This window comes from Rhinolophus sinicus, linkage group LG02 (genome assembly GCF_036562045.2).
Source record: "Rhinolophus sinicus isolate RSC01 linkage group LG02, ASM3656204v1, whole genome shotgun sequence".
NCBI lineage: Eukaryota > Metazoa > Chordata > Mammalia > Chiroptera > Rhinolophidae > Rhinolophus > Rhinolophus sinicus.
Genome location: NC_133752.1, coordinates 159,884,930 through 160,006,825, shown reverse-complemented (window position 1 = coordinate 160,006,825; position 121,896 = coordinate 159,884,930). Strand labels below are relative to the sequence as shown.

The 121,896-nt window shown below is 38.6% G+C and overlaps 2 protein-coding genes and 1 long non-coding RNA gene across 6 annotated transcripts; 1 reads left to right on the top strand and 2 right to left on the bottom strand.

The window, feature by feature from the left end:
* Window positions 1-337: 337 nt before the first annotated feature.
* LOC141570122 (uncharacterized) lies at window positions 338-49,383 on the bottom strand. 3 transcript variants are annotated; one of them, XR_012494023.1, is made up of 4 exons: window positions 49,319-49,383; window positions 26,230-26,305; window positions 21,660-21,757; window positions 338-671 (listed from the first exon to the last, which is right to left on the bottom strand). It is a non-coding gene; the product is annotated as an uncharacterized LOC141570122 (long non-coding RNA). The 3 variants fall into 3 exon arrangements; XR_012494022.1 differs by lacking the exon at window positions 338-671 and adding an exon at window positions 12,482-15,756; XR_012494021.1 differs by lacking the exon at window positions 338-671 and adding an exon at window positions 17,877-18,358.
* A 75-nt stretch (window positions 49,384-49,458) lies between these two features.
* On the top strand, window positions 49,459-54,862 carry ETFBKMT (electron transfer flavoprotein subunit beta lysine methyltransferase). The gene is made up of 4 exons (XM_019736858.2): window positions 49,459-49,597; window positions 51,098-51,539; window positions 52,801-52,931; window positions 53,731-54,862. The coding sequence occupies exons 2-4, from the start codon at window positions 51,214-51,216 to the stop codon at window positions 54,072-54,074; spliced, it is 801 nt and encodes a 266-aa protein (XP_019592417.1). The 5' UTR covers window positions 49,459-49,597; window positions 51,098-51,213; the 3' UTR covers window positions 54,075-54,862.
* Window positions 54,863-57,167: 2,305 nt separating this feature from the next.
* On the bottom strand, window positions 57,168-107,116 carry AMN1 (antagonist of mitotic exit network 1 homolog). Of its 2 annotated transcripts, none has more exons than XM_019736829.2 (7): window positions 106,940-107,116; window positions 93,402-93,534; window positions 82,191-82,335; window positions 80,378-80,595; window positions 80,006-80,062; window positions 73,064-73,175; window positions 57,168-58,967 (listed from the first exon to the last, which is right to left on the bottom strand). In XM_019736829.2, the coding sequence occupies exons 1-7, from the start codon at window positions 106,975-106,977 to the stop codon at window positions 58,894-58,896; spliced, it is 777 nt and encodes a 258-aa protein (XP_019592388.1). In that variant the 5' UTR covers window positions 106,978-107,116; the 3' UTR covers window positions 57,168-58,893. The 2 variants fall into 2 exon arrangements, with proteins under 2 accessions (XP_019592388.1, XP_019592406.1); XM_019736847.2 differs by having other exon boundaries at window positions 106,960-107,092.
* Between the last annotated feature and the right edge of the window lie 14,780 nt (window positions 107,117-121,896).

Genomic DNA, 121,896 nt, shown 5'->3' with positions numbered 1-121,896 from the left:
AAACAAAATCTCTAAAATCTTTCCTAAAGCTTTCAAGAGAATAGTCACACATTACAAGAGTATACACTCATTTGAAAATACTTGGGTACCTTCCGAATTATCACTTCAGAATGGCACTGTGTAGGTATATTCCACATTAAGCTGCAGTGAAACAGTTGAAAGGGTAATCAACAATTAACTATATATCATTGCATACATGTTTTCCTCTAAAATAATGGCAGATATAAATTAGCTGAGTGAACACAAATGACTTGAAATAAATCTTCCAAAATATTTAAATTGTGTCGAGGAGGAGAGAGATCATATACCTCTTCCCATGCTAAGACAACCCTTATCAACACCATTTTTCAACTCCACCATGCCATGCAACACATACACACAAGCAAGACGGAAGGGGTTATTAAAGTAACTATTCAGAGCCCCAGACATTCACTGGACCACATTTTACTTGTAGTCAGTATTCAGATGCCACGAGGTTAGCAGTGCTATCGATTCCTCACTCTTCTGTTTCCTGCAGGCAGTAGCCCCTGGCAGGGCTCAGCCACTCCACGCATAAATCATGCCCTCCATTTGAGGTTTTAGCAGAGTTCTTCAGAGGAATCAGATCATTCATTGCTCAGATACTTAGAGCATTGTCTTCCATCCTGCTGTTGTTCTTGTGCATCTGCTGCCTGAATTGAATTGAGAATTTATTGCAGTGGAGGCAATAATCCCAACTTTAACCTCTACATAGCACAAAACATGCCAAGTAAACACAATCCCAACAAAAGGAAATCTTGAGTGACATTTTCTTCTGCCAGAGAAAATGCTTTCTGGGAAAATCTTATCACAACAAAAGGTTATTTGGAAAAATCAATAATCATAGTCCTTTATGATAGTTTCAGAAAAAAAGGTCAGTTTATGCCGATAGTAGTTTGGTACAAAACAGATGACTCACAATTTTGCATAAATCTGTTTCTACCTTATACAATAAGTCCAACATTATAAAAACTCTCCTTTATGTAAGTCATCGTGCTAATGCTTTGCGAATATGCAACTAAGAAGACATGATCCCTCTTCTTCAGGAGTTTATAGTCTAGTAGGAAGGAAAATATTTTCCAAAAATAACTACAATACCAAAAAGAAATCATAAAAATAAAATGTGGTATATTCCACATAACAAGTTCAGAAAGTGATATGGTATTTAATGAGCAGAGAGGTCAAATCTTGTTAAGAAATCTAGTTAGATATTATGAAAGTGCTAATATTTGAGATGGACCTTATAAGAGGAATAGGAGTTCATCAAGTAGAGATGGGAAGGAAGAATTTCCAGGCACAGAAAAGAATGACTGGGGTATAAAAAGTGTGTAGAAGACAGTAGTTCAGTTGCAGCCAGAGCATGAAGAGCCATGAAAACCAAGCAAGTAGGATTGACTCACTTTCTTATACTCTTGTACCTACTTTGCTGATACCTGAAAGCTAGTCTTAACTAGCTTTGAGTGAGTTTAACATAGAATATTTGAGATCAGCTAAACCAGCCCCCTCATTTTACAAATAAAAATATCTAAGTCTCACACAATTTTGGTGGCTTACCCAAACACACATTGTTAGTGGCAGAACCAGGAGCAAAGACTAAAAGACTGGATTGTAGGATATCTTAAAGGCCCTTTCAGTTCTAATGTCTATAAAACCTCTGTACGTGGGTTGACTAATCTTTCCTCTGTATACTGCTTATAACTTCTTTTCAGAGATCCACTTTAAAATTTGATTTTTTCTTTTTATAATGAAAAAAATTAAAATATACAGAAAAACTAGAATAATGAACACTATATATGTATGTACCTATCATCTAGTTTAATATCAACATTTTGCCATTTTGGTTCCTCCTATTTGATTTTTACTAAAGTGTTTGAAAGTAAATAAGGCATAACATTTGTCAACATTTTTATGGTTTCACATGAATGTTTGCTTAGTTTTTCAATGAAATCTCCAGACCTTCTCCTCTTCCTTTACCTCACATGAAATATCCAGCATTAGCTCCTATTCATCATCTAGTCCTATTCTCTCACACTATTTTTTCCAATAACACTATAGTAGTTTCACATGTAATTGTTTTCTCAGGACTGCCTCCTTCTTCTGATAACCTCCTTCCCTTCATTCCACCCAAATTGTTCGCTCAGGAGATACAACGATAAGATAAAACATCGCACACATTCTCTCTCTCTCTCTCTCTCTCTCTCTCTCTCTCTCTCTCTCTCACACACACACACACACACACACACACACACACCACAGTTGATTGGTCTAGAAGAAGGCTAGTGGCCCAAGTGGGGCCAATGAGCAATTTCCCATTGGTCTTGGACTTAGGGCCCAGAGAGTTGACACGGTCTCTCTGCAGGTGGACAACTTTCTAAGTGGAAAGTCTCAGCAGATACCAGTGGTCATATTTTTATTATGTGAGGAAAGATAGTCTGCGTGAGAGAGGAGGATGAGGATGATACTCAGAACAGAGTAGACAAATGGAGCAAGCATCCTCTATTATTATCATGAATTTTACTTTTTTTTGCCTAAGCTAATTTAAATTGGGATTCTGGCACTTGCAGCCAAAAGAGCATATATGTAACTGTTATTAATAGGAAGAATAGGGTAAAACCTTCAGGCTACCCCTGGCTAAAAGGTATAAGGACTACTCTAAACATTTACCCAACCACGAATTCAAACACTTGAAGAGAAGCTGTAATTCTGTGTATGTTTTGAAGGTCTCTATATACATATAAACACATAAATCTATAAAAACTAATTGTGCCTTGTCTTCTTTACTTACTGAAACAATAACAAAGCTAAATCAAAAATATAATAAACTTAATTTTCTCCTGTCAGTAGTTTGTATTTTGTGTTCAAAAATCTTAATGTTACAGTGTTTGCAATACATATATATGACAAAGGACTTTTACCCAGAATATTTAAAGAACTCCTACAACTCAATAAGATAACCCCGTTTTTTCAAATGGGCAAATATTTGAACTAACAGTTCACAAATGAAAATATACGAATGGCCAAGAACCACAGGAGAAGATGCCCAACATCCCTGTTTCACCAGGTAGAGATGGAAAGGATAAGGAGTGACTAAATCACATCAGGGATGACAAAACCATGAAGAAAATACCATGTAATATGCACTAGAATGGCTAAAATTTAAAAGACTGACAATACCAAGTACTGAGGAAGATGTATATATAGCTGGTGGGAATGCAAAATGATACAACTTGGAAAACGGTTTGGTAGTATTTTATCAAGTTAAACATACACTTGCCATATGTCCAGGCATATTCCACTCCTATATATTCCCCAAGAGAAATAGAAACATATGACCACAAAAAGACTTGTTTTACAAATATTCATAGCAGCTTTGTTCATAGTAGACCCAAACTAGAAATAACCTATGCTAGTTATCAATTTATTATCTCTCAGGTTTGAATCCACCCTTCTTTGTCCTGCTTTGTGAAACCAGAGCAGGAACCTGTAAGCATTTCTCCTCTGCCTGATGGCACAATGTCAGCCTTTGTCAAGTTGAAGGCACTAGAGGGACAGTAAAAGATGATATCAGCGGGAAGGCGTTCCCTTCTGAGTTGTGGTCCTTCTCCCATATTTTTATTCAGCGCAGGTACTAACACGTGGTAGCACTCACCTTTACAGCCCTCACTGGCCAGTTCCAGCCAGTCTCAGGCCTTGTTTTTCCCACCCTCAGGCTGCTCCCCCAGACCAGCTCCAAGCCGCCCACATCACGTGGAAGCTGCAGGCCGCCTGCTCTGTGGGCCAGCTCTGGCCTGTGTCCTTCGGCAAGTTTCTTCACCACAGACAAACATGCTTTGCATTCTGGTGGTGCTACACTCTTCTTCAAAGAGGTCTGAAACAAAGCCTGTGAAGAGCAGGGCACCCTCCCCTAAGCCCTTGGTTTCTTCAGAGTCCACTCTCCTGCAGCCTACTTACTACTTCTAGCTCCCTTACAGTTCTCTTTTATCCCTTGAAGTCATTAGCCCCCTTTTACTAGTTACCAATTATGTTAAAATTTCCTGTTCAAATGACTGGGTCTGTCTCCTGACTGATATATAACCTAGATGTCCACCCCTAGGTAAATGGATAAATAAATTGGTGTACTCATGCCTTGGAATACTACTCAGCAATAAAGAGGAATGAACTTCTGATACATGCAACCAGGTGATGACTGTCAAAAATATGCCGAACAAAAGATGCCAGATGCTAAAGAATCTGTACTGTATTATTCCATTTACATGAAGTTCTAGAATTGGCCAAAAGCAGATCAGTGGCAGCTTGGGACCGGGGGTGAGGTGGGGGTTAGGGGCTAGGGAATTGACTACAAAAGTGCACAAGGGAACTTTCTGGTGTCTGAAAAAATTTGATATCTTGATTGTGGTGGTGATTTCACTGGTACATACATTTGTCAAAACCCATTGAATTGTACTTTTATAATGGGTATATTTTAATATTTATAAATTATACCTCTTTTAAAATCTATTTAAAAAGAAAAAAGGCAAATGATTCTCGTCAATTTTTAATTGTATCTTATGTTTCAAAACTTTATAGTTGCTAAAGTTCTACTCATTTTAGTTCATTGACAAGAACTGATTCAAATTCTTACAAAACCCTTGTTCAATAGCCATTCTTTTCAGCTGGCATACTTTGAGGCAGTTTGGTGTGCGTGTGAAGGGGATGCCTCCAGGGTCACACTACCTGTGTTCAAATTTCACTTCCTTCTTCCTTAACTATAAGACAATCTGCTTCATGTTACTAAGCTTTAATTTCCCTACTCATACACTGGGGATTGAAATAGAGTCTTTGTGAAGTTCAAAGGAAATAATACATATAGAGAGCTTAGCATAGTGCCTGGCACACAGAAAGCACGGAATACCTGTAAGGTATTGTTTCTATGTGTCAGCCATTGTGCTAACTATAGTTTAATATACAATATCTCATTGTTTGACTTTGGCAGAAGTCATGGGATGGGTAAACCAATGCTTGGATATTATAATATTATAAGTATTTGAAATTCTTAATGAAAATTCTAAGAGGAATGTCCAGTCTTTCTTGGGTAACACCTCAGAATACAGCGGGACATGACCAGTTATAGTCAGACAGGTCCAGTGGAGATATCACACCCTAGCCTTGGACCTACTCAATAAGGTGGGGGTAACCTAGAATTTGTGCTGGTGCCAACAGCAGAGTTCGAATCTGATAGTCAAACATGGCGTCCAAGGTGGGCCACAATCTCTAGATAGTATCTAGACAGTCAGGAAAAGGGGTCATAAGATTTATTTGTTGTGAAAGGTGGCAGAAGGGAAAATCCAATGCAGGTAGCCTTCAGAAGTCTGGGCAAGTATTCAGACTCAGGAAGTCACAGTAGTCACGGTTTCTCTAGTTGGATTAAGAAGTGAAGTTGGTGGGTTGAATTGTGTCCTCCCAAAAGATATGTCCAAGTCTTAATCCCTGGCACTTGGAAATATAACCTTATTTGGAAATAAGGTCTTTGCTGGTGTAATTAAGTTAAAGATCTTAAGATGAGGTTCTCTGGATTTACGATGAGCCCTAAATCCATCCTTGTGTCTTTATAAGAGAAAGGCAGATTTGAGATACAGAGACATACTGAATAGAAGGCCATGTGAAGACAGAGGCAGAGATTGAAGTGATGTTGTCACAAGCCAATGAATGCCAAGAGTTGCTTTCAGACACCAGAAGTTAGGAGAGAGCCATGGAATGGATTCTCCCTCACAGGCCCCAGAAAGAACCAACCCTGCGGATACCTTAATTTTTACCTTCCGGCCTCTAGTACTGAGAAAACACATTTCTGTTCTTTTAAGCCACCAAGTTTGTGGTGATTTGTTGCAGCAGCCTTAGGAAACTAACATAAAGGGGAATTAGCAAGGGCCCAGTCTGAGAAAGGAACTGGAGAACTAGTTAAGTTACCCAAGTTGGACCCAAGATACGTAAGACTGCAGGGCTCATCGAAGGAGAGTGACATCTGCATATGATAGGACCCAATTCCAATAACCTAGGTACAATGACAAGTTCTAAATAGAAAATACAGGGACTAGATTTGGTAGAAGGTCTAGATTTGAAGCAGAAAATGAGACAAGAGTAGGCCTGGAAAATCACATTCAGATGTTTTCATCTCTAGGAAGGAAAACCCCTAAGGAGGCCGGAATCTGAGACAGTATTGGGTTTTAAAAGGTCAATAAACAATTTCATCTCTCTCTCCTAAGAAGAGAACCAGTTCAGAAGTAAGACACAGGACACCAAGAAATGGGGAACAAAATACAGATTCTATTACCAATAAAATGATTAGAAGAGAGAAATTTAGCTTTGGACAAAACAATTTGCTGTATTCCTCTATGTCCTTCCAACCTCCTCTTCCCTCAGGTCAGAGGCTGGCATAGTACAGGCCAGAAGGGGATATAAGAGGCCGCTGAGCATCTACATTTATCCTAATATTGCCGTTCATATAAGCTCCAGGTGAAAGGAAAACAGCTGCATCTCCAGGGCTTGCAACCTTGAATTAGATTCGCTTCATCCAGTGGAGAAATGAAGACCATGAATATCAGGCTTTGCTATCCACCAGTCAGGGAGAAGTAAGCAAGAGGTGAAGGAGGGGCCCAGGGTGCTATAGTAGTACGAGTCCCTCTGTATGGAAACATGAGGCAAGAAAAATGGAAGTTCCTCCCTAAGAGGTGGTGGTTTAATCTTCCTCCTTCATTGTGAAACATTTACATTGTTTGGGTAGGATTGGCCTTACTCCTAGCTCTATGGGGAGGCTTTGTGAACCTATGTCCCTTATAAGTGTTATTAATTCAGGGACAGACAACTGTCCTAAACTGGTCTAATTAGTGTGAGGTTCAGGCTTTTGTCTGACAGTTGTAGGTTATTGGAGTTGGATCCTATCTTATATGCAAATGCCACTCTCCTTTGATGAGCACACAAGGATGAAGCCAACATACAGAATGGGACAGAGCCAAGAGAAACTCTGAAAAACAGATTATATCATGAACTCTGGATCAAGTCACACAGGAAGCCTGTCTGATATCTAGAATTTGTCAGTAAATGTGAGCCAGTACATTCCATTTATTGTTTCAGCCAGTTTCAGTTATTTTCTTTAATTTGAAACTAAAAGTACACCTCCCAAATCAGAGGGTTGATCTCTAAATTCCCTTCCACTTAAAAAAAATTATATGCTAAATCTAAAAGGAAAGAAATATATAATTCCATATTCTGGGGGAAAAATCCCAGAGCTATCTCTTCTTAAGGAGGTGATAATGGGGTGCCACTAGAGCCTCAGGAAGCTAAGGCAGGCTCCCCTCAAGAATCAGAGCCCATAGGATGAGGAAGAAATCTTCTTAGCAGTCTTCTGTAGAAGGTATTTTCCTTAGTGGGCTGGGTTCCTTCTCACTAAACAAAGTCTGAAAATATAAGAATAGCTATTAAGATGTAGATTTTCCATCAGAATTTAGAATACTCAGACCCTTTGATTCATCAGTTCTGCTTCTCAGAATCTCTCCTACAGAAATATACAAGTGAGGGGCCGGCCCAGTGGCTCAGGCAGTTGGAGCTTCGTGCCCCTAACTCCTAAGGCTGCTGGTTCAATTCCCACATGGGCCAGTGGGCTCTCAACCACAAGGTTGCCAGTTCAATTCCTCAAGTTCCGCAAGGGATGGTGGGCAGCGCCTCCTGCAACTAGCAACGGCAACTGGAGCTGAGCTGCACCCTCCACAACTAAGATTGAAAGGACAACAACTTGACTTGGAAAAGTCCTGGAAGTACAAACTGTTCCCCAATAAAGTCCTGTTCCCCTTCCCCAATAAAATCTTAAAAAATATATATATATATATACAAGTGAGGGACATGTGTACAATGATGTTCCCTGAAACATTGTTCATAGTATTTTAAAAGTGGAGAGAATCTTATTTCTACCAAGAGGAAATAGTTGTATAAATTCTGATATACCTATACAATGCAATGCTAAGAATGAGGCAGAACTGATGGAAAAAAATTTTTCTAATATATGGAAAATATATTGGAAAATCAAGATAGAAAAATATATAGTGTGAATCTACAAAATCTACTGTTTGTATTAAAAATAAATTGTATACATATGTTTGTGCTTAAAAATGAAAGGCTGCCATTTTTTATTTTTCATATTTCTTCATTTAAAAAATTGTTTTACAATAGGCATCTATTGCTTTTTGTAATTCAAAACCCTTCTTTTTAAAGTGTGTGCATATATTTTTTGTGAAAAAAGATTATCAACATTGTGAATCATGGTTATATCAATAAGTCAAACTTATACTTATTTTATTGATTTATTTTTGACACTAATTCAAATGATGATGTATTCATATATGCATATATACACATGCATGTATGATCATTCATTATTCAACAATTCTTATTGTGTGCCTACTATACGCCAGGCAGTGTTCTAGGGATATATCAATGACTAAAAGTCCTATTGATAAATCGTGCTGTGCATCTATAGATAGCCTCAAAAATATAAGTAATTATAAATATTGAAACGAAGCAAAATATATAAGTTTATGTATGTATATTTTTCAATCATCAAAACATTTAATTCAGCCATTCAATGATGAGCTCAATTTCATGTCATAAAATTTGTAATCTTTGTCAATTTCATCTGTAAACCTAATGGTTGAAAGCACTGATTTGGATAGCCAACTAATATAACTACCAATCTTGATTGGGGTATATTTTGGGTACGGCATCTTTAGACTTTTACCACATGGCAGAATTTGAACCTGAGTTCTCAGTTCCAGACTTCACATACAATTTCTAACACCTCCTTTAAATCACAGAAATCTCACTCATCTATTCTCTCCCACTTTGAATTCAGAGGCACTGGTAATTAGTCCTACACAATTTCGTATTGCAATAGTAATTAATTCAGGCATACAAATCTATTCTTTCCAACCTGTGCAGCTAAGAGCTTCTGGAGGTCAGGCACTCTTTTCTCTTTCCTCCCATCCACACATAGCTCAGTTTATTCTTTCAGAAAATCGATTGACTAAAGGCATCCCTGAGCTTTCTCAACAAAGAGCATTCATTTAAACTAAAAATAGAACACAGATCCTCTGTGCTTTTCAGTCATAATCAATATTACTATTCATGAGGCAGTTATTTTAAGTTTAACCATTTAGACATAATCCCATTGTTGCATTAAGCTTGAAATCTTAGACAGAAATTTCAGTATATTTGTTCACCTCAGCTCACTTCTAAGCAATTGTAATCCCCGTGCTTACTTACAGCCCCTTCCACGGCGTCCTTTCTAAGGAGTAACTTTAGTTTACATAATAATTTTTGGAATACACTGTGGAAAGTACCTATTATGTTTTAGGAAAGCTATGGACTTTCTTTTTTTTCCTAAAGAATTCTTCTCCTATGACTATTTCCTTGAACTTCAGCATCCAACAATAATTAAAGGTAGCAAGAAAGATGCCGGGAGAAAAGCCAATTTAATTGTACTATCCTGAATAATTGTTTCTGACTTCCAGCTTGCTCATTGTGATTTTTTTTTTTTTTTTTGGCAGGAAATAAATTAATATCAGACTCCAACAATCTTCAAACAAGTAAAAATTATAATCTGGTGGATACCTATTTAAAGTAACAGAATCCAAGGCAACACAAGAGGCTTAATTTTAGATATGCATGTTATTAACTAAGAGTAGGAAAGAACATTATCTAGTAGTGAAGAGCCAGGAGCATGAAACAACCATTTTAATATACTCCCATTTCTTCAAGTTTTGACATGGATGAAATAACTTCCAACTCTCTGTATGTAGCTGCTCTGTCCTTAAATTTAGTTAAGTTTAACTCTTTATCACTTCACAAAATTGTTGCCTATCTAGGCTTATAAAGCACCAAACTCCTTGCCTTAGTTCAGGCTGCTATAGCAATAGACCACAGACTGGGTTGCTTAAACAATAGAAATGTATTTCTCACAGTTCTGAAAGCTGGGAAGTTCAAGATCAAGGTGCCAGCTGATTAGGTGTCTGGTGAGGGCCCTCTCCCTGGTTTGCAGACAGCCATCTTCTTATTATGTCCTCATATGGGGGGCAGGGGAAGAAGCAATGAAAAGAATACCTTATTTGGGGATATATATATATGCTATATATTTTATAGCTAGAAAAGTCAAAATATTGCGGATCCATCTTTTCAACATTGTTGGGTAAAAAATGAGTTCTAGAGACTCCTCTAAGGCAAAATATGGCCAGATTATAAAGAAGAACTCAGTCAATAATAGAATTAAAAATTTTTAACCTAAAAAATAAATTCTTGAGAAATGGAAAGCTTGCTAAGTTAATGTCTGAATTTAGACACTAAAATGTCTGTTTTATCTAATAATGTGTTTTTCAATGTTATCACTGGCTACAGGCAAGCAGGAGCTACAAAAAGGCAGCAATTAATGTGACAGCAGTTGAGTGTTAAGACCAAATTAGGGGTAATTATTTACTCACATTGCTATAATTGGAAGTGTATGTAAGGCACCCAGAAGCTACTATAAAGGAGGTTATGGATAAATACACACTACTTTTTATATTCGTCTTGCAATGTACGACTTCACAAAATCCTTTCAAAAAAACAAACAAACCCTAAAGTAAGTGAGCTATAGAAAACAATTTATAGTCTTGTATTCTGTGGTTTCCTTTTTTTTTTTTTTTTGAACAGCAGCCAAGCAGCCATAGTCACCAAACATTGGATAAATATTGAACTCTTTTTTAAACCCTTCGTTATGGAAATTTCCAAACATATACAAAGTAAAAATAATAGAATAATGAGTCCCCATGTGTCTATTACCTGGATTCAACATTTATCAACATGTGGCCAATCTGATTTCATTTATAACTCTACTGTCCCCACATCCCCTTCACACTAGATTATTTAAAATCAGCTATAAGGTATCATATCATATCATTTAACCAGAAAATACTGTAGTATGTATGTCTAAGAAATTAAGACTTTTAAAAAGCAAAACGATAATGCCATTTTCAAACTTAAAAAAATCAACACTTTAATATCAAATATCATCAGTAATATCAAAAGTCTTATGTATAGTCACCTAGTTTAGATAATATTTCATAGCAATACAAAATGTTTTCAGATTGAACTTCACAGGAATCTGAATTTTTGAGTTTAAGTATTTCCATGTACTTTTTTGGTGTGTTGAAATTATGTGAAAATGAATATATCTTATACATCATGAACCCATATTTGATAGATTGGTTGGTTGATTTTATCCAAGAACTAGAAATGGAGGCAGTTGGTTGTTTTCAGGACAAGAAACAGAGCAAAACTGAAATCCAACCTCTCCACTTTTGAAAATAATTTCTCTGAGTCCAGGGTGGAATGAGAAATATTTTGACATCCTCTTTCCTAATGCCAGGGCTGACTTTCAGCTGGTTTACACTGCTACTGTCGCATTCAGTGTCAAAATATTAAAATTCTTCTTAGAAGATAGGAACTGCTACTCTAAGACTTCCACTTTCTTTCTCCCTCCACCCAAACTCTGGCCTCCCTGGTCTTGGGCTAGAGGAGGCCTGGGCTCTGGTGGGCAACTCTGCTGGCACCCTAGTGAGTGATGCTTGGTGCCCGTTTGGTCCCCTCATCCTGATTGGCCAGGCTGTGTCCTACAGATAACCTAGTGGCTACTTGGGGAACTGCAGACTCCACAGAGTACCAAACTGGTTGTTACATATTTTAAGTAACCCTTTTACCTAAATCCCTTTATTGTTTTCTCCTGGTTTGGAGATTAGGGCTATGAGATGAGCGTGGACTTCAGAGTCAGATCTGGTTCAGATTGGGATGTGTTCTAGGCAACACATCTCCTGTGTTCTCGGCAAACTCTCAGTCACCGTGTCTTCATCCGTAAGATGGAAATATTAGTAATACTAACTCATCAAATTGGTGGGAAGATTAAATGAGATCATCCTCTAATGTCTAAATGTCTACATTTCTGATACAGAACTTCATATTCTCTACCAATTCCCCTCCTCACACAGTTCTCCCCATTTCCGCTCATGGCACCACCATTCACATTTGCTTAGGCCCCAAACCAGAAATCGTTCTTGATGGTTTTTCTTTTACTTACCATGTTAACGCCCCAGCCATGGGGTCTACCTGCAGATATAGCTTAAATCCAATCACTCTGTACCACCTCCACTGCAGTCATTCTAGTTCAGCTATCCTCTCACTTTTTGGTTTTAGGATCCCTTTACACACTTGGAAACTATTGTGGACTCCAGTGTTTATGTGGGTTATATTGATATTTATTGTTAGCATTAGAAATCATATGTGAAGCAAATTTAAAATATTTATTTATTAATTAAAAAATAAGTCCACAGCACATTAATATAAATAATACATATTTTAAAGCAGCCATATTTTCCCAAAAAATGTAGTAAGAAGAGTGGTATTGCTGTCCACTTGTTTGTTTGATCTCTTTAATGTCTGACTTTTTAAAAAAGCTTGTATTTTCATAACTACTTCTGCATTCAATCTGCTTCAATATCACATGTCATGTAGCCTCCGGAAAACTCTACTGTATACTCATGAAAGAATAAAAAAGGCAAATAATGTCTTACTGTTATGAATATAGTTTTGACCTTACAGATTCCATAATACGTCCCAGACCACAATTTTTAACATTCAAAAAAAATTGAGATGTAATTTTCATACCATCAACTTCATTCTTTTAAGATATACAGTCAATGGTTTTCAATATATTCACAAAGTTGTGCAAAATCACCACTATCTTATTCCAGAATATTTCCATCACTCCATTAGCAGTCATTACCCATTTGCCTCATACCAGTACCTGGTAACCATTAATCTACTTTCTTATTCTACGGATTTGCCAATTCTGGACGCTTCATAAAAATTGAATCTTACCACGTGTAGTTCTTTTCTGTCTGGTTTCTTTTACTTAACATAATGTTTTCAAAGTTCATCCATGTTGTAGCATGTATCAGTACTTCATTTGTTTTATAGCTGAATAATATTTCATTTTATGTATTTATCAGTTGATGGATATTTGGGTAATTTTCACTTTTTGGCTATTCTCAATTATGTTGCTATGAACAAGAGTGTACAAGTTTTTGTGTGGACATCTATTTTCAGTTCTTTTGGGTATGTATATAGCAGTAGAACTTCTAGGCCACATGGCAAGTCTATGTCTAACTTTTTGAGGAACTGCCAAACTGGTAAGACCACACTTGGAGAACCGCTTCCCCAGTCTGAGCCACTCTCACTCAGTGCTTGGGCTATTACTGCCCGAGTTGCCTGACTAATTTCTCTGAAGGGGCAGGGGGGAGTTTCCACCAGGGTGGCTTGTTGCCTCTGCAATTTTTATTCCACAAAGCTGCCAGAACCATCTTTTTAAGAGCTCACATTAGAGCATATCACTCCATGTGTAAAACCCTCCAATGGTTTCCTTTACACATAGAATAAAATCCAAAGTCCACCGTGGTCTAAACATGATCTAGTTCCTACCGACCTCTTTGACTGAATTTCCTCGTCACGCTACCCCTCACTCACTGTGGTCCAGCCCCTGGCCTTCTGCTTTTTAAACATGCCAAGCCCCTCCCACCTTGGAGCCTTTTAACTTATCTGCTGTCTGGAACTTGCTGCCTTCTAATCTTTTGGCAGTTGGCTCCTTCTAGATCATTCAGATCTCAACTTGAAAGGAAGATCCTTAGAAGGGCCTTCCTTGACCTCCTCATCTAAAATAACCACTCTCATCTGTCACTCTTTATCTGGCTACATTTTATTCAGAGTAAACATTGTTTATTTGTTTGTTTAATTGTTCGTTTTCAGCACTGTACGTAGTTCCTGGAGCTGGCACACAGTAGAGAATAAATATTTGGGAATGAGTGCCCTGAAAAATGGCAAAGGCACCTGGTGCTCCAGATAGCTACTGCTGCATGACCGCCCTCAAACTTGGTGATTTAAAACAACAACAGGTTATTTTGGCTGGGGTATGCTGAGTGACTTTTCTATTGGTCTTGCAAGCCGTCACTTGTGTAGCTGAATCAGCGGGCAGATTGACTGGGGGCTGGGCTCAGATGGTCCTCCCTCTCTCTCTCCCCACCTGGCCTCTGCATGGTAGAGATTCCAACCACAAAAAGTAGAAGCTACTATCCTTTTAAGATATAAACCTGGAACTAGTAGCACAGCATCATTTCTGCCATATTCCAAATTCCATTGGTTAATAGAGTCAACAAGGCCAGCCCAGATTCGAGGGACTACGTGGGGGCATGAATACCAATAGGAGTGTTTCGTGGGAGTGGGTCAGGGGGAGGGAACCAATAAAATCGACCAGCACACCATGCAAAGGCTCAGTATATTTTACCTACTCTTATTATGACTATGTGATAGCTGGAGAGGGAGGAAATCCTCTAAAGGTTTTCGCTGTATTGCAAATTGTAGCATCTTTTCTAACCTGGAGTTGTATGATCAAGAAGAGAAAGAGAAACCTTATGAATTATTTTGAGTACAGGACTCTTTGCTACAACTTGACCAAAAAGCATACACCTAGATAGGAAAACATTTTATTACAGATTCTTTGTAGCTGCATTTGTTAAAATGGAATTCTAGTGGAATTCTGACCCAAGGAGTGTAGAATCATAGTTACGTACAGGACTCTGGGGGCCGACTGCTCAGGTTCGAGTGCTGGTTGGGCTGCCCACTAGCTGGTGATCTTGCACAAATTTCTTAACCTCTTTATGCTTCAATCTCCTCATTTGTAAAATGAGAATGGTAATAATAGATGTCTTCCAGGTTTTCTCCAGTCGTTAACTATACAAACATAATTAGTGGTCATGCCAGCTAACTGGATAGTTCTTTTTTAAAATCTGTTTTTGCAATTATTTAATCAGAATTTCTTGAGACTTTGGCCTTTAGTGAACTTTCTTTCATCTTCCTTAATAACTCTTTTTAAAAGCCCTCTAAAAAAGACACACTAATGACTAGCAAGTTAAGGTAATATTGAAAAGCAATCCCTGTTCAAAGGCTGACTATGAAGGGTTGGCGGTCACTCAGCTATCGGTGTCATTGTGATAGGAGGGCTGGTCCTTGGTCTTTGGGACCCAGATTCAATTCAGGGCCACTCCAAAAACTTCACTTGCAGTTTGATTAGCACAGACTATTCCAGACTCGATAGCCTCTTCACTTAGAAAACACAGAGTCCCCAGGAAAAGAGAGGCTGTGAACAGAGGACCTAGAGTTAATGTAGTTCTCACCAGAGCATTCTAGGATAAATTCCCAGGACAAATTGCCAGTGACAATTTTAGAAACCATGGACAAGATGGAATCATGAAGAAAAAAGATTAAAACATCACCTTATGTTTATGTGCCATAGTAGCTTTTTAAAGTGTTTTCAGTGTTACAGCGTGAAAGCCTTAGACACATAGCAAGACTAATACAATAATTATTGCTTCCATGACAATCAGCATTCCAAAGATGAAGGGTCAAATCAGAAGGTTAATTATAAATGAGAATATCTGTGGATAGTCTGATCTGGCAGTCTGTCTGAATCTGAGGGAATTGTAGGGAGAGCCATGGGTTCCCCTTGTCTTCCCTACACTTCTTCAGTACATGTACCTGGGGATGCCTGGTTAGCTCAGTTGGTTAGAGCGCGGTGCTAATAACACCAAGGTTGCTGGTTCAATCCCCACATGGGCCACTGTGAGTTGCGCCCTCCTGAAAAAAAAAAAGTACACGTACCTGCCAAGTACTGAGCACTGACAATTAAAGCTTCAGTTCTCTTCTTTTCTTCTAATTTTCATTGGTGTGTGTGTGTGTGTGTGTGTGTGTGTGTGTGTGTGTGTGTGTGAAGCTATAACAATAAAGAAGAAAATGGAAGGCATACATAATCTTACCACCTCAATGCAATTCTACATATTTCCTCTTAAGAGTTTGTCCAGATACATGCAGGTGTTCATATATAATTATCATCATAGTGCCATGCTTTTTAATTTTACTTTTTCTTCTCTTATAGCAACATTTGTTCATGTTGTTTCATAACCTTCTTAATTATTGTGGCTTCATATTCTTGTTCGTTGGAACATGTATGTCAGTATTTTACTTACTAACTTATCTATTAGTAGATATGTAGGTTGTCTCCACTTTTCGTTGTTGTTGCTACAAAAGTTGTGATGAGTTTCTCTGTTTTTATAACTTCTTTGGCATTATTTCCATGTGATAAATTCCTAAGAAGAAAATTATGGATTGTAGCAGATTGTATGATCTAAAGATGACTACAACATCTCTTCCAATCTCATTGCTCTTCTGTAATATGAACTTGACACTCCCCCTTGAACCTGGATGAGTTCTGTGACCAATGAGTTCTGCTTTGACCAATAGAATATGGCAATAGTCACACTACACCTGTTTCAGTACAACCCTATTTGGCCTGATTACATCTATTTCCTGCTTCTAGGAAATGCAACTATACTGAAACCACCATGCTGTAGGAAGCCCCAGCTACATGAAGGAGCCCTGAGGTCTGAGGTGTTAGGTGGACAGCAAGAAAAGCCCAGGAGCACTGAAATATCAGACACGTGAGCAAAGACGCCACTTGAAAGTGTATCATCTAGACCTCACTGCCACACCTGAAGCCAGGAAGACAAACTGCCCAGTGTAGCCCTTCCCCAATTCCTTACTCACAAAACTACATGTGAAATAAATGGTTGTATAAACCCAAGTTTTGTGATTGTTACCTAGTAATGGTATTTGAAACATGGATCAAAAGATACACCACCACCCCCAATTTCTGGCAAAAGCAATTCTAACAGGATTGAACCAGTTTATACCATACACAGTGTCTTAAAAGTCCAAGTTTTTCAAGGTGCAAGCCTTAGAAAAATTTTAATCACTGTATTGTTTCTAACTTCCTTCATTTAAGGTAGATCAATAGCATCCATTTCTTTGGAGGGATTTTTACTTTTGTCTCTCTTCTGAGAAGGTAACCACTTGCTTTGGAAGTCCACCAATTTTCTTATCTTCATCATCTCTGGTTTGCTTTCTTCTTCCTTCTTGCTCCCCCCACTTGAGGCCCTGCTCATTTTCAAACAAAAATAATACCTATTATTCACTTACTTTGAATTTAAATACACGAAGCTCTGTGAACTCACTTGAAAAGGAACCGAGAAGGACTCAAGTGTGTGTGGATACCTGCATGATACATTAAAGATAAACATGTGCCGGGGAGGTGGGGGAAGAAATTTTACCCTACCCTTCTAGGTTCTTTCAGCTGGTTTAATAATTAAATCTACATGAGACAGACTAACAAGAGAAAATAACCAAACTTAATTACATGTGGACTTACTGGAAATCCATATATGTGAGAGTATCGGAGACCCCACATTTATGAGATGCTCAGAGACAGAAAGGTGAAATTAAGTATATATTACATTCTGAGCTAAGGATGAAGTAAGGCACATCGGGGCTTCAGAGGGAGAAGGGTCATTCTCAGGATGATAAGAAGAGCACATGTTCAGTAATTACAAGTTTGCACTAGCCTATAGATAGGTCATTAAAGTTATTTCTGGTGATAACTCTCATTATGGGCAACAGTCCAAATTTAAATTCTTTAAGGGAGAGGTAAAACTTTCTCTTGAACCCTCAGGGTCTCCATTGCCCTCAGCTCAAAATAATCCACATGCCAAGGTGGCACATCTTGGGGAGGCCTGTTCTGAATTCCTTCAATTGATTCATAAATTCATTCCGGAACCTTTTTGAGCACCTATTATGTGTTAAGCATATTGATTCTCTCAGATAGGACGGGGAGTGTCCAGTGATAGAAACTAACTCAAATTGGATTGAGGTTAATGGGACTTTATTGGCACATGAAACTGAGGACTGGTTTCAGGAGAGAGCTGCCACAGAAATCAAACAATGTGATTTCTCTCTTTCTTGGCTGACTCTGCTCTCCTCTGTATGCTGGTTCTGTTCTTGGCTCTGAGTAGTTGGTTGAAGAAGCAGCTCCAGCCTCACTGTTTCTTAGGTTCAAGTTCAATGAGAAGAGAGACATTCTTCCAGAGAGCTGCCACACAAGTCCTGGGATCCAATGATTGGACCATCTTGGATCTTGCTCCCATTTCTAAACCAGTTACAGTGCCTGATGCATGAGGATGGGCTGATTGGCCTAGGCTGGGCCACCTGTTCCATTCCTGGTGCTGAGTCAGCATCATCAGGAGCACAGGAACCGAGAGTGAGCAAGGGCAAGGAGGAGGGCTCTGTTCCCGATGTGGCTGCAGACGACACATTCGCCTGTCTTCTCCTGCTTCTGTGCAGGAATTCCCTGCAGACATTACGCTGTCACTGAGAGTGGTAGTGCACAGCCTGTGTGACCAAATACTCTGCCCAACCCCACCCCTTATGGAATCAGTGCCTCCCTCTAAGAGTGTTATCTCTATACCTGTGGTTCACACTGCCTCAGCTTTCTTTTTGTGCCCTCGATGCAAGGGTATTCCTAAATGTTTTGTTGTTTCTTCTTTGAGGTGCCACGAAATACCTTTTCTACTAAAAGAAACAGCCTCCAGGGGAAGGAAGCAGGCCAACAGCTGAAAAGCTACCTCTCTCACTCCTGGGAAAACACATAATTAGAATCTTCCAACATGTCAATAAAAATGGCTAGCATTAGCTTTCCAAATGTGGAGTGTCGAGTTCCTTCTAAGTTATAGAGGCCCCTATGATTCACATCCTTTGTTTCAGAATAGGCAGTTTGGGGGGTTTTGTATTGAAGAAGGGGAGAAGGCATTGGACTGGGGAGAGAAGAGTCTCTTCAGGAAAGAGGATGGGTCAGAAGGGGAGGAGGGAGTATGGAAAGAAAGACACACTGTACCCACTTCCCAGCTGCAGCTGTCAGACAGCTTCCTTGGTCCCCACTTGGATTTTGAGCATTTCCACAAATTCCTCAGAATTAGTTCAAATCATCAGCTTGTACTTGACAGCATTGGTCTCTTGGCTCATGAAAGGAAAAGCAAATCAGAGCTTAACTGCTCAGAACCTAGCAGGAACATTTTATAAAGATGTCCCTCAAGGGATGGGGACAGGCTTAAGTACCCCTGGTCATCTCTTAGGGTCTACTCCAGATGCAGGCTGGCTTCCAGGACACAAAGCAAGTTGTAGGAATTACAAGTCTGCCCAGCTCTGTTGCGAAATGAATTCGCAGCCCTGTAAAGTCATGTCACAGCAGGACAAAATGCTATGAGAGAGAAAGGAAGAAAGGGGAGGTGTTATGGATGCAAACTGGTTTAGAAAACCCTGACATGTAAGCAAAACGTTTGAATTCTTACAAGAGAAGTGAAGTAAGCAACACAGGAAACCATTCAGGGGAGGCAGAAGCACTCTGCCGGGGAAGCATTTCAGTGCTGAGCTAAAGGCAAACACTTGCACCGAGAAAGAGAGAGCTGTCAATATGGGTTAAACTAAAGTGCAGTCTCAGCACTTATGCTGATGCTGCCTCATTTTAAGTTTTACTTCTCCTGGATCCACTAGGAGGTCAGAAGAAATGCAGGAGCTACACAACAAGCGAGTACGTTTGCCAAGGGTGGTACAAATAAACATGCCCTCTCCCCAGACTCTCTCCCTTCCGGATCTGCACCTCTGTATAAAGATCCAGAATCTCTCAGGTTATATATTAAAGCCCCAATTTCATCCTTTATCTGAAATACAACAATTTGAGAAATAGGAAATATGTACTCTGCAACCTGACAATGTTGATTTTTACCTGAGCCCAGTGATCCTGGAAAACAGTGACTGAGATTAAGAAATCCCACAACCCTTGGTGTTCTCCAAAAGGGTTTTACTGCAAAGACCCACCCTTTCCCGTATGGCTCAGATAAGACTCACCTTGTTTACCTGTGACAGGGCTGGATACAGACCCTCAACATTGCCTTTCTTTGCTTCATAAATGATTAGCGGAACTGCTTGCCCCACTGATCAATTGCAACAAAATGCTGATAACCAAACTTTGGTTAAGTTTCTTTCCTTCCTCTGAAAGTTTCTTTCCTTCCAGGCCCCTGAACTATGACCCACCCTGCCTTTAGCCTGAGCCAGAATACAGCCCTTGCTGAGAATAGCCTGGCCTCAAGCGCTCTGACCCACTATCTGATCATTCCAGTCTTCATCCCGCCTTCCCATACCTGATTCTTAGCCTTGTTTTACTCTTGTCTACAACAGAAAAACTCTTTTTACCTTACTCCTGAGATGCTCGCAGACCTTTAGGTCACAGCACTATACTGTAATACTTCCCTACCCCCTTGCAATAGTCCTTTTAATACAAGTCTCTTCTTACTAAATTTGGGGTGTTTTCAAAAATTTTGACAAACCAGGCATGGAAGACAACTCATCAGCTTCTTTTCTGAACTCTTTCTAGCAATACAAATTTTATAGAAATCAAATATTGTTTGATTCTTCAGCCCTCTGGATGGGTTTCCAGAGTGCGTTGTGATTTGCCAAGAGACGGGGACCTCTGACAAATGATAAACAGGGTAGAGAGTCTAAGTTAAATGCTTATCATGTGTTAGACACTGGTTTAAGGATATATGTTATCTCATTAAAACTTCCTGATTTCCATAAGACATAGGTACTATTTTTCCACTCTGTTTCAGGAATGAGGAAACAAGCACAGAAAAGTTAAATAATTCACTCAAGGTCACACTGCCAGTGACTGACAGATCTGAGATGCAACATCAGGTGGGTCCAAGGCCACCGGCCTGGGCCTTACCCCCCATGCCAGGGCTTTCCTGAGGGATAACTGCCTGGGGGGTCCTTCTGGCAGTTGCTCCTTCTATAGAGAGGAAGCAGGTGAAAAAGAACAAAGCAGTCTGGAAAACTGTCAGCTGGGTACTGGCCTAGTATCCACAGCAGGGAACTGGTTTTAATACCTACCAAACATAAACTATTTCACAAAACGGCAATGTCTAGTGAGGTGACTCTGTGACCGCCATGAAGTGAGACAAAGAAGAGACCACTTGGCAATCATGCCTTTAGCACAGACAAAAACACCGTGTGAAACCCAAAAACAACCCAACAACCCCCTCTCCTGGCTAACATGAGCAACTCCTGCTTCTTTATCAGTGAGCGTGTTAGCAGCATCCCTCCCCTTCCTGCTACCTCCTAGATAAAAATTAAGATACTCAATCTCCAAATTACCCTCCCCTTTCTGACAGCACCCAATTCACAGCAATCCTCACAGCTGAATCCTTCTCAAAATCATCTAACAGAAACCCAAATCCTATTATAAGTCCCTCGTAATTCCCTCTTATCTAGATGCCGCGCACTTCCCAAGGGTGTATTTATAGTCACATCTGCTTTGTTTGACCTGGTGGGCTGGTGAGCTTTAACACAAGCCTGTAGTCCGCTGAGGACTTGAATTTGATGCTTTCTTATGTGCCACCTGGTGGTTATATCTTGTAATAGCAGGAGCTCCTACCTGGGCTGGTTCTGTAAAGACCCCTCCCTGAGGTTGTTAGCCCCTTTCTGCTTAGCCCTCCCTCTTCCCTCTTCTTAAACACTCTCTCCCTCCTCCTTCCCCCCACCTCCCAACTTTCCCTGAAAAAGGTTTAATTTCCTCTGGGATAGTGTAAATGGCTTACCATACTGAAGAGGTATCTGAGTTATTTTCAACTCAATTTCGCCAGCTGGGGAACATGAGGTCTCAGCCTTTACACCTCCCTGTGGCTTCTCGACACACCTGCAAACAGAGGACAGGGGTTACTGTAGACCCCTGTTGGTACACTTAGGTTCTGTCTGTGGGAATAAAAACCCCAGAAGCATCTCTACCCTGGTTCCTCTTTCCACAGTGTATGCCCTGAAGAATAAAACTGTTCAAAGAGTTAAATTGTTGTTCTTACTAATATTCCCAAATACTAATCACAAAAGTCACAACAAAATTCCTTGTTAAGTGGGCCAAACATTGGCTCTAAATTACAAAGTTTATTTCAGTTGTAACTTTCTCTTATTATCTATAGACATGTGTCTTGCAGAACAACCCATGGCTGTTGGGCCCTGATGAAATAACAGCAGCACACATCTGGAACTTTTTTTTGTCACATGAATGGAAGTTTAGGACGTGGAAACTCAATGTCCCGGGTATGACTGCAGCAGACGAAAGACAATGACCACTCTGCCCCGCAATGTGATATTGAAAATGGATGGCACTGTCATGTACTTAACTTCTGTTATAATGACAATACATGAGATTTCTAAGATGATACGACTGGAGCCCAGTAATGCAGGTTTCTGTGACACTGCTTTCATTATTTCCTAGAGCAACAATTTCTTATGGTAAAATCCATGTGATTTTTAAAATCAATCAGGTTTGTATTTTGTCTAGATATTTTTGGGTTATTTTAGAAAATACAAAACCTGTATTAATGAATGAAATGATAGACTTTTTTTAGTATATAATGGGATGCTTTCTAAGAGTGCTACAATGACCGTTCAGATCTATACATCACAGTTAAAGTTCCACAAATCATTCATTGGTAAATAAATTCTCATTGTAAAAATTACAAAATTCAGAAATAAGAGTAAATGGGAAAGTCACCTATCATTCCCAGTCCCTCCCAAAACTCACTTCCCTAGAACTAAACCACTATTACCTGTTTAGTGGGCTACCTTCCAGATCATTTTTTGCATTTACATTCATATATACATATACACGTATTTAGTAGACAATAGTAAATATTTCTTCCATAGTGATGTATTTCAGATAAACTGTTATCTTATTTAATCCTTGTAAGCAAAATTTTACCTCTACCCTCTTAGCATTTTCATCTGAGCCTGAGAATTAAAATGACATAAAACAGACTAACGGGAGAAAAGTATGAAAATTTATTTCATATAAGTTTTAGGTGACAAGGGAGCCCACATAAGGAAATGAAGACCCAAAGAAGAGGCAAAACCTAAATGCATTTATATTAAGTTGAACAAAGAAAGGCCATTGTTGAAAAGTAAAATATATGGGGAGGCTACAGGAAGATAAGAATTATTTTAACAAGGTCTATTTGTACAGAATTCTCTCATCTTCAACTTCCTGTCCTAGATGATAAGAAGGTTGCTTTCGTTTCGGTACAGGGAGGACATCTCCCATATGGGGGTTTTATCTGCTTTTAGGAAGAAAGGGGGGAGAGTCAGAGCACTCTTCTTGCACCTGCTGTTTTCAAAAGTCTTCAGCTCAAAAGAATCCTTATGCCAAAGTGGCCTATTTGGGGTGGCCTATTCTGCCACCCCTCATCTTCACAACTTTGGAGGCTGGTGCCATTATTTATCTATTTACAGATAAGGAGCTGGAATCATAGAGGAGGTAACTAGATTGTTGAACTTGCACTATGGTAAACAATGAAGCCAGACTTTGAACTGCAGCTGTGTTCAGTGTCCCAAACACTCAACCACTATACCGCACTGCCTCCCAATGGCAGATTGAGCTCCATTCCAGCTGCTTTTTGGTTTGCTAACCACAGGACGTGGGTGGACTACATGCACGTCCTATGTGGTTATTCAGTGCAGGCAGATGAGACAGCAACAGTGGTCACTGGGCAGCTTGTGCAGCTGAACCTGGGCTGTCACAAAGCTTCCCTGTGGTACTAAGCACAACAGGAACCCAGGAAGAGGTGTGCTAGCTTGAAGCTGCAAATGCAGCCAGTCTAAGCCTTTATGCATTGTCAGAAACTGGGTGGGATTTTTCAGTGGAACGGCAACATCTATTTACCTGTCTTAGTTTGGCAGGTGGGTAAAATTAAATTTGCGGACTATTTCATCACAATCACTTTCTTGCCACATTCCTGACCCCCAACTGGGTTCTCCAAGTACGAGTCCAATTTATCAAGAATGAAAGAGTAGATTTAATCTTGGATCTCATTTTATGCCCCCGCCTCGGTTTCATCTATGTAATCAGGATAATCCTGACCCTATTCCTTCAGAAAATTGGGAGGATTAGAGGACATGTAAGTGAATGCACTTTATAAACTGGAAAGCACTTCATGTCAGCATCTCTGACTTGTGCCTCATGCATTCCTCTGTGGGCTGTGGAGGTGGATGAACTAGCTCTTAGCATCAACTATTAAGAAACAATTAATGAAAGTGCTCAGACATGATTAATGCTTTGGAAAGAACATTCAACCAACACAGACTCCTCCTCTATACCCTCTTGTTATGAATATCTGTACTCAATATCATACGGGTCAAATGCTATTCTTCTTGCTAATGTAAGTGTGTTCCCTCCTAGGGAATATGGAGCAATGACATAAAAGCTGCATTAGATGCTTGGCCAACGGTAGGCATTCACATATCTATTCAAAGAATAAAAAGGAAACACCGGTCTGAGTTCAGCCCTATTAAATATTGAGATGCATCTGTTTTTCTCATCCTAAGTTGGAGAAAATAATGTCTGCCATCATCTTAGCCTCTCAGAGTTATCATGAGATTAAGATCTTATATGAAGTATTTTATTTCAATATGTCAATTTAAGATTATACATATTTCCCATTAAGGCCCACCTAGGTAAGATGAGGTTATCAACATAGGTGTCACCAGGGCATTGATGGTAATGGGAGCTGGCAGCCCTCAGGTCTGGGTGTTAAGCAGAGGGCAGGCAGTATGTAAGGCAGGAACATGTGTGAGAAAAGAAACAGCTAGAGATCCTGACAGGGAAGCAGCATCCAGAGTTTGGGGGGTCTTGGAAAGTAAATAGAAACTAGTTAATATTGGGAAAAGGATGAAAGGCAAAGGGCTCTTCAAAGGTCCACGCAGCAGGCAGGGACCTGACAATCAATGACAGGGAGCTGGCAAACAAGTGATTGCTGCTGGTCATGGCGCAGGAGTTACTGCATTTGCCCTGACTTACTGTGTCAGTGGCGCCAGAATTCCTTTGCAGGTTTTGCTAACACGTGGAGCTGAAGGTTAACATCAGCACTTAGAGAGAAGTGGTCATTATCTAATTGGTTGGTGTTGCTTGTAGCTGTTCCGTTTTATAGGTGTGTATTCATGGCACCATCTGCTGTTAACATGAGTTATCCTTGCAAATAAAATAAATATCAATATGATTATATGCATGGTATACCTTGTGCAAATCCTGTGAGTGGCATTACAAGAAATAACACATTTGGGAAGCAAAATAAATGATCAAGTTGGCAATTTCCACATGTGATTCTGATGGTGCTATTAAACTTGCTGGTGTATCTGAATGTTAGTTACATCACTCAAACACCACCTATGAATGTTTTCTCGTGGTTCTCTAGTGTTTCAATATTTGCTATAGGCTGTACTTCTTTGTAATACTATACTATACTTTATACTTAATTATTAAACAGATTTGTTTCAGGTGTCCATAACAATGAATAAAGAATAGGAACAATTTTTGCAGTATTTTAAAAAGAACTTATGGTTTCTGGAATTCTTGGGAATTCTGATTTCTCATTTCTTTATCTCAAAGATTAAAATCTGTCAGGAATTTGGGAACATTACTCTAGTTTAATATTCTTTGTTGTGTATGGAAGAGTTAAGGCTTTGCAACTGTGAAGAAGCAAGACCCTTCAAGTGGTTGTAGGTTCTAATTGTAACATAGTCTGAAGTCAAAAGGGGGTAGTGGTGGCGTGAGGGGGAGTAAGGGTGTGTTCTTCCATCTATGGAAAGTGGTTTATAATTACAATATTTTTCCAGGTTAAGTGAAACTTACATAGATTAAAATGCTCATGTAAGTTAAAATATGTTTAATAATGTCACAAGGATGCAAAAGTTTTATTAATTTCTCCCTTTTATTAGAAATTTCATAGACTCCAAGAAGGTGGGATTGAAATGGAAAGATGAAATTGATATTTAGAGAAAGGTTCTTTGTTAGAAATAATAAATGATTGTGGCCAAGCCGATTATGTGTTCAATAAACCATTTAATTTTCCTTTTGAGCTCAGAAGAAGATTACATTTCCCAACACCCATTGCATAAAACACCTCTCATAGTCTTTCAGGCTGGCTCTCTTTCCACCTGCATAGCTGGAAGTGAAGGTTCCAAGATGGTGGGGGTACATGATAGAAGGAGCCCCAATCCCTGAATTTGCTGCTTAGAGAACAGCTGCCCTTGTGAACCGTCTGAACAGGAGCATGGGCATGAATGAAAAACAAACCTTTATAGTGTTAAGGCACTGAGAGTTCAGGGTTTATTTGTTACCTGGCATAGCCTCGCCTATCTTAATAGCATGCTGTGATCTTCCTTCATCTTCGTTGAAGTAGAGGGTCATATCGACCTGTGGAGGTGCACCAGGTGAGATTACACTGTGGTAAGTGACTATAAAATAAGACATATTCATATTGTAGTACATACGGGACATTCTAGGAAACTGTATCCCTCACACTTGGAAATAATGTACCCACTGAGAAACCAAGCAATAAAACCCACATTTAACAAATTAGGCTGCCATCTGTTGACATAACCTCAATAACCCAAGAGCTCTTTCCATTAAAGCACGTGCCTCCATCATTACGCCTACGCCTTATTTGTTCATAATGACTTAATAAATTGCAATTTATTGTTCTTTGTACAACAATCTCTTGGGAATATGGTAATATAAGACTCAATCATCATGCTCTGCCAAAGTTGGTTTTTGGACTGTGATAAAAAAAAAGACCAGACAGTGGAATGTGGGGTCCCCACCAGCTTTCAGCTTCCCAGGAAGACCTTCAGCAGCCAGGCAGGCTTACTAGCCAAAATTTCTCATGCAGCTTGGTTGTCCTTTAAATGGTTTAAAGTAACTTAGACCTTTAAAAAAGCAGATTGTTAGCTAGAGGAAACAGCTGAAAGAGAACAGTGAACTAGTGCACAGCAAGAGAAGGGGGACCTACAGCCATCATGCAGCAGCACTACCGTGTTTCCCAGGAAATAAGGTCTACCTGGACCGTCAGCTCTAATGCGTTTTTTGGAGCAAAAATTAATATAAGACCCGGTCTTACTTTACTATAATATAAGACCGGGTCTTATTTTACTATAAGACCAGGTTTTATATAATATAGTATAATATAAGACTGGATCTTATATTAATTTTTGCTCCAAAAGATGCATTAGAGCTGATTGTTTGGCTAGGCCTTATTTTCGGGGAAACAGGGTACCTGTCTCAATAGGGAGCAGACTCATGGGAACTGAGGGTGCTGGATAGCTGCCATTTTCTTAACTGAGGATTTGGTTTAGTCTGGACTGTAACTCCTGTCTTGACATAAATAGTATTTAAGCAGATAACCATAAGTGGGACAGTTTAATTTAAAGACTTATAAAGATCTAAGGTCAGATTCTTACTTAGGTTTTATGTTTCAGAGTTCAGAGAGATAAGATAATCTACTCCAGCAGATAAAACTACTGGAGCCATGTCAGAACTGGAATAATTCTCTTGAGAGAATGGAGAAGTGAGTCATTACCCTCAAGACTGCATTTAAAAGCATTTATACAAGGTATGTTCGTGACACAGCAAAAACCTAATTACATCCCGCATCTCTGGCAGTCTCTAGGTTACAAATCCTCATTTGTAAATGTTCCAGCTGAATGAATGCATTAAAGAGCAGGTTGATTTTTCCTTCTTAAACGGCATTAAAAACAGTCCTTCCCCACTTAGAGCTCCCATAGCCAGACAGTTAGGAGCTGATGGTGTTCCCTAGTGGCCAAAGAGGGGAACCACCAGGCACAGCGTGCTTCCTGGCTTTGTACTGGCCATCTCTACTCTTGGACCTATGCACGGCATTGCTGAAAATTAAAAGGAAAAACGTTGGATTTATGTATTCTGTATGAATTTACATGTGATGGCAGTTTACCTTTCTAGAAAACCAAAATGGTTAATCAAATTCTTAATTTTATTTCACAACCTTCACAAAATACAAATAGTGTGTATTTCTAATAATTGACACACATTCTTTAATTTTCTTTTCCTTCACAGTTGGATTGTTGAACATTTGACTGAGACTTAGGATGTTTTCCTTGAAATTGGTCTCTTTCTCAATTGTATTCTATCAATGTGGTCTATATATTATCTCTCTTTAAAATTTTTTTGGTCTTTTTAAAATTAAAATAAGGGAAAACAGAATCAGGCATTAAACACATGGGCAAACAGTGCCAAACAAAGATGGCATACTGTACTGTCAGCTGGCAGAAACCTCTGTACAAGGTCCCAGCTGTCCCAAATTGAGCCTCAGTTTCCTCTTCCAATGTTTACATGTAAAAGGTTTGAAAGTGCAGTGGTTGAAAGTATGAAAGTAAAGGACTATTATAAAATATTTTTTTTCTTTTTGGAAACTATCCTGCCCTTATTTCTTAAAGCTGAGTTAATCCTATTCCAGATAGTTTTTTTCTCCCACATGAATACACACCGTTTTAAAGAAAATATACCTTCTTTTTCTCTTCTTCTGTCTGTCTTTTAATTCCCTGTATAAGTGCAAAACCACTTCTAACAGCGGCTGAAAAAAAACCATGTTATGTAAGTTCTGAATGAAATAAAACTTCTAAAAAATTAATGTCAACCTCTAAAACCTTTCAAGTACCCAGATGCTTCCTTTTTTTATCTTATCACAAATTTCCATATTCCTTTTCACTCATTTTAAAATCTACCCTGTTTTTCTTCAAGTGTTAGCTTTCAAGATAAATAAAAAGCTATTGATTATATTTTAAATCATTATTCCATTTATTTTCTGTATTACAATAGAAGTCTTAAATTTGTTTTTAAACCGCAAACATGCAAGTCTTAAGTGATATCACGGCTTAAAGAGCCTTTTGTTTGGGGCCTGGGAACCAAGCATCACCTATTACAAAGTTTCTGTGTAAAGATATACACCATCCTCCAAAAATGGGAGGAAAAACCCAGCCTCAAAAAAAGTATATACTGGGCCGGCCCGGTGGCTCAGACGGTTAGAGCTCCATGCTCCTAACTCCGAAGGCTGCCGGTTCGATTCCCACATGAGCCAGTAGGCTTTCAACCACAAGGTTGCCAGTTCAATTCACCGAGCCCACCATCCAACGATGGTGGGCTCCACCCCCTGCAACTAAGATTGAACCCAGCACCTTGAGCTGAGCTGCCTCCCAGATGGTTCAGTTGGTTGGAGCGTGACCTCTCAACCACAAGGTTGCTGGTTCGACTCCCACAAGGGATGGTGGGCTGTGCCCCCTGCAATTAGCAACAGCAACTGGACCTGGAGTTCAGCTACACCCTCCACAACTAAGACTTGAAAGGACAACAACTTGAAGCTGAACGGCACCCTCCACAACTAAGATAGAAAGGACAACTTAACTTGGAAAAAAAAAGTCCTGGAAGTACACACTGTTCCCCAGTAAAGTCCTGTTCCCCTTCCCCAATTAAAATAAATAAATAAATAAATAAAAAGGATATACTCCCACTCCTGAAATAATGAACAGGTGAGTACTTCCTGTGCTAAATTTATAAAAATTCTAGCTGATTTAATTCATGCAGAGACATAATATTTATTGGTAGTTTAAATAATAATAGTTATCATAAATATTTATTGAATGTTTTCCATGTTCCAGGCCCTACTGTAAGAAGCTTATATACACTGACTGATTTAATCCTCACCACAACCCTAAGGCACAGGCACCTCTCATTATCTCATTTTGCATACCAGGACACTGATGCACAGAGAGATTATGTCACTTAATTAAGCCCATGGAGCTATTAAGTGGTGGAAAAGTTTGGCTTTAGAACCACTGTGCTCTGTTAGTTTACTGAATTTATTTTGTCATATAGGCATATTTTAAAATGTCAGTTAACTACCGAGATTCATATTAAAGCTTCTTGAAGGTAGGCACCAAATCTTACTCATTTTTGGTTCTCCCACAGTGTCTACCCTGAGCAGATACTCAACAGAGTGATTGACACCTGAGCTAGTTGGGAATACTGCTCTCTAATTGTTCTTATTATTTTATCCACCATACACAGGCTTCTGTTCCCAATATGCCCCCAAGGGACATTCCTTAAAAACTGAAAAATGTCAGCGCCATAAACTTTGATTTAATCAAAAGGGCTGAAGACTAGCTTGGAGCACTGGCTTAAGGAGTCCCTCTAGCCTACAGGGCTGGCTGGGAGGGAGACAGTCCATGCAGCCTGTAGCAGAAATTGGCCGGGGTCAAAGGGTACCTTAGACCTGAGGTACCTTCTTTGTTCTGATCCCACTCATTCAACAAACAGCCTCCTTGTCTCTGTTCCAAAGCTTTGGGTTCTGCCTGCTAATCACTGCACAATACTGTGGTGTGTGATGTGCACCCTTGCTGAAGTAGCCTAACCAAAAAGAATGGGGCAAAGTTCTTGGGTTTCCTTTCCTTAGAGTCTTTTGCTACAGGAGAGGATCGGGGAAGGTGTGGAGGGAGACTCCTGCACGTTGTCTCTAATGGGTGTGGGTCAGCTCTTTCCGCCCTGGCACTGCTACGAATGTTCGAGGCATTATTTGCTGAAGCCCACTGCTGTCCAAGCAGGCTGTTGAAGGAGAGTGATTTTGACGTAACTAGAGACTACTACTGGGAAGGAAAATGGAGAGATAAGAAAGTGCAAGGGACATATTATATTATAGATAGAAGTCTTGAGCCAGATGGACCTGTGTCGGAATCCAATTTCTGCCACTGCCAGGCCCTCGTGAATTTAGGCAAGTTCCTTAAGCCGTTTGGCCTGTTTCCATATACGGCATTAAAACTGAGAACAGTACTCTACCTTACAAGGTTGTTATGAGAAGTAAGAGATAATGGGAATGAAGAGCCTGCCACACGATCACACTCAATAAATATCGTTTTATTTTCCCCTGAATTCCCTTGTACATCGGTCATATGAAAAAATAATTAGGTTGAAACAGGCTGAGTACAGGAGGGGGAAAATAAGCTAAGCTTTCCTGGATGACGTTTTTATGTGGATAAAGATCTTTTCCCCTACACATATAAGCAGCACTTAGTACCTTTGAGATATTAGTGATATTTTTCTCTGACATTCTTTTAGCTCCTAAAGGTCACGGGGCTAAGGCTGGGGATAGACTTTGTGAAATGCTGCCTGTCCCCACCTCTCAGAAGCAGATATGACTCACTAGGCAGGACTCTAGTGACTCTGGTGATCTTCAGATGTTGTAGAGCAAACTGAGTGCTACCATGGATGGCATTAGTCTTTCCTTTGAACTCTAGAATTGAGCCTCAGTTTCTTCTTCCAAGCAGGTTGCTGTGCAGGTTAAATGAAATACTTTATATGAAGGATGTGAAATGTAGTGCAGTCATGTGCCGTCACGATGTTTTGGTCAACAATGAACCACACATATACCAGTGGTCCCACAAAGTTATAATGGAGCTGGAAAATGTCTATCACCTAGTGATGTCGTAGCTGTCATGACATCATGGCGCATTACTCACAGCTATTAATATACAATAAGGATATAAAGAAAGAAATATTTTTGCATAGCTGTATAATGTGTTTGTGTTTTAAGCTAAGTGTTATTAAAAAAGAGTTGAAAAGTTTAAAAAATTTAAAAGTTTATAAAGTAAAAATGTTAACATAAGCCAAGGTTAATCTATTATTGAAGAAAGAAAAATATATTTTTATAAATTTAGTGAAGCCTAAGTGTACAGTGTTTATAAAGTCTACAGTCGTGTACAGTCCTGTCCTGGGCCTTCACATTCCCTCACTGCTCACTCACTGACTCACCCAGAGCAGCTCCCAGTCCTGCAGGCTCCATTCATGGCAAGTGCCCTACACAGGTAGATCATTTCTTATCTTTTAAATCATAGCATTTTATTGTACCTTTTCTGTTTAGATACACAAATACCATTGTGTTATAATTACCTACAGTATTCAGTGCAGTAACATGCGGTACAGGCTTGTAGCCCAGGAGCAATAGGCTATATGCATACAGCCTCGGTGTGGTAGGCTCGACCATCTAGGTGTGTGGAAGTTAACTCTATGATGTTCACACGATGATGAAATAGCCTAATGATGCATTTCTCAGAGTGTATCCCTGTCGTTACCCAGGGCATGACCGTACGTACCTGATACCAGGTCATGATGGCATCATCACTATTAGCAATGGCTAATTACGAACTTGGATGTCTAAATCTGTCTGATGGAGACAGGGATAATGATGAGATAACTGGGCTATCTGTCCATCTTTTTATAATGCATAATATAATCCAGAGTAGTTTGAGCTTGGGGATGAAAAAGCTGTTTTCACCTTCCCAATATTCCTTACTTTGTGCACTTTCTTTTCAGAGGCCATTAACATGCTGACAGCCACTGAAGTGCTGTTTTTATTTTGTTCCTCCTCTGATCCACATCTATGATGACTCCCAATTCCTAGAGGAATCCAAGCTTCTAAGCCTGGCAATCGAGACCCTTCCCCAGCTGTCCCACACTATGTTTCTCCCACTCCCTGGCACCTTTGACGGCTCCTCGCTAGCCAGACTGCACTCTTTATTCTCTCCAGAATGAACTTGCAAATTCTTGCCTTTCACTCTGTGCTAGAAATAACTTTCTCCATTCTCGTCACCGAGTCTAAATCTCAAAGGGAAAGGGAATATAGCCTGGTCTTTACACGCACAGCTCTGGAACTGGACTGCCTGGGGTTTGTCACCCCAGACACCCCGAGAATCATTTATGAGACCCTGAGCATGTTACTTAACCTCCCTATGACTCCGTTTCTTTTTTGGCAAAGCAGAAGTCATAAGAAGAGCACCTACATTCTAGACTTATTGTAAAGCTTAAAAGAGACGTACTTAGAGTAATATCTAAGTATGTGATCAATAAATGTTAGCTGTTATTGTGAATGTTGCCTTCTTGGACCTGAGCCTTTCCTGACCATCCAGTTTTACAATAATGACTCCTTTTACTAAATTCATATGTTGTCTCTGCTACTTCTTTGCCACATACTCCTTCATTTCACAAATATTTGCTGAATGCCTGTTATGTGCCACACAATCTTCTCAGTGTTGTTAACAAAGCAAAGTCCCTGTCTTCATGGAGTTTATCTTCTAGTGGGGAGACAATCAGTGGACAATTAAATAAGCGAGACATGTGGTATGTCAGATGGTAATCAATGCAATGGAAAAAAAGGGAGGGATTGGGAATGCTGGGATGGGCATGGCCGTGCTGTGATTTTATATAAAGTGGACAAGCAGACTCCCTGAAAAGGTGACATGTGAACAGAGAAATGAAAGGAAACAAGGGCGAGCCTCAGGTGTCTGGGGAAAGAGTGAAAGAGCAGTGTAAATGCTTGCTTAGTTCATGGGAAAAGCAGCAAAACGGCAGGGGGACTAAATCCTTGAGAGGGCAAGCGGAAGAGCAAGTTGGGGGTGAGATCGAACCTGCAGTGGGGGCCTTCAAGATCAAACCACTTTTTTCTGAAAGTGGTTTGCACATACGTGTCTTTTCTTTTCCTGGGTACTATCTCCATCAATTAACCCCTGTATCTTTAGCTTTTCCCTCTCTGTTGTTTTTTTTCTTTTTTTTTTACCTTTTCTCACTGTAAAACAAATTTAAGTGTCATTAAGAATTTAAGGTGCTTGCTCTCTGGTTTGTATCCCTCATCCAGCGATTGCACGATTTCTCACCATCCATTTCCACAGGAAGCTCCTTGAAGTTGTATGGTGTATGCTTTCTCAGTCTACCTGCAGCAGGATGGCTTTCCCCCACATGGCTCAGCTGCAACTGCCCCGGTCAAGGTTACCATGAGACATGAAAACATTTCTCTTCCTTGGCCTCTGTGTAGCATTTGTAACTATTGACTCTCTTTCCCCTTTGTTTCTGGGACACAACTCTTTCTCATTTTCTTCCCACTTTTCTCTCCCTCCTTTTCCAGCCCTGTACCAGTTAGGATAGGTTGGCTGCTCAGTTGGCTCTTTCAGGCATGGTTCAGTGGTCCCTCCCTCTGTAGTCACCAGGTGATGCTGAAACCCCTGGTAGGTAATACTGGTACCTACGTCAGTGTCCCAGACATTTCCTGCCATTTTACCAGTGAGGTCTTCCCTGACCTCTCTATATAAAATATTATTGTACCTCAATTCATTTTTCTCTGTTCCTCTTTTTCTGCTTAGGAATTATCAATAGCTGACATATGTCTTTAATTCTTTATTATCTGTCTCTTCCTTCTGTAATGTAGAATCTATGAGGGCAAATATTTTGTCTTCAACTGTATCCCCATAGCCTTGGCGCTTGGTAGGCAATCAGTCACTGTTTGCTGAAGGAACGAATGAATCTCATTTTCCAGAGTTGAGTCATATGTCCACCCTCAGAACCATCATTAGTAAAGGGGGAAAGGATTGCAATGACTGGCTTGGACCAGTCATGATTCACCCTCACAGCTGAGTATATTGCTCCCCCAAATTAAAGAAGGGACAGTGGATACTGGGTAAGCAACCAATAGTGCCATACAACTTTGGCCAGTTTTTCATTTCTCTACCTTTTCAAATTCACTGTCAGTATTCCTCAAATTCCTTCTTTGGCAGTATTCTCTTTATACCACATTCTTCTTGGGTGATTCTATCCACTTCCTGGTTATCACTTACAGGTGATAATGCCAAATGTATGTTTCTAACTCAGGTCTCTCTCTTGGACCCAACACCTATATTAGGGTAACCAGTTGTCCTGCTCTGCCTGGGACACTAGAAATGTATTTTTTGTTTGTAACATTTTCTCTTAATCTATTTGATTTAAAAGGCAACTACATAATGCAATAATTATAAATCTGTGTTAACGGGCATACAATGTACAAAGGTGTAATATGTATGACATTAATAGCACAAAGGAGAGGGGAAAGAATGAAGTTATATGGGCACAAAGTTTTAGTATACTACTGAAATTAAGTCGATATGAACCTGAACTAGGTTTTTATAAGTTAACATATTAATTGTAACCCCCAGGGCAGCCACTAAGAAAATAACTCAAAAAATTTATAGTAAAACAAATGACAAGGGAATTAAAATGGTACACCATCAAATAGCTACTTTACACAAAGAAAGGCAATACTGGAAAAATAAGAGAACAAAACAGACATGAGACATATAGGAAACAAGTAGCAAAATGGTAGAAGTCTTTACTCATCAGTATACACTTAATGTAAATGGATTAAAACTTCAATTAAAAGGTAGAGATTAGCAGAATGGATTTAAACATTGATCTAAGTATATACTGTTTACAAGAGAGTCACTTTAGATTCAAAGACACAACAGGTTGAAAGTAAAAGAATGGAAAAATGATATTCCATGAAAAGAGTAAGCAAAGAGAGAGCTGGAGTGGATATAACAGTATTAGGCAAAAGGGACAATTAAGACAAAAATAGTTATGAGAGTCAAAGGACCCTATATGACGACAAAAAGGCCAATCCATCAAGAATATATTACAGGGCCGGCCCGGTGGCTCAGGTGGTTAGAGCTCCATGCTCCTAACTCTGAAGGCTGCCAGTTTGATTCCCACATGGGCCAGTGGGCTCTCAACCACAAGGTTGCCAGTTTGATTCCTCGAGTCCCACAAGGGATGGTGGGCTGCGCCCCCTGCAACTAGCAACGGCGGCTAGACCTGGAGCTGGGCTGCGCCCTCCACGGCTGGGACTGAAGGGACAACAACCTGAAGCTGGGCGGCACCCTCCACAGCTAAGATTGAAAGGACAGCAACTTGACTTGGAGAAGAGTTCTGGAAGTGCACACTGTTCCCCAGTGGAGTCCTGTTCCCCTTCCCCAATAGAATCTTTGGGGGGGGAAAAAAGAATATATTACAATTATAAACATACACACACTTAACAATGAAGCCCCAAAATACATGAAACGAAAACTGACAGAATTGAAAGAAGTAGAAAATTCAATAAGTGGAGATGTCAATATCCCACTTTCAACAATAGAACAACTAGAGAGATCAACAAGGAAACAGAAGACTTACACTACACTACAAAACAACTATACCTAACAGATATCAATAGAACACTACATCCAATGACAGAAGATAACATGTTCTTCTCGAGTGCACATGGAACATTCTCCCGTATATACAATATGCTAGGTGAGAAACAAGTCTCAGTAAGTTCAAAAGTATTGAAATCATACAAAGTATGTTTTCTAATCACAATGGAATGAAATTTAAAAATCAATAATAGGATGGAATTTAGGAAATTTACTAATATGTGGAAATTAACAGAGAGAAAAAAACTTTTAAATTAATCAGTCTCAAATTCTCCCATTCTCTAAACACCATCTAGGTGTTCAACAATTTTCTTCTCTCCTGACACTAACTACCTGTTGTTAGCCTCCAACTCCACAGGCAAGGCCTCAGTCCCACAAGACTACCCTTATTTCAGACATCAGTCAAAAGTACCTGATCCTCAGGCTACCCACACTTCTTTCCAATTTGACTGCAAAATCGGGGGTTCCCATAATCCCCTTCTCAGGTTCAATAACCACTAGAACAACTCATAGAACTCAGGGAATCTCTTTACTTACTGTCCCTGGTTTATTATAAAGAGTACAATTCAGAAATGGTCAAATGGAAGAGATGCATAGGAAAGGTATGTGGCCGGGAGGGAAACACAGAGCTTCCATGTCCCTTCCAGGCATGGCATCCTCCCAGAATCCTGGAAGCAATCTGAACCCCATTGTCTAGGGGTTTTTATGGAGGTTTCATTATGTAGACATGATCAATTCAATAATTAGCCATTGGTGATTGAGCTCAATCTCCAGCCTCTCTCCCTTCCTGAGTTCTGGGGATGGAGCTGAAAGTTCCGGCCTTCAGCTCACATGGTTGGTTCCTCTGGCAACCAGCCCCCACCCTGAAATGATCTAGGGGCCCACCAAAAGTCACCTCATTAACCTAAACCCAGGAATGGTTGAAAAGGACTTGTTAAAAATAACAAAAGATACACTCATCACTTAGGAAATTTCAAAGGTTTTGTAAGTTTTGTTCCAGGAACTAGAAACAAAGATCAAATATATATTTTAAAATATACCATAGGTCTGAGGATCCTAATGGTTAAAATATACTGGCACATTACTAGGATCCCATTTAGTCATTATTAATTCGTCCAGTCTGTCATCCTCATTCTATGAAAATACCTCCCAGAAAGAGGCCACTCAAGTTTGCAGGCTTCCATTCAATCTTGTCAGGTTCCAGAAGCATGGTTGGTCTCCGAAATTTATGGCTGCACCATTTCAGGCGTTTAATAAACTGAGATAAGAGACAATATAATCTCTTGTTCTGAACTTCTTTTGAGGTATCAGTGTAGTATTGGATTTCCCTTAGTTCATAACTTATTTATGCACTCCTTGACCCTCAGCTTCTATTCCTCCTTCTCTCTACTTACACCCAAACGTTTCCACCTTTGGAAGGGACATTAGGTTTGGCTACTGTGCTAGCCTGGATGGCAGGCAGCACCACTAATCTAGCAAGTACCTCCCTTCAGCGCACCCCGATTCACATAGGGTACAGTTACAGAGCTAGTGGGCTGTATCTTCCACTAGGATATACGGCTGCATTCACTGTTTGCCCCAATTTTACCAGATGGGGTGAAGGCACAACCTGAACCAAATAAATATATATATATTTTTATTACATTACAGTCTTTAACAAGTCTTTGAGGAAAATCTGCGTCAGAGTTCAGAGGATATCTCAGGAATACAATCCATCTGTCCGAACCACAGTCCTGGGGAAATTGTAAAGATGGAACATTGATACGAGCCAAAATCTTTATGCCCTTTAAAGCCTCAACAAATGGATTTAATTCAGTTTCTTCCTTGTGGGGCTGTAAATACATTCTTACTACTCTGTCTCTGTTTTCTGGTTGGGTGGAAACCTTCTCTTATAAAAAACTGCTCTGACAGTAGCAAAGAGACTTAGTTTTAATGTTTCCCACTTGGGGAAAACCCACCTAATTTGAGTGGTGACAGAGGAAACCAATTCACTGAAATAGTAATGAAGGAACTCTCTAAGGCTCTGTCACCCATAAGCTTTGCTGTGTTAACTGCCCACAGTCCTCAGAGACAATTGAACAAATAAATGGTAAGTTGCAAAAGGACCAGAGGAGCTTCAGGTACACTTGCCTAGAGTCCAGTCAGAATCACCATCTGAAAGTCTGATTAAGGCGAAGATAAAGAAGCAGTCTATCAAGACCTGGAGGAGATAATTCAAAAAGTTAACACTGATGTCAAATCAAGAAAGAATGAAGAAATCTTAGACCTGGAATGTAGGATAGAATAGTTTTCAAATTGTGTTCAAGGGCCATTCATTGCCTGCCAAACTTTTGGGCTGCTAGTCATTTGTGTTCCTTGTAAAACAGACTCTGGGATTCCGTCCGAAACCTAATAAATCAGCATCTCCCAATGAGGGCCTGGAAATTGGAACTTAGTCAAGCATCTTAGGTAGTAGTTATCAACCGGGGAGTTTGGAATACATTGTTCTAGAACTGTGTTTGTAAACAGAATTGGCACTTGGAGCTTAGAAAATGACAGTTCCTACGTCCTGCTCTGAAGACTCTACACCTAAACATGTAGAGAGGGGTGTGCTTATGTAATTGAAAAAATCCATTTAGGTGATACCCACTTGACAGCACTGCCTTCCCTGGGAGCTTGTTAGAAATGCACTCTGGGGCACCACTGTGACCTGAACCACAATCTGACCTTTATACCAAGATTCCTAGGTGGTTGGTATGCATATGAAAGCTTGAAAAACACTATCCTGGGGTACTGGGAGGTACAAGTATATTGATTCCGGTTCCAGGGGCACCACAAATGTGGGCCTCCCTTCAGAGGGGAGGCACAAGGTATCTGTGAAGAGGAACCCAACAGGTTTTCTTGGGTTCTGGGTAATTTTGCATTTGAAAAACAGATTTTTGCTGATGAGACAATTGGAAATAGGCAAAGGTGAAGTGCTGCTTTGGAAAGAAAACTGAAGTGGGAGTCAACAAGGTTTGGAGTTCAGAGTTTAGGGGCTGCAATACAGCTGGAAGGAACGCTGAGGACATGTGTTGAAACTGTATTTGCACACGGCTTCTCCTTAGGGGATACGCTTATTTAAGGCTGCTAGAAAGAGGTCATGGCGAAGACACTCAGGCTACCCTTGGGGTCCCCGTGGCTTTTAGGCAGACTACCTCATCTCCCCAGATCTTAAACTTGACTTCTGTAAACAATGAGGGCTTTGGCCAGGCTCAAGTCTCTTTCAGCTTTAAGACTAAAAGAGACTGGAAACAAGAGACATTTTTCCTTTACCAAAAATAAAAAACAAATTCACTTTTAATGGTTCATGTGTAATACTACATGTAGTTAAAGCCAAAATGACTGGCCTTAGAATTCAACTCTTGTTTGCTGTCCTAGGATTTTTCTGTATGATTTCGTATCTGTAATCTAGGCAAGGAATTTCTGATCTCCACAAAGAACAAAGGAATCTGTCGTTTTCTGAGTGTTTCCTCTGGGCCAACAATAAAGTCTTCAAATAAGTTTCATAATTCTCTAGTGAAAAATGTACTATATTGTGAAAATAAATGAAGAGCACCAACATAAGGACAAACAGGCTATGTATTGAAAGTTTGCTATACAGCAAGGCAGTCAGCCAGCCTCACTTAACATTTGGCAGAGACTCAAAGGGGAGTTGGAAGTCTCCAGGCGTGCTGTGATTGGAGGCTGCTGGCCTGGGGAAGCAGGAGGTGGACTCACTAGAAGTAGGGCATCTTATGAAGTAGTTTGGGGAGCATATTTGGCTTTCTCTGGTAGGTTCTGAGTTGCAAGTGGGGCAACTATTTGGGAAGCTGGCAGTCATTGACCTAGTCTGAGTGTTTTGGGCTAATGCTGCAGAGGTTTGGGGTTGGCTTCTGGGACTGGTTGCTGCAAATGTTGTCGGCCAGAGTTCTATTGTCACATAGGCTGGCTATTGTCCATTTTTATCTTCAGTTTCTTACTATGAAATTGTTGGAAAAACATAATGATTTTTTTGTCTAAGAATAGCTCCTGTTGGGGCGGCCGGATGGCTCAGTTGGTTGGAGCGCGAACTCTCAACAACAAGGTTGCCGGTTCAATTCCCACATGGGTTGGTGGGCTGCACCCCCTGCAACTAAATATTGAAAACGGCAACTGGACTTGGGGCCAGGCTGCGCCCTCCACAACTAGATTGAAGGACAACCACTTGGAGCTGATGGGCCCTGGAGAAGCATACTGTTCCCCAATATTTCCCAATAAAAAATTTAAAAAAAGAATAGCTTCTGTCACAAGCCACATTTAAAATATATTTTGAAGCACAGAAAATACATTCTAGAGCTAGTCTATCCTGGACAACTTTTTCTTTTAAAAGACACAAGAACCCATGCCTACTGAAGACCAAGTTTCTGATCAAATATCACCTCAATTATCTATTCATAATCTGATCAACTTGATCAATAGATAAGTGTGGAGAGGGGGGAAACCAACAAAATTAATTCTGGCTATATTAAGTCAGACCCCAATTACTAAAGATCCTCTTTCCGTTAATGATGCACCTAGGTGTGCCAGACTCCCAAATTCAGAACTTAATTAATAAGCCTTCTTGTGTGGTTAATTCATTCTTTAATTGATTGACCAATTATTTAATTAAAGGATAATTTTCCTCAAAAGAGTAAAATCATTACTCCCATACAGATATAAAATGAACATGTGTTAAAAATTTTTAAAAACTCATTAATGAGGAAACTGGTGCTAAAGAAAAACCAAAATGGAGGCCACAGTTTGAGTATATCCTTAAGCCAATCATCCACAGCCACATAACCAAAACTTCAACTCTTCTGATTTCCCCAAAATGCTCACTCTGACCTTAAACAAAAAACTTAAGCTTTCTTCAAGCCAGAATGACTGTGCAGCTTCCTAGACAACTAGCCATAAACAAGTAAGCTTATGCAATGCTACTACTCTAAAAGGAATGTAAGTTTCTAGTAACCAATCACAATAGGAAACAATGTACTTCCTCATTCATGCTTTATAAACGAGCTATAACTGCTGAAAGCTGAGCTTTTTACCTTTGGTTTTGAAGTCTTCCAGTTTGTGAACAGTTTGTTTATCACTCAATAAAATATTCATAGCAAGTAACCTCTGAATTTTCTTTTGACACTGGTAAGCTGGCACAACTAGTTCAAATGAGATGCCAACAGATTCATTTACAGATCATTAATATTGAAATGATATGCAAATGGAGACAAAAGTACTTTCATGCAGGGTCTCAGCTCCCGCACCGCACAAGAACGCAGGATGTGGTGAGGCCAAAAAGAAACATCAACGGAGCCATGGATAGGGGGTTCGTACCTCTATATTCTCACTGACGGCTGAGTTGGAGATACAAGAAGCAGGAGCCGCAATCTGCCATCCACTTCTCTGCCAACTAACCAACAAAAACCCCACTTGGCTAACTGCAATCCGTGCTTGCTAGCTTAGCCACGGCAGTTATATTAGTGGCTAATGGCTAACTGGTAACAGCTGATGGCCACCCAGCCACAGCACATGGTGATCTGATTACAGCTGATGGCCATCTAATAATCAAGCCAGCACCTTTCCACATGAGGCTGAGAGCCTGGAAACTGTTCTCCGGAACTCTGTCCCCACAAGTATCTTCTTTTTCTACAGAGCAGGAGAGAAGGCCTTTGAACAAGTCAGAACTTTCATGTTTATAGTCAGGATTTATTTAGGATTACTATTAGCTATCTATACTTTACAAAATTGTGAAATAGTTCTCAGAGAATCAGAATCAGATGACTCAGAGGGTGTATGTTAAACAATACATATTTTTCCACTGAAGCATAAAGTTTTCCCTCCAACCATTACACAGAAATTCTAACCACAGAATCCTTATAGTTAATATCTCTATTCCCAACATAATTTTTCTTTGTTAAGTATCAGTTTATGTGAAAGTTCATGTACATGTCAGTCATTATACTTTAAGAATTCTGAGCATATTAACTAAGTGCTCGTGGAGAAAATAAAAATCCAAGGATAATTTCCAATCAGTTACATACATTTTATTAAAAGTTCTCATGTTTTTTTCTCCCCAAACTATAAAGACTGGTGATATTCAAATGTACCACACAGCCCTATGGGGATAAAAAAAATTTGGAAAAGTATAAATGTATTTTTAGGGAAGTAGAGTATTATGATAAGTTCTAATTATCATGACTATAATGTGATTATCAGTTCAGAATGGGAACATCTGAACTGAGTTTAATATCATTCCTAATCAACTAGGCTAGGGTATCCTTTCTTTCCCACCCAAGAAAGATTTCAAAATTCAAGTCAGAGTGCTCTCTGTGTTATTTTCAAGGGATAATACCTTGAATTCACTCTAATTTGTTTATATCTTAGAGTAAATCATTTATGCATTCCACAAATATTCATTGAGCTCCCAGTATGAACATCACCTTATTCTAATGTACAAGAAATAAAGCAATAAATAAAATGGACAAAACCCCAGCCTTCAATAAGCATGTGAAAATTAGTCATAGGAAAATACAAACTAAAAAGTACAATGAGATGGATTTTCAGTCAAGATGGTGCAATAGCTAAATGCTGTGCTCACCTCCTCTCAGGACCACATCAATTACAACTAAACCACAGAACAACCATTATTAAGAAATCTCCTAAAGTCTAGCTAAGCCTAAAGGCCTACGACTAAGACATATAGAAGAAGCCACCGTGAAACTGGTAGGAAGGACAGAGACTCAGAAGGAACTGGTCCCACACCCATGTGTGACCATTAAAAATTGGGAGGGATATCTCAGCTGTGGAGGTTCCCCCCACCCCACCCCCGGAGGAACAAGGGGTCCCAGCCCCTCCCCATCCCAGGGTTTCAGTGAAGGGTAGAAAAGTCCTCATAAATCTGACGGTGAAAACCAGCAGAAATTGTGGCTGAGAGAGACGGAAGGCAGCTGCACTCCCAGGCGCAACTCTTAAAAGGCCCATGCACAAACTTACTCATTGATGGATTCACTCGCTCTGAGCTCCAGCGCTGGGGCAGCAGCTCAAAAGGTGCCAGGGACATATGGGAAGGAACTGAATTGTCTAGCCTCAGAATGAGGGCTGGAGGGGCAGCTGTCTCCCAAATGGAGGAGCTGGCAGAAGCAATTGTTCTTTGTTGAGCCCTCCCCCTTCCAGCGTGCAGACGCACACAGACGTCATAGCCGAGTCTCCATCAAAATGGCTATCACCTTTCATCTGCCCCACCCTAGTGATTCCCTGAGACTACACCCCACCCAACTTTCAGGCACACCTAAACTGCTTCCAGTGGCTTTTCTGTATAAATCTCCCGCCTTGGCTGAAGCTGCAGAGTTTTCTAAAATCTCTGAAATGTTCACAAAACCCAAACAGGCAGCATCTGGCTTCAGCCTGTTCATTATCTCTGGCTGAGCAGCCCACAGTCTAGCTCTAGCAACAGCTGGCCTTGCTTCACGGCTTGAACTCTCAAGGCATCTCCAAACACAGAGCGGGTGGTGGCCATCTGTGGATTGCTTTGTGGCTCATGCCACGTGTCCTCAGGCAGGGCACAGGCTGCAGCTGAACTTGGCCTGTAGTGGGTCCCCTCTGAGGAGGCCCTAGGGCTGGCAGACCCAGTGGCAGCTTCGGACTTGGCTTGAGCATCACCTGGCCACCTCCAAGGACAACACACCCAAAGGGCAGACTAGGCAGGACCCAGAGTCCCACTAAAGTGAACCCTGCTCTGTAGAGTCAGCCCAAGCACAACAACTCCTCCACTGTAGTCACAGCCAGTCCTCACAACAAATCAGCCTGAGGGTCAATCCCTCCCACTGATGTGCAAATAGCAATCAAGTCTCAACTACAATAGGAGGGCACACACAACCCACACAAAGGACACACACATGGAGCACCTGGTTCTGGGGACTAGGGAGACTGCACCACTGGGTCCAACAGGACACCTGCTACATAAGGTCACTCTACTAAGACCAGGAGGCAAAGCAGCCCTACATAGAAACAAACACAGGGAGACGGCCAAAATGGGGAGACAAAAAAGCATTTCCCAAATAAAAAAAAGAAAACAAAGCTCCAGAAAAAGAACTAAACAAAATGAAGACGAGCAATCTACCAAATGCAGAGTTCCTAACACTGGTTATAAGGATGCTCAAATTCAGGGAGAACTTCAACAAAGATACAGGAAGCATAAAAATGGAGCTAGAAAACAGTGAAAGAACCAGAAGAAAAAAAAACTACAATAACTGAAATGAAGAATACATTAGAGGGAATCGACAGTAGATTAGATGAAGCGGAGGATCGAATCAGCAATTTAAAAGAGAAGGTAGCAGAAAACACCCAATCAGAAGAGCAAATAGAAAAAAGAATTTAAAAAAATGAGGAGAGTTTACAGCACCTCTGGAACAACATCAAGCGTACCAACATTCACATCATAGGGGTACCAGAAGGATAAGAGAGCAAGGGATTGAAAACCTATTTGAAGAAATAATGACTTAAAACTTCCCTAGCCTGGTGAAGGAAATAGACACACAAGCCCAGGAAGCTCAGCGAGTCCCAAACAAGATGAACCCAAATAGGCCCACACCAAGACACATCATAATTAAAATGCCAAAGGTTAAAGACAAAGAGAGAATCTTAAAAGCATCAAGAGAAAAGCTGTTAGTTACCTACAAGGGAGCTCCCATAAAACTATGAGCTGATTTCTCAATAAAAACTTTGCAAGCCAGAAGAGATTGGCAGGAAATGTTCAAAATGATGAAAAGAATGGACCTACAACCAAGATAACTCTACCCAGCAAAACTATCATTTAGAATCTAAGATTGTTTAGAATCTAAGGACAGATATAGAGCTTCCCAGACAAGAAAAAGCTAAAGGACTTCCTTACCACCAAAGCAGTATTACAAGGAATGTTAGAGGGACTTCTTTAGGACAATATATATATATATTATATACTTTATATACTTATATTATATATACTTATATATAATATATATATATATATATTATATACTTATCTATATAATATATATAATATATGAATAATAAAATGGCAATAACTATGTATCTATCAACAATTACTTTAAATTATAAATGGATTAAATGCTCCAATTAAAAGATAAGGTGGCTGAATGGATAAGAAAACAAGACCCTTACACATGCTGCCTACAAGAGACTCACTTCAAATCTAAAGATACACACAGATTAAAAATAAAGGGATAGGAAAAAGTTATTTCATGAAAATGGAAACAAACAAAAAACCTGTGGTAGCAATACTTATAACAGACAAAATAGACTTTAAAACAAAGGCTATAACAAGTGACAAAGAAGGACCCATTAATCCCACTTCTGAGTATTTATCTGAAAAGCTATCTCGAGAGGACATGTGCATCCATATATTCATTGCAGCAGTTTACAATGGCCAAGATGTGGAGGCAGCCTGGGTGTCTATTGATGAATGAATGGATAAAGAGTAGTTGGTACATATATACAATATATGATAAAAGTGAAGGCATGAAGAAGTAGAAATTAGTAGTTACAAAACAGTCACAGGAATTAAAGTAAAGCATAGGGAATATAGTCAATAATACGGTAATAACTATATATAGTGCCAGATGGGTCGTAGACTAGTCAGCAGGATCACTTCTTAAATTATATATATTGCTAACCACTATGCTGTGCAACTGAAATTAATGTAAAATAATATTGAATGTCAACTGTAATTGAAAAATTTTAAAAGAGGGGAAAAGGGTGAAGGGAAATAAAAAGTCCAAATTTCCAGGCATAAAACCAGTAAGTCATGGAGATGTAATGTACAGAAGGGGAATATAGTCAATAGTATTGTGAGAGCATAGTACGGTGTCAGATGGTTGCTGGACTTGTGGTGATCACTTCTTTAGGTATATAAATGTTGAATAACTATTGTGTACACATGAAACTGATACAATATTGTATGTTACCTATATTTTAATAAAAATCTTAAAAGAGAGAAATAAAATAAAAGCCACAATGAGATAACACCCCACATCCACTAGAATGGCTAAAATTGAAATGCCTGACACCAAAGTCCATGATGTAGAACTCTTATAGACAGCTGGTTCAATAAATTTGCGAAGTTTATTGTCTGTCAGTTATACCTCCATAAAGCTGTTACAATTTAAAATGAGGTATCGATATGTGACATTTGTTAATTTACTCATTTGCTTTTTCTTTCTTCAACAGAATTTATTGAATGTCCAACTGTGGCAGCAGATAAAGAGGAATGAGATCGTCTGCCTCTAAGTCCAGTCCAGGAGCCAGGCAATGAGAGTTTTCTGATATTCTTGTTGGATACACCCATAGGAAGCTAACAAAATGTCAAGATCAGTGTGTGTGCTGGGGAAGGCTTTTCAGGGGACCTTAAGCCTGAGCAGAATTCTGAAGGGTAAGGACGTGGTTAGGTAGGGACAGTGAAGAGGGATGTGTATGGATGGTGCTGGTGGCAGCTGTCTGTCTTAAGCAAGGCCTAGGGCGAAAGAAGAGGTCCTGTGCAAGGAAAGCCAATTGCAGGGGAGAGGAGGAGGGTTTTGAAACAAGGCTGGATAGAAAAGTCGGCGCTGATCACTAAGAGCCTGGGAAGCTGTGATCAGGAATTTGGCTCTGGTATTGAAGGCCTGGGGAGACAGAGAGGATTTCAAACTAGGGAGAACATAATCAGATAGCGTGGTGATTAGGAGCACAGGTAGGTCACGTTGAGAAAGAAAAACTGACATTGTGCCCTTAGGTTGTCTACCACTATGGTTAAGCAAGCATATTTAATTAGACTCCAAGTCCTGCTAGGAGCTTTTCCGAAATCATTTTCAGATATGTCCAACTCTTTCCATCCCTGCTGCAATGCTTTAGTTCTGATCCTCATTATTGCTTGCTTGGATTACTACAATATCCTCGAACTGGTAGTCTCCCTGTCTTCAGTCTTGCCTCACTAAATTATGTGCTACCTGCAGCTTAAAACATTTTTCTAAAATTGAAATCTGATCCTCTCACTCTTAGCTGAAAGCTTGATCTTCAGCCTCCAGTCTTGCTCCTTAACCAACACTATGTCTGTATTTCCAATAATGATAAACACAGTAACATGACTTATCAAGCATTTACAATATACCAAGAACTGTGCTAAGCACTTCATTTTTATCTCATTAAATTCTCCCAATACATTATTATTATTATCACCACTGTATTACAGACGAGAAAACTGATTCTTAGTGTAGGGGTGGAGAAAGTTTCCTCTATCTTCTTATTTTCAGGGTCTGCGACATGTGAATTAAGCCAACAAGACAGATTAATGAGGGGACAAAACAAAATTTACACATGCAACACAAACTTGCAGGAGAATTCAGTGAAGAGTAACTAAAAAGGAATGCAGAGTAAGATAAATTCTCCCTTAGGGGAAGAAACAGGAGATATGACAGTCTTGTGAAGATGTCTGTTTGGATATGCTGTCTATTTCTTAAACCAAGAAGAGTTGCTCCTGAAAAGGGGGGTTATGACAATTGAGTTCTTTTGGGATACCTCAATTTAGGCAGATAAAGGATTTCAGGAACTTAAATGCCTTCAGCTCAAAATAATTCTTATGCCAAAGTGGCATATTTTGGGGGAGCATATCCTGATCCTCTTCTTTAGGAAGGTTTAATAATGTACCTGAGGTTATACAGTTAATAAGTATAATTGAATAGCTTGTCTGGAAAAAAAACTTTAAAGATAAATTTGAGAACGGAATTATTTTTGTTTTTACTTGCACTTACAAGAGTGGCCAGTTATTAGAGAATTGGCTCTCTGAACAAAAATGGAAACTGGTTTTTAAAGGCAAAAATCACAGGGTTAGAAAATAGTTCAAATTGTTATCAGTTGATAGGTCTGCTTGGTTGTATTTAGGTCAATTTTGATAAGAGCAATTAAAATTTTCTTTCAATTAAAACAAACAAACAACAACACACCAACACCAAACAACAGAAAAGAAAAATCCAGGTGTTTGTTTTTCATGGTTTATCTGGGACTACAGGAATATAAGGCTTTTTCTGAACTATAAGAATGTAAATTTCGGGGGAAAAAACACATTTAAGCTGCAGTATAAAGAATGGATTAGAGAAAGGCAGGACTGCAGAGAGAGACCAGTTACAGGAATTCAAGTAAGCGATCCTAAGGTTGAACTAAGGCAATCACAGCAGGGATGGAAAGGCGTGGATCAATTTTAAAATTACAAAGGAGGAGAACGGACTTGCAGCAATCTCTTTAGCCTAGTTCCAAGTTTTGGATAAGGTGTCTTGACATTATTATTGATAAATGCATCTTCAATGATGAGCACCAAGACTTTTTTTTTTATTTTTTTTTATTTTTTACCAGAAATCCTCTTTTGTAGAAATATTAGGCCTGCCTCCTCTCTCTGGTTTCTTGGGCCATGATTAGGACGTCCTTGCCATTCACTGGTCTAGAACACAGAAGCTGGTTAAAAACAACAATTGTTAAACAAATTACTCTTGAACATGTATTATGGTTTATTGTTAGCAACAGAATTGGTGAGTGTCTGGAAATGAGGAGTTTATAATTGAGGGAACAAAGGTTTATATCAGCAGCTAATTTTTAAAAAGCATCTAGTAAGTTAGTGAACACAGTTTCATGCAGTCATAAAAACACCATATTGGTTATTATAGAGGAAATCTAGAGCAGAATCCTCGGAAACGCCCGGTGTGTAGCCTATCAGAAATAAATATGCCATTCATCTAAGAAGCATGATAAAGATGCATCTTGGGCTGTTAATTGATATAGCACAGCTTTATTTATAGTAGTTCCTAGAGGTTCCAGTATACAGGGAACGCAGGAACCCCATTTAAAGAAGGCAGAAGCAGAGAACACACGTGACAACTTCTAAATTTTGAGCAGGCGGCTTCCAGTTCACATCTCAAACTACCAACTATGAAGCAGAAGCATTGTTTGCCTAGTTCTCGGTTTGGGACAATTGTCTTCCCCCTTTGGTGTGCCGGAGCAGGTTTTAATTGTTGTAAGGTGAGATGATCAGTTAATTTTGGGATGTGCTGAGGAGCCAGTGGGATAGATGAGTCCAGTTAGAAGATGGACATATGGGTCCAGAACTTGACTGATTCAAGTTGCACGTAAATTTAGACTGTACAGTAATTAAAATTATTATACGAGAGGGCTTACGTTATGATTTAATCGCAGTTCAATGTAAACGCCGTAAAGGGCATATCCACTATTTTGCAAACCACTCCATGCCCACTGCCTAGAAATGTGATTGGTACAAAGTGTCATAAATAGTTTCATAATGAATATTTTAGAAATCAGAACTTGCCGTTTCTTTTATTTCCAAAGCGAGGTCAGGGCGCCCTCTGGTTTCGCACCGCCTGCCCCTTTAAGAGAGCTTGGGAAAGGGAAGAGGAAGCGCTGCCGGGAAGGAGGGCGGAGCCTGCCGCCCCCGGACCCCGCCGTGGTGCTGCGCTGCTCCCCGGAGCCTCGGGCTCAAGAAGCGGACCCGCTCGCGGTAGTAAAGAATGCGTGAAAAAATGCACAAAGGCGAGGGACAGACGTACCCTGTGCTTTAGCTTCTCAGGGCGGGGTTGGCAAAGCCAAGGTAAGGCAAGAAGACTGCCTGTGCCTGTCCCTTTAAGATTGAGCCCTGTCCTCTTTGGAGGGAAATAACACTTTTGTGGTCACAAACACTTTTGTAATTTACCCATGTTAACCCGGGTTCTTTCCTTACCAATTAATACATATACTAAGTGTCCATCACATAAGCACATACTCGTAACCGATTGTTGCTGGGCCAGGCGTCGATGTCCAAAATCATCTGACATGGAGATGACATGGTGTCCCAAATCATCTCATGTTTCCTCTGCTTTATTTATAAATCTTAGGCTGGTGCAATTTCAAAGGCTAACCCAATGCTTCCTAGCAGAATTGGATGTGTCGGGCTGTTAGAGACCCCTGAGATCCCCAGGGCATAAACGCGGGATAACTAACCCTCACTTAAATCTATCCTGAATTCTTAGACTAGTGGTCTGATAGGCATTTTAGCCTGCCCCGTGTTTTGATATTTTAATTGTTAACATTTAAAAATGGGAGTTTATGGGTAAATATCTGGATTGAGAAATTGGAAGGTCTGGCAATGCTGTTGTCCCCTTTGAGCCAGTGTTAAGAAGCAGTCTCCAGTTTCCCACAGCCTCTCTGTTACCCCACAGTCAGCCCGTGTCACTCATTTATCACCAGTCCGGCTCCTGGTAGACATCTGAGTTTTGGGCCCCTACTCTAAATACTTAGGTGGATATAAGACTATTTAAAATATTTATGCAGAAGAGACCAGAGATCCCAAACAACTGGCTGTATAATTTGTGTTTAAATTGCTGTTCCTCCTTCCTACTTTTTCTTTTCAAAGTGTTTTTCTTTTGAAACAGATCTTTTCACCCCAGGCTTGGTAAAGATAAATTATCAGAGATATTTACAGAAAGAGATTTGGGAGTTGATATTCTTTTATTACAATTAAAACCATGAAGTTTTTTAAGGAAACAAAAATCTGAATCTTGTTTACACTGATGTACGCTATGACAATCAATCATTACTGAAATAGAGTGTATTCAGTATAGTTTGTATACCTCTGCCCACAGACAATAGTTTGTTAACCTCCACAACTCTTGGCTAGACTCATAAAGGCAAGAACTATGTTTGCCTGTTAATTGCTCTATCCCACCACTAGAATCTCTAAGCTCCCTGAACACAGGGACTTTTTTGTTCACAGTTGCCAAACATAGTGCCTGCTTAAAGGTAAGTGATTAAATGTATGAAATAACTTTAAAGGTATACCTTATTTTGTGCAATAGGCACTGTTCCTGAAGATTTCTCTTAAAATAAAATGCTTGGATAATTGTTGTTCAAAATTGTTAAAAAGATTCCATTGTGAAAAGGCATCCTTTTAAAAGGTTGGATTTTCCTAAATTGATGCACCAATGTTTTCATCTAAAATGAACTTGTATTTGGCAGTTATGTGCTAGAGCTTTCACTGTAATATTTGCTTTCTATGTAATAGGATTTGGACGTGTGTGAGCCTTGGAATTTTCAGTATTATTTCTGTTTTTAGAGATCTAGAGATTCCAGTTGAGACCAAGTTGGCAGCCAGATCCTTATTCTTTGCCCGTGAGAAGCAGCTCTTATCAACAGCAACACTGACAGAACCTGTGTTTTAGAAAAGGACGGATGGCTTTGAGCCTAGGTTGGAGAGCATTTGCACCGTTTCCCATGAACTGCTGTGGTGTGTTTCTGAAGGCTGTGAGAAGCAGTGGTCTTCCCTTGTTTCCCTGGGGCCACTGCCCTTGGAGAGGAACTGGACGCTTTTTGGACCCTGAGATGAAAGCTTTCCTGGAGGAGAACACTGAAGTTACCAGCAGTGGCAGCCTCACCCCCGAAATCCAGTTGCGGCTTTTGACCCCCAGATGCAAGTTCTGGTGGGAAAGAGCTGACCTGTGGCCCCACAGCGATCCTTACTGGGCAATCTATTGGCCAGGAGGCCAAGCCCTGTCTAGGTATTGCCCTAATTGAAATAGGAACCAGGGGCCAGCCCAGTGGCTCACGCCTCAGTGGGGGTGGGGGTGGGGGACCCCTTCCCTCCCCAAAGCTCATAACAACTACATTGAGAAACAACTGGCTTGAACCAGAGTGCGGGGGTGGGGGGAGCGACGGAAGAAGGGGGGGAAGGGAACCTTTAAGGTTGCTGCAGATCTTTGGCTTTTCAGCCCCTTCCACTCTGAATTCTCCGAGCTCTTTGTGCCCCTTTGCTTCTGGGATCTGGATATAATACATCTTGGGACTGTTTCCTTTGTGGAAATTTAAACTGTGTCTTCAATCAAAATTACCCTGTGGTTTTCACCGCCCCAAAGTGGGAGCTCACATGCAGAGGGAGGTACCCGCTCCCCCTCGTGGATGACTGGGCCTCATGCCTCAGGCTCTACTCTGCATATTCTTAATTCAGCACACCAGCTCCTGCTCCTTACCACACTTGTAAACTTTTAAAATATCAGTTCCTAACATTTAAAACTTGAGAGATTTCATGTAAAAATCTACACTGATTTGAAAAACAGGAATAATCTCTGATAGTACGGGATTTCTGTGAGGCAACAATCAGCTGGAGATGGGTAGCAGCTGTCCCTTTAGACAGGGCCCATACACCCCTACTTTGCCACAGTCCCTGCTATTTATTATCCCAATACTAAGGTCAAGTGTCAGTTGGCTTTCACTATTTCAGTGTTTTCCCACTCATCTTCACTTTTGGTAACTACTTAGCCCTGATCTGATTTTGGTTGTAAGCATATCTTACCAGAGAGGTCATTATAATACAATTCAAACAGTAGTTAAAACTATTCTATGGTGAACAATCAAAAGGAGATGGTGAATTTTTGGATCTAGCGAATTCCATCCTGACTATAGCAGTATTTTGTCAGTCTATATTCTTGGTGCTTGGTAGTTTCTGGATCATAGTAAGTGCTCAGTACTTTTTAAAAGTTGACTTTAAGAGCACGATTCATCACTTGTATGGAACTGCTCTTCACACCTGCTGAAGAGAAAGATCAAATGACTGGGTCCTCTCTCTGCCACCTTTGTCCAGCCTTAACATAAGATCGACATTTTGTCTCACTCTAGTCAGGCTCAATTTGCCAAGGTTAGACCAAGCTCTGCTAAGTTCCACTATTTCTTATCTAGTCAATCCATAGAAATTTTTGGGGGTCACCTCTTAACTGAGTTTCTTCCATCTCTTAGATAATGTTTTTCTCTTTCTTTTGGACTTAGGTATCTTTTGGATAATCCTGACGTTGTCAGAGGCAAATCCGTGTTGGATCTTGGGAGTGGATGTGGAGCCACGGCTATTGCTGCTAAGATGAGTGGGGCATCGAGGATTTTGGCCACCGACATAGACCCTAGTAAGGATTTCATATTTAAAAATATTTAAAGCTCATCTTTTTTTTTTTCTTCCAGGATAAATATCTATAGATGTCTTATCCACCTGATAGCTTATTTCCATGTGTATAATACGATGTTGTGAACTATGTTCTGTGCTACATTATCTGGGAATCGGGAGGCCGGAGTTGATGGTGCATTTTTCCCAAGAGAATTTGTATTTGTGTCCGTCAGCTAGCCCAAAGTGACACTAACCTGAGAATTTACTGTTCATTTCTGGGCTAAAAATGTCCTGAAATATGTAGGTAGTGTTTATTTGACCTAAAACCCAAGTAAGGGTAGGCCTGTGAATTTAATGGATTTTGTTCCATTAGAACACAAGTTGAGAGAGGTAAGTTTTATCTGATTTTCTTCTCATCTTTCCTTTCACTGAGGATCCAACTCTTGAAGGTCCTTATTTTATAACGGGGTTCAGTTCTAACTTGCCACCCTACTCAAGCCCAAGGCATATTTCCCTGTCTCCTGTAACAAACCAAACCTCTTGGTTATTGAGATCAGCAAATGTTCCTTAAAACCCCAACATTTCCAGGTCTTTTGTATCTTTTATTTTGGTTTCAAAATAATTAAAAACAATGATTGGATATCCAATCATATATTTGAAAATTTCAATAAATAGCTTATACTGGCATAAACTTTATGTAAAAATCATCTTTTAACAAAAAGGGAAAAAAACATATTGTTAGATTTTCTAAATTACTTAGTCAATAGGGAATTAGAAGAGCCTAGTATATTATACCAATTCATCATGTGTTTTTTTTAAAGTTGCAGGAATGGCTATTATACTAAATTGTGAATTGAATCAACTGAATCCTTTTCCCATTTTAATCAAAAACATTTTGGATTTGGAACAAGATAAGTGGGACCTTGTAGTGCTTGGAGATATGTTTTATGATGAAGACCTTGCAGATAGTCTTCATCAATGGCTGAAGAATTGCTTTTGGATCCACAGAACTCAAGTGCTGATTGGTGACCCTGGACGACCCCAGTTCAGAGGACATAGCATTCAGCATCAACTGCACAAAGTGGTAGAATATTCACTTCCGGAACCTACTAGGCAAGAAAACAATGGACTGACAACAAGCACAGTGTGGGATTTCCAGCCTTGAGTTGTCAAAGAGCTTCCGAGTATGGATATAGCTATGTGTGGGTTTAACCCTAAAAGACTTTCCAGTTTAAAGAATGCAATTCCTATTAAATAGAAAATCTTGTTTCCAAAATATGAAGGTCTAAAATTTTCTCAGCCTTTGTCATGTAACTAGTTCTGCATTATGCCAAATATACAAAACTCTATCTGCAATCCTTTTTTCGAGTTTCATTGCTATAGGAATATAATTATAGAAGGCAATACCCAGTGGAAGCAATGTGTAATTTAAGAAGTGGAAAGGAATTAGAGATTGTAGCAGAGTCTGTTTGTGTAATTCAGGACAACTATATGATGTATTGTTGAGTTAAACAAACAAAATACAAAGTAGAGAAGAATGTAAGATTTAGTCCACAATAAGGTTTCATTGACAATCATGGATTAAAATAAAGATTTTAGAATTTTCCTACATACTCTGTACTATGACACCTTATGATACCTCCTTCATGACTTACCAAGGTTAGCTAGAAATTGGTTATGCCACCACTACATGCCCCAGATTTTCGGGATCTTCTGTATCAATAAAAACACTATGACATAAGTGAGAAACAATGTGAAGAAGATTGTGTATAGTATACCACTATTTATGTAAAAAACCCAAAAAACTGTATATACATACTGAGGAAAAGAATGAAGACAGGAAAAATACAAAATGGAGTCACTTTAACCAAGCTGTTAAATTATTAACATTATGAAGCTTGAGGCATAAGGAAACGATTCTTTTCCTTGTCTTAACTAGACTTGAAACTTAAACTTTTGAACTTTCCAGTCCTTTGTCAATGCCCGGACATTTATTTACCTATGGCTAACCCTCTGACTACCCCCTAAAGGACTCAGGATGTGGCCCAACCTCCTGTTGCCCTTCCTCCAGACTCCGTCATCCATCATCCAGATCTCTGATACCAGGCTGATGACCGTCCTGGACTAATCCTTGGGCTCAGAACGCAAGACTGACCATTCTCAGGGATATGACTTTTTCTATAAGAACTCTTAACTTTTCTTCTTGGGAACACTTCTGGATTTTTGCCTAGCTGTGTTTCCAGTTTAAAAATTCTAAGATCCTTGAATAAATCTTTGTTACTTTTTTTCTAGCAAAGCTTCCAGACTCTTTCTGAGTTCGTTTGACAATACCTATATATGATGTATATGTATAAAATACAATGTTGCTTGCAGTATACATAGAATATACCTGGAAAGATAAACAAGAAACTGGTAATAATGGTTGACTTCTGAGAGGATACCAGAGAGTTGGTGGACTGGGGTGGCAGGGATACCTAGTTTTCACCTTTGGGTCTTGTAACTTTGTACTAATTATATGTATTGTATTTCCTATTACCTAATTTAAAACTGCTGTAGTCACCATTATATATGTTACAAGTTAAGTATAAAATGTAGCCTGGTAGTAGACGGATGGAGATTATATATGTGTACACACACACACACACATATTTACCATATGTATGGTAAATGTTTAAATAAAAATTTCTTACATTAAAAGACATTGCCATTAATCCCCTTCAAAATACTCCCCCTCGCTTCAAACACACTTATCCCATCGTTCTTGCCACTTTCTGAAGCAGTTCTGGAATTCTGGAAGTCCTCTTTTGTGAGTGTCTAGTTGCGCTGTCATGGCTGCCTCAATGTCCTGAATCCATTCAAAACGTTTTCTTTTCATGGTCATTTTGACTTTGGGGAAGAGCCAGAAGTTACACGGTGCCAGATCCAGTGAACAAGGTGGATGAAGATACACCATAATGTTTTTATTTCACATAAATTGCTGTACCAGAAGTGATGTGTGACACAGAGCCTTTCCGTTGTGATCACAAAAGATGGTGACTGCTGCTGCCAAGTGCCATCCAATTGAAAGGCAGGAATCTTCAACATGGGAAGCATCGCGTCGAACCTTAGTAACAGTGTGTGACAAGTTTCAACTTGTTCAGTACAGTCAGTCGGATGTGAGCTACAGTTGAGAGGAGGTGTGTTTTAAAGTGTGCTGTAAATCATCCTCCATCATGACAACTCCGTGTCACACATCGCTTCTGGCATATGGCAATTTCTGTCAAAAACATTTCGGTGTGTCCTCATCCACCTTATTCACGGATCTGGCACCGTGTGACTTCTGGCTTTTCCCCAAAGTCAAAATGATTCAGGACATTAAGGCAGCCACAGCAGTGCAACTAAAGACACAAAAGAGGGCTTCCAGAACTGCTTCAGAAAGTGGCAAGAATGATGGGATACGTGTGTTTGAAGCAAGGGGGAGTATTTTGAGGGGGATTAATGGCAATGTGTCTTTTACTGTAATACATTTTTTAAATTTAAATATTCACCGTATTGTTTGATCACACCTTGTATTTCGCCACAGTATAAGCATATCACATTTATAAAGTAATAATAATGACAAGAAATAGAATTGAATATGTAAACCCTTCTAAACACATACAAGAAGTTTACCGTATCATACTTTCCTTGTTTTTTATGACATCAGCGTTAAAATAGGAAATCTTTAAGATAGTACCACTGAGACAGGCTCATGGGACAGGTAATATGATGAAATTGGGGTAGTTTTAGCACATTATACGTGAGAGAATTTTGTGATTATACAAGAGTAATATGTTTCATTTGAAAACTGAGACCTGTGTTTATTTCACAATGTGAAGCCAACAGAACTGCAGGATACAAACTCTGAATAATAGTTTGTATTCACTCATTCTTACACATTCCCAAATGCAGTTTTTAAGGAAGAAAGTTCATAAATGGAGAGAACATACTTGGGAAATGTGATATTGTGATTTATAGGATAGATATATATTTGATCATTCAGATGACCAAAATGTATTTCTTAGACGTATTTGGTCTTCATACAAAGTTCCTGGCTTACAGCTCCCAAAACCTTTGGAATTTTCCTAAGCAATAAGAGTAATGGAGCATCATTTATTATACAAGTAACCCCTGTATAACACGGTTGTTAGGTTCCTAAAAAGGCCATGTTATACAAAATAAAGAACTAGTACAAAAAAGGGGGTTAGTTTACAAAAATTAAAAAAAACATACTATTATATTTTTATAATTAAGAGAAATATCTTTATTAATTTTCACCAAAAGTATAACACATTAATATGTATTAAATAATGTTTTCTTCGTCATCACTACTAAAGTCTTATTACATTCCATGTTGTTCAGGGATTTCCCTAATTTCGAATGAGATTTTTTGCTCTTAAAAGCTCTTATTACGCTCCGGGTTATTTGGGGATTTCTCTAATTCTCAAACCGTGTTAGAATGAAACTGTGTTCCAGGACGACGTGTTATACGAAGGTTTTCCCCAATTCTCGGACCGTGTTAGAGTGAAACCATGTTTACAGAAGTGCCGTGTTGTAAGGGGGTTACCTGTATTTGGTCTCTTGTCCTCAGTTCCTGAAAACAGAGCCATAAAGGTGAAAGTGTGTCTTGTTATTCATAATAAGCCCTTTCCACCATAACTGCGTTTATGTTAATGAAGGTGACTTTTGCAAAGCGCCTAAGAATGGAAGCTGGTTGCCATGAACCAACCATGAATAAAGGGTTGGAACTTTCAGTCTCACCCCCTGATTTTCTGGGGAGGAGGGACTAGAGTTTGTATCAATCACCAGTGGCCAATGAATTAATTAATCATGTCTATGTAATGAGGCCTCCATAAAAACCTACAAGGAGGGGGTTTGGAGAGCTTCCGGGCTGAAGAACCAGAAGCCTTCCACCTGCCACCGCTGTGGGCCCCAAGCTCCGTGAGGACAGAAGTTCCTTTGTTCAGAACCTCTCCTTATGTATCTCTTCATCAGGCTGTTGATTGGTATCCTTTAATATTTTTTGTAACAAACTGGTATTCTAGTGAATCGACATGTTTTCCTGAGTTCTGAGTATTCTAGCAAATTAATCGAACCCAAGGAGGGAATCGTTGGACTCTCCAGTTTGTAGCTGATTGGTCTGAAGCACAGGTAGCAACTTGGCCTTGCAACTGGCATCTGAAGTGGGGGGTGGAGGAGGGCAGTCTTTTAGGACTGAACCTTTAACCTATAGAATCTGACGCTATCTCCAAGTAGATAGTGTCAGTATTGAGTTGAATTCTTGGATACCTGGCTGATGTCTGAGAATTGTTTGTTCGTGTGGGGAGACCCCACACAGATACACATGTTGGAATTAGGTCTGGGAACTCTTTTCAGAAAAAGTAGCCATAAAAATCAATGAAGTAAGTGGTTGGACAAGGGTCTCAGTAACATTCATATGGGGAATGGCGAACATGTATGATATCATGGATTAGAACATTGTTATATTTCTTCATTTCACTGAAATATTAAAATTTGTAAAGAATTTATAGGCTGGATGTTCAGCTTTGCTTTTGGCCAATGGGCATTTAAATACTTCAGGAAGGTAGGAGCCAGAAAATAGCTAGAAAGGTAATTAATGTTTTTAGAAATACTTTTACTTAGCATTCTCTTAATGTCTATCCATATTGGTAAGTTTCTCTTATAACAGCTTAAATAGGTAGGAGAAGGAAATCTCCAGGGAAAACAGATAATTTTAAAACTTTGTTGTTTAAGAAACAAACACCCTCCCTACCCCCACCCCAAATCCATCAGTGGGCATGCTAGGATTACCATTTCAAAAACTCATCAAACAAACAGAATAATATTAATAGCACTGTTAAAGTGTTTAAGAGTCTGGTTAAAGCACAAACCACATTATACATTGGAAAGCCAATCTCCAAGACCATCATTTCCTGGTGGTATGAAGATCATAGCTTCGATGAGCATCAGTACACAGTCCAGGTCACTTGCTTTAATTTGTTTGGGCCTACTAATTGCTCCAAGACTTCTCGTGAATGATCTACAAAAGAAAACAATGATAATACATTAATTCACAGTAATCAGAGATATTTCATGTGTCTTCATGCATGAACTGGGGATGATAACTATTATATCTCATGGGGTTATTTAAAGGATTAAATGAAATAATAAATAAAGAATAGTATACAACTAAAAATACATTTAATTAATGGTAACCCTCACTGTTATTAGTTGTAGTGCACACATCATAGTAATACTTTTAAAAAACAGGCATATATTGTTTCTCTGTAATTTCACCAACCAGAGGGTAATGGTGTAATTTCATCATGAACCTGTGTATATTGCCTTTCTCAGGCTCCTGGCAGGAAATGGATGATGCACTAAAGTAAAGTATTTGAACAGGCTTTAATAAAGTGGCTATTTACAAAGGAATGAGCAGGATTAAAGAAAGCCAACAGGTATGGTAAAGCACCTTGGGAAGCTGCAACATGTCCAAAAAGATTAGGGGTGGGAATGGTTACTAGAATAAGACAAACTGACCTGTAATTGAACAGTTTTCCATGTCATACAATACTATTATAAAGGATGGTTTTTAATAGATACTATTCTATAAACTCATTATAATTTAACCAATGTGTATTATTGGACATTTAGATAGTTTTCAATTATTCACAAGGTATAGTAGTGATTTTAATAAGGTTTACATCTCTTTTGCAAAGTCAGTTTTATAATGTCTTAAAAATATAAACCAAAGCAAAAACACTGCTAAAAATTTATTACTTTAAAAATTATTCAGAAGTTTAACAAACTTGTTCCATAGACACAATCTATGTCTTATGTACAACATATCTCTAACCTACTCTTGGAAATATTCTAGTTTAGTGATTCTCAGACTTACAGATTTCACAGACCAATAGGAAAAAAAAGTGGGTCCAACATACGGTTACTAAATTTTATTTTAAGCAAAACAAAAATAAGACCAAATACCAAGGTTCAGTCCAAGGAGAAGAACAAAAGACTGTATGGAATTGAGAAGTTATTATAGTTGGGAAAATAAAGGTTTACAGCAGCAGCTAATTTAAAAGAAACAGCTAGTGAGACAACAAATATAGTTTTATTCATTGTCAGAAAAATATCATTAGTTATTAATCAGTTATTAGAGAGGAAATGTATTATACAAGAAATCTAAATTAAAGACAGGTTTCTAATAGGTTGAAAGTAAAAGGACGGACAAAGACGTATCATGCAAACAGCAACTATAACAAAGCTAGAGTGGCTATACTAATAGACGAAGGGAGAACACTTCACAACTCATTCTGAGGCCAGTATTACTCTGATACCAAAGACATGACACACACACACAGAACTGCAGACCAATCTCTTAAGAATATGATGTGTTGGCTCTGTGCGCGGTCAGAGGGATAGTGGATGGGGGGAGGGGGCTTCACACAGTGTGGGGGATATAAATGATAAATGTCTAAGTTTTGCTTTGTCTTGTGCACCTGAAACTAATAAAAAAATAATTAAAAAAAAGAATATGTACTCAAAAATCCTCAAGAAAACACTAGCAAACCAAATGTAGTAAAAATATAGAAAAGATTATATGCCATGATCAACTGGGACTTATCTCAGGTATGCAAGATTGGTTGAACATCTGGAAATCAATGTAATACATTGTATTAGTTTCCTATTTCTGTTGTAATAAATTACCACGACCTTAATGGCTTAACACAGCACAAATTCATTATCGTACAGTTTTGGAGGTCAGAATCCCAAAATGGGTCTCACTGAGCTAAAATCAGGTTTTAGCAGGTCAGCATTCCTTTTTGAAGACTCGAGGGGAGAATCCATCTCTTTGACTTTTCTAGCTTCTAGAAAGCCACCATATTCTTTGTATTCCTTCATATTCAAAGTGAACAACATTGGATAGAATCCTTCTCACACTGCCATCTCTATGGTTCTTCTGTCTCCCTCTTGCACTTTTAAGGACTCTAATAATTACATTGGGCACACCTGGATAATCTGGGATAATCTCCCTATTTTAAGGTCAACTGACTAGCAACTTTTCAATTCCATTTGCAATCTTATATAACCTAACATACACAAAGGTTCTGGGCATTAGAACATGGATATCTTTGGGTGGGGCATTATTCTGCCTATGACATATAGCATATCAATGGAATAAAGGACAATAACCACATGATCATCTCAATAGACAGAAAAGGCATTTGAAAAAATCCAACACTCATCATAAAAACATTCAACAAACTAGGAATAGAAGGGAACTTGCTCAAAATGATAAAGGGCATCTATGGAAAACCACAGCTAACATCATACTCAATGGTGAAACACTAAATGTTTTCCCCCTAAGATCAGGAACAAGACAAGGATGTCTGCTCTTGCCACTTCTATTCAACATTGCACTGGAGGTTCCAACCAAGGAAATCAGGAAAGAAATAGAAATGAAAGGCATTCATGTTGGAAAGGAAGAAATAAAACTATCTTCATTTGTAGATTATGTAATATTGCATATAGAATGTCCAAAGGAATCCTCTAAAAAATCAGAAGTAGTAAAGTTCAGCAAGGTTGCACGGTATAAGATCAATATACAGACATCAACTGTGTTTCTATACACTCGCAACAAACAATCCAAAAATGAAATTAAGAAACTAATTCCATTTTTATTGCCATTAAAAAGAAAAAAAAACTTAGGACTAAATATAACAAGTGAAAAACACATACTCTGAAAACTAAAACATTGTTGAAAGAAATTAAAGAAGATCTAAATAAATGGAAAGACATCCATGTTCATAGATCAGAAGACTTAATATTAAGATGGTAATACTTGTGCTCGCTTCGGCAGCACATATACTAAAAAAAAAAGATGGTAATACTTCCCAAATCTATAGATTCAATGCAATCCTTACCAAAATACCCCCACTTCGTTTTTTTAAAGAAAATGACAAGATGATCCTAATATTCATATGGGAATTCAAATTACCTAGAATAGCCAATACAATTTTATAAAAGAACAAAAATTGGAAAACACTAATTTCATTTTAGCTGTTGTTTCTAGGATTATTTTGGCATTTTTACTAGTTATGAATGTTATCAAACATATATAAATATTTGTTTTCTGACTATATTTGTGTCACTCTTCTGGAGGAATTTATTGTTGCACATAAATAAGAAGACTCTCCCTCCAATAGTAAGCATGCAATATATTTTTATGTAACTAAAACATTTTTATGCTAGATGGCAGTATTACATTACTCAAGTCGCCTCAGGCAGCTTTTCCTCTGAAACTAAAGAGTATTTGGGACTGTGAGTTTGAACAGTAGAAATATTCAATGCCTGGGAGTTTATGCTACAGGGAGAAACTACGGGCTCAGGAAATTATTCTATTGGGGGAAAGAACTGGAAATTATGGATCAGATGACTTAGGTTTTTAATTCTAGTTCTACCATCAGCTACTTCTAAGATCTGGGGCAAGCCATTTCAACTCATTGTATCGCAGTTCTTTTATCTTTAAAACAAGGGAGTTGTTTACCAGACTTCTGGGGGATGGCCAGTTAGCTCAGCTGGTTAGAGCACCATGCTCATAACACCGGGGTTGCCAGTCCCAACCCCACATGGGCCATTGTGAGCTGCACCCTCCACAGCTAGATTGAGACAACTACTTGACTTGGAGCTGATGGGGGGTCCAGGAAAAACACACTTAAAATAAATTTTAAAAGTTGGGGAAAAAAAAAGACTTCTAAGGAAACATTCACCGTGTCTCTAAAAATCTACGACTAATATAGATGGAGACCACTTTTTGAAAGAGATTCATGATAGGGGCTTTTGGGGCACCAAAAAACAGAAATCATGGGAAATATAAATTAACAAACTAATTTTTTCCAAATGATCAAGGAAAATGTACTTTAGACATTTTTGTACAATACACAGGGAAAAAAGTGAGGCTGGGCACCTTTTTTTATTAACAATGGTCAGAATTCTAATGCTTCGTTCTGTGATACTGGAATAGTAATGAATGAATAAATAAGGATGAGGTAACAGAATAATAAAGGATTGAGAAAATGAAAAAGAAAAAAAAAAGTTGTCCTTTAAGCAAGTAATCAATTTAATTATAGGGAAACTGAAGCAAACCACAAACCACTTGGGTCTTAAATACCTTTGTTTTGGCTCTTTGGGGTAAATCTTGATAATGCCATCATCTAGGAATCTATGTAAAGAACTTACTTGTAAAGAAATCAGGTTGAAACAAATCCTCAGACATCACTAAAATTGAGTCAATTCCAAGCAACAGATTTCTTTTTGGGTTTTCCTGTCTTTTAATGTAAACATAAGGACTCTGCTACTATCCAATTGCTTTATTGCCCTTCTAAAATCTAAACCTCCACGTCTGTGAATACTGTGAAACATGTTTAGATAATTATGAGAAACTAAAATGCATGTTCACCGTAGAAGATTAACAAAAGTGTGTGAGTTGAACTTACTGATCACCATTATAAATATAATTAAATTAAAGCTTAAGTTTAAGAGTTACTTTTCTGCTTCTATAATGTCTATTATTTACAGGATTTTAAAACAGCAGCTTAGTTTTTTTGTTTGTTTCTTCTGCAGAAATAAAATCAGAGTGCTTCTTAACAGTTTCAAGACCTAACTTACAGTGTGGAGTTTTGTTTATAGTCTAACTAGAAGGAAATATTATAAATATCTACAGATATAGTAGAGAACATAAACCTATTAATTCAGGGAATCTGATGGATAACTGCAGTGCGTACTACTGTTAGGCCAAGAGCAGAAACCACCTCAGGCCTGGAGAGAGGCCAGGAATGTATTGAATAGAAACTGTATTGAATAGAAAGCATCTTATCTTAGAAGCCATCTTGTCTTGCTCCCTGCTTGCTTGTACCTGCTGGCTTGTATTTTTCTCACAGGAGCCCATGATCAACGGACCTGAACATTCCTGGACAATGGTATGGAACCAGAATGTACAGTAAGAGGACACGTCATACCCTGAAACCCTTAGTTGCGATGAATGATGCAACAAAAGCCCCTGAAGCATTGAAGAACAGCCTTGTTTACCTCCCCTTAGAAAACTCCATAACCCTCTTGCTTGGGAGGTCATGGTGTTTTTTAACCTGACCTCCCGCTGCTCAAACACGCCAAACAAATTCTCATTTGTTTGGTCTCCCATGACTCATTCCTCCAGCCGCGCCCAATAACTACCAATGTGGGGGTCAGGTTGCTGTGAGGCTAACATAATATTAGAATTGCGCAAACATATGTACATACATATATTCTTTTTATAGACTGTCAATTGTATTGTCTTATATAGTCATACATGAGCAATCACATGAATACATAAGCAAGAGGAAACATGTTGTATAATGTGTCATGAAGGAAGAATTTTCACTTTTCAGTCCAAAAAAAGCAATTGTCTTCTTTGGAGAAAAAAATTAAAGGGGAATATATTAGCCTACTTTATTTTCATTCAGTGGTGGTAGCAAAAACATCTAATGATAGCAGTACTGACAGGAAAGGGGGACGAGGAGGGAAGATCTGGGTAGCAGAAAAACTTCAGCTTTTTCTCTTTAAGAACCTTTATTGATAAAAACCATTGTGTATGAACTTTTATCAGATCTCCTAATTGTATGACTGACAAACATACATAAGGGAAAGCTGAGGTCCATAAAAGATAAGTTATTCGATGTTCTGGAGACATGGCAGGAGATTGGGGATAGGTGCTCATTTCACTGTATCTTGAGATTTCAGTTTTAGTCTTGGCAGTATTATTAAAACCTGTGCAATTTTTTTTTCAGTATCTTTCTTTATCTGAAAAAGGGGGGGGAAAAAAAACATACACATAATTTTTTTTTAAAAAATTTTTGGGGGGCTGCTTGGAGTAAAAGCTTTCTTCTTAGCTATCATTTTTTTTTTCACTTTTAATGATCATCATCAATACGAGAGTTGCATTTCCCAAACTTTTTTTTTTTTTTTTTTTTTTTTTTTTTTTTTTTTATACCTCTGAGGGGGTAGGTATGAAAGGTTATAGTTAACTTAGTTAGGTAGAGACAGGGAGGTCCCTGGTGGAAAAAAAAAACACAGCCAGATCCTAAAACTCCAGGTTTTGAAATCACTCCTTCGCTCCAGGCAAAATCTAACAAAGCCTTGAGGTTAATCATAAAATTCCTTTTGGCCTGACAAATGGAGCAGATCTGATAGATAAGAGTGGGTTATTTTGCTGATTCTTTCAGAATGGGCAAGAAGAAAAAACCTAGTAGACGAATCTCATTAAAGGCGCCAGCTCCCTTCCCCAAACAAGCAAGCAAGGAAGAAAAAAAAGTAAGTTTTGCTCAGTCACCACCCCCCCCCCCCGGGGACCCCTCGTGCTCGGGAGCTCTGACTCTGCTTTCAATAAACTATCCTCTTTTAAAACTCTTTGCCTCTCCTGGGTCCATGTTTAAATTCTCTTCGGTTCATGATGACATGATCCCACACTCAACTCACAAAAAAGTCCACTACACATTTGGGGACTCAGAGACATCACTGAGAGAGGTAGTGAGTATGGATTGTAGGGTAGATAGATAGGTAGAAAAGAAGAAAAAAAAAGACAGCCATATCCTAAAACTTCAGGTTTTGAAATCACTCCTTTGCTCCAGGACATAATGTAACAAGGCCTGAGGTTAATCATAAAATTCATTTTGGCCTGACAAATGGAGCTGATCTGATAGATAAGAGTGGATGCTTTGCTAATTCCTTTAAGATGGGCAAGCAGAACCAACCTGGTAGACAAATTTCATTAGAAGGCGCCAGTTCTTTCTTTCTTTTCTTTCTCCCCTCCCCAAACTTCCTCCCTTCAAAAAGAAAGGGAAGAGGTAAAGGCTCAGGAGCTTGTTTCAGTCATGGGGGACCCCCCCCCGGGACCCCCCCCGAGCTGCAACTGTTGCGAAAAGAAAAAAGGCGCGAACTCAGAAACTCAAGTGGCTCCCAGAGGTCAGGAGAACACAGCTTTATTACACTAGCGGGCCCAGTGGCATTATTCAACTGAACACAACTGGGGGGGGGGCGCTTTTTTTTTTTTTATGTTTAGGCCGGGGGGGGGGGGGAAATCTGGGGGGGGTGACCAGGAGATCCGCCCCTAGCAGCTGTGTTCTCTCAACTTTGTTTTGACAAGGAGGCCTCTAACTATGGTGCCGGAGGGAGGAGGAAGGAGGGGGAGGAGGGGAGGAGGATTGAGCTCTTAGGGGAGCTTGCAGCTCCAATCCAGGGAAGGGAGATTGAGTTGGGGGGGGGTGCCTGCAAAAAAACCGTCCCAACACAACTCCTTCTCCTGCCTCTAATAAACTATTTTTTTTTAAAACTTTCTCCTCTGGTCCGTGTTTCCATTCTTTCTTCACGAGACCACATCCCAGCCCACCACAAGAAACTGCTGGCAGATCCAACATCGCCTACATCAATATTTCTACTTCAGGTAAAATAAAAAAAAAAGAAAGAAAAAAAAAAAAAAGCCAGCCCCGAAAAGAAAGCCTCTGCAGCTCCTACCTGGTCAAGACCCCTGCCTGCCAACCAGACTCAGACTTACACATACCTCTAAATCAGAGATATGTTGTTAGAAGTCAGAGAAGAGGGGACACATCCTGTTTATCAGGATCATCAATACCTTACTAGCCCAACAGGATTCCAGGTTTTCAGATGCCCCAAAGGGATGTGTTTACATATGCCCCCAAACAAAGGGGTGTGTTTACACAACCCCCTACACCAAAACAATGCATGCTAAATGCCAGAGGACCAGACACCTCAGGGGAGAGGAGAGATAAGAGAAAGAGGGGGGAGGATTCACTGTAAGGCAAGGCTGCTTCCCCCTCCGTCAGCTCCTGCTCCATCCTGCTCCACTCCTCATCTCTCTCTTTTTTACTAATTAACTGTTGTTCATGCTGCAATGCTGCTCTCTCTCTTGTCTGATCTTTTTCAAGAACACAAGCAAACAACAATGTAATAACATTTCCCAGTAACACCTCTGGTCTCTTCTAGAATACTATATAATGTAACTATAGTTATTGAATTAAAAGGATTTGGGGACAGATCAGAAGAGATATGAACACAAGGTGACAGTAGGACACAAGTTTTTTTTTTGCTTTTTTTATATTTTTTGCAAAGGAAAAAAAAAACAACACCACACATGACAAAGGCAAGTGGTGTGTGTGTGTGTGTGTGTGTGTGTGTGTGTGTGTGTGTGTGTGTGTGTGGGGACTCCTCAGGGGGTAGATAATAAGAAGCTCCCAGAGAACTGAAGAGGGGTTTATGTGATGTGATGTTACATAAACAGCAAGGTAAGGCATCTCTAGGGCAAAGAGCTCTCAAAGGGCAACAGTGGGGGGGGGGTTTTTTAGCCCTGGGTTTTTTCTCTTCCTTGAGTAGTAAATGTGTTGAGCAGTTTTTTCAGTGTGTGCAAGGCAGGCAGGCTCTGGATGGATAGAAAAATCTTATTTATTTTACATTTACAACAACTGGATAAGTAAAAATTTGAGTTTGGTGTAAGTTGGATTTTAAGGTACTAGTCCCAGTCTGCTGTGAAGAAGTAAAATAGAGGACCAATATATATATAGAGAGATCATCTTTGTCTCATTTATATAACAGTAATACAGGTGGTAAATGCTGGACTAGGTAATCTTCCAGGTAAAAAATAATTATTATATCCCAAATTTTGAACTCCTGCCATTTCAATGTCTGCTTATACCCACTTCGAACAGCCACATGGAAATATAAGAGATTTGAAAGAGAGGTCATGCTCTTGCTTCAAGAACTGAAGTTTACTGATAATTTTTTTTTACAGAAAGCAGTTTTCAAAGTATGATATACAGATCCTACTGCAAGACCCTTCCAGGATTGTGAGCTGAACTAGTCACTTTATTCATGGAACACTTTTTTTTATTTTATTTTATTAGTTTCAGGTGTACAAAGCAACATAATAGACATTTAAACCCCTCATAAAGTGATAACCTACCCCTCTGACATCTTATATAACTGTTACAATACCATCAACTATCTTCCCTATGTTGCACTCCACATCCCGTGACAATATATACCTATATATTTAGTTATAGTTGACATTCAGTATTATTCTACTTCAGCTTCAGGTGTACAGCACAGTAGTCAGGCATCTACACAGTCTATGACGTGATCCCCTGATAAGCCCAGTGCCCATCTGGCACCTTACATGAACTTTACAACATTGTTGATTACATTTCCCCTACTGTATTAATTCTTACTTTGTATTTCTTAATGCCTTCACCTTTTTCACCCTGCCCCCAACCCCATTCCCATCTATCATCCTGATAAATCTAGTACCTACCTGGCACCATACCTAGTTATTACAATGTTATTGACTACATTCCTTATGCTCTATACTCTACCATTTAGAATTGAAGGACAGATAAGGAGCTTTCCAGACAAGAAAAAGCTGAAGGAGTTCATCACCACCAAACCAGTATTACATGGAACACCATTTTTAATTGAAAGAACATCTGACAACCTAAGGTTATTCAGATTTGGATACTAGGCAGACTATTTCTTGAAAAAGAGCTAAATAAGCCTGTCACTTCAAAGAAAACAAATGATAGAGTTGGTAGCCAATGATTACATTTTAGCTTTCAAGTGAATTTTGGAAAATTTGTAGTTGCCACTGTGATCTTGAAAGCTACCCAGTACCTTTCTGATGACATCAGTGGTGATATTAACAAATGTGATTTTTAAAAAAATAATTAACTATGTTGCCATTTGAAAGATCTATATAACTCAGAGAACCAACATTCCAAACTGCCATGGCATGATGTTACAAAATCATATATGGGTAAAAGATCCATTCAAAATGCAAGACAAACCAATGGATTATAATGTAATTGTATGAAAATTTCATTGATGTTTTCAACTTCTACACTACAATTAACCTTTAAGAAATTACCACTTGCTGAGTTTGGGGTAATATCAAAAAAGAGTAGTCACAATGGTCTGAAATGTAATGATCTGAATAAAAATAATTCTCTTTTCCATGTAATAGGTTATTTTTAAAAAATGAATAAATCTATTAAAAATTTCTCAGCTTCAATTTTTAATTTAATAATATAACCCACATAAACAAAAATTCTTTGGAATCCTCAACTTTTAAGAGTGTAAATGGGTCCTGAGATGCATTTGAAAAATGCTACCCTAAAATATTATCTAAATTACTACAAACTGCAAGTGGTTGTTTTATCTCATTACCTATATAAGAATACAAAGAAAAACCAAAAGAATTTGTTCTGAAACACAGAAGAATACAAAATCTAGGAGTCTTCTAGAATTACATTTCTATCATGTATCTTTTAGAGACAGGATAAAACCAAAATACTAGAGGGAAGGAGAAAAACATGCTTTTAACATGCACACATAGGTTAACATCATCAGAACATTATTTTTTACAGAGACTAAAACATGGGACACATTTTGCTTTCAGATGAACACAACTGTTCAACAATGTGTGTGAACCATGTTCTCAGAGGAAGCTGGTTCTGTTTTGGGACTCTATTTTTATATACTCTGTTAGTTATACAGGTAGAAAAGAGTCTGTGAATTCGCCAGCCTGCCATGCGCCACTGTTGCGGAAGAACGGCGGAGACCGAGAGACTCAAGCGGCACGCAGAGATCAGGGAGAACACAGCTTTATTACACCGGCGGGCTCAGCGGGATTATTCCCAAAAGACTGAGCACTTACTGGGGTCGGGCGCTTTGTTTTATAGGGTTAGGTCTCCGGGTTTGGGGGGGATTTGCGCCATTGCTATTGTGGCATAAGGGATTGGTTAAATCTGGCCGGGGTGCCGGGGAGGTCCATCCCTAACAGCTGTGATCGCTTGACACTGTTTTGACGGGAAAGCCTCTAACTGCTGTGCTCGCAGGAAACTGCTCGGATAAGATATCGGAGGAGGGAGAGGGATGGAAAGCTCCCAAGGTTGTGTTCGCAGGAAAAAAACTGTCCCAACACCACGAATTCATAAATTCCAGGTCTATTAAATAAGCAATGTAAACAGACGCTTTCCACTGGCAAATTCTGCTAGCATATTTATAAGGTCTGGCGTAGGCAATCATTCCCTCAGTGATCCTGCGTTGAAGAGGGTGAGACACAGCCTGGATGGTCCCTCTTTTCATTGCAATACCAAAAGGACTGAAATATACAGTCACAAAATTCCCTAAACTTGGGAAGAAATGGTGGGTCTTCACTGCTAAGAGAATAAACAATATGTTCATAATTTCACTGATGTGTATCAAGGGTATTACAGAATATTAAAGATTGAATAATCTAATAATTCCATAGATACTCTAGAGATTACCAGTAAATAGCTTTATTCGATCAAGTTTCTAAATACATTAACTTGGACATCTATTGAATTAGGGAATGGCTTACGTAAATCTCTTAGTATTAGGAATCAGTTTAGGTTTTTGTACTGTATTATGTTTTCAGGTGTTATGACCTCTGAATAAATCAGAATACTTAAAAAGCTTTTTTCTGTAGAAAGGGAAGTAATCTTTAATTGACTACAGGCATGGGAATGGTTTTTCTGATTAACTGAGATATTTTTGTAATTAAAATTATCATTTTATTTGTGATTAAAAATATTTCTAAATATATAACATTTTTTGATAATGGTGTTTTAAATCATATGTTGAAAAAGCATGGCTGTTAAGATACAGTGTTGATATCCCTTTGTCTCTGTTCATTGAGGGATCATTCTTCCCTAGCTTCTGGATGAACATTTAGGTAATAGTATGACTTTCTAATCTTTCCTATTATAAAATGTCCAACCACATTTTAAGTTGCAAAACACCCAATCCCCTCTCTGCCCTCATCTCTCTAGAATGGCTCTCCCTCCCACCATGCCCACAGCTGGTCTATGAGCAATACTTATGCATCCTCAGATTCTGAGAGTTCAGGCTGATTTAATGCACTTTCCTTCACTCCTACTGTCAGCAGCTAGCCTATGCAGAGGGCGCATTATCAGGTTCCAGTAGTTCCACTGAAGCTCCTCTCATTGGGCTCTAGGTAAAAGGTCAAAAACAGCAGCACTAGCCAAAGAAGTCCTCACCAAAATCCTTTCTCAATAATCATTGTCTCAATCCTTTAAAACCTCTTTGTGGATGACTGGTTTCTAGGGCTGTGAAATAGGTTCTCACATATTTCTTTTGAAAATTGTCATCTTTGCCATTTCTCTCACTTTTGAATTTTATACCTGCTGTATCTTGTTGCCTTAGTTGAAATTTCCAATTTGATGTCTCACTGACGTAGCTATATTGTATAGAAAAATATAACTAATTTTACTTTTCTAATCTAGAATTATACATACTTATTGAATATATGTATACAACACTGTATTAGAGATAGAAGACAAAAGAAAAAGAAAAGAATTACATGGCATAACCACTGTCCTTTAGGATCTTAAAGTTGAGTTGGTAAATTCAGCATTTTGAGTCATTATGTGGATGAGGAAAGGTTTAGTGGCATTAAGCTTTCCTGGTATCTGGAATCATACTGGCTAGGCATTTCTCTTGAATTCACCAACTGATAATATCTCTTTAGTTACCAGTGATCTCAATAATTATGTCATTTATCTAAAAAGTCTCCTGGTTTAAATATCAGATTAATCACTGTGACATATATTTCTAGACACATTTGCTGGAATCAAGAGAACTGCAGATAGGAGATACATGCAATAATGAGGGGGGTGGTAGGAAGTGGGCTCTGAAGAACTTCAAAAGTGTCCCACTTTTGGGAAAGCAGGAATCAGCATCAGCTCACCCTCAGAGCACAGAGGGCTAACACTAGATTACAGCAGTAATGGTAACGTAAGACTTTTTCTTTCTCTTATCTCCCCTCCTGCTCACCCCAGTTCGACGATGTACTGACACTGGTGGGGTCAGAAACCATGGTGGGCAAGCTGGGGAAGGAAGCGAGGCATGAGATGATAAAACAGAGAAACTAACAATGTCCCCTTATCCACTGCAGTCTATCCACCTACAGCAAACCTGAGCTGACTGGAGGAGCAAAAAGCTTTAGCTTGTTTTGAGTATTACATAGGCCTAAGACATTTCAATTACTGAAATGAGAAGGTTTCCGTGATATGAAATGATGAGACTTGACTATCTGAGAATGATAAGAAAAGTCAACGGCACATGTCTGATATTTCATCTGGCTTTGGAAAAAATTAGCCCCTTTAGAGCAGATCTGTACTTAAAACAGTATGAAGAAAATAGAGTCACTTTAAGAGTATTATAGCACTTGCTTGTTCAATGTATTGATTAAATGTACACATAGCTCAATGGGTAGATTTATACACTTTTAGTTGGTATTCTGAAAAGATCTATTATCAAAGGTTGCTGTTATTATATTTCACATACTGTGGTCTCCTCCACCTTATAATAGCCTACTATTTAGGATTAGAATACAATTTTCTGCCTTGTTTGATGACGAGAGAGCCTCTGTTTGCCTTCTCACAACCCCCAAAGTAGTATATTCATGTACCAATCCGCTGTATTCAGTCCTTCTGAGTTAAAACTCCTGGTTAAAAATTAGATTAATCACTAAACATATTTTCCAGACACATTTGCTTGAATCGAGAGAACTGCAGATAGGCGATACATGCAATGATGAGGGGGGTGCTATAAAGTGGGCTCTGAAGAATCTCAAGATTGATGAGATTACAGTTAACAGGTCATTTAGCATATTAGATAGATATAATATTATAAAGTTTACTTTTTTTACTATGTATTTAAAGCATCATATTTAGTTAGTATCAGGACCATTATCACTGCCACAGTCATCATCCCCACAATAGTTAACATTTATTGAACACTTCCCATCACGACCACCACCACCACCATCATGACTAACATTTACTGAGCCCTTACTATGTGTTACACACCTTATAAAATGTTGTCAGACAATCATCGTGACCAAGTTTATGAGGTAAATATTGTCAGTATACCCATCTTACAGATAAGGAAACTGAATAATGGAATGAGTTAAGTAATTTACTCAAGAACACACAGTTATTAAAAGATAAAACCAGGATTTGAACCCAAGCAGTCTATCATACTAACCTGTTATCAGGGGGCATCCATGGAATAGTAATATACGTATCTGAGGACAGCAAGTAAGGACGGCTTCTACAGCCTCATCAGTCAGATTTCTACAATGTCCCATATGAATCTCCTATTTAAAAAATAAAAGATAATCAAAAGAAAAAATATGTCTATAATAACAGTATGAAAATGCTTGGGAAATACTCTGATACAAAAAGAACCAAGTATCTACTTGCAAGAAAAACTCTTTAGAAAAGACCAATGTAAGTCTGCAGTAATTTGGAAGTAATAGCAGCTTTATAAGTTAAATGTCCAACCAGTCTATAAAGCACCGCAGATGTGAATTTCACTGTATGTAAATTATACCTCAATAAAGCTTGAAAAATTAAAAAAACTTTGAATAAAAAATTTTTGAAAACAAAATTGAATTAAAAAAGCAAACTGTAAAGAACACATACATTAGAAAACTACTATGTAAAAATTTAAATATTATTATCTTGTGTATATATATATATACACATATATACATATATACAAACAAATAAATAAATATATATATATAGACAGAGAGAGAGAGACACTGATGAAGTACCTAAACATGCAAGGAAAGATACATAGGTATCTTTAGAATAGTGGTTACCTCTGAAGGAAGAAACAGGATAAATGAGGAAGGAGTTTAGATATGCCATATAATTTAAAAAGAACTGAAGTAAATGTGGAAAATGTTAAAATTCAACCGGTTTGTTCACAAGCCTCTGTTACATTACTTTCTATACTTTTCTGTATGTTTGAAATACATATCCCTTGTTTGATGTACTAATTTGGAACCCTTTTACATTGCTGGTGAGAATGTAAAATGGTATAGCTGAGTGGGAACAGTATGGTGGTTCTTAAACAATTAAACATAGAATTACCATATGCTCTAGCTATGTCACTTTTAGGTATATACTCAAAAGAATTGAAAACAGGGACTCAAACAAATATTTGTACACCTATGTTCACAGCAGCAGTATTCATAATAGCCAAAAGATGGAAACAAGTATCAGTGGATAAATGGATAAACAAAATGTGATTAGAATAGGCAAATTCATAGAGACTGAAAGTAGACTACAGGTTGCCAGAGGCTAGGGTCGTGAGGGAGTAATGGGAAGTTATTGTTTAATGAGTAAAAAGTTTCATATGGAAGTTATTGTTTAATGAGTAAAAAGTTTCATATGGAACATGTGACCTTCCTGTAGCCAAATCTATCTGTAAGGTCCCCCAACGCACAAAGGAACACACATAAATATAATCTAGACTTACTTATAACTTATCTATTTTGAAAATATAAATGGTTCAGGTAGGATTTTGGGTTTTATCCCTTTAAAGAGTTTCAATTTGGGATGATGATAGAGTTCTAGAGATGGATAGTGGTGATGGCTGCACAACAATGTAAAATATACTTAATTCCACTGAATTGTATATTTAAAATGGTTAAAATGGTAAATTTAATGAAAGCATTCAAATAAACCAAACTTGCTTTGGTTGGAAAAGAAAAAACATTTTAACAATTCTGGAAGTGACAGTCATCTAATAGTTTATGTATATTTATGGTAGATGTATTTCTTTTCTCTTGAAAGTTGATATTACGTTGGTGCATATATTATAATCAATTATATCTTAGAAATAAAGGAAAACTGAGTTTCCTTCATAAAAACTGAGGCGAAAAGTATCATATGTTATAAAAACACAAAGGCATCCTCTGCTATAAATTGGCAAAGGCTACAGACAAAGAAATACAATTTGAGAACAACAGATGCAAGGAACAGTGTTTGACTCAGGTTCCATTTAAAATATATTAAATTAAGGCATAAAAAAAAAAGAACGAAAATACTCAATTCTAGCAAACTGGGGTCCCGGCAAAAGTTGTGAATTTACAATATAATCTTAATGGGAATAATTTAGCAACATGAATTTAGGACTACTAAAAAAGTATTAGCATCTATGGATCCACTTGTTCCATTTTTAGGAGTTTCTTGCAGCAATAGAAGAAAAAAGTGATATGTGATATGCTCCAACATATGATTATTTCTCAAAGCTACAAATTGTAAATTATCTGAATTACTAACAACAGAAAAATGATTAAAGAATCATATGGACATATTTTGTTCTGATATGCCAGTGCCTACAACATTGCAGGTACTATTAAACTTTTAATCATGAAGATTATAGAAAATTATACAATGACTAATGTAAGAATATGAGAACATTTATTGAGGTACATGTGTCTACAACTGCTGTAAAACCTGGGAGTAAAATGATAAACAAAATGGTCCCTGTTCACTGGAAACTCAGATCAACAGAGACTTCAGAAACAATCATAACAGTCAACAAATGTCATAACATAAATCGGTACTAAGTATTTGTCAATTTTAGAAGATGTGCTTAAACTTTTAATCAAATTTATTTTCAAGTCACAAATAACAGAATAGGAAAAATTAAAAGCAACAGATTAAAACAGAGTATCTGATAAAAGGTAGGCATACATATCACCCACAAGAGAATAATCAGTTAAGAAGATGGAAAATTTTGTATTTCAATTTCAGTTAGAAATTGTCACAAAGATGCTCTGAGCCAGAGGTTAAATACATTCACTATATGTACTTTGTTGAAGGAAAGAATGAAGTTCTAACAAATTTTAGAAAGATTGCCATGAAAACATTTTGATACTTAACAGAAATAAGCTTTGATGAAAAAATGAAAAATTTACACATAGACCAATGGAATAGAATTCAGAACCCAGAAATAAAACCACATAAATATGGACAGATAATTTTTGACAAAGAAGCTAAAAACATACAATGGAGGAAGGACAGCCTCTTCAATAAATGGTGCTGGGAGAATTGGATAGTCACGTGCAAAAGAATGAAACTGGACTGCTATCTGTCACCATGTACCAAAATTAATTCAAAATGGATCAAAGACTTAAGCATAAGACCTGACACAATAAACTGCATAGAAGAAAACATAGGTACTAAACTTATGGACCTTGGGTTCAAAGAGCATTTTATGAATTTGACTCCAAAGGCAATGGAAGTAAAAGCTAACATAAACGAATTGGGACTATATAAAACTTAAAAGCTTCTGCATAGCAAAAGAAACCATCGACAAAATAAAGAGGCAACCAACTGAACGATTTTTGCAAACAGTCCATCCAATAAGGGGCTAATATCCAAAATATACAAGGAACTCATGCAACTCAACAACAAAAAAACAAACAACCCAATTGAAAAATGGGCAGAAGACCTGAAAAGACATTTATCCAAAGAGGACATACAAATGGCAAATAGACATATGAAAAAATGCTCAACATCACTAATTATCAGAGAAATGCAAATAAAAACCACAATGAGATATCACCCCATCTCAGTCAGAATGGCTATCATCAACAAGACAAATAGTAACAAGTGTTGGAGAGGCTGTGGAGAAAAAGGAACCCTCATACACTGTTGCAGACTGGGAATGCAGACTGGTGCAGCCGTTATGGAAGGCAGTGTGGAAGGTCCTCAAAAAATTACGAATAGAATTACTACATGACCCAGCAATCCCTCTCCTGGGTATCTACCCAAAAAATCTGAAAACATTTATCCATAAAGACATGTATGCTCCAATGTTCATTGCAACTTTGTTTACGGTGGCCAAGACATGGAAACGACAAAAATGTCCTTCGATAGATGAATGGATAAAGAAGTTGTGGTATATATACACAATGGAATACTATTCGGCAGTAAGAAAAGATGATATTGGAACATTTGTGACAACATGGATGGAACTTGAGAGTATAATGCTAAGCGAAATAAGTGAGACAGAAAAAGCAGAGAACCATATGATTTCACTGATATGTGGTATATAAACCAAAAACAACAAAAGAACAAGGCAAACAAATGAGAAATAAAACTCATAGATACAGACAATAGTTTAGTGGTTACCAGAGGGTAAGGGGGGTGGGGGGTGGGAGATGAGAGATGAAGGTAAGGGGGATCAAATACATGGTGATGGAAGGAGAACTGACTCTGGGTGATGAACACACAATGGGATTTATAGATGATGTAATACAGAATTGTACACCTGAAATCTATGTAATTTCACTAACAATTGTCACCCAAATAAATTTAAAAAAAAAAAAAAAAGAAAAATTCAATGATAGGACACTACAATCATCAACACTTACTGAAAGGATGGAAAAGGGGCCACAGGTTAAACCTTACAAACTCAGGAGACTGAAAATAACCACATAAGATGGCATGAAGATTTAAAAAAAAAAAATAACTAAGGCGAGCCATGGCCAGAAGTCACATCTTTAGCCTGAAGCTTCCTTCATAAAGTTAGTCTTCACCTTAAGTGAGCCTGTCTATTGTCTTTTTGCACCTAAGATGACATCCTTGGAATGTCAGTAATCCTTTTTTTCAGACTTGAGCAGGTAAGGACAGAATCCCTCATTATTATTCTTGTCCCTTGATTAACATCTCTATATTAACTATCCTGTACCCTCCCATGTGAAAGTACAGTACCTGTCTCTCCAATTTACTTTTATCCAATCCCAGAGATTTCCCCGCTTTGCTTTCTCCCACCCCCTCAATCTACCACCAATGGATTTCCTGTAACCCTCCTCTTTTGATTCTATGTATAAAATAAACTGCAAACTGCCATTGTGAGGAGCATTTTCTCAATTTGTTGAGATTTTGCTTTCCGGCAATTGTCATCTGTTTGGCTCAAATAAACTCTTATAAGTTTTCTCTTAGGCTGTATGTTTTTCGTCGACATTGGCTACTGGATTTTTTCCTAAATCTGCTTAGGTTGGTGCTCCAATTTTATAATGGTAAAGTAAATACGTGAAGTATATTTCCTATCACTGCATGACAACAAATTTCCTGGTGGTTTAATTAGAAAGTGATACACTGGGTTAACAGTTTAAGAACTTTATTAAAATTGATGGTGACTATAGGATAATGTTGTTCTAAGAATTAAATAACCTAGTGAATGTAAGGTAGTAGCGTAGAGGCTAGAATACAGTAAGTGCTCAACAAATGGTAGTATTTAAAATAGTAAAAATAATGGCAGAGTTTATTGCCCTTATATTTGCATGTGATTTGGAATTTGGGACTCGGTATAAGAAAAACAAGGTAATTTCTTCATTAACAGATTTGTAAAAATATATATATGCTATTTGATACACACATACATATAAGTAGGATGCAGATATATATAAATATCACAAAAAAATAATCTCTTTGGGCAATAACTCAAGGAGAAATATTTGGCAAAAACATGGTACTGCCATTCTATTACAATAGTTATGTTGACGAGAAAACATCCAGCCTAAGAGAAAGCTTATAGGGTTTATCTGAGCCAAACTGATGACAATTGTAGGGAAGCAAAATCTCAACAGATTGAGAAAATGCTCCACAAAATGGCGGTTTGCAGCTTTTTTTGTATGTAGAATCAAAGGAGGAGGGTTACAGGAAATCCATTGGTGGTAGATTAAGGGGGTGGGAGAAAGCAAAGCAGGGATATCTCTAGGATTGGATATAAAAGTAAACGGGAGACAGGTATTTCTTTCACATATGTGGGTAAAGGATAGTTAATAGTTTACTTTTTACAGCACAGAGATGGTAATCAGGGGAAGAAGAATAATAATGAGGGATACTGCAGTTCCCTGTTTGGGTCAGGCAGAAGGGATTACTGACATTCCAAGGGCATATTATCCTAGATGCAAAAAGACAATAGACAGGCTCACTTAAAGTAAAGACTGATCTTTGTCAAGGAAGCCAGAGGCTAGATGTGACTTCCTGCCATGGCTCACTTTAGTTAGTTACTGAGTTACTAACTTAGTTACTAACATTTATAATTCATTTATAGTCTGCTTACTTCCAAAAAGGATATGATGTGGCTTATTGTTGACAAGCTCAGCTATATTAAGTAAGAATTAAAAAAAAAACCCACTATAAACTGGGAAAGGAAGAACCCCAAATCCTAGGACAAGAGGCTTCTTAAATATATCTAGAAAAAAGTTATAGGTATCACATCAGTCACTGAATCCAAAAATGTGGGCTATCGGGGAGAAAATAACCTTTTCTCTATCCTCTTACGTTCTATCTTTGGAAGTCTGCAAATTAAACTGGCAAAAACAGATTAGCAAGAAAAAAAAAGTTTACTCACTCTTTCACTCACAGACAAAGTGTCTCCAAAAAAATGGCTAGAATTTAAAGTTTATATCTTATATCTTAATAGAGGAAAGGGAGGCGGAGAGAGGACACTGATAGAAAAACAAATGACATTAGGAAAGTAGATGGGAGGTGTTTGTTTATGCAAGTTCTCATCTGACTCCTCCAGTGATAGGAGTGACCTTCAATGGTTGGAAAATCTTTGAAGGGGGTTTGATGGCTGGTGAACCCTTTTGGAAGGCTTTGCATTTAGGCTGGTGGCTGGGGGGGTTCAGACAAAGTCTCCTTTTGCATGGGTTGATTTTCAAACATCTTCAGCTCAAAATAACTTTTATGTCACAATAGTATCCTTTTCTGGATCACTTCATGGATCCAGAAAAATATAACGGCAAGAGAATAACTAGACCTATCAGTTAGACATGAAAATTCTAAAGAATATTGCTTTACACTGATAACTTTTCACAATCTTCATCCAAAATAAGGTTATCCTTAAATGTGTTATAAGCTAAAACTTTTGGAAAAGAAGAACTTTCATTGGAAGGAAGATGGATTTTTATTTTAAAGCATACATTATTTCCTTCTTTACCAATTTTTCTTTACTCTGGAAATAAAGAGGTAGAGACCAAAATCCAAAAAAAGTCCATGAAAATACCTAATTGATAATAAGGCATTGGTTGTCTGCTAGGTTTAAAAAAAAAATTCTGAGGATAATATAAAAATTCAGTTAACAACATCTTTATAGATATTTTTAAATTACCTCTAATTTCTTGGCACAAGGTCCACTAACAAGTGCAACCACTCCATTGTCAGACACCTAAGCAAAAAGAAAAAGCAACACAGCATGTAAATGGAGACGATGGAAGTAACATTTTCTAAAAATCGTTACTCATTTAGATATAGTTTTATTGCCTCCCATTCAGCAAATATGTGTTTTAGCCACACATACCTTCCACCCTTACATAAAAATAATTGAGCAGAATGTGCCAAATTATATTGCAATTACTAACTACCAAAGCATGAAATGGTCAACAATTTCACAACAACAAAAATAATTATGTTCTTCTAATGAGTCATTGGAAATACATTGGGCAAACACAGTCTCTGTATTTCAAATCTGTATTTCATTTACCTGAGTAGCTGAAAAATCAACAGACTGCAAAAATAAGCAGTTTTCTCCTAATGCGTGTAAGGACACATCAGTAATCCCTAAGCAGCCACCTAAATCAATGATCTTTAGCAGCCTGCAATTGCGTGCGAGAGCAAGGACTCCTTCATCAGTGAGGTTGCAACATCTTTTCAAAGAAGCTTCATGCAGATATGAACAAGATGAAGCCACAGCTTTTATTCCTGGGGAAAACACAATTATGTATCAATGAGCTATATATTTATATATATGAGAAATGTGACTGATTTGCTTTAGCAATGACCAGTACTGATACATTCCCTTCCATGATAGCCTTTTTCAAACTAGTCAATCTGTGAGGATATGCTTATTTTCCAGTGATGCTATCATTATTTACAATCCTTTGGAATGTTTCAGGAATTCTCTACACAGTCTGTAGTATAGTCTCCAGAATATCTGCAATTTAACGGTGAGCCATAATTGTTTGTAGATAGAGAGCAGATTTGCTTTTAGGAAGTAGCCAAATCATTCAGAATCAAATTAGGTAACTCACTAGTAAATGATTCTCCTTTGTCAAAACAAAACGTTTTAAAATAATAAAGTTAATTTTCTTGTGGACTCTGAAGAGAAAGCCAAGTTAAACTACCCAAATGTTTTAAGTAATTGTTTCCATGTTTATCCTTAGGAATCATACCTGTGTCTATACACTGTCTCTTCCCCCTTTGACTCTGCCCTTTTCTACCACCATGGTCCTTCTCTGTTATCCTGGATCAATCTTACTGCAGGTCAAGAAAAGGGAAGTCCTTAAATCCAATTAAACTGAGGCAAATGCACATTGGAGACTGGTACGTGATAATATGCCAATTAAATAAAAGAATGCTTAGGTGATCCAGGGCCCCTCAGTCATGGACAAACGTTATAGCATTGTGAAAAGATAATTTTATGGGCAAAGTACACAAAAGGGAAGATGGTAAATTTATGTGTAGGTCATTTTTCTTGCTTTCCATATCTTAAGAAAGAACTTTTATTTTACTCATTATTGTCCAGCATGAAAGTTCTTTTTAGTGAGTCATTATTTGTGTAAACATTTAAAAACTTAAGCATCTTGGTGTGAGAACAGAGTGGAGTGGAGGCTGGGGGTGGAGGGGAGGGAAGGCAAGGAAGAGAGCCGGGCAGGGGTCAAAAGAAAAAAAAACACAACTTATGCTTCTTTGCAGTATCATAAATATCCTAACTTGCTAAAAAAGATGACTGCAAAATATAGCCAACTACGCCCAAAACTTTCCAGAAACTTAGTTAAGTTCCTCTTTCTTATACTGAAGAAAAAGGTAAACAAAAAATAAAAACCCCTATTTTGAAAAAAAAATGGTGAAAATGCACTAATTCACATAATAGTGACACTGAAGAATGCAATTGTCTGGCTATAAAAACCTATGAATTCTACAGACTGATAGGAAGTTTAATCTGATAATTTAATTTTCTGTTGCAACAGTGCATCAAAAAAGCCTTAACAAAGTATGAACTGGTCATTTCTTGTTCCATTATACCAGGCAAAACATTTAAAATACAGAGGTATCCATCCATGCTTATTTTAAATATGTTTAAAATACAAGGTACTGACTTACCCAGTGTATTTCTTAACTTCCAGCCGTTTATAAGCAAGAATTCTAATTTGGATTCTTTATTTTATTTTTACTGATACAGTTTCTATTTCTTTGACATCTTCATATTCTCTTTTGACATATTTTCCCCTTTTTTGCTCCAAAATTATATCAGATGGTGAATAGTAATGTACCAATTCATTCAGGATTAAACATACCTTTTGTAGTTATGGAAATTCTGTTTTCTTTTGAGGAATTTAAATTTAATTTCTTGAGTTTTCTGCAGTTACACAGGTGCAGGAGAGCGGTATCTGAAATATCACAGCTCCGTAGATCTAGAGTTTGGACTTCAGGATGTAAAATCTGTAATATATACACGATTTTGAAAAATTAATTTTCCCTATAAGCATAAATGTTTTTTCTACATTCAGTGTTTTGGGGGTTACAACAGACAAATGGTAGATGGAAAATGCAGCAAAGAACACAGAAACATGTCTGTGTGGAGAATGATACATAAGGCAGGAAAAAGCCAAGTCTACTTCCACCTGGAGGAGCAGCTTTTACTGCCCCCAAAATCTTTACTGGAACACACAGCACTGTTGAGAACAAATGGCTGGTATAGACTGAGACCTCAGAAGCAGAATCAAGGAGGTGGGGGAGCTTATCCTCTTCCAGTAGTTCTGTTTACTATTAAAGATTCTAGCTACGTGCATCTTTGCTCAGCAGGAATGTCTTTAATCTCGTATACAACAAATGCTTTTAGGATACTAGTATTGCTTATCTAGAGCACTTACCTCCTTTATTCTTATTTTGGGGAGCTGGTACAAACAAACAGTATTACTGAATGTTTACTTGAGGGCAACAAATACCAGATCAATTTCAAAGCCTTCTGAGCTCTCTTTCTGGGGGTATTTTTCTTTACTTTCACTTATTTTTTTCCAAAATAGAAATGGCTTTACTTTTCTAAATATAAAAGTAAAGCACTATTATTATTGCAAAACATTCAAACAGAAAAATGATAAAAATAATGATTTCTATTTATTGGGCACTTAACCATGAAAGGTATTAAGTGTTAATGTACATTATATCATTTAATTTTCTCTCTCTCTCTCTCTCTCCCCCTCCCTCCCTCTCCCTCCTTCTCTCTCCCCCTCCCTCCCTCCCTCTCTCTCTCTCTCTCTCATACACGTACTCCTGAGAGATTGGTCATTGCCATTTTATAAACGAGGGATCGAGGCACCCAGAGCTTAAACAGCAACACAAAGTACACCACCAAAAAAGGAGCAGAGCTAGGATCAGAAACCAGGTCTTTTTAATTCCAAAGGCCATACGCTTTTAACCATTATAACTAAAATTATCCGTAATACCAACACCCAAAGAAAAACATTAGTTTTGATGTTTTTTGAGGTTTAAAAAAAAACCCTTTGAAAAGGGATCAGACCATGTATACTTGTCAGATAAGCACCTTTTACAACAATAATTGTGGTTGCACACTATTGCATTTTATGCGTGCACCATAACTTATTAAATGCAGACTACACTGGCAAACACTGAAGTTGAACATTTAGGCTGATTTAGGAGGCAATATAGTATAGTGATTAAAAACAAGTGTTCTGGAGGCAGAGGCCTGACTTTGAAGCCTGAGTGTCATCAAGATCTTTTTCTTTTTGGTGGCCTCACTATCCTCATTATTAAAATGAGGGTAACATTTTGTGAGAAATAAAGGTGTCTCACTTATTATATGCTGTATATAACTGTCAAGTATTTCTATTATAAATGACATTATGATGAGCATACTCGTACTTCTGTACTTTCCTGAATTATTTTCTTGAGGTTAATACCAGTAGTAAATAGTAATTACATGAAGTGATGGAGATGCTAACTAACCCTATTGTGCTAATCATTTCACTACACATGTATCAAAACATCACGTGTGTCTTACAATTTAAACTTATACAATGTTATATATCAAATATATCTCAATAAAACTGGAAAAAAATACCAGAAGTAAAATTGCTGAATCAATGTTATACAAAATTTTAGGACTTTTGACAGTTAATGCCAAATTGTCCTCCTAAAAGGTTTATCAATTTCCATTCTCATCAGCAGTGAATAAAAGTGACAGCTCCCCACACTACTACAAATACTGATTTTTTTTAAGTCTCTGCCAAACTAAAGGACAAACTGTGACTTTTATTTCTAATGAGGTTAAATGTCCTTTTATACGTTATTGGTGATTTACATTTCTTTCCTTTGAATATTTCCTGATTCATCTATTTTAGCATTTGTTTTGGTTTTTCTTATTGGTTTGTGGAGATTCTTTAAATTGTCAAGATAAAAAAACCTGTAGAATTTCATACGTATTGCAAATATTTTTCCTGGTTTGCTACTTGACTTTGCTTCTTTCTTTTCTTTCTTGCCAAAAAGCAGCTCGTTTTGATGTAATCAAATACATCAATCTTTTTTCTTCTTGGTTTCTAACTTTGGTGTCAATTAATTTTGACCAAGAACTGCTAACAGAAGCTTTATTGGCAGTCCTTAGGAATTATAATTCTGGAGCTACAAACTTGGGTAGAAACCCAAGTGTGTTCCAAGGGGAAAAGAGACAGGAGTTTATAAAGACAGAAAAAAAGGGGCTTCCAAAGGAGTCACACAAGTTGTTTTGAAAGAGCTGTGACTGGTGCTGGCAAGCCGACTTACACTGTGCTATACATGAGTGTTGCTTATGTCTACAGCTAAGTGAAAAATGTATTTCTTAATAGAAAGTTCAGTGATGCTGAGCCAATTCCAGGAATTTTATCAAGATGCTGCCATTGTGGTTTAGTCCAGTTCAAAAGTTCAGTTTCACATGGAGGGTGTGTGTTAGCTCAACTTCCTAGTTGCCTTCTGCCTCTATTTTAGATGGCTCTCTTAACAGTATCAACTCCATTTTGCTGTTTTTCTTTCATAGTTTCCCCTTTTGATCAAGATTATTTCCTTAGAAAGCTTTGATGATCAATCATTAGGAAGCATCCCTGGACCATCAATGAAAAAGCAACCTTGATCCCCATCACCAGGCAGGCTCATTGCTGGTATGCCATGTCCCACACAGGAGGGAAAACAGTTTTCTGAGTGTATAATAGGAGAGTTTATGGCAACACTTGAGCAACAAGGAGGCTGGTCGGAAGCAGAGTTAAGTCACATATTCCTCAGATCAAAAGTGCTTTTGTAGAGGTGGTCTCAGTCACATTTATTCATTGTAACATCTGGGCACTGGGCTACGATTAGTCTGGTAGTGGCTATTAGTTGTTGGTCGAAGTACCTGGCAAGACACCTAATTAAGGTGCCAGACAGTATAATCACAAAAACCAAGATGATCACAGCCTGTAATATACAACAAAGCCAGGTTCCTATTCCTGCAGGCAGTCAGCTAAATAAATAAGTCTTATCTAATCCCAATTTATAGGGTAATGTTCTGCCTATTCAAGGATTTTATATTTTATTTCAGAACTTCAAACCACTGTATCAGTTTACCTGAGATGTTGACATAGAAACAGCATTCCTCTCCCAATAGCACACAAGTACACTTTGTTGGGTGGCTAACACATCTAGAGCTCTGGATTTGTACTACTATCTCAGCCAGACTGTCAGTCATTTCTTTTCTTCAAGGGCAGTTACAGTAGCATTCTATGATTGTGCTACAAGAACAAAAAAGATTTCTGATAGACTTTTCTAGTTCAGCTACTCCAAGCCAAGGAAGGAAAGCTCTAGTGAAGGCATATCCAAAACCTTGCTTATCTATTATGGGGCTTCGGGTGGAAAGCAGACTGGAAAAACCATTACCTGAAATCCCAATTCTGTTTGGTTTGTTTTGAAGCTTATACACAAAAGGGCATGCATTGGGGACAATGACAGAAGATAGGATAGTCTTTCTGGTGACAGCATCTGGTGACATAACAATACCATATCCACTTTACTATTGGGTTGGCAAGGTGACATATATTTGGGTCCCACATAAGAAGAAATACCCAGTGCCCTCAAGTGAAAGCATGTATTAGGCTGTTCAACCCAGACTCTGGGGAAAGTATTAAGTCCTATTTCTGAGGCAGGGATTCATGTCCTCCATAGATTAGATGATCATAATAGTCATCAATGCAGAAGACATTAAAGTCATCATATGAATCAACATGAGAATGATTAAAGGAGGACCTGAGGTTTCTATATATTTGGGTCAGAATTGAAAGATTAGCACGGGTTTGGTTCTTCCAAGTTTGGGGGCTGGTATTCCCTAAGAGATAAATTTAATTTATTTTCCACCAAACACCACATTTTTTAATCTAGCCCCCAAGTAGTATTCAAAAGCAGGAGGACATCTTTTTAGGATTAAATGGTGTTATTTCCCAAATTTCGCCATTCTGGAGAGGCATTATAAGAAGTAACATTGTAGTCACTTAAGGCCCATCGAGGTGTGAACTCATGTTCATCTGAATCATACAAAAGAGTGTAGTTATACATTTCTAAAGGGCCAAAACCCAAGATTCTGCATGAAATTTTGAAAAATTTATATTTTCAAAACAGACAAATCATAAGTAAGTCCAGACTGTATTTATGGGTATTCCCTTGTGGGTTGGGGGGGCCATATAGATAGATTTGGCTACAGAAAGGTTGCATGTTCCATATGTCCATTTAGGTTTTGTAAGCTTTCAAGGCTTAGAGGCCAAGCCACTAATTCTGGTTCATCATGAGAATGGGTGCACATCAAACAGTCAGTTAAGTTGGCACTGTTGGATAATGGTTGGACAGTGGGAGCAAAAGGATGTTGAAAGGCAAATAGGGTAGTCATTGCAGTAAGCAGACATAGGCATCTGAGTATGTTCATCTTGAAATTAGACTAACAAGTGAAGACAAGGAACGTTATTTTCTCAAGAGTTTTGTTCAGGCAAAAATTAAGTAATGATGTCAATATAATCAGTAAATGAAACAAAGGTGTCAAAGGGAAGACCAAATGTAAGGGTTGCTGAGTGGACTCATGTATGATTGGACTGGCCTGGTCCAGGGTCTTGAGACAGCTGTCTACATCTGGTGTCATTTGCTTCAATCCCAGAATGAAAATTCTACTGGTGGTCTTGAGTTGTTTAGATTTTCAGCTTAAGATCTCAATAGGCTGAGATGACCACTCAGGTGTGGGTATCCTTTTTAAATGAGAAACATTAACCCATGAGTCAATACCCTTAAGTTTAGTGGCACAAGGATTAGCTGGTAATATGTGATATGGCCCTTTCCATTATGGATGAAGGGTATCTTTATGGAGATGGCATTTCCAACAGACATAATCTCTGGGTTGGAGATCATGATATTGCCCATCTCCTGGGAGCACGCTATAGAAAGATTGTTCTATGAGCTGTGAGTTAGTATTAAGGGCCTCCGTAAGCTCTTTACAGTAAAGCAGGAGGTCTCCTTTCAGCAATGCAGGTTCATATATTCCTTGATCTAATCTCATGGGTCTTCCGATAATGATTTCAAAAGGAGACAGTCTATGTTTGCCGAAGGGAGTAGGTCTTAGGTTGAGTGATACCAAAGGAAGAGCTTTATTCCAAGGCAGATTAAAAGTCTCTACAAGTTTTGCTATTTTGAGTTTTGATTATCCTATTAGTCCGTTCTACAAGACCAGAAAACTGGAGATGATAAATGTATTGGAAATGTTGCAAAACCGGCCAGATCTTACATACAGATTATATAATTTGTCCTTTGAAAGGAGTTCCTTGGTCACTATGGAGCTCTGCAGGGATTCTCCAAGTAGAGATTTTTCCTAGTAGTTTACATACTGCTAAGACTGTGGCTCTGCGGCATGGGAATGCTTCCACCCAATGAGAAAACATACAAATTTTTACTAACACACATTTGTATCCTTGAGAAGGGGACAACTAAATAAAGTCCATTTGCCACACCTCAAAGGGTCTAAAGGAAAGGAAGTTTCACAGAATTGCAGTTTCTGTTTAGATACCTTATATTCCTTTATTGCTAGTTTTCAAAGGAAGTAGAAATTATATTCAAGGGATGCTTCAGAGGGTGAGCAGAGGAGGAGGTCATCCACATAGAGTAAAAGAGTGGACTGGTAAGAGAACTATATATCTGCCTTTAAAATTTGGGAAAAGTAAATCAGACTTTCAGTGCAGCTCTGAGGATTATTGTCCAAGTATATTGTCCTTCCCATGTGAAAGTACATAAAAATTAGCTTTCAAGATCAACAGGAATGCTAAAAACAAAACAAAACAAAAACACATTACAAAGAACTATAACCGAGAAGAATTTACTATTTGGTGGTATGGCTGAGAATCGGGTGTGAGAGTTAGGCCCAACTGAGTGCTTAGGTATGACTACATTATTTATGGCTCTTAGCTCTTGAACAAATCTCCAGGGTTATTACAAGGGCTCATGCAAGGAAAGATGAGGCCTTGTTTGAGATATTCCTCAATGATTCCTTCAATGGCCTCTGCATTTAGAAGGTATTGATGGATGTTGGGCAGAGGTTTATTTTGTCAATTTGAATTTTCATTGCTGGTGTGGAATGAATGCAACCGATGTTGGTGGCATTTTTAGACCAGTTCATTTGAAATGGAATCAAAAGGAGGGTTTGGGTCAATTAAGGTGACTGAAAAAAATAGTCATGGATGAGTCCATAGACAAGTCTCTCTTGAAAGTCATTAGTTAAAAGCTCAAGATACAAGCATACTTCCCCCTTTTGAGAGAAGAAAATATGGGCTTGTGAGCTTCAAGAAAGTCTCATCCTAGGAGATTAATAGGGGCAGAGAGAACTAAAAGAAATTGATGAGTTCCTTGAAAAGGTCTAAGTTGAAAAGTAATCAGAAGAGATTTGGAGACAGTCGTGTTGATTGGAAACTTCTACCATTTGTATGGTTTCAGTACTCCAAGGAAGAGAGATGGAGGCTGGTGGGACTAACAACTGAGAAGGTGGCTCCAACACTCACCAGGTCTTTAGTTTCCTCATTCCTAATAGATCACTCTTTCCTAAGGAATTAGTAAGGAGCATGGGAAGGCTCCCTTTTTGATCCTTGGAGCAAACTTATTACTGAGAAAACTTTGGTTGAATCCCTGAGGCGAAGTCGCAAGAGGGCTGTTGGCCTTGTAATTGCCTTTTGAGCTCTAAACAATCTTTCTTCCAATACCCAGGCTTTTCTGCAATAATTACAAACCCTTTTAAATGGTGGTTTGCCTTAGGGACCCTGAGAGGGAGATTTAACCATCAATTATTACAGATTGTAGGTTTATTCATTACTTGAGTTGCTTGAATTTGGGCATTTAGGGCTTATGTAGCTTCCATTTTGGTATCTTTTTAGATAGCTCAGGAGAGTTGCTCGGCATAGCTTCCTAAATCATGGGTGTGGCATGGTGGCCCAAGGAAGTTGTCATTTTTTTTAACCTGTTGTTCAAGTTTGTCTTGTAGACCCTCAACAGAAGATGAATTAAAATGTATTGAGGTGTCACCATTGACTTCATCTACACTGGAATACTGTTTAAAAACTTTTCCAAATCTATCATAGTAATCAAAAACAGTTTCATGAGGTTTTTAAATATATTTTAGAATTTTCTGCCAATCAGTAACTCAAGGAAAGCCTCAGGTATCTTTTCATGAAGCAGTTTAGCCAACTTTGAGACCTCGTTCATGGCTTCTTGTCCTCAACAGAAGTTAATAGAGTTTTTCTATCTCACCTTGTCTATCTATTCTCTAGCATGTCTTTCTCCTACTAGCAGGTGGATAAGCTGATAGAGGTCAGAGAACCCTGGTTCATATGTTTGGATAGTGAGCAAAAATTCTCTAGCAAACCCAATGGGGTCCTCTTTGGAATTAGGGAAATATTTAGTAATGGCACCGAGTTCAGCTTGAGTCCATGGCATATAAGAAACAAGGGGCTCTCACCCTGGGCCAGGCCCATTCAGTGGCTTGAATTTAAATGGGGCAGTAAGAGTAGGGGGTGTCTAATGGAGCCTCAAGTTCATCCTTATAAAAAGGGAGCTCAGTGAGTGAAGGATAAAGAGGGAAAGGAAAGACAGGAACCAAAGGAGCAGAAGTTGTAGATAAGGAGACATCAGAAGAACATTTAGAAGTTTTTTCAAATTTAGTAAGCCTCTGAGATAACTCGGAATTTGCTGTGATTAATTTAGAACTTGTGTTTTTGAGTGAAGCAGTTTTTGAATCACTTATAGGTTTGGAGGCCTCAAAATGTCAACTAAAATACGCTTCCTATGAGGTTGCTTAGTTTTGTAGCTTTTTTCCAATTGACTGTGGAGATAGACTAAATTAGGGATTTCAAAAGAGCCCCAAGTTGGCCAGTTGAACTGTAAACTGTCCTGGGTAATTATGGTCCAGCAAGACAGAAATTTGCAAGATGAGGAGGGACTGTAATTTTTGGACATAGATTCAGCACAAGTTCCAGAAGGTGGCTGTTCAGCAGCCATCCCTTTAGAAAGTGAACTTCTCATTTTTCAAAAGAGTAATTACTTGCCACACAGGCGTTTTAAGTTCTGTAGACAAAAATGCTGGCAACAGAAGATGCCCAAATAGAGCCTGAACCTCAACCAAAGTGGGAGATTCAGGTCCAGGAGGACTTACCACAATAATCCGGGACCACTGGGGAGATGACAGAGTGCAATGGACTCCTGTTGGTACCTTACTCAAATCAAGGGAGGTACCGGAAGTGGAGGCAAGTCACTCTGGATCCCACTTCTCTGACACCATGTAATGTCAATCAGTTTTGACAAAGAACTGCAAAGCAAACAGAAGCTTTATTTGGGGTCTTTAGGAATTGTAATTCTGGACACATAGATTTAGGTAGAAACCCAACTGTGTTTGGAGGGGAAAAGAGAGAGTTTATAAAAACTGAAAAAGGAGGGCTTGCAAATGGTTTACACAAGTTGTTTCAAAAGAGCTGTGATTGGTGTTGGCAAGCCGACTTACACTGTGCTATATGTATATGTATATGTATATGTATATGTATATGTATATGTATATGTATGTGCGTGTGTGTGTGTGTGTGTGTGTATATATATGATATATATATGATTGATTGCTTATATATATTGCTAGGCGAAAAATTTATCTCTTAATGGAGTTCAGTGATGCAGAGCCAGTTCCAGGAACTGTATCAGGATGCCGCCATTTGTGGTTTAGTCCACATGAAAAATTCAGTTTCATATGGAGGGCATGTGTTAGCACAGCTTTCTAGAGGCTCCTGGCTCCATTTTAGATTGCTTTCTTGACATTATCAACTCCATTTTGCTGTTTCTCTTTCACAGTGTCATGTCAAAAAAGGCCTTCTCCATTCAGAGACTATAAAAGGATTTAGGAAATATTACAAAATGAGCTTTCCAAAGATATTAATTTTGCACCAGATATTAATCTTTGCACCAGATATTAATCTGGCTTTTTGAATAGTTTTCTAAGCAGCACTGTTGTAAGGATGGGGATTAGAGGGAGAGCACCAAGGAAAATCATACTTTTGTTTTTTTCTATTTCATTCATCTTCTTACCCCATTTCTATTGTGGTAATATTAGGCTTAAATGAATATTAAAGATTGCCATAAGACAAAAATTTAAATCCCTGAAATACAGACTAAAAAGATAGAACAAAATGGAGATAGTTGGAAAGGGAACTCACCAATTTTCTGTCGTGTCATAATGTTTCATCTGTTAGCCACGCATAAATTATATAGACCCACAGAATCATCAACAGTAAGAATCTGGACATAGTATTCTACCTCCACAGAGCCAAGCAGACTACAACACTAAAATGTCTATGTTCAAATGCAAGTTAACATGAAGAAAATAAAGCATTAGGCACATCAGGTTAATGTAGAAGAAACACTAAGACACCCTGAAGCACAATTACAAGGTGAAGTCACAGGGATGGTCACATGCTGGAGTGCTATCATCAGAGTCTGCTTGCTTTTGATCACAGGCTTTGGACAGAATGTGTGTAAAGACAGCAATTATACAATAGCCCCGCCCTTTATCTGTGATTTCAGTTTTCAGTTTCAAGTACCTATGGTCAACCATGATCCCAAAATATTAAATGGAAAATTCCAGAAATAAACAATTCATAAGTTTTAAATTGTGCACCTCTCTGAGTAGTATGAAGTCTTGCACTGTCCTGCTCTGGATATGAATCATACCTTTGTCCAGTGTATGCACACTGTATATGCGACCTGCCCAGTAGTCACTTAGTAGCCATCTAAGTGATCAGATTACTGTAAGGTATTGCAGTGCTTGTGTTCAAGTAACCCTATTTTACTTAATAATGGCCCCAAAGCACAAGAAGAGTGATGCTGATAATTCAGATATGCCAAAGAGAAGCCGCAAAGTGCTTCCTTTAAATGAAAAGGTATGTACGCATAGGAAAAACCATAGTATACATAGGGTTCAGTACTATCCATAGTTTCAGACATCCACTGGAGGTGTTAGAACATATCCCCCACAGATAAGGGGGGAACTACTACTGTAGTTCTAGTCTCGGCTCACAGTGATGATAGCTACAAACCCATTTTACAATTAAGAAAGCTGAGGCTCAATGTCAGAAAGAATGGCAAAACTAGGGTTTTAATTCAGGTTGGGGACCCTTACTATATTTACTGCCTTACAGAATAGCCAATTTTAGCTTGGTTGTAGAGAAGGGAAGTAAGTATAAATTAACAGAAGTGTGAGGAATCCAGAAAAAGAATGAGAAGAGTTTAATGGAGTGATTTTCAACTGCTGATTGTCATCCATGAATGGATAAAATCAATTTATTAGGCTGTGATCAACATTTTTAAAGGAAGTAAGATATAACGGAATAAAATAGAGAATATCAAAGTGTACTGCACACAAAACAGTGAGTCCTCAATGTCATCAATAGGTTCCATGACTTTAAGCCAAACAACATATAACGAAACCAATTTTACCACAGGCTGATTGATATAAACAAGAGTTAGTTCCTATGGCACCTGATCAACATTATAACACAATGATGTCATTCAAGGACCTGCTGTATTGTTACACTTAAGTGTGCTTTGTGTACTAGAGTCATGATGTAATAAATATCTCATTGTGGGTCTTTTTTATTTTTTTGCCATTTGTTTATTCACCCTGCATGTTCATTTTAATTTTTTCCAGTTTTATTGGGGTATAATTGATAAAAAAGTTTAAAACTTTTTGAAAATATGGAGATCAAGGGGACTGGTACTATGAAGACAAGGGAAATAAATGAAAGAATGGTAGGAGAGTTTTTAGGAATTACTACACATGAACATTTTGGTTATCTGGAGAAATAAAAAACTCTGATGTTATATTATATTTTAAAATTATTACTAATCCTACTATATACAATTGCTCCAGAAATCTGAAACCATATCCAAAGAGTAAAATATGCTTGCTTTACATTTGTACATACTCTTACCTCACTTATGTTCGAATCTGTTATCTGCCCCTGCAGGCTCATTATTTTAATCAGTCTATCTTTTATGTTGGGAGGCAAAGGCTTAATGTCTGTGACATATCTGGAAATATTCTTCATGAAGCACCAAAGGCATCTGAAATACAAATACGATATAGTAAATGATACTGTACCAGTACTGATTCTTAATATTTGTTTAATGCTGTTTGTTAGTACTTAGTCCTTTCATAAAGAGGATGTATATTTATATTAATATTTATAACTTAAGCTTTGTAAGATTCAAAAGCTTAGTCTGGACTCAGTTATTTACTCAGCTCTTCCTCTTAGAAGAGTGATTTTTAACTGCTGTGATTTTTAACTTTTTTTCTCAGCATACCTTGTTTACTCAAATGCATTCTAAATGACCAAAAAAAGTGTTTTTTCTAAGTCAGTCTCTATTTCCTAAGACACAAGATTTCAGTCATATATTCCTAAATAAACATTAAACTAGGGACTACTCATTGACAAGTTTTATTTGTTAATCCATCAATTTTGTTTTCACTATTATTCTTAAAAATTATGCACATGAGGAAATCACTACAGAAAGAATTATAACCACAAAGATCCCACAAATAGTACAAATCATAGAAATAACAAACTTAGTACCGGAATTGTACCCAAGACACATATAACCAACATATCTCATGTGGCCTGAAATTCCAACTATCTGAGAAACTCATACTTTAAACAAATAAATATAAATCTTTTTTAATTTCTGCCTACAAATATTCCCAAATATACATAATTTCACAAATATTCCCAAATATACAAATTTTCCCAAATTTACATAATGAATAAATGTGGGCATTCACTTGAATTTTTTTTTTTAGGACTATCTTTATTTTTTCTTTTCCTCTTTTGGTTGCCTCGGCCTTTCCCTCTCTTATCCTTCCCTCCTCCATTATTTTAATTCTTCACACAACTTAGTATATATTCTTTCTTATTTTTCTCTGTGCTTGTACAGACACACACATACTCACACATTTAAAGGGTTTCCTTAAATGATAGCATTCTACACTCTTTCTACACCTTATTCAATATCTTATGGAACTCTTTAAACCGTCAAGTATAGTTTTAATTCTCCTTTAATGGCTATATATGTCACAGTGTGAATGATTTAGTCATTCCCCCATTGATAAGCATTCCACTGTTTCTAGGATATGTTAACATATGAGTATTTCTGTGTACATATCTGTGTATGTACACAAAATTATTATGGGAATATGATTATTTATTAATAGTATTATTTAATTCTTCTATGTTCTTCTATGTTCTACTAAATCTGTAGAATTCTTAGTTTATAATACTTGTATTTTGAACATTTTCTTTTCATCTGTACTAGTTTTTGCTAGTTTATGTGCATTAAAATGTGTTTTAAAATGAAAAATTTCAAAGATACAGAAAAATAAAATAGAATGATATCAATTCATGTACCCAAAACCTAGAATTTTAAAATTTTACTATTTTATCATAACGTATCAGATATCCTCCTTAAAACACAAAGCATTTCAGATAAAATAAAGCCTACTCAGACTCACTATCTTTATCTCCCTTTGCAGAGGCAACTACTACCCTGAAGTTTTTAAAAGTTTCTGTCCATGATTTTATTATATTTTTAATAATAAAGTAAATCCATAAGTAACATAGAATACTGTTTTTTATCTATTTATAAAATGTAGTGTATTATCAAGTTTCTATCATGACTGAATTTGTCAATTGCTCATGTAATTATGATAATTTTTCTTTTTATAAGATTATAGCCTTCGTTGCATATTCATGATCATTATATCTTCTTGTGGAATATTCTTATTATCATTAAGCAGTGTCCCTGTCTAACAATATTAATGTTTGTCACTTCAGATTTTATTCAGTCTGGTTTTAAAATTGCTCCACCATCTTTCTTTAGCTTCTTTTGTTAATATGTTTGCAAGATACATCTGCAGGCACGCAGATAGCAATAGTTTGTTCATTTTTATTTTCAGTTGGTTTATGTCCATTTTCACTACTGCATAATATTCCATTGTTTTAACAATTTATCTATTCTACTGTTGATGTACAGTTGGGCAGTTTATAATTTTTTACTATTCTGAATGTTAATATGAATACTGTTGGACATGTCTTTTTGTTCACATCTTTTTGTGCACATGTACCTGTGTTTCAATTGAGTATATATCTAGGAGTATATATACTGGCTCATAGGGTATGCTAATATAGGGTATAAAAATAGTAGCTTAATGCCAAACAGTTTTCCACAGTGGTTATACTAACTCACAATCTTACCATCAGTCAATTAGAGTTATTGGAATCCACATCCTTTTCAAAACTTGGCATTGTCACTCTTCTTAATTTTAGCCAATTTAGTGAGTGTATAGTAGTAATGCATTGTGACTTTAAATTACAATCCCTAATTATTAATTAATTTGAACACATTTTCATCTTATTTTTCCAAAAAGTACAAAATGCTTCATTTTCATTTGTTAGTTACTTGTGAACCACAGAGCATGGGGCTCCTAAAAGAAACATTGATATTGAGTATGAGGGAAGATAGGGCTGGTTGAAGTGTCCTTAATTTTCCTTTATTTAAAATTTATTTTATTTTTCAATTACAGTTGACATTCAATATTATATTAGTTTCAGGTGTACAGCACTGTGGTTAGACATTATACAATTTACGAAGTGATTCCCCCCAATTAATCTAGTACCCACCTGGCACTATACATAGTTATTAAAATATTGTTGACTGTATTCCCTATGTTCTGCTTTACATTTCCATGACAATTTTCTAACTACCAATTTGTATTTCTTAATCCCTTCACCTTTTTCACCCAACCCTCCAACCCCACTGCCATCAGGAGGCCATCAGTTTGTTCTCTGTTATCTATGAGTCTGTTTCAGTTTTGTTTGTTCATTTTTGTTTTTGGGATTCCACATATGAATGAGATCATATGGTATTTGTCTTTCACTGTGAGTTTTTTCACTTAGCATAATACCCTCTAGGTCTATCCATATTGCAGCAAATGGTAAGATTTCATTCTTTTCTATAGCTAAGTAATATTCCATTATATATATGTACCAAAATTTCTTTATCCAATTGTTTATTGATGGGCACATAGATTGCTTCAATATCTTGGCTATTGTAAATAATGCTGCAATGAACACGAGGGTGCATATATCTTTTTTTTTTCTTTTTTAAAGATTTTATTGGGGAAGGGGAACAGGACTTTATTGGAGGAAGAGTGTGTATTTCCAGGACTTTTTTCCAAGTCAAGTTGTTGCCCTTTCAATCTTAGTTGTGGAGGGTGCCGTTCAGCTTCAAGTTGTTGTCCTTTCAGTCAGTCGTTGAGGGCGCAGCTCAGCTCCAGGTCCAGTTGCCATTGCTAGTTGCAGGGGGCACAGCCCACCATCCTTTGCGGGAGTCGAACCAGCAACCTTGTGGTTGAGAGCCTGTGTTCCAACCAACTGAGCCATCCGGGAGCTCAGCGGCAGCTCAGCTCAAGGTGCAATGTTCAATCTTAGTTGCAGGGGGCGGAGCCCACCATCCCTTGTGGGATTCGAGGAATTGAACTGGCAACCTTGTGGTTGAGAGCCCACTGGCCCATGTGGGAATCGAAAGGGCAGCCTTTGGAATTAGGAGCATGGAGCTCTAACCGCCTGAGCCACCGGGCCGGCCCCTGCATATATCTTCTTGAATTACTGTTTTAGATTTCTTTGGATAAGCACCCAAAAGTGGAACTGCTGGGTCATAGGTATTCTATTTTTATATTTGGATTGTTTCCACTTTGGGGCTGTCATGGATAATACTGCTATAAACATTCATGTACAAGTTTTGGGGTGGACATATGCTTTCATTTCTCTTGGGAACATATCTAGGAGTTCAACTGCTGGGTCACATAAGCTGCTGGGTCATAGGGCATGTATAAACTTTTGAGGAACTGCCAAATCGTTTTCCAAAGTGGCTGTCCCATTTTATATCCTGCAAGCAGGGTATGAGGTTTCCAATTTCTCATTCTTCCAACACTGGATATTATTTGTCTTTTTGATTATAACCATCCTAGTGGCTATGTAGTAGTATCTCATGGTTTTGATTTGCATTTCACTAATGGTTAGTGATATTGAGCATCTTTGCATGTGTTTGTTGGCCATTTGTGTATCTTCTTTACAGAACTGTCTAATCAGATCCTTTTCTCATTTTTAAGTTGCGTTTTGCTAGTTATTGGATTCTCAGTTGACTTTTTTCTTTCAGCACTTTGAATATGTCATCCCACTGCTTTTTGCCTTCATTGTTTCTGGTAAGCAGTCCACTATTAAGCTTATTGGGGTTCCCTTATACATGTGTAGTTTTCCTTTTGCTGCTTTTAGATTTTTTTTGGCCTTTGGCTTCAGCATTTTTACTATATTTCTATGTATGGATCATTTTCTGTTTATCTTACAAATTCATTGAGTTAATTTCATTTCATTGTGTTTCTTGGATGTGTTGATTAATGTTGCTCATTAAATCTGGCTTTTAGCTATTATTTCTTTTAAAAAGTTTTCTCTTCCTTTCTCTCTCCTTTCATTCTGGTACTCCCAACACATGTATGTTGACATATTTAATGGTGTCCCATACTTGTCTGAGGTTCTGTTCCATTTTCTTCATTTCATTTTCTTTCTGTTCCTTAAATGGCATACTCTCTATTTATTTTCAAGTTCATTAATTCTTTCTTCTGCCAGTTCAAATCTACTGTTGAGTCCCTCTAGACAATTTTATTTCAGTTATTGTGCTTTTTCAATTTCTGCTTGGTTCTTTATTTTATTGTTTTAATTAGTTTATTAGGGTGACAATTGTTAGTAAAGTTACATAGATTTCAGGTGTACAATTCTGTAATACATCATCTATATGTCACATTGTATGTTTGGTTCTTTTTTATAGATATAATTTCTATCAATTTCCATTTGGTTCTTCTTTATATATAATTTCTATCTCTATTGTTATTCTCTATTTGATGAGACATTGTCATACCTTCCCTTACTTCTTTCATTTTTCTTTTTAAAAATTAGGTGAGGGGGCTGGCCTGGTGGCTCAGGTGGTTGGAGCGCCATCCTCCAAACACCGAGTTTGCTGGTTTGATTCCCACATGGGCCAGTGTGGGAATAGCTAAGATTGTGAAAAATGGCTCTCCCTGGAGCTGGGCTACTATGAGCAGCCGGAAGTTGGTGTAAACTGTTGTGAGCTGCCACAGGCTGCTATGCTGCCGTGGGCTACTGTGTGCTGCCAGGAGCGGCCAGTGGCCAATGTTAAGTGGTCGGCAGTCTGTGTGAGTGGCCAGCAGCCAGCAAGAGCTGCCATGAGCTGCTGTGAGCAGCCGACTGGCGATTGGCAACCGACTGCCTCAACCGGGGGGAGTGCAAAGCTCACAATACCAGCATGGGCCAGGGAGCTGTGTCCTACACAATTAGACTGAGAAACAACAGCTTGAATCAGAGTGGGGGTGGGAGGAGGTGGAAGAAAGGGGAAAAATTAAGGTGAAATTCAGATAGTATAAAATTAATCATTTAAAGTGTACAATTCAAAGGCATTTTGTGCATTTACAATATTGTACAACCATCACCTGTATGAAGCTTTAAAACATTTTCATTAGCTCAATTAAAAAACTGTACGAATTAAGGTGTCAATCCCCATTCCTCTCTCTCCCTAGTACCTGGCAACTACCAATTTGGTTTCTGTTGCTATGGATTTATCTATTTCAGATATTTCATATAAATAAATTCATATAATATGTGGCCCTTTGTGTCTGGCTTCTTCCACTTAGCATAATGTTTCCAAGGTTCATCCATGTTGTAGCATGTATTGGTACTTCATTCCTTTTTAGGGCTGAATAACATTTCATTGTATGACTATACCACGTCTTGTTTATTGATTCATTGGCGATGAACATTTTGTTTGTTTCCATCTTTTGACTATTGTGAATAGTGTCACTATGAACATTTGTGTACAAATATTTATTTGAGTACCTAGTTTCAATTCTATTAGGTATACACTTAGGAGTGGAACTGCTCAGTAATATGGTAATTCTATGTTTAACTTTTTGAGGAACTGCCAAACTGTTTTCCCCTTTACTTCTTTAAGTGTAGTTTTCTTTAGTTCTCTGAACACCTTCATAATAGTTTGTATGAAGTTCAACATCTGGGTCCTCTCAAAGACAGTTTCTGTGGTCTGTTTGTTTCCCCTTGTGTATGGGTCATACTTTTTGTTTCTTTATCTTGCAAATTTTTAAAAACTGTTTAAATAATATAATGTAGTAACTCTGGATACAGATTCCCCCCAGACTTGTGGTTGTGTACTTGCTTACTTGTTTAGTAACATGGCAGGACTATTTTAGTGAAGTTTATTTCCCTCACTGTATGCAAACACTGATGTTGTTCCTTAGTGGGCACAAGCATTGTCACCCTGCAGTGACAGTGGTTTTAGTAGGGCTCTCTTTGACTATCTCTTTGATTATTCTGTTAAGCCTCTATTGCAGGGGTGCCCAAACTTTTTTCAACGTTTTTTACCAAGGGCCATATGCGGTAAAATACACAAACAGCCAGGCCACTCACTAGAGGTGAAGTAAGTATTGCCTCACCTGCTTTATTTAAGTAAACTAAATATATTTTTGGAGTTTGCTGCGGGCCAATTAACAATGGATTGCGGACTGTGGGCTGTAGTTTTGACACCCCTGCTCTATTGGTATCACACCTCGTTGTTAGCATTCACCCATTGCAGATTGACTGCTCTAATGTTTTCAACAATACCTGGGAGTACATTGCTCCACAATGTCATCCAGTTCACTTTGGACTCCTTTGTGGTATTAGTTTCTAAGGTTTGTTCTGACCTCAAGACTCCTCTTAAGTGTATCTTTCCTGAGTTTTCTCTAGTAAACTTGCTAGCCTATGTTTAGCCTGTGTCTCACAGGAAGCGATAAGCCTTTTTGTAATTAATACCAAAATCTCCATTGATTTTGAGAGTGCCCTTAGGCTTTAACTTTACCAACCCTCTGTTTCAAATAAAGTCAGTTTCTTGAGAGCTGTGGTATTCTTTGTTTTGCAGCTTGCTCCCCCACTGTGGAAAATATCTCCGAGCCACAATTTCAGAGCTGAAAGCAGGAATAATGATATGCTTCTCTCTGAGTGACACTCCTGATTTAGGAGTAGGATGTTGAGCAGTAGCCTCTAGTCTTCTGGGCTTGCCTCTTCTAGGATAGAACCTCCACCCATGAATGAGCTGGCATGAGTGAGGCTGAGACCCCAATATTCTCAGCATAATATGCCGAAATAGAGCCTCTGCCACATGTAGAGAGGTAAAGGGAATATGTAACTAGCCTCTAGCCTATCTCTGTACCCTGAGGACCCCAGTAGAAACAAAATAGAATCCCAAGAAGGAAAGGGGAAACCACAGCTTTAAAGACTTAATAGCTGCCAGAGTATTCAGACAAGCCTTTCTCAAGTATAAGCATACCTCGGAGATACTGCAGGTTTAGTTCCAAACCACCACAACAGAGCAAATACTGCAATAAAGTGAATGACATGAAATTTGTTGGTTTCCCAATACATATAAATGTTTACACTATATTCTAGTTTATTAAGTGTATAATAGCATTATGTCTAAAAAAATATACATACTTGTATTTTAATATGCAAATACTTTATTGTTAAAAAATGCTAACCATCATTACAATTCTGCAAATTGTAATGTTTTTGCTGCTGGAGGGTTTTGCCTTGATGTTGATAGCTGCTGAATGATGTTGATAGCTGCTGAAGATTGGAGTGGTTGTGGAAATTTCTTAAAATAAGGAAACAATGAAGTTTGCCACATTGATTGACTCTTCCTTTCACGAACAATTTCTCTGTAGCCTGTGATGCTTTTCATAGCATTTTACCCACTGTAGAACTTCTTTTAAAATTGGAGTCAATCCTCTCAAACTCTGCTACTGCTTTATCAACTACGTTTATATAATATTCTAAATCCTTCATTGTCATTTCAACAATCTTCACAGCATATTCACCAGAAGTCAATTCCATCTCAAGAAACTACTTTCTTTGCTCATCCATAAGAAGCAACTCCTCACCAATAAAAGCTTCATCATGAGAGTACAGAAAATTCAGTCACATCTTCAGGCTCCACTTCTAACTCTAGTTCTCTTGCTATTTCCTCCACTATAGTCTTGGATCCTCAAAGTCATCCATAAGAGTTGGAATCAACCATAGGGAAGAATCCAAACTCCTGTTAATGTTGATATTTTGACTTCTTCCTATGAATCATGAATGTTCTTAATAGTATCTGCAATGGTGAATTCTTTCCAGAAGGTTTTCAATTTACTTTGCCCAGATCCATCACTATAATCCACCAATCTACACCTCTAGCTGCCACCACGGCAGCTATGGCCTTACAAAATGTATTTCTTAAATAATAAGACTTGAGAGTTGAAATTAGTCCTTGATCCATGCACTGCAGAATGGATCTTGTATTAGCAGGCATAAAAACATTATTTAAAAAAAATTTTTTTTTTAACATTAACCTTGTGCATCTCCATCAGAGCTTTTAGGTGACCATGTACATTGTCAATGAGCGGCAATATTTTGAAAGGAATCTTTTTTTCTGAGCAGTAGGTCTCAACAGTGGACTATTCAGTAAACCACACTGTAAACAGACGTGTTGTCATCCAGGCTTTGCTGTTCTATTTAGAGAGCACAGGCTAAGTAAAAATGAGCATAACTCTTAAGGCCCCTAGGATTTGGGAAATGGTAAATAAGCATTGGCTTCAACTGGGAGTCACCAGCTGTGTTAGCCCCAACAAGAGAGTCAGCCTGTCCCTTGAAGCTTTGAAGCCAGATATTAACTTCTCTTTTCTAGCTATAAAAATCCTAGATGGCATCTTCTTACAATAGAAGGCTGTTTCATCTACATTGTAAGTCTGTTGTTTAGTGTAGCCACCTTCATTAATTATCTTACCTAGATCTTCTGGATAATTTGCTGCAGCTTCTACATCAGCACTTGCTGCTTCACCTTGCACTTTTATGTTAGAGATGGCTTCTTTCCTTAAACCTCATGAACCAACCTCTGTTAATTTCAAACTTTTCTTCTACAGCTTTCTCACCAATCTTAGCCATCATAGAGCTGAAGAGCATTAAGGCCTTGTTCTGGATTAGGCTTTTGGCCTAAGGGAATAATGTTGTGATTAGTTTGATCTTCTATAGAGATCAAACATAACCAAAACTTTCTCCATATCAGCAAAAAGGCCGTTTCATTTTTTTATCATTCATATGTTCCCTAGAGTAGCACTTTTCATTTCCTTTAAGAATTTTTCCCTTAGATTCACAACTTGGCTGTTTGGAGCAAGAGGCCTAGCTTTTGGTTTCTCAACTTTTGAGATACCTCCTTCATTAAGTTTAATCATTTCCAGCTTGTTTTAAAGTGAGACATGTGACTCTTCCTTTCACTTGAACATTTAGAGGCCATTGTAGGGTTATTAAATTGCCTACCATCAATATTGTTGGGTCTCAAGGAATAGGGAGGCCCAAGGAAAGGGAGAGAGATGGGGGAATGGCCAGTCAGTGGAACAGTCAGAACACACACATTTATCGATTAAGTCTGCCATCTTATATGGGTGTGGTTCACCTATATTATACCTGGTATTGTATTGTATTGTATTATATTACATTACGTTATATTAGACTCAGTCTTATTGTAAAATAAGACCAGGTCTTATATTAATTTTTTGCTCCAAAAGATGCATTAGAGCTGATTGTCCAGCTAGGTCTTATTTTCGGGGAAACATGGTATCATACAACCCAACAATTCCACCTCTGGGCATATATCTGAAGAAAATCAAAACAGTAATTCAAAAAGATACACATACTCCTATGTTCACTGCAACATTATTTACAATAGCCAAGATATGGAAGCAACCTAGGTGTCCATCAATAGAAGAATGGATAAAGAAGATATGGCATATATATACACAATGTAACATTAGCCATAAAAAGAATAAAATCTTGCTGCTTGCAACAACATGGATGGACCTAGAGGGTATTATGTTAAGTGAAATAAGTCAGACAGAGAAGGACAAATACTGTATGATTTCACTTATACAGGGAATCTAAAAAACAAAACAAATGAACAAACAAAACGGAAACAGACACAGTGATACAGAGAACAAACTGATGGTTGCCAGAGGGAAAGGTTGTAAGGGGAAGGACAAAAAAGGTGAAGAGGATTGAGAGGTACAAACTACTAGTTACAAAATAAATAAGTCACAGGGATATAATGTATAGCATAGGGAATACAGTCAATACTATTTTAATAACTTCATACAGTGATAGTTACTAGACTTATTATGGTGATCACTTTACTTTGTAAGGTATGTAGGTGTTCAGTCACTGTGTTGTACACTTGAAACAAATATGTTGTATGTTAACTATAAATTTTTTTCAATGAATTGTTTTGTTTTAATTTTATTGGGGAACAGTGTGTTTCTCCAGGGCCCATCAGCTCCAAAACGCTGTCTTTCAGTCTAGTTGTGGAGGGCGCAACTCAGCTCCAAGTCCAGTTGCCGTTTTCAATCTTTAGTTGCAGGGGGCGCAGCCCACCATCCCATGAGTGAATTGAACCGGCAACCTTGTTGTTCAGAGCTCGGGCTCTAACCAACTGAGCCAACCGGCCGCCCCTCTGGAAGCTCAGCGGCAGCTCATTGTCTTCAATCTAGTTGTGGAGGGCGCAACTCAGCTCCAAGTCCAGTTGCCGTTTTCAATCTTTAGTTGCAGGGGGCATAGCCCACCATCCCATGAGTGAATTGAACCGGCAACCTTGTTGTTCAGAGCTCGGGCTCTAACCAACTGAGCCAACCGGCCGCCCCTCTGGAAGCTCAGCGGCAGCTCATTGTCTTCAATCTAGTTGTGGAGGGCGCAGCTCACTGGCCCATGTGGGAATCGAACCGGCAACCCTGTTCTTCAGATCTCCCACTCTAAGCAACTGAGCCATCCGGCTGCCCCTCAACTATAATTTTTTTAAAAAATCACAGTTGACCTGGCTCTAGAGATCACTTTAATCGTCACTCATACCACCTGAAGCAATGCCATTGGCTCAGTGGGGCCCTTGATTCACCGAGGTTTCCCAAAATGTCTCGGCCCGATTCATTGATGGTCAGCTCAGTTGAAAGCTGATGGTGTTCACTGGGTGTCAGTAGCTGTCCAGCCCAAATGATAACTTTGGAAGACAGACTGCAATTATGGGCTGATCAGCACAATGCATGAAGGAAAGCTGTTACCTTTGCCTTAGACTACTGGTCAGAAAACTATGGCCTATCAGCCAAATCTGGCCTGTTTTCTGCTTCTGTAAATAAAGTTTTCTTAGAACACAGCCATGTCCAGTCATTTATGTACTATCTATGACTGCTTTCACACTCTAATGGCAGAGCTGAGGCTATAATAGATCATGTATAGACAATAGTCACATAAACTTCTGTGTGGGCCACTTACCAGAACACCTGATTGCATCATCAAAGACATTCAAACTGCAAACCAGGAAAATCCATCAGATTAAAACTGCCGTCCTCAGTCCATCATCTAAAGATTCAAGCTCAAATCCAGAAATTTTCTCACCTGGCTGCTCTTTACACTCAGAAACTGAGTTTATAATTGCTCCAATTATTAACCTTTATCTTTTTTTTCGTTTCCATAGAAATGCCTCTTATTAAATACCTGATTGATTACATATAGAAGCCTAACTTAGATGGAAGCTTACCTATACTGCCTCCTGAAATAAGATATCCTCATGTTTGTCCTGTCCTAAGTAATCATGACATAGTTCAATACTATAAGGCACTAATGCAATATTGAAAGGCTTAGTTCCACCAGGCTCAGAAAGCTTTCTGTGATTCACTTCCAAAAGAAGACAATGTGCCCCACACATTAGAACCTAGAGAGTTTATTGGAAAGGATATCAACAAAAGACTTCACTTAAATGTCATTAGGAGAGAACTTAGCCTTTGCAAAATCTCTATCATTATAGCATGAATCTATAAACCATTTAGTCAGAATTACATTAGACAACTACATAGCCTTAGAACGCTAACCACCCAACAAGGAGGTGCACGTGATGTAACTGGTAAAAACTGTTGTTTCTATGTTAATAAATCACGAATTGTTCCCCCAAATTTAACAGATCTTAAAGATCAGATACCAATCTTTCACCAAATAGGCAACACTTCTTCCACTGATTTGTTTGATTAAATTTTGGCTCCTGGAAATCTCTACTCCAGGGAATTTTTCAAGGCAGGGCTATTCTCCTCACAATCATATTAACCTCCTTAGTGCATTGTATGCTCTCAAAAGTTTTAAATGCCTTTTGGCAACCACTCACACATCTATCAGGATTAGACAACTTGAAACATTCACTACCCCACCGCCCATGTCCGGGATGACCAGGCAACTACAGATAACAGTGATTACATGACCATGCATCCCAATGACTACATGGGCAGTGGTGGTGACAGTAACACTATATGGGCTCACACTCTTAACTTGCTGAATGACCAAAAGGGAATGATTTTCTAAATAAAATACAATGGAGACCACACTGGAAAATTCCCCAAGCAGACCAAACCAATTAGGCCACATACATGAGAAACTTAACCTAGTTTATTTCATGAACAAAGCAAAATTTAACAGGTTATTTCTTGTAAATGCCTCTGATCACCAACTTAAGTAGTCTTCCTAAAACAGGATAAGATAATCATTTTTAACAAACCCCCTGCTGTCTGTCAACACCCAGAGTAATAAGCATGGTAAACAACTTTCTCATTCTGTTTATAAGCCATCCTATCACTACATGCCTCTGAGCTACTTGTTTCTCCCTCAATATAATATTCATACCAAGTAAAGCTCTTTGACATTTCTTTTGACACTAGACATCCTTCTAAGGACTTCACACGTTAAACTTATCCTTCACGACAACTCCATGAGACAGGTACTCTTTGCTACACTCATTTTACAGATCAAGAGCGTGTTGCTCTCCCCTGGTCACACAGCTCGAGACTGGCAGTGCCGGCAGCTGAACCCCGCTGTCGCAATCGAAAATCCGTGCTGCCTCAATGTATCCCAGTCACAGTAACTGGGGGAGACTTTGCAGAAGGCGTTTGACAGTCCCATCTAGAATTTTGTTCTACCAAGGCTTTCGGCTCCGGCCACAAACAGGCCACTCCCGGGAAACACCGGGCTGTCGCGCTGTCAAGGCTGACTGGGAATCCGTACGCCCACCCAGAGGCGCCATGGGCGGAGGACAGACGGGCAACCCTGCCCAGCAGCCTTGGGCACAACTGTCCTCAATGAAGAGACGACTACCCAGGAGCCCAGGAAGAGAAACACCAGTGGGGCCTCTACGTAGGTCCGGAGGTGGGAAGGGGCGGGAGGGAAAGCATTTAAGGGCACGCCGGGCGGTGGAGGTGCTGGGCCTGGACGAAGAAGAGGCGGAAACAGGGTGGACTCACAGATCCAGGAGCTGACTGACCGGCCGCGGGTTGGACATCGCGGCTATTCTCGGGAGCCTCTTCCGCGGTGCCAAGGCCGCGTAGGCCCGGCCAGAGACCGTCCTTCAACTCCCACCCCTCACACAACGCGTAGAACCTAGTGACGACGCACGGGTTCTTCCGGTGACTGGGGCGGGGCCGCGCTCGGGCCTGCAGAAGCAAAGAACAAAGAATCCTTGGGGCGGAGCCTCTGAGGGCTCCGCGGCAGGGGTTGGGGGGGTGATAAAATATAGAGTAGCCCTAAGCTCGCGTGAAGCACTACGGGAATTGTAGTTTTTCCACTTTGCGGGCTCCGGCTCCAGGCGGTTTTGTCGGAGTTCGGCTCTCGCGCAGACTAGCCCGGTACACCTGAAGTCGCGCGTTGCCGAGAGATCGCTGCTCTTACTGCAGGGATGCAGTTGATGCTGGGCCGTACATTTGGCGGTGCACATTGGAGAGCCCCTTAGATACAGACTCCATGACCCGAAAGACGAGCATTTTAGAGGATCCGGGAGTGACTGCCCTTTAGCTAGCACTTTCTGTGAAGCGAACACTGAGCTACGTGCTTTCAATAGTAACCATATTCATTTAATCCTGTGAAGTTGGAATTATTCAGCCTTATGTTACAGATGAAGACATTGCATGCCAACAACAACAAAAAACCTCAGAAACAATTTCATCCTGGAGGTAGAAGCTTTGTGTTCATATCAGAAAGGATTCTAAATGTCCACCAAGCACAGACCGGAGGCTTTGATTAGAAATAAGTGATAAAGAATTGTTAGAATCTTAGCCTATTCAAGTCAGAAACACAACTAGGCACTACCCATAGTGTTGATAGGAAGAAAGAAAAGTTGAGAGGTTTTATTTTTTATTAAAATTTTTAAATTATAGTTGGCATACAATACTACATTAGTTTCAGGTGTGCAGCATAGTGATTTGATGTTTATTTATCTTATAATGTGATCACCACACTAAGTCTAGTAACTATGTGTCGCCATGCAAAGTTATTACAATATTAAGGTGAGTTTTTATAGCAAAATTCACATTGTTGAGAATCAGTCCTGCATTCTCAGTCTTTGGATTAGTTCAAGATGGTAATCAGCCAGGTGTCAGGCGGTGTGGATGATGGATGTCAGGTGGTCTGGAGTTGTGAACATTCTTTTCTAAGTTCTTCAGAGGGTTATCAAAGGGTTATCTGTAGGGTATATTTATATTGTGGATGAAAAGGGGGCCACATACTAAATCTGACAAGCTCAGGGGAGGCCCGCATGACTGACCTTACAGACCCAGAGACCAAAAGCAACCACATGGTGGTCTGAACGTAAAAATTCCTAACTAATAGAAGATCATGGTGGGTAGTCATGTCCTAGGCTTGTGGCTTCCTTGATAAAGATCAATCTCAACCTTTGAAATTGTCTCTTGTCTTTGTGCATCTAAGATAACATACCTTTGAAATGTCAGAGTAATTTTCTTTTCCAGACTCCTCGAAAGCACAACTGCGGGCACCGAAGCACCATACCACAAAACCCCCTCATTGTTAACTTGTTGCCTGCATACCATCTCTATGTGCTGTAAATGTGAACTATCCTGTACCCACCAATGTAAAAGAAGTATGTGTCTCCCCATTTTGCTTTTTATCCGATCTCAGAGATTTTCCCCCTTTGCTTTCTCCCACCTCCCTAATCTAACACCAATGAACTTCATGTAAATTTACGTCTTCTCCTTTGATTCTAATGTATAAAATAAGTTGCAAAACTGCCATTCTCTGGAGCATTTTCTCAATCTGTTGAGATTTTGCTTCCCAGCAATCGTCATCGGTTTGACTCAAATAAACTCTTGTAAGACTTTCTCAGGCTGGACAGTCTGTCATTGAAAAAAAAAATATATATATATATAGATAGATAGATAGATAGATAGAGATATATAGATAGATAGATATATATATATATATATATATATATATATGCCATGTTTCCCTGAAAATAAGACTTAGATCAGCTCTGATGTGTCTTTTGGAGCAAAAATTAATATAAGGTGTGACGGGCCAGCCGTCACGAGTCGATGGGTTCCCGAATGGGGGAGTGGGAATGAATAAAAGACACTCTCACATATGATGGCGATCGCGGGACTTCAGTGATCCTGAAGACACTGTTTATTTTACTGCTCCCATATAAGCAGTTTGAGCACGTGCAAGTATGTATTAACATAACAAATGTAAATTCTTTAGCTTTCACATAGAGGATACAAAATTCACTGAAACTCACAAGTAATTATCTTATCAATTGCCCTGATAGGCATCAGCCTTCTGTGTCTGGGAACTGGCCGCTCCCACCAAATTCCTCAGCAGCTTACAAGCTCAAGCTCCCCTCAGGTGCAGGCAGAGACAATTGCCTCAGGGGGAGGAAACAGGTAGCATAAACTGAGCCATTCTGCAAAGCTCAGAGTTTCCTGTAACCATGGCTCCCCACAATAAGGCCTGGTCTTATTTTACTATAATATAAGACCCGGTCTTTAATATAATATAATATAACATAACATAACATAATATATAATACCGGGTCTTATATTAATTTTTGCTCCAAAAGATGCATTAGAGCTGATTATCTGACTAGGTTTTATTTTTCGGGGAAACAGTATATATATATATATATATATATATATATATATATATATATATATATATATATATATATATTTCTTCACTCTTTCCTTACAAAGAAGGAGCACCTTTCTCCAGGTGGAATTATCTCTCCTTGGATATGTTGCAGAGTATGTGTTACTTTTTAGTGCTTTTTTATTCTTCCTTGTAGATTAATTTGTTGTTCATATTACTCTTTTCCCTTTGTAAGCTCTTGAAAATTGGAACCCAGTCTTGTTCATCTCTTCAGGATGCTGTTCATTCATCAACACACATTTATCAAGCACTGAAGGAGGGCAGGGATTGTACTGGGTGCTGAGGATTTAGGTGGTGAACACTTTTACCAGACAAGTAAAAGGACAATCAGAATAACTGTTAAATGATAAGACAGAGTTAGTTCTATGAGAGCACCCATGGAGGGATGGTCGGAGCAGGTCAAAGAGAAAAGGGTGGTTTGTTAGGAACTTCAGTTAGTTCAGGATGGCTATAGAGGAGAGTGGTAAGAGATGAGTGTAGGGCAAGGGCTGGCAAACTTTTTCTATAAAGGGCCAGATAGCAAGTATTTTAGGGTTTGTAGTCCATACAGGTTTAGTAACGACTATTAACTTATATCTCAAAAGTAGCTACAGAGATTATAAATGGTCAGGATAGTATTCCAATAAACCTTTATTTATGGACACAGAAGTTGAATTGCATAGTTCTCAGTATAATCAAATATTCATCATTGGATTTCTTTCAACCATTTAAAAATGTAGGAACTTTAAATGGTATAAAAGCAGGCAGTGGGCTGGATTTGGCTGGCTGGTGGTTTGTCCTCTCCTGATCTAAGAAGCTAAAATGGGCCTGATGGCTTGTGTTATGTAAAGCAATTTAGGCTTTGTCTGTAGGAGTTTGGGCAGAGTAAGAGCATGTTCTTTTAAGTAAGGACAGAACATACACTGGAAAGATGAGTTTTAGAAAGAACTCTAAAACTGTTAAGTGGTTAGTGAATTGTACAGGACACAAGGTTGAGGCTCAGAGAACTGATGGGCGTCTTTTGATGACATCGTAAGCTAAAGTAATAGTAGAATGAACAGATTCAAGAGGTAATGGAGGTAGAACTGATAGTATTTAGAGATTCATTGGGAGTGGGGCAGGAGAAAATGACTCCAGGATAAATTCTAGGCTTTGGGTTTGGAGAATTGGGTGGCATGTGATACTGTCATTTATTGAGCTGAGAGGATTAGGTTTTTTGAAGCGGGGGCGGGGGGGGAGATTATTTAAATTTTGGACATGTGGATTTTGAAGTACCTATGGAAAATAGACTTGGAGCTATAAATCTGGATATTGTGCTGGTTTACTTTTAAAGAAGAGGTTAAATAGCAGTGACAGTACATCCATTTACTTACAAATATAGTAATTTTGTGGAAGAATCCTCTGTTGCTCTGGGGGCCCATTAGATTTTGGAAGACCGTGGAAGATCTTGACAGAGCAGGTAAGGACAGGATTTCATGGTCTTTCCTACCTGCTGAGTTTTGCCCAGCTTGGGTGCTGCACAGCTGTCCATCTAGGTCTTCCCATTGATTGTCTGATTCTTCAAGACCAGGAGAATGCAGGTCACTGCCCCAGTATTATGAAGTGTTCAGCTTTGAGTGCCTGCATTCTTCTAGATAGTCAAAAAAGTAATCACACCTGGGGTTTTTTTTCTTTTAAGAAAATACCAATTACATAACAAGGTAAGTTAGTAATTACATAACAAGGTAAGTCCTAGTTATTTGTAGCCACTTATTTTAAAGGTCAAAGATGTGTAAGTCCTCATGAGATCACAATTCTTAGAACTATTTTTACAGTAATTTGCTGGAAATTTTAGGGCCTCCTGCAGTATGTACAAACCAGCCTCTCAGATACTTAGCATAACTGTATCAAGAATTTATTTTGAGTCTCTTGCCACTGATAAGATAGATCTGATGTACATGTGGTTGCCTTGACATACTCATTTCATCCATTCCTTATTTTATAACAGCCATATGGTTTGGGGAACTGACCCCATCTTCAGAGGTGGGTCTAGATTAAACTAATCAGTGATTATTGCAGTGATTGATTCAAAGATTAGCAGGCCTTTACCAATCAAGAAATCACCATATTTCCTCAGCCACAGTAATAGGTTCAAGTATTGGCACATGGGCATGTGACACATTTGGGGCCAATAAGGAGGAAAAGTCACCCCAATGAATTTTAATTAAAAATAAATAAGTAACACAATGAAAAAAATGGTATCACTCTCGTAGGGTTATTGTGACAATTAAATGAGTTAAGGGATATAAAGTGGGGAAAAAAGAGGAAAAGTTTTACTGAAGATTTCTGGGAACGAAGTTTCCTTAAATTTATGACAATGCTTTGTGAAGCAACACACTCTCTTTTCTCAGCGTTGTCATGGTGAATGAAATTAAATAGAGGAAGACAAAGTAAGAGAATCACAGGAGAACAGCTAGGGTCCTGATTGAACTATACCTGAACACCACCCCTCCTCTCTACTATTAAATGACAAAAATCAAACAATTTAGCAATGAGTTTGATGTCCTTTATCCAAGGGAAAACAATCCTGGATTAGGGGCATACAGTACCTCACAAGCAGTGGAGCACTCTTCCTGAGGGATGTTTTGGCAAAAGTGAGTTTTATAGAATGTTTGAAGCAGCAACAAAGAAACAGGGTATGATTGACTAGGAGGGTAGAAATTTCCATATAAGGCTAACAGCTCAATCGGGGAATAAGTAAAGAGTATTTCGCTTAAGTTGATAGGCTGGGGTTGCATATCTGAGAATAAGGAAATCATTACAGATTCTTGGCAGTTGGGGATTGGATGGCTGGATAAACTGCACTTCTGCTCAAGCAGAGCATTTACAGGAACATAAAGTTTATCCATGTTTTGATTTGCTGACATGGCATCCTGGGCAGGAGCAGCTCCATCATTGGGCTTAGAAATTTACTTCAACACTTACTTTCTGTTACATAATTCAGTTAATACCCTTTGTTGTTTATTAAAATCAGTGAAGTTGAATTTTCTCTATCTTGCTATCAAAAACACCCGAACAATTATATATTCATAGCATATAGATGGAAATGGAAGGAATAGATGAACTCACCCAACACATGTATATAAAGCGAGAACTAGTCCTTGGAGAAAGAGCTGATGAAGAGCAATTGGCTGGCAATTGACACTGAGAAGGAGCACCCAAGAGGCAGGGAAAAAAGTAGTGGGGTGCTACAGAAAGTAAACATGATCAAAATTGTCACATGCTGTAGAGAGGTCAAGTATGATAACACTTCAAGGTGATTTAGCAACAAGAAGGTCACTGATTGTCACTGAGGTGGTGGTGGAGGATTATAGCCTGATTATAATGGGAAGAATGAATGGGAAGCCAAGAAATGAACACATAAGTAGCCCAACTCTCATAATGAATACTTGTTCAAATGAATTGCTGATTCTAGTTAGACTCTTGCTGAGAAAAAAAGTAGATGGTATAAAGACATAACTCTAATTCAAAGAAAGTAAAATGAGACAATTCAGAACTACTGTGGACCTTCTAGGTGTCAAACATGGTAAATACTTACTTTTGTGATCTCATGTAATCATCAAACAAGTATATCATTTTATAGATGAAGGTGGGAGCTTCCCAAATCAAAAGGTCTGTCAGAGTCCAAAGACCGACCATCTTCTTTCTACTCCTTTTGGGTGCTCAGGAGAGAGGTTTATGGTGTCTCCAAGACCAGCAATATAAATTGCAGAGCCCCTTTTAAAAAGTTATTAAGAATTTCAAGATGGTTATAGAGCATTAAACCAAGGGCGGGGTCCTGTGCAACTACACAAGTGGCCCGCCCCTGAAGATAGCTCTTGGTGCATCCAACCTCAGGACTTCCCAAGAAAATCAGTTCCAACTACTGACTTTTCAGGAACTCTCTGTCAAAATAAATTCCGAGACAAATATGAACACAGGAACATTTTTACTAGCAGTTCAAGGGAACCAGGTTTTCAAAAATAGTGGCTCGTCAAATAGAATAAGAGGGATTTATAGCTCAAATTATATGGCAGATATTTATAGCTCAGATATGGCAATTGACAGTTCAGATTGGATAAGAACAGTATGTTCCCGTCTTTTGATGCAGAAAACAGGATGTTATTGTTTTTGTGGCTTATCTTGGGAGGCAAAGTTTTTAGGATTTCCTGTTAGTCAAGGCTTTTAGGACATTCCTGTTATTCATGGTTTATCTTGGAATGCAAGGTTATTAAGAATGGAAGTCTTTTCTGGTACATGGTAAGTGATTTGTGGACAGGACAAGGTTAAGGGCAAAAGTCATTTTCTCTTTCTCACTTCTTGGTTTGCTGTGTCCACTTTACTGTAGTGTCCTCTAGCTCAGAACCTCCTCCACTTCCTACCCTCGATACCATATATAGAAAACTTTATTATAGCTAGTTCCTCAGGGTAGGTTACATAAGAATAATAAGCGATATTATTTTCCTTAAATAGTGCTATTTATTCCTAGTGTATGTGTGTATAAAAGTATAATAATTATATTAAATGATTAAGTATAACTTTATATATATGTATATATATATCTATATATATCTTACAATTTTATATATGGCAATAAATTTTTGTTCAAATCATCTTTACATGTCATAGCTCAAAATATAAGAAAAGGCTATGAGTTAGGCTCTTCACTTTTAAGCCATCCTGCTTATATTTAGATTCAAAATATCAATTCCTGTTTTAATAAAGTATAACATATACATCATCACCTATTGTTAACTCCAAATCATTTCAGTTGGCTATTGTTAAAGTGTCCAGAATAAGCCTTAGGTGGAGTCACTTATGCTGACTGCCAACTGGAATTTAAGTTTCTATGCTCAGCTCTCTCAGAAAAGGGAAGTCCTAGGCCAACCAATCAGCACTTACTTGCTTAATACGAGTTACATGACCCTGCACCTAGACTTCCCTTTGCTCCATATAAAGAAAGTAGCCCTGCTTAACCAATCAGCAAATGCCCAGTATACCTTCCTTCTCACTTTGTAGACATTTCTTGCCTTGTACAGCTCTTCAGAGCTCCTCTCAATCTGCTGCTAGATTAGATGCTGCCTCACTTACGAATTGCTGAATAAAAGCCTACTAGATCAGTAAATTGTCTGTGTCTTTTGATCTTATCAATGATAACTGTGAACATTTATTGAGTGGTTAGAATAATGCCTTGCACACAGTAAATATTTTGCAAATTCTAATTTACTTAACCCTTAAGGAAACCCTGATTGGTAGGTATTTTTACCATTATCACCCATTTTCCAGATGAGGAAACAGAGGCCCAAAGAGATTAAGAAACATGCCCAGTCCACGTGGCTACTCATTGTAGAGCTGGGATTTGAAACCAAGCAATATGGACGTAGAGCTGGGTTCTTAAGTGTGACTATGTATATATAGTACTGTCCCTAATTTTCAAAATAAAAACGTCTGACAGTGTTCACCATATAAAATACAGCTATCAGAGATTTAAAGCTAAAGGATATCATAGCTATAATTTATTCCAACACCTTAATTTTACAGTTTGGGAAACTTTCAGAAAAGTTGACTGATTTTTCAAGATTTCTGAGCAGCCGATTGGCAAAGATGGAACTAGAACCTCAGTTTGCCAATCTCTTGTCCAATATATTTTATAAACCTGATTTTTAGGTTATAACTCTGAAGGGGGCTGAAGATAAACAGAATAAAGATAAGCCAGATGAGCCACTACTTTATATTCTACCATGTGCCGGTTATTTCCAAGTAGGAGAGCCCTTAATTTGTGCCAATGTGAAAATAACACGTGCTCTTTTTGTTTCTTTTTTTTTTTTTTATCTCATTATGATGTCTTACTCCAAACTGGAAACAATAGTGCCCATGCTTGTGAATTCTTGTGTATTGTTAAAATTTTCCATTAGCTGGCCATTTATTTTATTGAGTTCTCGGCTATCGTGGGTGCTAAAAAAAATTAGTTCTTTTCCTCCTACCTTCTAAGTTCTTCTAGCTAGACTAATAATCAAATTAACAGAGATTAACAGGAGAAAAATCAAATTTTAGTATATGCTCATGGGGAATTTACATAAGCATGAAAATTCCAAAGACAGTGAGGCAATATAGGGTTTAAATGACATTTTGGACAAAGGAGAAAGGCGGGGAATGGGGTCTTAGATTTAGGAAGTGAGAAAAGGTGATTTACAAGTAGCTGAGGAAGAGTTAAAAACACAAGGCAGGCAAATTCTTGCTAGGCAACCCAGAAACAATGGGACACAGGGTGTATCTAGCTAACAGGCCCCTACCTAAAGCCCTCCTAGTTACCATATTTAATTCAAATTAGGCTATTCAGGCTAAGGGGGACATCCTAACATTTCCCTTCCTGGAGTAGGCCTTTCCATATGAATCTCTTAGGCAGGAAGTGGGCGGGTCACGTCTTATTCCTTAATAACCACCTTAAATCAATATCCCAAAATGGTAGCTTCACGGTGGCAAAAGTTTGGTTCCCTTCACTGTAGACCTGTGTCTTTCAAGTTCCCAGGAGTTTGAGGCATACAATGTATGACTCAGGATTCAAGCAGGAGAAAGCTGGGCAAGTTCAAACAGGATAAGCAAGGAAATATTAATAAAGAGGCTGTTTACAAAGGTATGGGTGGAGTTAAGGGAAAGCAGGGGTATATATAATGCCATGGTAACACAGGAACTCAGCTCCCTCCTGGGCAGGTGAATACTGTATACGGTATGACCCAAAAGGAACAATAACGGAGCCAAAGACAGGGGGTTCATACCACTATATTCTCGATGGCAGCCTGTTGGGAGGTAGGAAGCGGGAAGCAACACTCGCCAACACCCCAACAAGGGATCCTCCTGCATCACAGCCCCAATGGTGGGGGCGCAGGAGGCAACATCTATGCACCTGTCATTATCCGCAATACCCACATTTGCTGGAGTAGCCACAACAATTACATAGCATGTAGAACAAAGGTGCTTGCCCAGGGATGTGTCCTGCCCATGCATGGGCAGCCAGTGACCTTGTAAGCAGGGCCGAGAGCCTGGGAACTACTTTCCTAGTGACTTTGTAAGTGGGGCTGAGAGCCTGGGAACTGCTTTCTTAGAAACCTGTCACAACAAGGGGTAAGGGTGGTTTAGTACCCTAGGGCTAGCAATAGCAGGAAGCTCTTAACTCTCCTAGTCCTGAAAGGGTGGGGAGGGAGCAGTTACCAAAACCTGGAGAGAGTGGCCATAGGTAAAGCCATCTAGAAGTAGCTATGACTTTTGGGTCAGTGGAGGGATATAGCCAGGCTATGGCAACCCAGCCAGGAGGGAGCTGGAAGAATAAATATTCTAACGTGTTCTCCATTTTCCTTTTCCTCTCCTGCTGGTGCCTCTCATAGCTTCAACCAACCAGAAGTTAGAGGTCAAGGATCCCAGTTTATGCAGTTTATAAAAGAGGCCTAGTAGGACCCAGAGTAGAGGGCTCTGAAGCCTTCAGTCCTGGCTTGCTGTCATGGTGGTGATAGCTCTTGGACGATCTCCATCATAGATTCCTAAATCCCAGAACCCTGGAGTCTGCATATGTGGAAAACCTTAGGTTCTGACCTCAGAGTCTAAGCCTTGTTTTTGCTTAAGGTGAGTGTGGTATTATTTATAATAAATAAATATTTGGCTTTCATTTTGTTTCTGGCACAAAGCTCCTAAAACTTGGAATTTCCTAACAACAATGGGAGCATCTTTTATTATATTATTTGGTCTTTTGATCTGGTTTCCTGAAATAGCTCCAGAGCCTTAAAGGTTAAGCCTTAAGGTTGTTATTCATAACAACCGCCTTTCAGCTACACCTGAGTGTATGTTAAGGCTGGGGCTGGTTGCCAGAGAAACCAACTATGATTGGAGGGTTGAAACTTTCAGTCCCACCCCTCACCTCTGGGGAGGGGAGAGGGGCTGGAGGTTGAGTCAATCACCAATGGCCAGTAATTTAATCAATCATGTCTGTGTAATGAAGCCTGGATAAAAACTCAAAGGACAGCGTTTGGAGAGCTACTAGCTTTGTGAACACGTGGAGATTTGGGGAGAGTGGTGTATCTAGAGAGGGCATGGGAGCTCCGTGCCTCTTTCCACAAAACTTGCCCTATGCATCTTTTCCATCTGGCTGTTCCCGAATTATATTTTTTTATAATAAACTGGTAATCTAGTAAAATGTTTTCCTGAGTTTTGTGAGGTGCTCTAGCAAATTGATTGAACTCCTGGAGGTGTTCATGGGCACCTCCAATTTACAGCCAGTAGGTCAGAAAGCAGATAACCTGGAGTTGAGATTGTCATCTGAAGTGGGGGTGGGATGGGGAGGGTACTTGTAGGACTGAACGACTATCTCCAAATAGATCTGACGCTATCTCCAGATAGATAGTGTCAGAATTGAGTTATGTTGTAGGTATTGAAGAATTGCTTGATGTGTAGAAGACCCACACAGCTGGTGGTGTCGGAAGTGAGGTAGTATAGTAGTGAAGTATTGAGAGCAGAGGAGAAACATGGAAGTGAGTTTTCCTTAGACTGAGTCACTTAAATCCTTGGTAACAGTTTTTTCACTTGTAAAATGATGATAGTAATATAGTACCTTATCCAAAACTCATGAATACAGATATGTCTCAAAATTTTTAAATTTCAGGATTTTAGAAAGCTATCATGGTGCATATACCAGATATTATGAGATACCCCCATGAGGGTCTAGGGCATAATCAAGCATTAATCTTTCAGCATTGAAAGGTATTATGGTAAACAGACTCTTAAAGTGGCCCCACAATCCCCACCTCCTGGTGTTCCCTTCTCGATGTGATCCTGTTATTGCCACAGACTCAAAGGGTCCATTTGCCTGAGTGCATCCAAGCCAAACAAAACACAAACAGAAAATTGCAGCAAAGAAAGTAAAGGTTTATTTAAAGAATTGATGCCAAGCCTGGAGATACAGGTGAGCCTGTGCTCTCAAAAACCTGGCTCCTGGTGGCCTCTAGTGGCTGGGCTATATCAGGAGAAATCATTAATCATGGTCATGGGCTCTCCTGATTGGTGGGGGCTAAGGCAGCAGGCAATTGATCATGGCTTCAGTTTCTGGTGGCAATCACGGCATTGTTCTGTCTGGTTCCCAGGGGATGCAAGTAGGTGGGGCCATTCTGCTTTCATGAGTCTGGAGCTGAACTATCACTAAGGCCATGGTGTTTTCTTTGTTTGACTAAAACCTTATTCTAGGTTGAGGTCTGGTTATTGTATTTCGGTCATGGTTGATAGACCTGAAGCTTTCTTCTTAGATGAGTTTGGAGCAGAACCTAATGTCCTAAGGGCTTACTGATGAAAGGGAGTGGACATATGGTATGTGTACAGGTAGAAGGATCTGGTGCAAGTGAGTCACAGTTCTGTTAGGCTAGACAAAGCTAGCTTGGATTAAAGCAAAATGTATGCTAAAGAAATGAAGTTCATGTACAGGTACATTTCTGATTTTAGCAAAAATAATTATTTAATTTTGTAACCATATTGTTTATTTTAGTAATGAAATGTTTAATTGGGTTGCCTGCCAGAGGTTACAGTGTTTGGTTAGAAGTTGAAATGAAAGCATATGTAACTTCATGCCCAAACTTGATAAAGTTTCTTAGAAGATAACACAATGAAAAAAATAGCTGGATTGCTAATTCTCAGCTATCCACTGTCACACTTTTTTCATGTTTTTCTTTTTCACTTGTTTCTATGAAATTATCACATTTGCCTCTTCACTTAGCTAAAAATCGAGGTCCTGTTTAATTTTTACATTTATGACATTCTGAGCTTTAATATTACATTACTCTTTTCATCACTATGTTTTCGCTTTAGTAAAACACTTTCAACATCTTTGATAACATTTCTTTAAACATTGGGCATATAAGACCACACAAGAGTAACCACATGTAAAATAAAAGTGTTATAAAAATATTTTAGGGCCGGCCCGGTGGCTCAGGTGGTTGGAGCGCTGTGCTCCTAAGGCCGAGGTTGCTGGTTCAATTCCTACCTGGGCCAGTGAGTTTCGCCCTCTACAGCTATGGTTGTGAACAATGGCTTTCCCTGGAGCTGGGCGGCTGGTGAGAACTGCCGTGAGCTGCTGTGAGCTGCTGTGAGCGGCTGACTGGAGACTGACTGCCTCAGCCAGGGAGGAGAGCAAGGCTCATAATACCAGTATGGTCCAGGTTGCTGTCCTACAGAACTAGAGTAAGAAACAACAGCTTGAACTGGAGGGGGGGAGGTGGAAGAAGGGGGAAAAAAATTTTAGACCAAGATGAGTTGTACCTGGTAATGGAATATTAGTGTAACTGTGTTAGTGCCAGATAAACTGCCAAACACAATTTTTAAAGTATATTTGCCATCTTCTGAAATGAAATTGTCACAAAGAATGTAGTGGCACTTAAGATTTGAAAACAGTAGTGTGAAGTTAGCATTTTTCCTTTTTGAGGGGTAATCACCCCAAAGTAATGAGAAGAATGAGAAGAAAAAAACTCTATGAGACAAGTTGCTAAATTACAAAATAAGCAGAGGGTTGAGTATGGGAGGATGATAAGAGTGCCTATTTTAGAAAAATCTTATTAGATTTAGGGCTTAGGATTGGATTTGTGTTAGGGATAGGGTTAAGTAGCAAAATATATTGCTTGAAGGTTAAGGACATAACTTCAGTCTCTTGTGGATAGCCAAAATCTTTTGTTTCAAAGGCAGGAATGAGATTCAAAGGAGGTTGCAAGAATTTTCTTGGACCCCATATTATTCCAAGAAGCAGAGAAAGTGCAGCAACATATTTATCACATGGACAAGTTGTATTTGCAGAAAACCGTGTGCATGTGTGATAGTGGGGGAGAAGAGAGAGTTTGCATTGTGAACATCCCTGTTATGTCCTGTTTCCATTGGCTGGGGAGAAATCAGGGTCATACTCATACATAAAATACTGGATCAGAAGCCTCATTTCTGATGGCTTGGAGAAGAGTAGAGAGCCAAAGTAACAGGAAGCTGCTTGGATGGGCAGGAAGCCAGGAAGTACAGCGTTGGCCCTGAGAAAGTGTTTCCATGGCAACAAAATTGTTGTGTGTACCAAACCTTGGAATGGTAGCATGTGGACAAGCTGAACATGAGACACTCTAAGCCAAAACCCCAAGGAGGGCCGAAGTGGTCTTTGTTACTGACAGAAATAGAAACAAATTTTGTCTAGAGAAGAGCTCTCCAAATTTGGTTCAGAGGACTCCCACAGATTATGATCAAGCAATGAATTCACAAACAAGATTACCAAACACACAAGAACACAATAATCATGAGTGAGAGTCAGCAGAAACAAGAGACTTAGATTACCCAAAGATTTCAAGGATTGGAATTGCAATTACATACGTACAACATAAAATAGATTATGTGTGAAGTGTTTAAATAAATCATGCAGTTGAAAAAGTGGACATTCAACTAGAAACACTTTGGAAAAGAATGAACAGAAACATTATGGAAACAATTCAAAAGAAACCAGAAATAAAAAAAATATAATTGTTAGTGGCAAAATAAGAACCTAAAACAACAACAATCTCAGTGGAGGGATTAACTAAATTAGATAACTCAAGTGAGAATTTGTGAACCAGAAGATATCTCTGAAGAACTAATCCAGAATGCAGTGAAGGGAAAAAGGAAATGACAATGTGGGGGGGAAAAAAAGGTTAAAAGATATGGAATATAGAATAAGAAGATCTGACACTTAGTGAGAGTTCTAAATAGAAAGAATAATGGGAAAGGAGGAGAGGCAATATATAAATATAATGATATGAATTAGCCAGAACTGAGAAAAACATACATCCATAGATCTTGAAAGCAAAGAAGAAAAAATAAAGGAATAAGAAAATTAAAAATATAACTCAATAAAAAAATTACAGATATAGGAGACTTGAGTCTGAAAATGTAAAAGGGCATGTATTATTTTTTATAATGGTCAGCACCAATATAGGTGCTCATAAAATTATTAGATTTCAAAAATAAAGCATTCTTTGAAAGTCAAAGAAAATATATTACTCATAATGAAGAAAACTTAGGCCTACTTCAGATTTCTCTTCAACATTCGTTCCTAGAAGACATTATAGACAAAGCAAAACAGACAAAATCCTCAAGGAAAGAGGGGGTACCCAGGGATTTTATATCCAATCAAACCATTGCTTAAGTATAAAGGAAAACGGTTTTGAAAATACAAGATCTTAGGGATACTGGTTACATTAACTCATTTGCATAATGTACCAGTGGACAAATT

What these genes read in the sequence shown, in the direction of transcription:
- ETFBKMT (XM_019736858.2), top strand. Translation starts at nt 51,214, where the DNA reads ATGGCTTTGAGCCTAGGTTGGAGAGCATTTGCACCGTTTCCCATGAAC. An exon ending in GGAGGCCAAGCCCTGTCTAG is followed by an intron (nt 51,540 to 52,800) that starts GTATTGCCCTAA and finishes TTTTGGACTTAG; the next exon opens with GTATCTTTTGGATAATCCTG. An exon ending in GGCCACCGACATAGACCCTA is followed by an intron (nt 52,932 to 53,730) that starts GTAAGGATTTCA and finishes TTTTTTTTAAAG; the next exon opens with TTGCAGGAATGGCTATTATA.
- AMN1 (XM_019736829.2), bottom strand. Translation starts at nt 106,977, where the DNA reads ATGTCCAACCCGCGGCCGGTCAGTCAGCTCCTGGATCT. An exon ending in CAGATTCGAACATAAGTGAG is followed by an intron (nt 82,336 to 93,401) that starts GTAAGAGTATGT and finishes TATATATTACAG; the next exon opens with ATTTTACATCCTGAAGTCCA. An exon ending in TGGATGCCCCCTGATAACAG is followed by an intron (nt 58,968 to 73,063) that starts GTTAGTATGATA and finishes TTTCTTTTGTAG; the next exon opens with ATCATTCACGAGAAGTCTTG.